The 144,179-nt window shown below is 38.3% G+C and overlaps 3 protein-coding genes and 1 pseudogene across 9 annotated transcripts; 2 read left to right on the forward strand and 2 right to left on the reverse strand.

Moving 5' to 3' along the window:
• Positions 1–1,818: 1,818 nt before the first annotated feature.
• Positions 1,819–51,382, reverse strand: Nup37 (nucleoporin 37). 7 transcript variants are annotated; one of them, XM_040755128.1, is made up of 10 exons: positions 51,343–51,382; positions 30,495–30,712; positions 25,562–25,686; positions 23,553–23,625; positions 22,003–22,097; positions 10,568–10,658; positions 5,345–5,526; positions 4,948–4,998; positions 2,852–2,945; positions 1,819–2,075 (listed from the first exon to the last, which is right to left on the reverse strand). In XM_040755128.1, the coding sequence occupies exons 2-10, from the start codon at positions 30,648–30,650 to the stop codon at positions 1,962–1,964; spliced, it is 981 nt and encodes a 326-aa protein (XP_040611062.1). In that variant the 5' UTR covers positions 30,651–30,712; positions 51,343–51,382; the 3' UTR covers positions 1,819–1,961. The 7 variants fall into 7 exon arrangements, with proteins under 7 accessions (XP_040611062.1, XP_040611064.1, XP_040611060.1 ...); XM_040755130.1 differs by lacking the exon at positions 51,343–51,382 and adding an exon at positions 36,191–36,264 and having other exon boundaries at positions 30,608–30,712; XM_040755126.1 differs by lacking the exon at positions 51,343–51,382 and adding an exon at positions 36,191–36,264.
• LOC121143390 lies at positions 18,976–19,080 on the forward strand (annotated as a pseudogene).
• LOC101830314 (PARP1 binding protein) lies at positions 31,791–84,942 on the forward strand. Its single transcript, XM_040754316.1, has 11 exons — positions 31,791–32,296; positions 34,998–35,154; positions 49,475–49,705; positions 53,528–53,632; positions 57,960–58,130; positions 59,438–59,592; positions 70,274–70,454; positions 73,388–73,566; positions 74,878–74,959; positions 82,943–83,075; positions 83,447–84,942. The coding sequence occupies exons 1-11, from the start codon at positions 31,791–31,793 to the stop codon at positions 83,776–83,778; spliced, it is 2,232 nt and encodes a 743-aa protein (XP_040610250.1). The 3' UTR covers positions 83,779–84,942.
• Pmch (pro-melanin concentrating hormone) lies at positions 83,934–85,248 on the reverse strand. The gene is made up of 3 exons (XM_021225951.2): positions 84,948–85,248; positions 84,428–84,626; positions 83,934–84,166 (listed from the first exon to the last, which is right to left on the reverse strand). Exons 1-3 carry the CDS (start codon positions 85,194–85,196, stop codon positions 84,117–84,119), a joined length of 498 nt encoding a protein of 165 aa, XP_021081610.1. The 5' UTR covers positions 85,197–85,248; the 3' UTR covers positions 83,934–84,116.
• Between the last annotated feature and the right edge of the window lie 58,931 nt (positions 85,249–144,179).

A 144,179-nucleotide genomic window follows, 5' to 3' on the forward strand; every position in this document is an offset into this window, starting at 1 on the left:
AACCTAGCAACAGATGGAATAATTCTAGAAAACCAAACCAATCAGAGTGCTTAGGTGTGGAGACTAGTTCCAACGGATACATTTATAATACAACTCCCATACCTAAGGTTCAGGTGAATCAGCATAGTGAATGAGTAAAGAAACTGCTTGCTCCTGTCCTGTTGCCCAGCACACAGGCAGTGTTGAAGACACACTAGAGCAAATACTGCTTCTAAGGACTGAGCTCCTATAAGGATTGTGAGGATGCAGCAATCAAAAGAGCCATTCACACTTTGCAAACACACTTCTGCTTACAACAAAGGTACCAGTGGTTGGATCAAATTGACTTAATTTTTTAACTATAGAAAATTATGGAAATATCTGGGAATAGCTATTTCTTAGAACCATGAGAAGTAGCTTGGGATATAATGCTGTCTTATAACTCCTTCACCATTTCTGAGATAATGTCTGATTTTGGACAAATTAGAAGCACAGAAGCAACAACAACGAACAAATCCCCTATATGCAAAAAAAAAAAAAAGATTTCAAATTTTTTCTTTACTGACATGAGATTTAAAGCAGCTATGGGAGCATATCTAGGTCAGTGACAATGTGTGGTCACAAATTATCAAAGTAAACAAAAGAGTGTATGAGTCTCTGTCTTGGCATGAGACGCTACAATTTCCTAACAGCCTGATCATCAAAAGGAGAATGTGACTGCATCATCCTGAAGGAATAGGATTATCTCTGACATCCTGTAGGCTTGGGAGATCCTGACTGCTCAATAGTGCTGAACAGCACAAGTTTTAACATATAAGCACAGCTTTTTATCTTTCCACGCTTTTGAGTGAAGTTGCCGTGAGGGAAACTGAACTTCAAAAGAAGGAAAACCTTCTCAGACATATTTATAAACAAACACAGGAAAACTAAATACGGGAAACACACAGTATCAGAACTCAAGTTATTCATCAAGAGTCAGAGTGATGACTTACAACTCTGCATGGACATTTCCTCCCATTTTAGTCTGTTTCTCTTTCCTATTTATTTACTGACAAGGTCTAACTCTGCAGCACAGGCTGGCCTGGAGCTAATGGAACCCTCTTGGATTACGGCTTCTGTGTTAGTCTAATGGAGACACATGTCATAGAACAGGCTAATTAAGGAAAGAGTGCCATGATACCAATGCAAAGATTATAATACTGTTTAAGAGGCGAGCAGCTGGGAAGCATCTTGTATCTGTGTATAACTAAGGGCAACAGTGAACTTCTTCCAACTGAGAGATCAAGAAATTCCTCTTATTTCTAGAAAATGTCTTATTGTACAGTAATACATAATTCACAACTAAAAATAGCATTTTTCCATTTTAGGTTAATACCTCCTATTCTTGCCAAACTATATTTAAACATCTATAAGTTATCTTTTCCCAATATAGTTACTTTAAAAACAGTTGGCAGTTATATTGGATAATTTCATTAGATGAGTTTTATATTCTGGACTAATTTACTCTTGGCAACCTATCCTAGATCCCAACTTCAGCATACTCATATTCCTAAAGTGGATCCCTAAATACAACTAACTTTGTTTTTACATCACTTCCTTAAGTTTAAGATAACAATTTTCAAATAACCTAGATGATTAACTTCTGGGTTCCCAACGTTTTTAGGACAATTAGGAAGAGTATATATACTCTCAAAGTGTAGAGGCTAGGATGTACAAAATTTGTCAAGTTTTTCCTAGTCTTCTTTTCTTTCGAGCTAAGCTAGAAACACCTGGGCACATGTACAAACACTTTGGCATGTGTACACACACATTTGGTATGCAACAAAGAACAAGGAAATATTTTTCAAGTTTTCATCATTTTATTTATCAGAAAAGACAACTGAGACATTTCTAGATTTACAGTATATTTGATACAAAAATAAGGATTTCTCCAAAATATATATTAAAAATACAAAGTGTAGGACCAAAAATACAGAGGAAAATCATATTTCTGTCACCCAAAACAAGAGCTTGTGGTCTCCTCCAACTGCACACAGTGGGAGTGTTCTATGCCAGGAAAGACCAGATCCGACAGCTACAGAACCAGTGAGGATGGGCTGAAAATATATGAAGAATTGAAGAAGCACAGTGAATTCTCAACTCAAGAAAAGGAAAGTTACTGTCAGGAATTCAAACAGACAATAGAGGGGGTCCTCTGTAAGATATATGAGCAAAAAAAATAACTACAAAGCAGTGGACTCTTTACCAGCCCCTAAACTTTTATAAGCATGAATTGGGACTAGAGAGATAGCTCAGTGACTAAGGGCACATTTGGGGGGATCCAGGGTTCAATACCTAGCCCCTACATGGCTGTTCACAACCATTCCCTAACTCCAGTTCTAGGGGATCCAATCCTCTTTTCTGACCTCCACAGGCACCAGGCATGCATGAGGTGCACATATATACATGCATGCAAAACCCTCATACACATAAAATAAGAAACGTATTGAAAAACTATGTTTTTAGTAGAAGCATAATAACAATAAAACCTGACTTGAATAAAAGCCTAAGCCATCTATGAATAATGGGTACAGTGCAGAATCAAATATTTTTGCAATCTACACAAACCAAGCAAGCAAACAAAATGTACTTAAATAAAAGATGAAATGCAGAACAGATGAAATATGGTTTTTATATTAATTTTGAGGAAAAATAATCTGTTGCTACTGGTGATCAAAATATGAAAAAAAAACCTCTCAGTTTTTTTTAAGATAGCAGACACAAGCATCTTCAGTTAATAATTGCAAATTTGGGAGTTATAGATAGAAAAGCCAAAAATCCAGTGTAACAAAAAACAACTACCCATACATGCCATGAAACATTTTCATATTACCTGAGAGTGTCCTAAATGATGAATTTGAAACTGACTTGCCATTTTTCCAGGATATCCAGTGGTTGCGAATAAGTTTTCACTAATTGCAGACCACCTAAGAAATAAGAAAGCATAACAATAAGCACTGTCCTGCAGGCAATTGTAAGCTTTTCTAAAACAGGCTACATCTGTCAGTGTAAAAGCAGTAATTTCATAATTTGAAATTGGTTAATATAGTTTTCCATGTAGACTTCCAGCTTACTTAGCTACGAATACTTTCCTGTTCTGTATGTTTGTTGAGTGCTCCTCCTGAGCCACCGGACTGCATTCTGAAATTATGCAAGGCTAATACTGTCTCTAAAGATGAAGGGAGACGGAGACACAAGGCACCAGCCATGTATGGAGATTGTGTCATGTGGGTGTTGTGATCAAACCTGGACCCTCTGGAAGAACAGCCAGTGTCCTCAACTGCTGAGCCATCTCTCCAGGCCCATTTATTGACATTTCTTTTAAATTCATGTCATACACTTGTGTTTGGGTCACTTGGGATGGCATAACCACTTAGACTATTCAAGCCTTCAAAGTATCTCAAGGGAAATCTCTATTTCCCTAAACAATCGAGCCTACATGACAGATGACTAGTACAGTCAGTGTGGTAAAGAAGGCATAAAGAGAATTCTTCAACAGTAAGTATCTGGTCTCAGATTATCAACTCTTCAACGGTTCCTCTGTCCTGTTTCTATACCAACAAATTGAATTTCAGCTCTGTTCTGTCATTGTCCTACTCTAGGGGATAAGATATAATTGGCCTAAGGGCCATAGTAACCCCTGACAAATGTGGGGGTGCTCCATTTTATCCTTTGACCTTAGACAATGGGCACCAGACTAAGATATCTACTTAGAGAAATACATCAAATATCTCCCATTAGTCTCCTTCCTACTGTTTGAAGACAGGGTCTCTCACTGAACAAGAAGCTCACCATTCCTTACAGGTTGGCAGGCCAGTGAGCTAGGCTCCACCTGCTTCCACGCCCCAGTGCTGGGGGAGGTGCTGGAGACTGGAACTCAGGTCTCAATGCTCACATAGTGAGTGTTCTTATCCATTGTGTGGTCCTCCTAGCACTAAGTCTAGGTTTTTAATGATACTGAAGAGATGATAAATTATGCTGAGAAGGTAATTCTAACTTTCCTGAGAAGGAGAACTCTAACTTCTTTAGAGTTCTCACAAACCATACATACTCACTGATTTAAAAACATACATTTGCTCGTATCTTTGATATCTGGATTATCTTTTAACCTATGGAATTTAGAAAAATATATAATTTATTGTTACGCTCACTGGTGTTTTGCCTGCATGTATGTCTGTGTGAGGGTGTCAGAAGTCCAGGAACTGGAGTTACAGGCAGGGGTGAACTGCCATGAAGGTGTTTAGAACTAACTTGGGTCCTCTGGAAGTGCTCTTAACTGCTGAGCCATCTCTCCAGCTCCTAACCTATGGAATTCTAAGCAAATTTCAAATGTCTCACTGTTTTCACCTGGTTATTTGCTTTTTCTATTATTTAAGGCTGCTTAATGACTAATGGAATAAAAGGACAAAAAAAATCAAGAAATATTAATTTAAGTAAAAAACAAAACAAAACTAAGCATTAGTATGCTAAAGATCATACTAGCTGGCATGGCCTTGTTTAAAATACAGTGCTATTAGTATGTAAACATGAGCCTATGTATATTTGTATTTATCAGCACAGAACAAGGAGGAAGTATAATCCACCCCAACGCTGAGGTAGTACTGGTAGAATGGTTGCATGGTGTCTGTGAATGATAACCATTTTCTTTGTAGCTTTGGAGGCTATCCTGGAACTTGCTCAGTAGACCAGGCTGGCCACAGAGATCCGCCTGTGTCTGCCTCCCCAGTGCTTGTATTAAAGGCATGTGTGAAGAGTAGATTTCCAGCTTGCCTAAAGCAAAAGAGTAAACAACTATGCAGTAGGGAAAGCAAGACAACCCTTATGAAGCAACCAGAAAAACTCCAAGGTAGAGGGGAAGGCTGGGGAATTCTGCTAGTGGCATACCATCAAACCAAGGATTCACACAGCTCCAGCAAACCAGTACGTTACCTAAATAAGTGTGCTCGATCCATGTGAACAGGTCTTGTCTCTTGAGGATAACTATAAAACAAGAGTTTGCATTTTGCAAATTAAGTGTTAGATTCAAGTAGGCGAACTCAAATAAAAGTTTTAAAGATGTTTTCTCTTTGAAGTCCAATAAATTTAATTGCAACAAAATTCCAATAAGCACTCAACTGAAAATAGAAAACAACCAACATGACCCAGAACCACTCTAGGGCACCACAGGGTCAGCATTTTTCTTTTTTTCTAACATTCCCAGAGCTACTGCCCTTCTACAGGAGAGACTTGTTTTCATTTGCACATGGAGGCCTAGTACAAGAATGGCCCAATGGGTCATATAACAAAGGATTTATGTAATATAACAAACAGATATCTAAATAACTACCTGGACCGAGTGATATCCCAAATTATCCAATCATTTCCAGCCACAGCACCAACTTTGAAGGTGTTTTTCAAGCACCAGTGTGCTGACATTAACGGTGTCTGTTCTGATTGAAGAGACAAAATTGCCTGTTGGGCCATTAGATCATAAAACCGGATCATTCCATTCTTCTCTGCAACCATCAGCTGTAACACAGGGAGGAAGAAGGCAACTGCATGTCATCTCATTAGCTAAGTTTGAGGAAGAAGCAGAGGTTCAATGTCATAAATACACACACACACACACACACACACACACACACACACACACACACACACACACACCCCTACACAGAGGTCTGGATAGAAAGGTGGCTGCTTCTTCCACTTAAAACCGAGTAACTGCTATGTGACTGGTAGCTCTCTTATTTCTGAAATGGAGATGTGAGGATAGCCACTATAAGATGGACCAATGCTGGGTACCACTGTGTCCTGAAGTTTACCACCTATGTCCTACCTCTATAATGTCTTAAAAGAAAAGCCGACACAGACACAAAAGGAAATAAGGCCAAGCAACAGAGAAGAATCACATGGTCATCCTCTAAGCTTGTTCCTGAAAGGGCAGGTCCCAAGCTTACAAAGGCCTGTACAAAGTATCCAAAGGAAAAAGCTAATCCTGCCAAGGATGGGAACAACCTTCTAGAGCTTGCAGATGCTGAAACAAAAGGCTGATGGTGCTGGAGATGCAAATGAAGCATGTGTATTATTGATAATTCGACTTCTGTTGGCTATAAAATTTGAAAAATATGTTAAAATCAAGTTATACAAAAATGCAATCTTCTCTCTTTAAAGCTATATTGCTAGCACACAGTTGTGGGAAAGAAAGCATGGTTGCAGGAAAGAAAGCATGTTACTAGCAGAATGTTTCCAAAGCTAGACTGAGGTAGAGGAGAGCACCTGTTCCTACTAATTGTGAGACTTTCTCTTGAATCATAGGATGAGGGATTCCCGGATATGAATACATACACTAGTGAGAATGCTTTGTGATGATGTGGGAAAACTCAAATTTACTTGTATGTCGTCTTCCTCCCCATCATCAATGTAGATTCAGTTGTCTAAGGCAGAGTCCTGTTGGGATCTGACCTCTTACAATTGGCTTAGTCGGTCCAGGAGATCTGGGCTTTGCTGTGACTCACTGACACGCTGTTACTGAAGAACACTGGGTTCCTCTGTAGCATATGCACTGCTCTAAATCTACTCGTGGCCATACAATCTGAAAAGGACTCAGGTGGATCTTTAGATTGATTATTTCTGCATTTTCAACTCCTGAATGTCAGGGGTGGCTTATAAAATTTTGTCACACATGATTTGATAGTTAATATCAATTATCAACTTGACAGAGCATAGAACTGCCTGGGAGACACACCTCAGAGTGACCACCCACCCAGAATAGGCCAGTTGAAATGGGAGGATCCACTTAGACCCTGGGTGACATCATTTCATGGGCTGGGGTCCTGGACTACAGTAAAAGAAAGTGAGTTAAGCATCGGCATTTATCATACTGAATAAAGATGCAATGTGACCAGTAGCCTCCTGCTGTCATGACCTCCCTAAATGATGAAATGATGAACTTCCCTTAGCCACCAGGGAAATGCAAATCAAAACAAGTCTGAGATACCATCTTACACCAGCCAGAATGGCTAAAATAAAAAACACCAATGACAGTTTATGCTGGAGAGGATGTGGAGAAAGGGGAACACTCCTCCATTGCCAATGGGAGTGCAACTTGTGCAGCCACTTTGGAAATCAATATGGAGATTCCTCAGGAAAATGGGAATCAGTCTACCTCAAGATCCACCAATTCCACTCTTGGTCACATACCTAAAGGATGCACATTCATACAACAAGGATATATGTTCAACTATGTTCATAGCAGTGTTGTTTGTAATAGTCAGAACCTGGAAGCAACTTAGATGCCCCTCAACTGAAGAATGGATGGAGAAAATGTGGTACATTTACATAATGGAGTATTAATCAGTGGAAAAAAACAATGAAATCTTGAAATTCGCAGGCAAATGGATGGAACTGGAAGAAACCATCTTGAGTGAGGTAACTCAGTCACAGAAAGACAAGCATGGTATATATGGACTCATATATGGACATTATACATAGAGCAAAGGATTACCAGCCTACAATCCACACCACCAGAGAAACTAGGAAACAAGGCAGACCCTAAGAGAGAAATACATGGTCCCCTGAAGAAGAGGAATGGGACAAGAACTCCTGAGCAAACTGGGAGCATAGTGGGAGAGGGGGAAGAAAGTAGGAAAAAGAGGAGAGAAGATGAGGGGGAAGGAAGAGAGGAGAGCAAGAAAAGAGATACCTTAATAGAGGGAGCCAATATAGGTGTAAAGAGAAATCTAGCACTAGGGAAATGTTCAGAGATCCACAAAGATGACCCCAACTAAGAATCTAGGCAGTAGTGGAGAAGCCGCCTTTGAAGCCCTTCCCCTATAATGAGATTGGTGACTACCTTAATTGCCATTCTAGAGCCTTCATCCAGTAGCTGACGGAAGCAGAAGCAGGCACCCATAGCTAAGCACTGAGCCATACTCCTGGAATCCACTTGTAGAGAGGAAGGAGGGATGAGCAAAGGAGTCAAGACAATGCTACAGAAACCTACAGAAACAGCTGACCTGAACTAGTGAGAGCACATGGACCCCAGTTGTAAAACTGGGGAACCAGCAATGTACCGAACCAAGTCCTATGAATGTGGGTGCCAGTTAGGAGGCCTGGGCAGTCTATGGGACCTCTGACAGTGGAACCAGTATTTATCCCTAGCATACAAATGGGCTTTGGGAGCCCATTCCCTATGGAGGGATACTATTTCATCCCAGATACAGGGAGGAGGGCCTAGGCCCTCTCCCAAATGATGTTACAGACTTTGATGATCCCCCATGAAGGGCCTCATTAGCCTTGGGGAGTGGGTGGGTGGGTTGGAGGGGTTGGCAGGGGACATGGGAGGATGGGAGGGAGAGGGAACGGGGGATTGATATGTAACATGATTGTTTCTAAATAAAAAAACAAAACAAAAAAACCCAAAACCAAAAACCCTCTCTTTCTAATATACAACCTTAATGTGAAATGTCAATCCTCACTTTAACCTACCGTATTCAGCACCTTAAGTACAGACTTTGTTCAGTTTTATTGCATGCTTCTAATTCTGATAGTTCATATTTGAAGGGAGTTGTATACTGCTACTGACTGCCGGTGCCTTGCTTGAAATATTGTGATGGCTCATGAAATGTGTCTTTAGCAAGCTAAATACAAGTTGGCATGGAAAACAGTCATAGGCTTGTTGTACAAAGTATCTAGTAAATAACGCGCTATTCTTAAATCAAGAAAGAATGGCTGCTACTACCTAAATACTTCCTTGTTCTACAATTCCAATAATTTTAGATGTTTAATAAACTAATTTTATCAACATATGAAATATGTAATAAAATGCATATTTAAACAATAAATCCCAATTTTATAAAGATTACAATATGAAAGTTGCTTCTTAGACCATGAAAGCATGTCATTAGGATATCATCTATAGTAGAAAAGATTGCTACAACTGTGTTAGATATTGATTAATAGCTAGTGTCCAAAGACATGTTTTACCTCCTTTGTAAAGTTCTTTCTGAGAATGTTCTTTTAATTTTGACTAGAAAGGTGACAGATGGAAAGAGGAGGACCTGGCATCAGAAACCCTGAGCTCTAATATTTAGTGTGTTGAATGGCTTGGAATTTGCTTTTTAGTTATTTACAAATAACTAAACAATTCGCAATCAGAATGTAAGAAAAGTTGGCAGAGTACAAAGGAAAAGTATATATGGAGAGAGAGAGAGAGAGAGTCAACAGGACTAGTTTCAAGAAATATGTAACCAATGAAATGATCAACAATGTGAAAATTATCTACATTTAAGAATGAAAGAAAAAAATTTCACTAATGCGTTGGAAATAACCATTGGTAGTTTGAGAGACAACTGGTAACTACATGAAATTACACATTTAAATGAAGGGATGAAATATACCTTGATGACCTAAACCTCCCGCACATATAACCTATATCTGCACCTGAGAGAAAACACGAGCCTCAGTCTGACTCATTTACTCAGCATAAGTTTCGTCTTCCATCTACTGCATTGCAAATGGTGGGACTTCATTTCTCTCCATGGCCAAATACTAAAGTACAACTGTATACTATACCATATTTCTTGTATCCATCTGATGATGGGCATCTAGGTTACTCCATTTGTTAGCTATTCTGAATAGTGTAGCAGTAACCAATAGACATATTTGTGAATGCACATGTATATAGGCTGTAAGACTAAAAAGGGGTCCATGAGAAGTGAAGGAGAGAAGAGATTAAGGGGATGGTAATAGAATACATGTGACATGAAGGAACAATGGAGTATCGGAGGACAGGAAGGAGACCCGCAAGAAGGTGGGAGAATGGGATACAATGACCAACAAGAACAAAATAGATTTGCCAAAATGAAATCCATTAATTTGTATTCTACTTTTAAGATAGCTAAAAAAAAAGTTATACCCAAACATTTAGAAATAAAATGTATAAAAGAGATAACTTAAAATTTAAAAAGTTGGCATAATATTGTTAAGAGAAAAAGCTTTACCACAGAAATATTAGCTAGATTTAATCAGCTATTTTTTTGTGTGTGCAAAACTGAGGACACATCAGAGAACAGAAAAAAGCATGAAGATATTAGAGACCTATGAAAATCAGGTGCCAAAAGAATGAGCGTGACTGGAGGGTTAATTTGGAAAACATATATGTATGAATGAGGGGTGCAAAAAGTCTAACTATTTTTTTTAATAAGCATCTATTATTATTTTTTAAGATTTATTTATTTATTACATACATAGTGTTCTGCATACATGCCGGAAGAGGGCACCAGATTGAATTATAGATGGCTGTGAGCCACCATGTGGTTGCTGGGAATTGAACTCAGGACCTCTGGAAGAGCAGTCAGTGCTCTTAACCTCTGAGCCATCTCTCCAGCCCCAAGTCTAACTATTTTAAAGAAACTATTAAAGTGCTGACTTCTGTATTAACCGAAAAGTTTTTGTGCTAACTTGTGTCTGAGTGGAAAGTCATTGGGTCTTTTCCTTTATGGGTATAGGTATTATACTTGCAGATCCTTTAGGCTTGGCAGGGGAAAGCTAAGTTATAGAAAATAACCTTAAAAGTTTCCTCAGGGTGCCAGCACACACTCATTCCAGGAGAATGAAGAAGAAAATGAGCCGTCTGCTTTCCTTCCAAGTTCCAAATCCTAATAAAAAAGAGTTTGATGTTAAATAGTCTTGATACATCACTATCAAAAAAATAAATGAAACTTCGATAAATGTATTCAAAGCCATTAACTACAGGTTATTACATACATTTGTATTTGATAAACATCTTTGAGAAAATTAAAATACTGCTGTTGGAAAATGTCAAAGTAACATAAAGAATTTAAATTTCACCATGTTCAGTTATGGAAGCAAAGTACTACATTTTCTAATTAATCTAACACAGTAACATTAATTAATTATTTATGTATTCACTGAAAGAAAAATCAATGTTTCTAGGTCATTAATCAGGTTACATGACTACTTATTTCAATGAATAATTATTCCTATGAAGGGTGCCTAAACACACACACACACACACACACTCTCTCTCTCTCTCTCTCTCTCTCTCTCTCTCTCTCTCTCTCTCTCTCTCTCTCTCTCTCTCTCTTTCTCACGAATGCACGAGTACACATACCTGCACAGACATGCATACACGTGCAATCTCTACACACTAGCCTTTCCATTTTCAAAATAACATACAAGAAGCAAGTATGAAGTGACAGGAATTTAGTTCAGAGCCATTTTCCTCAATGCTTATTCCTTCTACCTTTGGGCATGCCTCACTCATCTCAGATAATTCCTGATCTGGCTGACTTCGCTAGTGTTCTCTCTGGCCATGCTTACCAGTTACCAGATGCTTGGTTCTTTCTACCATCTGTCCATAAGTATTAGCTTACTTACAAATAGGGGTCTTTATCTCGGTGGCTTTTGAATCTCAGAAATCTTAGGCATGGCACTGTCCCCAGGAACTATTTTTTGACTAGCTCATGATTCTCACTCAGCCACTGTTACACTGTGCTGAGTAGAGTCAGCATGGCAGGAAACAGAAGTCTGATGATGGGGTGGCAAAGTGCCTCCAGCCTCCTGATCCTAAAGTGAGCACACTCAAAGCTAAGGTGTACAACCCAGTGGAGGGGTGCTGAGCACACACAAGGTTCTGGATCCCATCCTCAGCACCACCTAACAATAATCAATAATCAATAATCAAAAGCATTCATTAGGAGTTCCCCCCTCCCCAGTTTTTGTAGGTTTTATAGTTCCTACTTTCTTTAGGACTCTAAAGGAGTTTTTAAAACTTAGGAATGTAAAGTAGGCAAAGTTTATTTGTAAAACATATAGGATGTCAAATTTGAAATATCATAGTAACATATAAACTAGCACACATATGTTTCAGGATCACCTACTTGCTTAAATATTAGAAGGATATCTTTTCTGTTATCAAAAGATAGTTTTCATTTATTTTAACTATATGAAGGAGACAGTTCTGGTCTAACTAAAGAAGCAAATCACTAAGAATTTAAGCTCTTGTCCTTTAATACCTAGAACGAGATTAGACATTAAGGCAACTAAATCTTTCTTCTTTATTGCCATTTCCATAATGAAGTATTGAGCTAGCATACATTTTTATCACTACTGGAAGAGTAGAAATTTATCTTCTCAATTCAGTGAGTCTCACTAGAGGGTAGACTAAAACATCAATGCTTTTGATTTTATTTTAAAATGAATTTGATTTTTGTTGGCTATTATATAAATTGAGCCAAACAATACTCATGGTGTTTTTCCCCCTTCAAATAAAGAAGACAAAAGAGGTGAAAAACAGAGATAGTTATGAAAATAAACCAATTAACTAAGTATACTGTGGTCCAGTGAACCAAATTTTAGTCTAATTCCAGCAGTACTTTATCCCCTTCAGAACCTGATGATACTTTAAAACCAAACAAAACAAGACAAAACCCCAGCTAGCTCAAACATGAGGAGGGTCACATGGATTATATTTCAGAGGACTAGGACGCAATGGTTTATGGTTTGTAATTATACACTGATTCAATAATTACCAAATGTTGCATAATCTCAGTACTAAGTATGCAAAATACAACAAATTGGACTAAAATAAGTTATCCTAACCAAATTAGCTGCAGATGGTACAATTTAAGTTGTTATGTCTTATTTCCCTTTTTGATAGATTCCATAATTAAGTCTCTGAAATCCTTTGTGGAGCTCAACTCATTTTTATCTTTACCAAATGGTTCATCTAGCAAATACTTTAAGTCCATCGGATAATGTCACATTGCCTTTTCCCTTTTTTGAAGTATATCCCATACACAAATGGTACATGAATCTTAAGCACACAAAACAGAATCCCCTCACAGTGAATAGCTGTTAAATCCAGAGCAATCCCACAGCACCACACATCACTTGAGCTCTTTTCTAGTTGTGTTTCCTCCCTCTCTGACAAAGGTAAAAAAGTCACTATTATGATTTCCAAAGGGGTAGCTTATTTTTTATAGCATAAAAATAAGGGCATATACTATATACTTCTTTTGTTAGGCTTCTTTTACTGACCTTCATGTTCTATGAAAATGTCTAACACAAGTGCATGCTGCTATAATCTCTTCACTCATTTCAGATCTCTCAGTTCAGTACACAATGGATACTCAGATTGCTTATAAGTTTTACTCAAAATGTCACTGTAGCATTCTTGTACATGTCTAACCTTATTGAGTACAGACCTCCATATAACACACCCCTAGCCCCTCTGTAGTACACAACTATTCCTCAATCCCTACTGTTTGCTCAGTACACACCTAGACATGGGACTGGCGGATCAAGTTTACAAGACAGACATTTGTCAAACAGTTTCCAAGTTAGCTATATTATATTTTGTATAGTTTAGTTACTACTGTAAAAAGGTAAAATGTTCATCTTATGCTCTAATAAAAAAGCATCACTTGTCTGAATGTCAAAAGATGATCTTACTTTGTAAGACTGACTTCATTTCTAAGAGTATTATTATAATTTTTTTTATTTTAAATTGTGTGTGTGGTACCTGCAGAAGCTAGAAACATCAGATTTCTGTAAAGCTAGAGTTATAGGTAGTTTTAAGTGCCCTGAAGTGGGTGCCAAGAACCAAACCATTCTCTACAAGAACTGTCGTCTACAAGGGCAGAATGTACTCTTAACACAATTAGTCATCTTTCCAGGCCCTAAGACTGAGTTCTTAGATCATTGTTCTTTCCCTTGCATTTGATGTTATTTCTCTGATCTATGTATGAATGGATACATTTAGACAATTTTTAAAACATCTCTATCCTGTTTTTTGTTTTGTTTGTCAGTTTGACACAAGCTAGTGTTATCTGGGAAGAGAAACCTCAATTGGGGAAATGCCTCCATCCAGATTGACTATAGGCAAGTCCATGTGCTGTTTTCTTGATGAATGACCTATTCTGAATTGTATAAGAAAGCAGACTGAGCAATCCATGGAGAGTAAGGCAGTAAACACTGGCTTTTGCTTTTGTTCTCACATCTGGGTTTCCTGCCTTGAGTTCCTACTGTGACTTTCTCAATGATGAAGTATGACTGAGAGTTTAAGCTTTTCTTTCCTAGTTGCTGTTGGCTATGCTGTTGTATCACCGGACAGAAACCCTGACTATGATAATAGAGGCACAGTACGCAGCAGATTCCTTATGAGGGTTCTTCCTGTCTCCCTCTGTGAAATCATAAGAGAAAGCTGTTTCCTATTGTCTTCTCCTGTGCAATTTTTGTATGCTCATGTATCCAAGATGGATTATGACTGTTCTGTCTAGCAAAGCACTGTATGACTTAAAATTTTGCTCATTAGTTTAACTACTTAGTTACGTAAACTGACAAAATAGGAAAATGAAGGAGCTATTTCAATGAAATGAAGTTGATGACAATTAATATAAAAAATCTAAATTAGGATTGAGACAAGCAGGCGTAAAAAATATCATCAAATATGACACATTCTGAACTGACTTTTTAAACTATGCTGTTTCCACTGCAGATATTTTCTTACAGTAGTTGTTTATAAAACAAGAGAGAGACAGGCATTCTAGAGAGAGAGGTGGGGGAGAGAGAGGAAGAACATGAGGAAGTACACATGAGAGCCAGAATGCTACAGTGGCACTCAATGGATTAATAACCTAAGAAAAAGGGCTTTGCCCTTTTTATACATGTGTTGGGTATTAAAACGAGTGGCAGGCATGGTTTTAAGATGGTTTTCCAGATTTCTGCTTTTCTAATAGTCCACACTAGGTAAGAGAGCTTCCTATAAGAAGACACTGAAGTCTGGAAATCCAGGTTTTAATAGTTCCAAATTGATTTGTCAACAATGTGTTCATAATAGTTTTCCAAACAAACAAAACACACACACACACTTGGTGGTACACTAGAGGACAAGAGAAGCTTTAGTTAGGGAGTAGGGTCTCCCTTCCCTGTGGGAGAGCACTTGTCTACCAGGTCTTGGGTCAGATCCCTAGCACCTCAATAAGAAAACAGACAAACAGCATTCTCAGTACACGTAACCAAACTCATGGAAAGAAACAGGCAGTTTATAAAAGTATGATGTAAATGTTGTCAGGTTAAATTACTAGGGCCAAAAAGCCAACAGCTATATGAAATGGACAAGTGCATATATGTAAATGCTTGCAATTACATTTCAGAGGTAAAGTTTTAAGGTCCTTATCAAGAAGCCAATCTCCAATTAATCAAAAGGCACTAGAGAACTGGTTGATACAGCACCATCTTCAAAGTGAAAGACAACAGCAGTTTTCACCCAACTTGAACTGTAACAAAGGACTTCCCATTCAAACTCTATCCTGTAAACAGAAGTTACATGGAGGAATCAAAAGTCAACTGGGTCTAAGTTTATGAATTATACTTTAGTTTTTCTATTGTCTTGCTAAACTCATTGCCTCATTTTAGGCTGAGTGCTTTTCAACATAATGTTAAATTTCCTACCATATGGTATTAAAATGTAATTGTCATATAATTAATTAATTAAAAGATCCCACATATTGTGTGTTGGCATATGAAATATAGATATTTTCAAGGATCTTTTCAATTGACAATTGGTGGTAGATATTGCTTGAGCACTCTAGAAGAAATTTCTGCATAACACATTGTTCTTTTTACTTGTTTACTCTCTGTTTCACTTGGCAGCTCATTGTCTGCTACAAAGTGTGTCACAGAAGGACATTTCTGTTTGCAAATGTTTCTAAACAACAGACAAAAGAAGGATGGATGGCATTAAGTGATGCATCTGTATCCATTAAAGCCTAAATACAAACCACAGCATTTCTAAAAGAAAGGACTACATCACATGAATCGGTGTGCTGATAATTAAATAGAAAAGAACAAAAGTAACAGGGCAGAGATGCATTTGCAAGGCTGAGAAGGCATTTTTATAATATTCTTGTGTACAAGAATAGGACCTCCTATGTTGACAAGAAATACATTTTTCATTGAATTTGTTGTGATAACAAAATGAAGATTTCCCTTCTTACTTATCAATCACCTCATGTTAGATGATTAGAGGAAATAATGATATATTTCTTTACTGAAGACACAATGAGAAAGGAGAGCGAGACAAAAGGACTTAGTGTTAACATATCTGGTTTTAGGGCAAAGATCATAGGTGGGACTCTTAGACTAGAAAGCCAAATCTAGGAATTAAATTATCAAATCTTAAAAACAGGTATTGTCAGTTACAGTGGTGTACAACTTTTGTTAGTTAATAGTTTGGACTATAGGAAGATGACAGCTATGTAAAACCTTAAAAGCAGTGACAACTAAGTGGTATGATAATTTGAAGCAAGAATTTTTCAAACGGCATGTCAATGTCAGATTTTCAAACATACTCGGAAGTTAACATTAGAACTGAGTCTTTTTTTCTATTTTCTACTTTTTATTTCATCTTACATTCCAACTCACAGTTCTCCCCTACACTCCTGGTTTTATATTTTGTAAATACTGAAGTTTACTAAGCAAGTAGTATCAAAAACTTCAGTATACTTCCAATATTAATGATGAAAGAAATGGATTGCTAGCCACAGGATAAGAATTAAAAGATTAAAAATGACAACTGCTTGTGGTTCTATTTTATCTTTAACTAGCATGAATTTACTCACTGAATTAATAAAGGTATGCAAATCTGATCCAGTTTGCAGTACATTTATTTCCTGAATTATTTAACCATAATAGAATAATGAATACATTATTCTGATTTCTATGCTGGGAATTATTTAGGCATTGTTTATGTGGTCTTCAATATTGATTATTCTTTTTGGGGAGGGGGTTGAGACGGTTTCTCTGTGTAGCTTTGTAGACCAGCTACAAAGGCTAAGATGTAAGGAGGAGAAAAAGGTTCCTTTTGAATCTTTTGTAATTACAGTGAGCACTGAGTCTATTCCTTTTGTATCCCCCAAAGTACTGAATGTTGTTTATATTAATGTGTTTAGTAAATACTTGTTTATCTGATTTGTTCTTACAGAATGACACTGTTTCTAATATTCAAGAACATCTGTGATCTGGCACCGACTAGGAATGGGATGTTCTGCATTAATGAATTTTTCAAATAATAAGCTTACCCTATTAATCACTTCAACATAGGCTAGACAGAGAGTTCTCCAGTAAAGAGCACTTGCTGTTCATGCATAGGACCAGAGTTTTATTCCCAGCTCTCAGACTGGGCTGGTCACAATCAGTTGTAACTTGAGTCCCAGAGGATTCGACACCTGTGTCAGCCCTCCAGTGATATCCACTCAGATGTGGAAATACACTTACCCATAAGCAGAAAACTTAAAAAAAAAATCTTAAAAATACAACCATGAAGAACATGTGGCTGGAGAGATGGTTTGGTGCTAAGAGCACTCACTACAGAGGTCTAGCACAGTCCAGCAACACGAGGCACTCAGGTACAGTGAGGTCTTTTGTTTTCTTTGTTGAAAAGGGTCTTGGTATGTAGTCTCAGCTGTCCTGTTATTCAACTAGCCCTTGATGTTTTCAAACTAAATCTCCCAAGTGCAATAGAGGTGTGGGCCATCATATCTGGATTTTACATTTTTTGGCATAGTTCTGCAAAGTTCAGTTTATTTAAAGGACTTACTCTGATTGCACGGTGGTGGCACTTGCCTTTAATCCCAGCACTCGGGAGGCAGATCTCTCTGTGAGTTTGAGGCCAGCCTGGTCTGCAGAGTGAGTTCCAGGACAGGCTCCAAAACTACAGAGAAACCCTGTCTCAATAAATGAATAGATAAATAAATATAAAAAATAAAAAAAGAGGACTTACTCTGAACTCAAATTTGTTTTATCTTTTTAAAATGTCTTTTTCCATAGGATAGTAGTAATAGAGTGTGGAGAGATCTTTCAATTTTTTTATACTTGATGAAAGCGTATCAATTCTTATCATACTGGAAGAATTTAACTAGTTTACAAACCCAACCAACCAACCAACCAACCAAACAAACAAACAAAAACAAAACAAACAAAAAAATCCTACCCTCTGATAAGATGCAGGGGGTTTTCTGAGAAACAGGAAAGAACCTAAAAGATATGCATATATGCATAGTACCCAAGAGAAGAGGATGGAGACAAGATCCTCTGAATGGATGGGGAACACGGCGAGGGGTGGGGGGGAATGGGACCTGGGAAGAATAGAGGGGGTAAAGAGGAAGGGAGTTGGTCATGGGGGAACAGGAAGTTGAGGGGTGGGGGTAGAATAGGGGGAAGAGGGAATCATAGGATCGAAGACAGATCAGGCACCAGAGTGACCTTGAGTGATCTAAAGGTACAACATCAATTGGCAAGCTAAGCAATAGTGGAGAGACCACCTCGAATGCCCATTCCTGATAATGAACTTGATGTCTATAACCATCCGGGAGCCTTCATCCTGTGACTGATGGAAGCAGAGGCAAACACACAACTAATCACTGAACTGAACCCAAAGAACCCAGTGACAGAGAAAGAGGAGTGATGAGCAAATTGGCAAAGAATGGGCTGGCAAAACCAGCAGAGACAGCTGATCTGAACAGGGGAGTGCTCTTGGACCCCAGACCGACAGTGGGGAGGCCAGCATGGGACTGATCTGGACCCCCCCAAATGTGAGTGTCAGTGAGAAGGCCTGGGCAACCTATGGGGCCCTGAGCTGTGGATCAGTGTCTATCCCTGGTATACAAACTGTCTTCATGTGCCTATAGCACAAAGAGAGATGCTCTCTCAGCCTGGACTCTTAGGGGAGTGCCTTGACCCTACCAAGAGTAAAATGGCAGACTCTAGATATCCCCTATGTGGAAGGATTTGGCAATAGGGTGGGAGGGAGGGGGGAAGGGGAGTGCGGGAAGAGGGGAGGGAGAGGGAACTGGGATTGACATGTAAAACAAGCTATTTAAAATTAAAATAAAAAATGATAAAAAAAAATCCTACCCTCTAAATCTAAGAAAAACCAAACCAAACAAAACAGTGTTCTACAAAAGAGGTTGGCATACCCTGACAAGGATGGAGGCCACTGGGAAGGCCGTGGGTAAGGCGCTGCACCTACTTTATGGCATCTAACCACTGTTTTAGAATCACTCAGCAACAGATGAAACAAAGGCCAGCTAGACATCTCTTACTACCAAATGACACCTCCAGTGCCAGGAATGGGTCACATTTAACTGAGTTGTGGGCCAAACAGGCCCATAGAACCCACCAAACAATTCAGAAAATTGCCAAGGTTATTGGTTGCTCTCCCAAAACTGATAGTAAGGCCCTATTCCTGAATACAGCACTATACAGCTCATCATGTAGGAGTTGACATGGAGAAGCTAAGCTGGTGCCAGCAGAGAGCCATCACTGGTACAGACTAAAAATCATAGTGGTGTAAGGAACTGTGCATGCTATCAGAGAAAGGCAAACACTAACCAGCTACAAACCTTTCAATCTGCAGTGGTGGTGCAGGAGTGGAACAAAAGTTGTGTGAACAGCCAACCACTATCTAATTGGACTTAAGGACCACTCCGTGAGACGGAACCCATGCCTATACTGCTCAGGTGGCCTAGAACCCGAGACTAGATAGTACATGGATGCAGGGAAAAACAACTACTAGTGTTCTTCCAAAGGCACCTAGCAATAAAAGGACTCCTAATGACATTCTGCTGTACTCATAGATCAGTGTTTAGTTCAGCCATCATCAGAAACGCTTTCTCCTGCAGCAGATGGGAAAGAATAGAGTCCCCCAGCCAGACACTATGCAGAGAGTGAGAGACCTTCAACACACAGTCCTAAATGGGATGTTTCCATAGGAATCTCTCTTCTCAGGCCTCAGGGAAGTCTGTGGAATAAGAGGTGGAAAGACTGTATAGGGAGGGAAGACAGCAAGGAAATACAGCCTTCTAGACACAACAGGACCGAGACACATGAACAGAAACTGTGGGAGCACGCACAGTGCCAATATGGGTCTAGGCCAGATGGGGTCCCAGAACTGAGAGAGGAGTGAACACCTTCCAACCCTGCTCCTAAGCCAAAAAGTTTTTCCAGCCGCTAACTACTCACACAGGAATAATTTTCTCCAAAGTTCAAAGGAGTCTCAATAAGCATACAAACCACACTTGAGGGCAGGTTCCAGGCACAAAAGGAGATGCCAGCACAAAACCAACTCAATGCTGTTTTTGGAGGGTTTTTCTGTCTCATCATGTTTTATTTTGACACTCTCTCTCTTTCTTTATATATTTTAATGTTTCATTTTAAATATACATAAAATATTATCTATATATCATATATAACACATATAACAACATTGAATTGTATATATTAATATATTAAATATAATTTAAAATATAATTAATATATTTTACTATACATTTTGGTTTACCTTACAGGTCTTTTGTTTATATATTAAGCTATCCAGTTTTGTTTTCATGGTATTATTCCTTTGTGCACCAATGTATATATCTCTGTGTCTATGTGCTTCTGTGTTTATCTTTGGCTCTTTATTTTCTTTTCCTGTTTCTTTTTTAACCCTATTTGCTTGTTTTTATCATTTTATTAATATTGTTATTTAGATGCCTGCTTGTTTATAGTGAGAGAGAGCAAGAAAAGGTATGAATTTGGGTGAGAGGGGAGGATCTGGGAGGAGTTGGGGAGGCGGAAAGCCTAATCAGAATATATTGTGTGCACATATGCATGTATATAAATATATTTTTTCCAATAAAAAGGAAAAACAAACAAATGAATAACACCAAACCAAATGAAACCCCAAGGGAAACAATCAGACACTGAGTACGCCTCGCTGCAGCCTGCCTCTCACAGGCTTCTTCTCAGCCGGCAAAGACACTAATTTCTTCTCCTTTCAGCTTTCACTACTCTAAATGCTTTTGATAGGAAGATCATGTCTTATAGAACTTAATTACCAACCTTAATTTCAACTTTCCTATTATTCTAAATGATCTGTTTATTAGTTAGGCCTCTAAATATTTGGGACCCTAGGTTTTATGCCTACCAACCTTTCATGTCCCTGACAAGGAAATTATGCAGGTAGTACATAGACACAATAGCCTATAACTGTAGCTATACCTTTGCAAATGTAAGTTATATACAGACAACATTATTTAAGAAGTACCTAGTAGCTGGGCGTTGGTGGTGCACGCCTTTAATCCCAGCACTCGGGAGGCAGAGGCAGGCGGATCTCTGTGAGTTCGAGGCCAGGCTGGACCGACCGCCTCCAAAACAGAGAAACCCTGTCTCATAAAACCAAAAAAAAAAAAAGAAAAAAAAAAAAAAAAAGAAGTACCTAGTGGATTTACTTTCAATGTGAAGTACTACGTATTTAGTAGCTATATAGATCTATGTGCATTAATAATTGTGAATGGTTTTGAAAGCGCATTACCAAACACTGAAACTGCAAAGCGCATTCAGTGAACTGTTAAAGCAAACCAAGCAAATGGCACTTCCCCCGACTCCCTCATTTCACCCTGTACTCCTCCGCTCATTCCTACCTACACCATTGTTCTCTATGTCAATGATTTTCGATACTCTACAGCTTTGAGCATTAGAATGCTATACTTACCTATCCACTCTAGACTGGGGAAGGAGGCCATGGGGGACACACATCATACTGAAGTGTATCCACTGAGAACTTTATATATAGACTTTAGGATTGGTCAAAACACTAAAGTTTCCCTCCTAGGCAGCCCATGAGAGATTCACAGCTCATTAATAAACACTAACTTAATTATCCTACTTTGATCCAGTGGTAAATACAGGCTTATAAATATGCAGATCCAAAAGAAGAGGGCAAGAGGTACTCAGGAAGCAGCAAGTGCCTGTTAATTGCATGAAAATTTAATTTATTGGTTTTGGAATGTTTGTGCCATGTCTACAATTTAAATGAAAGAGATTTCATTTTTGGTATTTCATGTGGCCTATACAGATTACAATTTCCTAATTTTTAAAATGTTTATTAGAATTAAATGACAATTCACAAATGTGGCTATAACACAAACAACGTACCTGCAGGTGTGGTCATCACTTACACTTGCAATTTCATGGCCTTCCTTGGGATGGAACACCAAGTCATTAATGAAATCTGAATGACCCTCCAAAACCTGGAGGAGAAAGAGACCAGTAAGGAAGCATGGCCACAATCTATAGTATCTCTATCTAATATTTCACTTCATAATTTTTTCTTCCTTCTCTTCTTTTTTAAAAAAGGTTTTGCAAGAAAGGGTTTCTCTGTAGCTTTGGAGGATGTTCTGGAACTAGCTCTATAGACCAGGCTAGTCTCAAATTTACAGAGATTCACCTGCTTCTGCCTCCCAAGTGCTAGGACTTAAGGCGTGATCCACTGCCCAGAGTATTTTTTTTTCTATAAATATATTTTAAAATTATGATTTATATAGCCACTTTCCTAGAAGGTTATCTTAGAAAGAAGTCAACCATCTAATAGTCTTCCTTTTCTAGTATGTATTTCTTAGGGAAACACACGATTTTTTTAAACTAATAGAGTCTTCCTTTTCTAGTATGTATTTCTTAGGGAAACACACCATTTTTTTTTTAACTGCACCTGTCCTCATAGCACCTCCACACTGTTATTACATAAAGTTCAAATCAAAGTTGAAGTTGTGAAAACATCTACTTAAAACTTTTCCACCTTTACTGAGTTCTCATCAAATTAATTATATACTTAAGGATGTACACACTGTACAATGACTATAGCAACAAAGTTAATCAAGCCATCATACATTTTTGGGTTCACTTACTTCACTTATGTGCATTGTGAGAGCATCTAGGACCTAATCCCTCAGCAAACTTTAAGAACAGTATATCATCTTTAGCTTTTGTAATTATCAATGCATATATCATGCTCATACTCCCTTCACCATCACTCTGTAATCCTGCCTAGTCTATTTTGTACGCAATATTCGTCCCTTGAAGTTATATTTCACTTCATCCTTACTACATCCATCTGTAAACTCCCCTCTTACTTGCTGTTCCTAGCATCTCTAAGTGTTATATTTACTAACTAGCTTCTTCTAACAACCAGTTACTAGGGTGTATAATAGAGTAAATGAACCCTAAACTTTTGACTTTAAAGAGATGGTAAATCATAATCGCCAGCTTTCCTGGATCTTGAGTTAACTAAGACACACGCCTTTGGACTGAAGGAAGACGACCTTCCCTCAGAGTAGCTGGCAATGGATATAACAGAGTCCCAGGAAGAACCAGCGTTGCCTGTCAACGCTGTTCTTTGTTGACAGAAGAGTGTCCAGGTGATCTCACTGAGAATCTTCCAGGCCTTCAAGACCACTGGGACACCTGACTGAGCAAGAGGGTTCCCAGCCTCTTTGTGGCTGCTGGATGACCCAGCTCCTACTAATAATGCCAGTCATTCTACTAAATCCACTTTTATAAAATATATTCATTCTACTGCTTTTGTTCCTCTAGAGAATTTCTTACTAATCCAACAGTCATTAAAAAGTCATTTAATCATAAGTTTAATTCAAAAAGCAAAGAAAATGAACAGACTTTAACATTTCTACTAATTGTACTTGTCAATATACCTTATATTCATTTTTATCTTGGAGATCTGAAGTAAATAGTCTAATCTTCATATCAGCAGCTGAGGTACAAAATCTGAAGAAAAAAAGCAAACAAACCCATTTTTAGTCTTTGTAAATTGAAGTCCTCCCTCTATGCCACCTTTGCTCTATGACATCAAACCTTATCAAAACTCATGATGCTCTTTGGGATTAGTGGTGGTAGGGGCAGGGGTTATTGTAGTATGCACTAAAAATGTTACAACCATTAAAGAAAGGAGGAGCAAATCCAATGTTTTATTCTGGAACATGCTAAGTGTTAGCACGTTCTAGATTTGTGTCTTTATAAATACAGAATTTGTATTAAGCTGGCATGAAATACCTTGCATTCCCTGCCTTTCTCTGAGTTTCTGCTACTTTAGGGGTCTACAAGTCACCCTGTAAGAAGAGCAGAGAACCATGGAGGACTGACAGATGATGAGCGATCTGCTCTCTGCTGCTATGAAAGAAAAACAAGCAGGGAGCAAAAGTGAAGCAGGTCAGGACGAGGGCAACCAAGCAAACAGCATATGCATTACCAACCAGGCCTTTTTAAGTCTAAATAAAACTTGACAACGAGATTCTAACTCACACCTCAGCAATTTACAGATCCCACTATGCAGTCAAAAAGAAAATTCTATTTCAGAGACTATAAGTAAAGCAAAAAAATAAGCATATGACTATACTCATACACAATTATATGTCAGTCTGGGGTATCCAACTTCTTGGCTTCTTTCTGCCTTGAGGAAGATATTAAATATATAAATACTAGCAAAAGCTAGTGAGTGACCAAGTCTGTGTATAACCTTTATGGTGTCTGCTGCCACAGACAAGCAAGAAGTCTTCACACAGTAATCCTACTTATGAAGCACCTGCTTGATGGCCATCAAGCAGGTCCAAGTTTGTCACCACTCATAAAGAACATGGGCACATCTAGGTAACACAACATAATTTTTTATTTTTTTATTATGAAAGTCAAAGGGCAACAGTAAACAAACAGGACAACTGACACTGTATTTGAGAAACCATCGTGTCAGTATTTGGTTTGATGGAAGGAGCTACAATTCTCAGTGCATTATCAAGATGCTTGCCAGATAACCTGTTTTGAACTTTACTACTGGTGATCTGTCATTTTAAAAATAGTTTCCCACAAACATAGGTGTTGCCAAAAAGTGATGACATGAATGGGTGTGAAGAAAGGGATATTTGTCTCGGGAAAGATGTTCCCTAATTAAAAATTAAGTTAGTTCAACAGTAGCTAACTTAAATTTAGTAAGTACTGTTTTCCAAAAGACAAATCTTTTAGCTTTGACATTTGCAGGAAGGAAACAAGATCAGGGATTTGTGACACACTGTAAATAGCCTAGTAAGGTGTTAGAAGGCATCAGTACTTGATTTTTCTCAAAAGCAACTATTATTTTTTAAAAATGTTTTCATCAGAACTGAAGTTCATTGCCTAAACTAGTGATGTATGTTAGGCTAAACATGAATCTATGACCTAGGTTCACATACAGGATCAGAAAGGCTACGTAATACTCTTTCAAAAGCATGTTATTTTACCTGAGAAGCACTTTATTGGTTTTGCATTTACTTTGTATGTGCTTGTATGTACACACAATGGTGGATATGTGGAGGTCAGAGGGCAACTTGCTGGAGTTAGTTAGCTTTCCTTCCATCAAATAGCTTCTGGAAATTGAACCCAGGTAGTTGGGTTTGGTGGCAAGTACGCTTACCCACTGTGCAAGCTTGCTGGCTCTCAGACAGTACTTTAATTCAAAAGTACAGAATGTGTGAAGACTTAAAATGATTCTGATGAAACTCCGGTAAAGAGATTTGCAGTTTGGATCTAACACACGGTCAAGGCTTCAGCCACAAATCTAAATTGCAAAGATGATAATCCAATCACCTAAGGTCATGTAAAATAGTTATGGAGCACTTGGGATCACTTAGCACAAAGGACATTAGTAATACTACATTGACATGTTTAAACTTACTTGATTACTGGAGGCAGTGAATCCAGTTTGGTCTCTGGGCTCCAGGCTATGCCATCAACTCGGACTCCATGGTGAAATGTCCGTAGTGTTTTGTACTGAATTCCTTCAATGTCTGATTCTTCCTCCTAAATGTAAACAGTAAATGTTTTAACGTTATGAAGACAAACAATAAAATACTCTGAATTTCATCTTAACCAATAATTTATCATGAGGCATGCATATGCTTTTGAAGAGTATAAAAGAAAACGAGATATCGAGATCATACTAGTTTATGAAATTAAAAAGAATATTGGAGGGTTTGAGATGTGGCTTTAGTATTTGTCTAACATGTACAAGGTGCTAGGTTTGATCCCCAGTACCCTAGGGGAAGGGCCAAAGAAATGTAAATGAACCAAACGTTGTCAAGCCTCAGTTATTAAGAAAGACAAAATATCCCTTAGGTAAAACAAAACAATAAACATGTTATACTTCACCTAGGAGACTTTATTTTATTTATTTAGAGACATTTTATTTTTAACAGTATACATTGCATAACAACTTTTTAAAAACTGAGATGGTTTTAGGTAAACAATTTGTTATACATAGATTATGTACTGACAGAAAGATAACTGAACATATACTGGAGTTTTAAGTATGTGGGAGATCCTTTGGATGACAAGTCATGCTTCCAAATCAGTGTCATTTTCAGAGTATTATATATGCAGAGATGTTGTAATTCACCTGTCCCATTAGAGGCCCAGAAGAGTGAAGATAAAGCTATACTGATTAAGGATACTGGCGCATGATAATACTACATAGGAGAATAGGGAATTAGTCACAAAAATTCCGAGGAAAAAAAAGGTAGTGAGGGAAGACATTTAGCCATCTTCCAAAATAACTGCTAATCTCCTAATTCTTAGGCTTGCAAAAATCTATTTTATGTATTTCTTTACATGTTTCACAGTATACTCTCATATATACTTGTGCTGAATCCCAGTAGATGTACTAATTTCTCCACGGCAGCTTTTGAGGTCCTAGCAAAGTAATTTCACAGGCATCCTGCCTGTCTTTACAAATTCAAACACTACGTGAACATAACTTTAAGTTTCAAGTAGACTTAAATTAACAAAAATTTGTTCCATTAATCAAAGAAGCAAATGGAAATACACTTAGTGAGGAAAAAAAAATTGACAAACTTTATTACTTCATCATTTGTGTACATTACAGCTGTTCAGCTAATAGGTATGCCAAGGCAGCCACCACTGAGCAGTTTAAAATCTAAGCCTAATCACAGCTGGCTTCACAGTCTGACTCAGCTCTATTTTTTTCTACACTTTATAAATCTAAAAATGAATTTTTATATAAAGCACATTATTTTGCTACTGTAGCAAGAGTGATGAAAAGCAGGTCCTGTATTTGTTACTCAAATTAGATATGGAATTATTGAGCGGTCAGAGGGATAATGAAATCACAGGGACTGCATAGACCAAGCTCTATGTGTTAACAGGAAGCCTTGCCCTGCCCCTGGCATTACTGTCTGTTATTGAGCCAGTCGATGAAAAGAGCAGTGTGTGTGTGTGTGGTATAGACAGAAATGAATGCTATTTTTGGTTCAGTTCGGGGTGTAGGCAGTATTGTATAGGCAGGAAATTAAGAGAGTTTGGAAACCTTGCTGGAATAGAAATGATTATACAAGGCTCCAGCAATTTGAGGTTGAGGAACAGCCTAGTTGGTAGAAGGGCTATTAAAGGATTTGAAAGTGGTAGGCTTTTCTACCACACCCATTAAGAGCCACATACAGAATTTCAGTAAATTAAGGCTGGTTTATCTAATGCAACTCTTATTTAGTGGTTTCATTTTTACTCAAACATCTGAAAAAATATTAAAAAAAGAAGGATAGCTATCTGAACACTCCCAATGAAAAAGAAGTAGCTGCTTTTGGGAGAAGTAGATTAAGTAGTAGATAGGACTACTAGTGTTCTTAACATTAAGCCAAAATGTCTCCATGTAAATTCTACTTAATGCCCTAGCTCTGTCTCTGGAAGTGTACAGAATAAATTTAATTTAGTGATGGCAAGCATTGCTATAGCAATCTCTACTAGGTAAACACATTCAGAGCATTTCTAGCACCAGTTTTAAAGCAACAACTGCAAACAAATGGAGGTGATAAGCCAAACTTCGCCAGTCTAATACCTCTTCTGTATGAGTTTTAAACAATTTTAATAAGGCCCTGAAATTTGTTGTCAAATATACCATCTCCTTTTAGTCAGAGTTCAATGCTGAGAAATACATTTTAAAATTAATCCTTCCTTTTGTTTTTATTGTATGTGAATGAATGTGTATGTGCATGGACTATAGTACACATGCTGAAGGCAGAGGACAACTTTTAGGAGTTGGTTCTTTTTTTCCTACCATGTGGATTTCAGGGATTGAATTTAGGTCATAAGACTTGCCTTTACCCACTGAACTATCTCATGGTCCTACTTTTATTTTATTACCATAACACTTAAACTTGTATTTGTGGCTCATATTATATTCTAACTGGTTAGTATTTAATTAGCTCTGTTTGGCTCCCCATTTTGTTGACTCAGGTTAATATTCAGGTAGTACATTTCTCAGTCATAATATGCCCTTCCCAGTTCTAAGTCTATTGTCTTAAGACTTATAGTCACCTTTTATTAAATTTTTGCTTGTTTGACTTGGTCCAATGCATTAAACAATGTTTGGATCTGAACATAGAGTTTGGCATACAAATGGAACTCAATAAATATTTGCTAAATGATGTTGGTTATTCAAAGGATTAAGGTATCTTTTTTGCTTTATTTTTTTCCATAAAAATAATGTACTTGCCTAACCAACATACTCATTCAAAGTCCAACTGGAGACTTCTTTGTTTCTTAAGATTGGACAAGCTGTGAAACTTCATCCTCATTGATCATTTATAAAGAGGCTTTAAGGATCTCTTTGGGGGAAAGGGTCTTTATCAATTTTGTATTTTCAAATTTCCTGGCCCTTAGTATACTCATGACTTTTGGATAAATGTTTAATAGTCAACAAGCCTACCACTGTCTACTATTTCTACTCATATTTCTGGATACTTAAAAGGATAGCACAAAATTCGGAAAATTGTTCTGCTGAAACTCAAAATTTTCTGTACTTAGTGTTTCCTGATAATCTTACAAGACTGTTCCTTTCTGATAAGCATGGGAAAATCAGTTCGATTTATACAAATTGTTTCTTACAAGGTATGAATTTGGGGGATATGAAGCTTGAAGGTTTTAGGATGAAAGAATGGGAACATCCAACAGCATTTAAGTAGATAATCTAGAAAAGTAATTTGTTTTGGGTCTCCAAGGGCAAATTAATGAAAATAAATTCTTCGGAATATCTGAATTATTGACTTAATTTGAACAGAAACAGAATGGGTTTGATACAAGAAAAGAACTGTGTTTAGAATGAGGCCTAATTCTTGTTCTCATTTCTTAGTCATCCAATTCCTTAAACATGTTTGAAGTAGAATGGAAACTCTATGAGGGAAGGGGCAGTCATATTTAGCTCTACCTCTAATGTGAAGAATAGAATATGATTCGTGTTCTTACGAGCTAATAAAAGACAGCCCTCATTGTTTCCCCTTCATTTGGAAGTAAGACCTACTTTGGTACTCTCACAGATCTGAGTCTTCTGAATGATACAAATATTTTATGCATCTCCCTTCTCATTTTGTCATTTTCCTTTCTCTCCTCATTACTTACTTTCTCTAGTTTTCCTTCCCCTAATTTTCCTCCCTTTTTCCTCCACTATTTCGCAACTGAACTTAAACTAGCTGTATTTATCAGTATTTGGAAACACAATTCTATGTCTACATCTATCAATTTAGAAAGCAATGACAGTAATTATGGAAAACTCAATTCAACCATGTGGTTTGCCTAACTTTTCTCCAAATTAGTGGCCCGAGTTAGAGAAACAGTTTTTAATAAGCCTTTCTTAAGACAATGCTACATTATTTGGCTGAATCACACGACTTGTGATTCTGACAACCCAGCTGAACTTAGGTCAAGGATCACAGAATACAGTTCTTAAATATTATTTTGGTAAACAAAGAATTGCAGAAACTCCAGAGGGCTGAATCTTCCCTGCTAAGCATCTCCTACACAAGACCTAGGTTTCCTGTGAGAAAACATGGTATGGGGTCTCTTGGGAGCAATTTTTCTTTGATGATTAAATATGAGGGTGTGACTGTCATTATTGCCCATATCAACCACAACTAAAATACTCATATGGGTTACTATGTCAAATGTCTTCTGGGAACTTTATACTCACTAACTCACTACACCTCACAAACCATACAGAACATCATATTCCTCACATTTAGAGAAGAGAGGTTAATTATCTAATGAAGGTTTAATGCTAATTAAGCACAGGCATTCAAAGGTAAATGTCTAGGCAGTGTGGCTCCAGAATTCACAGAGGGCTATAAACTGCCTGCTGTAAATGTAATCCTATACTTTGCTATTCTTATACATGTTGTAGATACAGAAAGTGTGAACGTTAATAGGAAAGCTGAATATTATTATGAAAGGTAAAATTCTTTGGAAGAATTTTTTTTAAAGAATTTCAACATCACCTTGTTTTACATAACAGGGAAATTCGAACAGGATTGCATTTAATTGGGCTTTCTAATACATGTAAATACAAATGTGTATGTTCAGCCTTTATATGAATATTCCAATACTAATCATTAGGTGAAAGAAGACCTTCATATTTTTCATTTACATCACCTATTTAATGTTTACCCAATCATTACTTCTGGGAAAGTTTTTCTCTACGGATTATCAAGTCATTTGTTTTCTTGTATTTAAGTGCAACATAGTTTTAAAAGTTTAGCTCTGGTTTGTTTAAATGTTGTTACTGATGAAACATTGTTACCACCATTCTGCGCAGTTTGTGGACTAACCTGAAATGTACACATGCCAACAACCACATAATTACTGCCACCATAGGCAATTAGATTTCCCGAATCCCCACTCTCAAAGGGATTGAATTCCACCACATGTACATAATCCTCACAGTCCACAGTGTAGGCAGCACCCCTTGTAGCATCCTGCTTCATCGTGTATCTCAAAACTTGAGCAGTGGTGAGAACCAAATAGCCTTCTACTGGATGTCACGAAACTGTGGATCACAAAGGTGAAAACAGTGTTAGCCATCAATAGAAGAATCAAAACAAGGCCAGGTAATGCACTATCTGAGGCAGCTCAAAAGAGAATTCTGCTTATATTAACTGACACACACGTGCATTTATATATTTAGCACTTGGAGACTGAATAATTTTAACAGACTCATAAAATTATCAAGTGACAGAGATATAGCACTATTTGTAATTGGCATGTTTTGCATTTTACTGGCACTATCATACCTACAAGTTTCACAATAGTACCAATAGTCCCCATTTTGCCTAAGAAATTTGCCAAGTGAATAAAAGGGGAAAGAATTTAAACGACTTAGTATGTATTGGGCGCAAATACTAGAGAAAGCATAGATACATACATTTGCCTTTCTCAAGACTATGCTATATTGTGTTAGCTATATAACTTTTAATGTTCTAATAGCTGACATCAAGTGTGAGATGAGCTGTAAACTCCTATCCTAGTCTAAAGAGGCAAGGAGTCCAAGATCTTTGAGGGATATTATGGTCAAGGGCTCATTACCAATCAACCTTAATCCATGCAATAAAAGGAGCAGATACGCCGGGCGTTGGTGGCGCACGCCTTTAATCCCCGCACTCGGGAGGCAGAGGCAGGCGGATCTCTGTGAGTTCGAGACAAGCCTGGACTACCAAGCGAGTTCCAGGACAGGCTCCAAAGCTACAGAGAAACCCTGTCTCGAAAAACCAAAAAAAAAAAAAAAAAAAAAAAAAGGAGCAGATACAAAACACAGGAACTGGAGAAATGTGTGATATCAATGCTATAATGTCAGTCACAAGCCTCGATTTATATGTAGCGGGACAGGTAGTGTGCACTGTAGGAACAGCATCCCCACCGGAGAGTAATTTCAAATTGTTAATTAAAGCGAGGAGTCAACTTGCGCGCAAAACGAACACATTAAATATTTTTTGGGTATCACATCAATAACCTTAATAAATGAGCATTTCAGACCGGACACGTGTTACGCGTGACCAGCCGGCGAGAAGTGCACAGAGTCTGCAGAGAGGTCTAGGACGTGCCCGGGATGCCAGGGCCGGCTGTACTGGATGGCCACCGCATCTCCTCCAGGTCACCGGAGCCCGGCGTCAACCTCCTCAGGGCCCCACGCCTCTCCGGAGCCACCCCACTCCCACCCCGCGAGGTCACAGGGAAGAGGCCCGGGGGAGCGGCACGAGAGGGCGGCCGCAGCCCCCCGCGCTCCATACGCACCGAAGCCAGGGAGGCGACCTGAGCACCGCTCTCCCGGTTGTGGGCGGCCGCGGCTCTCGCCGGCTCTGCTTCCGGGTCGAAGGGCGCGCGCGGCGATTGGTTCCTGGGTCCTGCCGCGAGATTTGAAATGGACGCTGAGGCCATTCAAACATCCGCCATCCGGCGTCCCGGCCGAGCCGCTCCTTCCTGTGCTCGCACCCGCGCGCGGCTCGCCGTCCTGCGTGAATCTCGCCTTTCCCCTGCCCTTCCGTCCCACCGCGAGTGCAATTCGGGCTGCGGCTTCGGGAAGGCGTTTCGGTGACAGCGAAGGGACTTGGGCCAGTCAGCGGCGGCGTCCTGACTTGTGGGTTCTTTGAGGCGGGCTTTGCACTGTGTCCGGTGCAGCAGGAGGACCTGGGAGGTCGCTAGGGCTCCCTGCAGGTGGGGAGAGGAGTGAACCCCATCAAAATCTCCTTTTAGTCCCCTAGCCTGGCGACAGACCAGGGATCTGTCTAGGTGCACCACATGTGCAGACTCCCGTTTCCAGGATTTCTGTCAGCTGTTGCATCCTTCCAAGGGACATTCAGGGCCAGACTAGGAGAGTGACAGTGCCAGCTATCAAATCTTTATGGAGTATTTTCTAAGGACGAGCAATAAGAAAGTTGTACATTCACTTGCTTTCCTGGTGCCTCCCGTCTCACGGACGGACTTGAAGAAATTTATGCTCATCACGATGTACACCTAATGTACGGGTGTGACAGCAGGGGTGCTGAGCAGGGTCGTGCTCTCTCACTTCCAGGGACGATTTCCTGTCTCAGAGCTTCTGCCACTGGCTGCCTTTGTTCCCCTTCCCTCTTCTTTCCTCTCTCCTCTCCATAGTGCGCATTCATTGTGTTTCCTTTTTCATTGTCTCGTTAATTCTTCACCACAGGTTGGGAGACAAGCGCGGAGCCTGAGGCGTAGTCCTGATTTCTGTGTGATAATACTTTACCTGGGCAGCCCTGGGTAACTTGAGGCTACAGTAGAGGTTGATAAGCCAGCTGCAATGCCTATTTGTGAATAGCAAGTTCTAGAGCTAAACATTCTTTTCCATGTTTTGATGGTTGGTGAAAAAGTGAAAAGAGAAAATTTTGGACTGCTGAAAATTATATAAAACAGGCTTCGGTGTCCAAAACTAAAATGAAATTTAGCGGGGTCTAGCCATGTTTACTTGTTTGTGCCTTGTTCCTGGCTGCCTTTATATGACAAGGTCAAGGTAAGTGGATATGACCCCGAACCCCGAATGCCTCAAATATTTAGTATTTGCCTCCTTCCAAAAAGTTGTAGACGCTTGGATGTGACTTGGCTTTCTGACACTGCACTGGTAGTAATGATCTTTCAGGTTTTTTTTTTTTTTTTTTTTGGTTTTTCGAGACAGGGTTTCTCTGTATTGTTTTGGAGGCGGTCCGGGAACTCGATCTGTAGACCAGGCTGGCCTCGAACTCACAGAGACCCGCCTGTCTCTGCCTCCCGAGTGCTGGGATTAAAGGCGTGCACCACCAATGCCTGGCTGCTCTTTCAGCTTTAACTCAAAACAGTGTATAAATTCATGATGCATGATCATAACTAATATGCTTTGGCATTGCTGTAAAACTACATATGTAGTAATGTCTTTTACTTCCCCAAAACTATATGAGATACAAACGTTTTTTCATTTTCACTACAAGGAGGTTGAGGCAGGGAGCAGTGTTATAACTTGGCTAAGATCTCATAGCCAAGTGTGTGATGGAGCCAGGGATTCAGGGCCATCTAGTTCTAAGTGAACTTTGTTTCTAGAAATCTAAACGTATACTACCTTAAATAATAGCAATAGGTAGTTTTTTACCAAAAATTTATTTCAGGCAAATTAATCATGTCATTGATATACCTCTTCATTTTAAGAGATAAATGTGTGTTTTTTTGTTTTTTGTTTTTCGAGACAGGGTTTCTCTGTGGCTTTGGAGGCTGTCCTGGAACTCACTCTGTAGACCAGGCTGGTCTCAAACTCACAGAGATCCGCCTGCCTCTGCGTCCTGAGTGCGGGGATTAAAGGTGTGCGCCACCAATGCCCTGCAAATGTGTTATTTTTAAGAGAAAGAAAACTCAACAATGAAGATTACTGATTATGGCCTTCTACTTCCTGTTTAAATTGTATCTCAGGTTATAATTTATTATTTCACAAGTGACATGTGCCTCTTTTAAATTGGACAGATCTGAGATACCTACATCTGTGTTGCTGTAGTATTCACAGCCTAGTTTATGTGATAATGTAGATACCCATCAAGGAATGAATAAGGACTGGGGAGGGGCCTCAGTGGGGGAAGCACCTGCTGGACAGTTATAAGGACAGGGACTCATAGGCCTGCCCTGTTCAACAACGTGCACCGAATCTCTAGACTCAGAAGGAAATTAGGTATCCATGAAACATACATAGTTTATAAAAACACTTCAGCCCAGTCGAATGCTCTTAATGGGAACTACTGAAAGTCTGAATCTAGAGCCTTGCTTATTAACTATTGCACAAACCTCTTAAGGCTTAGACTCAGATTTCTCAACACTTCGTAGTCTTCTAGTCAAATCAAGTCATAAGGCTGTTTCAGACTCAAATGGGTAGAAAAGTAAACCACTTTTGGGACAATACAAGAATGAGAGACACCCTCCGCCCTGCTGCCACTGTCCACTTATAGTACTACTTTTCTTAAAACAAAAAACTATCTTAAACTACAGATTTAATTAGTGATGTCTGTGTCTATAATTATAAATTTGCAAAATTTGCCTTTCTGTTTTATGTGAATTCAAAATTGAAGGTTGGATTTTTGTTATTTCAAAAGATTTGGCTTAAGAAAACTAAAGTAGAAGAAAATATGATTGGGTAGGAATTGTATTATTCTGTTTTCCTAAGTTTAACTAAAAGGCATCTTGGTAAATATGAAATGACCAATTGTTCACTACTTATTTTTCTTTGTAGCAATGTTTGCTTACACATGTTAAATATTAATTTCCAATTAAAACAAGTCACTTTAACATTGTATTCTGTTCTACTGCAGGAGAGTAGCTGTGCTCAATCAGATGTCTGTCTTGGGCATGATTAAAGTGTTTAGGAGGAATTGGCGTGCCCTCTGTAACTCTGAAAGAACGACTTTATGTGGTCCAGACTCTATGCTCTTGGCACTGCAGCTTTCCATGGCTGAAAACAACAAGCAGGTTAGTAAACTATATTTAGTTTAACTTTTTTAAAACTCAGTGTTACTTGCTACCTTTCGTAACAAACTTGAGCCTTAAGTACATCATCTTCTTTGCAATATTTGCCCTTTTGTAATAGGCTGTTTCAGAAATGCTTCTACTTATCTGTGTCAAATGTTGCTTCTGGAACTTTGTGGGAAAAATAGCGTGTGTATTTGAAATGATTTATTAAATTATTTCATGTGTATAATTTGAACATGGAATGTGTACATTTGGTATTTAATGAAAAAATTGTAAAGATTAAATCTGCAACTCTTATGGTTATATATACATATATATCTATATATATGTAAAATTTCTATTTAATAATTCTTCCTTTGTCCCCTAAAAGAAGCTCTAGAGGAGCACATAAACTTTTTATTCAGTATAATATATTTTTATGTCTAGTTTCAGCACCGTTGTATAGGCTATGTATTCTTAATCAGTTTATGACTGGGCAGTGGTGGTGTACACCTTTAGTTCCAGCACTCAGAGGCAGGCAGACCTCAGTTCAAGACCAGCCTGGTTTATAGAGTGAGTTCTAGGACTGCCAGGGCTACACAGAGAAACCCTTTCTTGAAAAAACAAACAAAAACATCTGTTTATGCATCAAAAACCATTTGGAAAGTCTTAAAAAAAATACTAGCCCTTTGGAGCTTGGTGGCACAGGCCTGAAAACCCAGCTACTCTGAAGACAGACAGGATGATCAGCAAGTTCAAGGCCTATCTGTACTAAATAGTGAGTTCAAGGCTAGTCCATGACTTGGACCTTTGAGACTCTGTCTCAAAATAAAATGTAAAAAAGAGCTGGAGAAAACTCAGTGATAGAATTCTTCCCTTGCACATGGGAGCTGCTGGTTTCATTCTCTAATAATACCAACCCACCAAACAAAAAATAAAATAAAACCCAAAATTGTTGCCTTGTTGTCCCAATCCAATCTTCATTGGCTTGCTAGAAAATACCTTTTAGAAAATCTTTACAAAATGATTCTTTTGGAGGTAGCTTGAATCTACTGACCTTGCATTAGAGATGGTTGTGGAGTAAATGCTGGCTAGGGTGGTAAAGAAAGGCTTCTTATGTTTAGATAGACCCTAGACAGAAAGAGAGGAAGATTTACTGAAGGGGTAGAAGAAGGGGAGGGGGATTATTAGTTCTGAAGTAGACTCAGGGAGATCAAGATACTGGATTGGCTGTGGATGAGTAGATTGGCTTCAGTACCTTGGGATGGATAGTGAACCGATATTCTTAGGAATTATTTTAATCTTACATATCAGTAGTTTCCAGACTTCTAGATCTCACAGACCAATACATTTTCAAAAAGTATTAGACATTAACAGAAAATAAAAACCATTTAGGAAAAAGGAGAAAAAAAGCAGTTGATATATAATATGACCTTTTTTTTTGGTTTTTCGAGACACGGTTTCTCTGTATTGTTTTGGAGGCTATCGGTCCAGCCCAGCCTCGAACTCACAGAGATCCGCCTGCCTCTGCCTCCCGAGTGCTGGGATTAAAGGCGTGCGCCACCACCGCCCGGCTAATATGACCATTTTGAAAAAGGAAAATTATGTTCTCATCCTCCCTCTTCTTCCCCTTACTACACCCCCCCAGGGTGATCCATGTGTTCCTCTTAGGGTCCTCCTTGCTAACTAGCTTCTCTGAAGTTGTGGATTATGGTTTGAATATCCTTTGCTTTACATCTAATATATACTTATGAGTGAATACATACTGTGTTTGTCTTTCTGAGTCTGGGTTATGAGAAAGGGAGATTAAGATCATGATGGAGAATCTACAGAGACAGCTGAACCAAGCTCGTGGGAACTCATAAACTCTAGACTGGCATCTGTGGAGACTCCAGGGGACCGAACTAAGCTCTCTGTATATGGGAGACAGTTGTGAAGCTTGAACTATCTGAGGGGCCCCTGGAAGTAGGACCATGATCCCTGTGGTGGGATGCCATGCTCAGTGGCAGTAGGGCTGCAATACAAACCTGGTACATGAGCTAGCTTATTGGAGCCCATTCCCTATGGTGGGATGCCATGCCCAGTCTTAATGCATGGGTGAGGGGCTTGGCCCTGCTCCATCCTATTGTGTCAGACTTGGTTGACTCCTCATACAAGCCCTTACCTGTGAGGAAGAGTTGCCTAAGGGTGGGCTTCGGGGGAGGTAGACAAAGAGGGGTGGGAATATAAAATGAAATTTAAAAGAATAAATTATAAAAAAAAAAAGGAAAATTATTCTAACGCTTACAAATTAGGATGCCTATAGTCTTGCATCAAAGGATAGTGTGTTAGTTACCTTATTTTTCCTATCACTGTGACATATACCCCAGGACAAATAAAGAGAGACATGAACTTACTTTGACTCGTGGTTTTTGGGTCTTATTTCAGTCATTTGTTCTTGCTCCATTACTTCAGGGTACATGGTGAGGGATAGACAGCATCCTGACAGTGAGATTGTGTGGCAGCTACTGCTCAACTCATGATAGGCCAGAGGCAGAGAGAAAGGGACCTTCAAATCATGCCTCCAATGACTTATTTCCTCCACGGTGGCCCTATCTCCTAAAGTTTCCAAAGTAGTGTCACATATTGGAGGCATAAAAACATGGGAAGCATTTCATATTCAAATTCTAACAGTATAACCTTTGCATGGAGAGTTGGAGTTTTGCATATTTAAACTAGTATATAGATAATTTTGAATGGAGAAGAATTTTGGCAACTTACATCTTATGTATTTTTATGCTTATTATTATAAACATTGGAAACAACAATTTAGGAATTCCCTTATTGTGTTTGAATTGTTATGGTGCCCATCGACTCCTGTTTGAATGCTTGGCCCATAGGGAATAGGACTATTAGGAGGTATGACCTTATTGGAGGAAATGTGTTATTGTGTTATGGGCTTTGAGGCCCAATGTGGCTTCGTCTCTTTTCTGCTGCCTGTGGATCAAGATGTAGAACTCTTAGCTCCTTCTACAGGACTATGTCTGCCTGCATGCCATGACAATAATGGACTAAACCTCTGAAACTGTAAGCCACCCCAATTAAATGTTTTTGTTTATAAGAGTTGCTGTGGTCATGTGTCTCTTCACAACACTAATATCCTAAGACACTAATGTTACAAAGTTAATATTGTGGAAAAAAGTAGCTCCTACTCAAGACAAGTATTTTAGGTTAATAAATGCTATGGGGATATAAAGATGCAAACTAAGGAGTAATAGGGGTTGAGGTGGAGAGGTTGTGGCAGTTTTAAGAGCAGGAAAAGCTTTGTCTGGAAAGTATCACTAAGGCAAAGATGGGAAAATTTTACACGAGTTGCTGTAATTAGCCCCTTCAGTTTCTCAAACATGCCAGGAAATTCCCACCTTGAGGGTCCTTGCATGTGCTTTTCCTGTTAGTCTTGCTTCAGCCTGGCAGGTTGCAGGCCTGCATTTGCAGACACAGCTCTTTATTTTCAGCATTGAGTTTGCTTTAGGCATTGTGCTAAGTGTTGGAGTTAGAACAGTGAGCTGGGGTATTGAATTCTGCTTTATAATTCAAAGGTGAAGAAGACATTAAGCAGATGATTATGCAAACAAATACAAGTACTAGCTATGGGAAGCTCTGAAGCCAAGTACTTGATTTGGTACGAGAGAGAAAGATGACGATGAGAGAAGATAAAGATTAAAGATAGAGGAAGGAGTAGGATTGACTACATAAAGGAAGGAGTAAGGGGTAAGACAAGGATGGGGCACCAGCATATGAAGTGCTGTCTGTGCAAGCTTCAGAGATCCTTAAGGGACAGGGTAGCTGAAGACACAGGTGGCGGTGTTTACATGCCCAGTTTGTCTATTCTTTATTTTTAGCCAAATCAGTTGCACATAGGTGTGTTGAGTAAACTGAAGTAGTAATTATTTTACTTAGTTTTGGAAATAAAAGCTAAATTGATGGGAAAGTTGAAGGAATAATACATCGATTCCTATGTGCCTTCTACTTCTGTTCAGAAATTGCTAACATTTACCGCATTTACACATTATTATTCTTTTGTTTTTTTTTATTATTACTCTTTTAAATGTTATGACATTTGGCACTTAATCTTAGTGTTAGTTGTTTTTGCTTGTGTACATTTTAATTATTATGCGTCCACTTAGTGAAGTGAAACCATTGTTTTGGTTTCTTTTTGTTGCTGTGATAAAATGCTATTACCAGAAGCAACTTATGAGGGCAAGTTCGTGCTGGCAGCAGGTGGCCTGAGCAGGAATTGTATCTTGCCACCTCCTACATGCAGGAAGGGAGGGTAAAATGTAAGGAAATGGGGTGAGGCCATTATAACTCTCAAAGGTTACCCAATGACACATTTCCTCCAGCAGTCCTGTCCTCTTAAAAGGTCCATAATCCCAAGCAGTGCTACCAACCGGGGACAAAGTATTCACATGCGTGACCCTATGAAGGACATTTCTTATAGACTATCATGACATAAGAAACTGTCCCTAATCTAAGATCATGGCATTGTGTTAGTATCTCTATTTCCTTTAGTGTGAGTCAGCCTTTCTGTCCTTTAGGACTGACACTTCTGACAGTTGTAGGACTAGTAGTCATTTATTTGTAAAGTGTCCCTCAATACTGGATTTTTTATTGTTAGCTTGTATATAGTAAACATTTTTGATTGGAACAACTGACAAATGATGGCTGTGTTCCTCAGATGATTGCATGATGTCATGTTTTCCCCATGAGGTGATGCTCATCTCTTACCTGAAGGCTGGCTGGTTTAAGTCTGGTCATCTTTTCCATTATCAGTTCTGAAATCACCATCTTTTTATTGTCCATCTTTTCATGTTTTATTTTACTGTTTATTTATTTTGGTTTTTCGAGACATGGTTTCTCTGTATAGCTCTGGCCATCCTGAAACGTGCTCTGTAGACCAGGCTGGCTTCGAACTCAGAGATTTGCCTGTCTGTGTCTTGTTAGTGCTGGGAATAAAGGTATGAGCCAGCACTACTGAGTTCCTTTTCATTTTTTAATATTTATGTGCCCATATACATACACATACAGGTAAAAATACTTACATGTATATATATATATACAGGTACTTATGCTTCTTTATGATCATTTGACAGGAAGTAGCAGACAGCTTGAGCTTTTATTTCTAAGAACTTCAGCCTCTATCTTTTAATTCTAATGTTATTCTCTTCTATGATCACAGTGTAGTTGATTTCAGGAAATTTTATTTTGCTGATATTCTACATTTAATTTAGATCTCTCTCTAGCAGAAAAATAATCACTGGGAAAACTCTGAGTAAAGAGTACACAAGAAAAAGACAGTACTGGGGCTACTTCCAGATCACTTCAGGGGAATCTTCCCATCACATTCTTATGGGAAGATTCTTTTTCCTAGTGGTCATAAAAAGAGTGCTGATTTTTAAGAGGTTTTGACTTTGTGTGATAGAGTGAATGGAATGGGTCTCTCACCCAGCTGCCCACCATCTTGGGAGGTATTTCCATCATCTACTGTCTTAATTTCTTTCTCCAGTGTTAGAAAATTGTCATCATAGAAGTCTTTTGCTTCCATGTTAGGTTTATTCTAAGTTACATCTGTATGTTTTGAGGCAGTTGTGAGTGGGATTGTTTCTATGGTTTCTTTCTCAGCAGGTTTGCCATTAGTAAAAAGGAAGGCTACTGATTGTTTTGTGTTAAGTTTGAAACAATCCTGCCACTTTGCTGCAAGCGAAAGAGCTTTCTGATGGAATTTTTAGGATCTTTAAAATGTGTTTTGTTTTTATTACTATTATTTGTGTGCATGTGTGTGTATGCACTTGTATATATGTATGTGTGTGTAAGTGCACTTGTGTCAGGCTTTGAATGTGGAAGTCCATCTGTTCACTCCTAAATTGTGAGTTTTGGGGATTGAAGTCAAATCATCAGGCTTGTGTGGCAAGTTTCTTTATTCACCAACATACTGGCTCTAGGGCTTTTTTTTGTATAAAATCATATCATTGGAAAATAAGAATACTTTGACTTATCCCTTCCTAGATGTATCCTGTTTATTCCCTCCTCTTACTGCTCTAGCAGAGACTTCAAACACAGTATTAAGTGTAGAGAAAATAGACACGCTTGTTTGCAGTGAAATTGAATTTTCTCTCAGCTACTATGGTATTGCCAATTATTTCTCTGTATACTTTATCATAATGCCATGTTCCTCATGTCTCTGTAGTGCTTTTATCATAAAGGGATTTTGGATTTTCTCAAATGCCTTTTCTGCACCTGATGAAATGGTCATGTGCTGTTGTTCACTTACTGACTTGAAATTCTGTTGAACTATTTCTGCATCTCTGGAATGAATCCAACTTGACTATTGTGAAAAATCTTTAATGTGTTGTTTAATTATATTTGCAAATATTTTATTGAGAAGTTTTGAGTGTGTACTGTGTTCATTATGGAAGTTGGTCTGTAATTTTTGTTGTTGTTGTTTAGTCTTTTTCTATTTTGGTATCAAGATAACATTGGCTTCATAAAAAGTTCCATAGACTTCCTTTCCTTTCAGTTTTATGGACTACTTTGAGAAGCATTCATGTCAGTTCATTAAGTTCCAACTGGGATTTTGCAGTGATTTTTGTTGTTGGGAAATCTTTTTTTTTCTTCCTTTTTTTTAAAAATTTAAGTTAGAAACAAGCTTGCTTCACATGTCAATCCCAGCTCCCCCCACTCAACCAGTCCCCCACCCAATCTCTACACCGATCCCCAGGGAGGGTGAGGCCCTCCATGGAGGATCTCCAGAGTCTGTTATTTCATCCAGGATAGAGCCTAGGTCTTCCCCTAAGAGTCTAGGCTCAGAGAGTATCCCTCATTGTGGGATGGGCAGCCACAGTCCGTTTGTACGCCGGGGATAAATACTACCCAAGGCCCCATAGATTACCAGGCCTCCTCATGACACCCACATTCAGGGGGTCTGGATCAGTCCCATGTTTTCCACACAGCCATAAATCTGGGGTCCAAGAGATTCCCCCTTGTTCAGATCAAGTGTTTCTGTGGGTTAAACCAGCCCAGTCTTAACTCCTTTGCCCATCAGTTCTCCCTTTCTGTCACTGGATTCCAGGAGTTCAGTTCAGTGTTTAGCTGTGGGTGTCTGCCTCTGCTTCCATCAGTCGCTGGATGAAGGTTCTGTTTCCCAGACTCTCTGGCAGTGGGATTGTATGCTGGCACTCTCCTGATTCATGTCTAAAATTCATATATGAGTTAGTACATGTTTCTCTTTTTGTGACTGTGTTACCTCACTCAGGATGGTTTCTTCTAGTACCGTCCATTTGCCTGCAAATTTCAAGATTCCATTGATTTTTTTCCGCTGAATAGTACTCCATTTTGTAAATATACCACATTTTCTCTATCCACTCTTCATTTGAGGGGCATCTAGGTTGCTTCCAGGGTTCCGGCTATTACAAATAATGCTGATATGAACTTAGTGGAACAGACATCCTTGTATGAATGTGCATCTTTGGGGTATATGCCTAAGAGTGGAATTGCTGGGTCTTATGGTAGACTGATTCCTATTTTCCTGAGGAATCTCCATACTGATTTCCAAAGTGGTTTATGAGTTGGCCCTTTCTCCACATCCTCTCCAGTATAAACTGTCATTGGAGTTTTTGATTTTAGCCATTTTGATAAGAGTAAGATGGTATCTTAGAGTTGTTCTGATTTACATTTCCAGGATGTCTAGGGATGTTGAACACTTTCTTAAGTGTCTTTCAGCCATTTTAGCCTCCTCTGTTGAGAATTCTCCATTTAGTTCTGTACCCCACTTTTTGATTGGATCCTTTGGTGTTTTGGAGACTTGCTTCTTGAGTTCTTTGTAAATTTTGGAGATCAGCCCTCTGTCAGATGTGGGGTTAGTGAATATCTTTTCCCATTCTGTAGGTTCCTTTTTGTCTTATTGACTGTGTCCTTTGCCTTACAGAAGCTTCTCAGTTTCAGGAGGTTCCATTTATTAATTGTCAATCTTAGTGTCTGTGCTCCTGGAGTTATGCTCAGGAAGCTGTCTCCTGTACCAATTTGTTCAAGGGTACCACACACTTTCTCTTCTAACAGGTTGAGTGTGGCTGGATTTATGTTGAGGTCTTTGATCTATTTGGATTTAAGTTTTGTGCATGGTGATAGACATGGATCTATCTGCAGTCTTCTGCATGCCAGTCTCCAGTTATGCCAGCACCATTTGTTGAAGATGCTTTCTTTTTTCCATTGTATAATTTTAGCTTCTTTGTCAAAGATGAGGTATTCATACATGTATAGATTAATGTAGGGGTGTTCAATTTGATTTCATTGGTCTATCTGTCTATTTTTGTGCCAATACCAAGCTGTTTTCAGGACTATAGCTCTGTAATAGAGCTTGAAGTCAGGGATGGTGATGCCTCCAGACGTTGCCTTGTTGAACAGGGTTGTTTTGGCTATCCTGGGTCTTTTGTTTTTCCATATAAAGTTGAGAATTGTTCTTTCAAGGTCTGTGAAGAATTGTGCTGGGATTTTGATAGGGATTGTATTAAGTCTGTATATTGCTTTCGGTAAGATTGCCATTTTTACTATGTTTATCCTACCTATCCAAGCACATGGGAGATCTTTCCACTTTCTGGTATCTTCTTTAATTTCTTTCTTTAAAGACTCAAAGTTCTTGCTATACAGGTCTTTCACCTGTTTGGTTAGCGTCACCCCAAGGTATTTTTTGTTGTTTGTGGTTATTGTAAAGGGCGATGTTTCTCTGATGGCAAATCTTTTTATTGCTGCTTTAATCTTCTTGTTTGCTATAGGTCTATTTAAATTTGCTTATCTGAAAAAAATTTTGCTTATCTCATCTTTGCTTAATTTGATGGGTAATCAGTTTTTTTTAAAGATTTTCTAGACTGCATAATATAAATCTTTAAGGTATGTTCAATGACCCATTGGTATCTGTTGTAACATTTCCTTTTTTATCTCTAAATTTATCAATATGGTTCTTCTCTTTTTGTTAGTTTGGCTAAGAGTTTGTAAATATTGTTTCTCTTTAAAAAGAACCAGAACTTTGTTTCATTGATTCTATCTATGCTTTTAAAAAGTTTTCTTTTCATTAGTTTCTGCTCTGCTTGTAGTCATTCCTATTTATTGATTTTGGGTTTGGACTGTTCCTATTTTCTCAAGTTCCTCACATGCACTTTCACTTATTTTGGTATTTTAGTATAGGTAGCTATAGCTATATAGTTCCCTCTTAGGATTGACTTCATTGTATCCCATGGTTTTTGGTACGCTCTGTTTTCTTTTTCTTTCTTTCTTTCTTTTTTCTGAGACAGGGTTTCTCTGTATTGTTTTGGAGTCTGCCCTGGAACTTGCTCAGTAGACCAGGCTTGGTCTCGAACTCACAGAGATCCACCTGCCTCTGCCTCCTGAGTGCTGGGATTAAAGGTGTGCGCCACCACCGCCCGGCGGTACGCTCTATGCTGTATTTTCATTCACATTCATTTTTAGGATCTGCAGTAACCTATTCATCATCTAATTGTGTTCACTACTTCTGAGATTTGTATTATCTGTAGTTTTTTTTTTTTGATGTAGATTTCCTCTTTTATTTCTCTGTGGTCAGATAGAATACAAAAGTTATTTCAGTGTTCCTATATTTGCTGAAATTTGCTTTGTGTCCCATTATATGACTGAGTTTAGAAAAAGTTTTGTGTGCTGCTGGGAGGAATGTATATTCTGCAGTATTTGGATGGAATATTCTATACTCAGATGTTTACTTTGGTCAGGTAACTTGTCTATTGAGGAGCATAGGGCATTGGAGTATTCCACTATTATTTGGGGGGTTAAGCTCTGTCTTTATATACAGTAGTACTTGTTTTATGAAATTGAATGTATATATGTTTGGTGCTTATAATTCAAAATATTTAAGGAACATTCACATTGCTTTCCTATAATGGGTATACTAATTTACATACTCATTTAAAATATAGCTGGGCATTGGTGGCGCATGCCTTTAGTCCCAGCACTCGGGAGGCAGAGCCAGGCGGGTCTCTGTGAGTTCCAGGACAGCCTCCAAAACAATACAGAGAAACCCTTTCTCGAAAAACAAAACAAACAACAAACAAAAAAATGTAGCCGTTCTTCTTTCTCCACATATTCAATATTTCTCACCTTTCCTGTCTTTAAATGAGTAAAGAAATATTTAAAAACTATGTAAAATACCTTGCAGATAATATGCAAACAATAAACATACAAAAAAGATGTTGAACATTGTATGACTTTAGAGAATTAAAGATTATCAGAATGACCAAAATATAAAAGACTGACATCAAATGCTGGAGTGGATGTCTGTCTAAGGCTCAGGAAGCGTAGCAGCGGAAAAGGAGGAGAGACTGTAAGAGGCAAAGGCACAGATTTTCCTGGGAAATTGTCTGCTAGAAATGTCAGAAGTTATATCTCTGAAATCTTACCACCATGACTGTGTAAACATGGCCCTAACAAGGACAATACCAATAGCTATGTTAATGTGGAATGGACAGAGGTCACTAGGGCCTTCACAAAATGGTCAATCCTGAAAAGACATAGTTATTCAGACTGAATAGGTTGTATAGGAACATACACACACACCGCTCTTAAGAACATTTACAAAGACCATCATTTTGAAAGAAATTGACGGGAGGATTACATTTGGAGGGGGCAAAGGAAGGGGGAAATGAACACATTTCATGTTTTTTTTTTTACAGCATTTCTAAAAGATGTGAGATGAAATCTCATTGTTTTAACTGGCAATTCATTGATTAGTTATTCAGGGCAGTTTTTCATTTTCAATTCCCAATGTGGGATGATAGGCAGAGCTAATTGCCCAGCTTTACCTGGTACCTTTATTCCAATTCGGGTCCTTTTGCATAGCAAAAGCTTCAAACACTGCCCCATCTCTGCGTTGAGGACCTTTGATTTCATGCTATGGCATTTTGACTTCATTGGGGAGCAGTTACTGTTTGGCCTTCTCTTTAGAAATGGTTTCACAGTTCGAATCTGTCTGGCAATTATTCTATAATAGGATGTTTGTCACTTTATAAAAGGTGAAAGCATGTTACTTATGTTTCATTGCATGAAACAAAGATTTAATAACTTCATACGAAGCAATTATTAGAGTATTTATGGTAAACAGTTAGATTTGAAGATCACCTAACAAATAAGAATCAACATGTTTAACCGTTATACATTTATCTATAACCACGTCAAGAATTATTTTACCTTGAAAGGGGAAAGAGACAAAAATAGATGTACAATCTTATTTTGTAATCAGAGAAACAGAGTTGGGGGTATCTTACATAACCAAGTTTACAGAATTAATTAACCAATGCTCTTTTTTTCTAATAGTTCCAATTGAAGTTAAATTAATTAAATTTTTAAATTTTATTTAAAAGTAGAGCCATCATAAATTAATTTTGATATATAACCAGAGTGCAACTGCCTTAAAATATGTAATTTCACTAGATAGTGTCCTCTAGGTATGACAGGGAAACTGTACCCAGAAGTCTCAACATTATGGTTGCTTGAATGTGACTTGCATAATTACAACACGGACATGCCAAAGTGGGTGAGGGGAAATACAAAAGTCTCTTCCCTAGATGAAGAGCTTCAGGCAGTCAATGGCATTTAAGAGAGGGATAATTAATTTTCTTCAGGAGTGAGTTTCTGCATAGCTTGTCCTATACCAAGTGGTTATCCCTGAATACATTTACATTCAAACAATGCTAAATGGACTTATTGGGTTGTGTATACATATGTATGCTATCTTAGGCCTTCTGTTGCTTCGATGAAAACACCATGATCAAAAAGCAAGTTGGGGAGGAAAGAGTTTACTTGGCTTACACTTCCATATTGCTGTTTCTTACTGAAGGGAGTCAGGACAGGAACTTACACAGGGTGGGAACCTGGAAGCAGGAGTTGATGCAGACGCCATGGAGGAATGCTGTTTACTGGCTTGATTCCTATGGCTTACTCAGCCTGCTTTCTTATAGAATCCAGGACCAGCAACCCAGGTAAAGAACCATCCACAACTGGGTAGACCCTCCCCCACCAATCACTAATTAAGGAAATGCCCCTCAGCTGGATTTTATAGAGGCATTTTCTCAAGTGAGGCTCCTTCAGATAACTGCAGTTTGCATGTCAAGCTGACATAAGACTAACCAGCATGTATGTATATGTAAAAATAATAAAGATGAGATCATGAATTTGGGGATGCACAGGAGGAATTGGGGCAGGGAAAGGGGCAGGAATAATGTATATGTAGTATTTTTATATGAAATTCTGAAAAAGAAGTGTAATTCTTACACTTCTCACTTTGCTCTTATAAAATATAACTCATGTCCATAAGAGAATTAAAGAACTGATCATTTTGAACTTGCATCTTACATTGGTCAGCTGGCATGTGTTTCCATAACAAGCAAACATTTTCTGATTTGATCATAGAATATTCTGCCATGATAGGCACCTAATGAAAACTGATATCTGGAATGCCTTTTTATTTGGCTTTAAACCATGTTTTTACAATCCCAGTATGAACACTTTTAATCTAATATTGTATAAAGTCATGAGCTTACATAATTTTTCTTTAACTATCTCTAGTCAACAGAATGAAAATAAGTTGTATGTTTACTTTAGGGAAGAAATATTAATTTTTTTCTAAGTATAAAGGATTGTCATATTAAAACAATTCTAGAAAATTTTGAGAAAAATGAATTTAGTGTTGAAACTCATTAAATTTGTTTTTTTATCATTTAACCTTCAAGGAATTAGGAAGTATTAAAATACCTAATATTTGATATGGTGCTGGGAAATTATCTGGTTTATAAAGTTTGAGAGCTAATGGTAGCGATCATTGAGCTAGCTTCCTATATTACAGTTGACTTAAATATTCATGACATAACAGGTCTCTATCCTAAGACAATAGGGATGAATAACTTATTGTCTCAGTATTGGTAAGTAAAGACACTTTAAACATGTTCTAAATCTGGATCTCAAATAACATATATGACTGCTATCATAAAAAATACAAAGATGCAGATTTTTAATAATTCAAAAATATATAAAATGTATGTTTTATATATATTGATTTCTTTGTTTTATTCTTGATTAAATAAGATTCAGTTCCAGAGAATAACAGTTGCTATTTAATTACCTATCCATCTTTAAAAGCAACTATGATAAAAGTTTTAGTGTTAGCAGAAACTGGAAGAAACTTAACCATGGAAGGCAGCACATATTACATTTCACAGACCCACATATGGATACTCAAATATATTCGCTATTCATGCTGAATTGAAAATGAGAAGTTAGGGTTTTTTAATGAGTTAAGGCTGGTGTTTTTTGGAAGTCGCCATTATTAATATCTTACATGTTATGTGGGAGAAAATGCATTGAATAATAAGCAAACCTTTAACATGTCCACTGAAAATTTATCATGTGACTACCCAGGGAGATACTTTAAGGACAGCTTTTATTCTTAGATAAATATTGACCTGCAACCTGTTGATGATGGTATTGGGTCTCTTATCAATTACATGCTCATGTAGTTTGATTACAGTCTTTTGGTTTCTTTCAGAAAAAAGCAGAATCCAAAAAGTAAAAGAATAAATTTGGCTGTTTATGGCATCTGAGTACTCATAGAAAGAATCATAACTAGGTTTTTAGCCTATTTTATTGTCTTTAGGACCAGGAAAGAAACAAAAATCTTTGCAGGCCCTGAGTTTTGCACTGATACTTTTCTTCCTTTCTAATAACAAAATAGAAGTCATAAGAACACTATGACTGAATTTTAAAGCCAGTACATAGAGTATATTTTGTTATGTGGGAATTCATCATGGCATTGGGAATATAAAGTAAAAAATTAAAAAGACTTTAGACAAGTACAGTTTATCGTGCACTCATCTTTTTCCTTTGAGTAAAAGATACAGTGGAATTGAGAGATCAAACACTGATTATACATTTATGAAATTTTTATTTTATTTTTGTTTTGTTTTGTCTTTCAAGACAGGATTTCTCTGTTCTGTCCTGCAGCTTGCTCTGTACACTAAGCTAGTTTTGAAGCCAGAGATTCTCTTGCCTCTGCCTCCCAAGTGTTGGGAATAAAGGTGTGCCTCACCATGCCCAACCCTATTTACCAATTTTCTTTTATATGCAAACTTGCATACTTGTCTATATTTTATTAAATTATTATAAATTTTATGTTTACTATAAAACATGCTATTTTTATTTCTCATATCAATTACAAGCTACTAAAAATGGACATCCAAATATATTAAGCACTGAAATTTGTCATCCCCCCTTTTTTTTGCATCTCTTTCAGCACAATGGAGAATTTACAGTCTCTCTCAGTGATGTCTTACTGACATGGAAATACTTCTTACATGAAAAACTGAACTTGCCCACTGAAAGTGTGAAAGTGGTTGACCACTATGAAGACATTAGGAAAACATATGATGATTTCTTGAAGAATAGTAATATGCTAGATCTGATTGATGTTTATGAGAAATGTAGCAACTTGACATCTGATTGTGAGAATAACATAATATCGCCTGTAAGTATTTTAAAAATAATTTTACTTTAATCAAATTAAAGTTCAGCTTAATTTTATTTTAAACTATACATAGAGTTACTAGTCTTAAAAATATAGTGGAGGGTAGACACTATAGTCTTTGTTTTAGTAATATGTACTAGGTAGAAGTAAAAGATATAATAAGTTGATTCTTTTCTTTTTAAATCATGTTAAAATGTAAAGGCTAGTTTTTACTTGGAAGAAATGTTTTTGATGAGTTTTTTTGGGCTTGTGATATTGCTACATTTTCCTTAATAGATAAAAATTTGGCAAAGAAAAAAGTTCTAAATGCCAGGTTTATTTTGAGTTAGATTAAAATTTGATTGTCTACAACTTTTTCCTTCTTTGTTTATTTGGTGTGTATTGTATAAAATGATTGTTATAGTTCTTTTACGTGATTTAATGGGTTCTTAGATAGACATGCCATATATTAATATCTATGAGATAATAGACTTCATTGTATGTGTATTTATTTTTAATAGAGTATAAGTTTAAAAGCTAGTGTCCTTTAGTTTTGTTTGTATTAGAATTGACAAACTATTTTTGAATCTGTTTGTATATGTGCATGTTTTACTTTTGAGTGTTGAAAATATTTTAATATTTTCTGTGTGCCAATAAAGTAATAAGTAAATGTTGATAATGACTGAATAACTACAGCTGCGCATAGAAGGAATTATTTACTATAGTTTGTGAGATACTAAGCTCTTTTCATATGGTGGTTGGGAATAGTATTTAAGTTCATTATAATGGAAATCTCTACTATAACAATGTATGTAGAGATTCATATGGTGGTTGGGAATAGTATTTAAGTTCATTATAATGGAAATCTCTACTATAACAATGTATGTAGAGAAAGCAAAATTTCATTCACTCCCGTACAAAGTGGCCAGCTGTTTAAGTTTCGTGTTATGGCAGTGCCCATTGCAGGAGGCAGTAGGGCTGGAGAATGTCACTCTTCTTTTAGGGGAGAACAGCTCCTTTGCTTCAGTCCAACTGCTTAAAGCTTAGTTGAGGGAGTGAGAGCATGGTCTTTTTCAGAGTAGTAACATGCCAGGGCGACAGCAAACATGCTGTCGGGAAGCAGAACAGCTGCGGACACACATCCACATGTGTTCTTTTGTGTCCATGTGCAACGCCTTTGGATTCTAACTGGAGTATCCAGGGTTTGGGACAGATTTGTTGTCATGAACTTAGAGTATGTGGACCACAGTGTCAGAGAGCTGTGGCCAGCAGAAGTGTAGGCACAGAGATCCGTGGACCCTCTGGGCAAGATCAAAGTGATTTCTGTGGGCAGGCAGGGTTCTCTGTCTCTAGCAGTAGTTCTAGTCAATCCCTGTTGGTAAGGCTTGAGGGTACTTTCTCCTACGGGTGTGAGAGGAGCACAGAGACCTACATTACTTGTGGAAATGCCATGTTGGAGAGAGTCCTAAAGAGCCAACCAAAAGAATCAACAATCCGGTCGAGGATTACCATCTACCAGAGAAGGATGAGTCCACTGGCAGCACATTCACAGCTAAAGAGAGCTGCTGTAGGGAATAACACCACCTTGAAAACAGAAACATCAAGTGCTCAAAGAAATTCAAGGATAACATGTAAACGCAAGACTTGCTAGATCTTACCTAACAAAGAAAACACACTTGCTGGGGGCACCATGTGAGTGACGTGGGCATGATAGGACGTTAGCAGGTACCAGCGCAAGCACGAGCACCAACTGCCCAGGCTACACGGAGGGTACGTACCCTCGGTGCGGCTTCCTACCTTCAACTCCGGGTGGAAGGGCTTGATTTTTCCTGATGAAGCCACGCTTAAAAAGACAACGCAGGAGTCCCGAGGAAGCTATGCTTAGCTGTAGCCAGAGACCTGCAAGAGATGCACGGAATCTTTCTGAAAAGTGTGTGGAAGGTGGACTCCTGATGTCTCCATGCCTTTCCCAGGACATCCCCATCCACACGACAGAGGCCAACGCCACAGCTGCCTCTAAGGAAAGAAAGCCGATTTCCAGGGCTTCCAAGCGGTTAAGGCCCTACCAGCATCTCTCTCTTGCTGCCGATGAACCCTCTGTGTTAGCCCCATTGACCCAACATCCTCGGCAGAAGCGACAGTTCCTTGCAGCCGTGTTTGGAAACTCAGCATTGCTCAAAACCCGCAGCCAGAGGCGAGACGCTACGAAGCTGGCAGCTACCATGGAGCGGGTGAGGCAGTGGGAAAGTCGCCTGCTTCAGAACCTCGAGGAAGCCACGCAGCACCACCTAACTGTTGAAACTGAGACTAAGAAACCAGTGAGCCAGGAGCTTCAGTTTAATATAGAAGAGCAGCCAGAGGCCCCCTCCGAGGTCCCCACGGGGCACAGACATTTGTTGTTTTAGACACACGGCCACTAAATATAAAGCTGGCATTATTATAAAAGTTTATACCACTCACTTTATCCAAAAACGCTTGTTCTTTTCTTATAAAACTGCTAAGTACCCTAACCTGGCAGCCTATCCTTTCTCTGATGCGTTACTCCACCCCTTCTTCAGGTGTAGGGGCAGGAGTGCTGGTTCTTCTCCAAGATGCAGGGGAAAGCTTGTTGCTAGAGGACCCTCAGAAAGCATCCCAGTTACTCAGAGAAACTGAAAGCTGAGTTGGAAGAACAGCACCCCCTGGATGCCAAGGGCATACGGAGTGAGGGCTTTCTAAGGGGCAGGTGAAGGTTATTTTTAAGCTTCAGGTTGGGCAGAAAGTATTTCCTCCGGTTTGTATCAGAATTAGAGGTATTTTTTGAAGGGTTACCAACCTTCAGAAAACAGAAAATCTACCATAAATGGAATAGATGCAGGCTGACAACTGCAGTTATTGGGGGTAGTTCAACGTTTCGTCGACTCTTGTTCTGTGTGTGGTAGGAATTTACTGTGTAAGATGTTTCTGCGTTTCCTCCTGCTGGCTCATTTTTTCCTTATATTATTAAGAGGTTATAAAATTACGAGTTATAAAAATGGCAGAAGTAAAAAAATTAAATAAATGAATAAAGAGAAAAATGATAGAAATCTGTTAACTTTTCAAATAAAATGTGAAAATATAAACACAAAAACTTGTATAAGGCAAATACTTCCAAGTAATTCCTTCTAATTTTTATGAAAAATGAGCTGTTTTCATGACAACGCAGAGAAAAATATGAGGAAAGATTTCACAATACAGAAGGCATATTGACACAAAATTTAGTATCCTAACACACAGTAAATTTGAAGAACTTAATAGAACTATAGGTCTTGACATGAAGATGCTAGTAGTCCCAGAAGGGGACCTGAGTGTATAACTAAATAATAATGTATATGTCATAATAAATAATACTGTTAGCCCAAGAGAAGTCAAAGAGTAGTGATAGAAGTTCCAGGGTATATTGATGAGAAAAGATACATACATAGATATAAGCTGTTAAAATTCCTGGACTCTTAAATACTACACAATTCCTTAGTGATAACTTATTATTGAATTGTAATTTAGGTATGCTTGTTATTTAGTAAAAGATTAAATAGAATGTCTCTTCCCAGCCATTGTAACTGTTTATCATTCAATTTAAAAGGATTTGTGAGAATGTGTAAAAGCATGTAGAAGAAAATACTATGCTTATTTATAATTGTCCACAAATGTCAAGCAATGCTTTTACTGGAGCATCTGTGACACTTAATGTGCAGAATTTCACATAACATAATATTCTGTTTCCTATACCTTTTTTTCTTTTTTAAAGTCTCTCTGTGTATCTCCCATCATTTATTTATTTATTTTGGTTTCCTACACCTTTATTATACCATGTATTGTTTACAGAGCCAACTACGGGACTTTCTGTCTGGCACACAGTGTGCGGTAAATGATGACACTAACCCTCACATGCCAGTGTCCCCAGTGAAATGCATCCGGGAAGATGAACAGGTACTGATAGAGTTGTCAGTCAATGGAAGTAGGAGGTCACCCCATCAGATCATGGATCTGTTGGTTCCCTGGGGTTATCATGGTTTTTTTCTTTCTTTCTTCCAAACTTTAAAGTAGTTTAAATAAAGATGAATTTGCAAAGGTTAATACATTGGGACTGGAGAAAGTGCCATTTTAATATGAACCTTTATGGTTTGTGCCAAAATAACCAACTGGTACTGAGCAAACATAGGCAGCATCCAAAGTGCCAGAGATATGGTCGGACTGTTTTCTCTTTGAAACTTTCTATCAAGTAAAATTCACATCTGCTGTTACAGATGATTGGTTCTTGAGAGGATATGTTCCATAACTGATAATGTTCTTATGGCTGTGTGTATTATACATACTACTCAAAATTAGTACCATGTGCTGGTTTGTCCTAATGATGTTTACCTTTAGGTGAATATTATGATAGGTACCTATTGCCTCAAACCATGTGCTGTGTTTATAAATGCTCCTATGTTTAATAGAATCACCATTGATCCGAGGAGGTTTAAGGATGTTGGCAAAATTAGTTCAGTTTTGTTGAATGTGTTTTTTAAATCCTACTTTCATGGCCAGCTACTCCACTAAAGTTAGAACATTTGGCCAATTCCCCTCTGAAGTTGTCAGGAAAGGTTGCTGAGAGAGGCTCTTGTGAAGTCTGTAGTTAAGCAGCTTGCACCTTAAAGAACATAGTCCTTTGCTGTTCCCTGCTAAACGCTCATTCACTTCCTGTTTTCTTCCTTCTGTGTTTTCCTTTTTCTGTCTTATTTAAGGTTTACCCAAGTCCTGTGCCATATGTATGCCTCAAATTCTTGTGGGTGCACTTCCTGTAAATGAAGGAATACAGGTCTAATTTCTCCATGTGTTCCTAGAATAGTTACGTGTCTCTGTTGATTATGTTAGTCTTTGAGGATTCCCTAATTTTCTTTTCCCTTTGTCTACTTAGTATTCTGTTGTTCTTTAACTTCACCCTATGTTTGTTGTTTCTCTAATAAAAAGTTGTAAGTTAAGATTTAGGGTTAAAATCTAATAAGGAATACTTTGTGACTGATATGAAATATTTCATTTTGTGTCACATTAGGAAACAGAAGTTAATGCTGTCCTGAACTGGCAGATTTCTCCAGCCTAAAAATTAGTTTCCACTTTGCAATCATCACCAAAGACCCATGAGAAGGTCCTTTGGCTTTACAGTAGCCATCTTGTCTCCCAGCAACCTTTTACCCAGTGGAGTTCTTAATGCATACAGCGATGATCCTTGCTTGAATCAACTGGTTTCTTGTCAGCCGAGTTTTTGATTTGTGATGTCTTCATTAATCATCTTTAGTCATCCAAAGCTTATCTTGTCTATAGGATAAATACAGTTCTCTAAAATTGTGACGGTCATTGCTCTTGCTTAAATTTCTCTACCAGTTTAAGAGTTGGTGCGATAGAGTTATATTAGAGGTAAACTAGATATATACTTTTTCTCTTTGTCTTTGTTTATTCAGTGCTTTAAAATTTCCTATACTTTAATACTAAAATTAAGGAAGCCCCATTAAGGTAGCTCCAGTATCTTTTTTCCATATGCCCTATAAGACTTTTTGAGTGTTTTCTCATTTCTGCTATAAGAAAATCCCAGACCTACCATCAATGTTCCTGTCCAGAATACCAGGTTCTTTTTAGTGATTTTATTACTGTTCTCTCTTGCTTAATATGAATTTTTTGTATACATTTTTCCCTTTGCTATTTGTTCTTGTCCTAAATTTTTACAAAATGCTAATTAAAATTTTCTTAATGAGTATATTCCTGTATATCAAATGGAAACAGAGTGTTCTCTTACAGGTCTTATCTTTGATATTTCTCTTAAGAACTATGTGTGTATGTATGTGTCTGTGTGTGTCTGCCCATGCATGTTATGTGTCACACATGCCTGTGGATATCAGAGAAGAGCTTCTAGGAGTTGGCTCTCTTCTACCAGTATGAGTGACCTGAGGATCAAATTCAGGCTTGATGGTAAGAAGTATACCTACCTCAATAGCCCAGTGTCTCTCTTCTCTTTTAAGTCCTCTGTAACAAGGGCACAGTAATTGTTGTCATGCTCTTTCAAAAAAGAGGAATGTCTTGTATGTGAAGATGTAAGCTCTTATCATTTTTACTTAAAGATATAAACCAGTATCCAAAAAGAATAGCTGTAACAAAGGATTATAATATTCAGAAAGTTATGGGATTTCACTGTATCCATATGGTTTCTTTATTTAGAAAACACTTGAGAGTGACTTGAGGTGTAGCTAAATGCTTAACCTATACCTGGCCCTACTTTGAGATCCTGGACTGGATCCCAAGCGCATGTGCGTGCACACACACACACACACACACACACACACACACACACACACACACACACTAAAGGCAGTTTCTTTCTTGAGTTTTATTTTCTTTTTCTATGTTGTTCCAAGCTGAGCTATATTTCACTTACTCTATTTTCTTTAATCATGATATTTCAGGCAAAACATAGGCAGTCATTAACAGCATGCAGCTTTCAACCTTTTCGTGTGAAAAAGATAGTTTGCATAAAGTCCTGTGAAGGCTTTAACAGGCAGCTGAGCGAGGGCCAGGTGTTAAACTTACTGGTTCTCAGACTGACCCTGACTTTCAGGTGAATGAAAACGACAGAACAACTGTTTTGAAGATGTCAGAATGGAGGAAGACCTGCTGTCCTGAGTAGGAACACCAGGTTTAGGGAACCAGGCCCTAATGGATCTCTGCTTTTAAGGATGTCTTGTTGATAGGGAAGGGAGAAGAAGACATAAGAATGAACATGCTCACATCATAAGGATCCTGTGACAAGTGAGAGTCAAGAGGAAGTCTCAGCTCTAGCAGGAAGGGGATGCCGTTCTGCATATCAATCAGCTTTGGCAACATTCTGTTAGGAACACATGCTCCCTCTGCCACACAGTGAAGTGTACTCGTGCATAGCATAAAACAAAATGTGACAAAACAGTAGAACAGATGTAAAAAGTACCTTTTCATACTGTTCAGCCACCAAAATAGAGTTATCAGAAGTGAACACACTTGACTTGGCATCTCCAGAACCCTCAGCGGACCATGCCTTCTCTGTTTCGCCTGTCCATGTTCTGTTCCCAACCTTGTTGACATCTTCTTCCCTCTCTTTGGGGTTCTTTGTCTCCTTTCTAGGGACCTTTTTAGGCTTGTGCCTGACTTACCAGGTGTTTTTAGAAATCAGCAAATGTAAAATTCTAAAGTGGAGATGCAGTCTTGCAGAGGCATAGTCTGATTATCAGATACTAATGGAGCATCAAAATCTTCTCATGGAACTGTAAGATTAAGAAATACTTTTTATTTTCTTATTTTACCCTATTCCTCCCTTCCCCCCTTTAAGAATTCTGAGGTAACAAAGTGGAATATACGATATTCCCTTGCCAGGCCATTAAGGAACTAAAAAAACTATCAGTATATTAGTCATTAGTCATTATACACAAGCATTTATGTGTTAGCAAGGAAATCAAGTCAGTTTATTTTTCATTTAAAAACCAAATTTCAAATTAAGTTTGGATATTTGCATCTCAGAATTAAAGGAGGGTAAAATGGCGTGAAGTGGTCAAGAAGTTAAAATTGTTCTGCTCCCAGCAACAGCCAGTACTTTGTGATATGGATAGAATTGGTGTATTAAGCAGACAGAATAGTACTCTCATTTTTGGTGCATTTTTAAAGCTTTAGTCTTATAGATTTTTTTTTCAATTTACATTCTTGCTTCTGGATGTCACAACTGTATTTATGGACTGCATTTCCAAGGAGCCTTCTAGAAACTAACTTGCACATACAAGAGCATAGAAACCATAACTGCTATGTTATTTGACCATAATGAGAGGGATACAGGTCCAGCTGCAGGCAGAGTTTACAGAAGCCCTCCATCTGTGAGGGCTTCAAGATACTTTCCCCAGTGTTTGCTCAGCAGCATGGATCGGAGAAATGGGAACGTGTGTGTGTGTATGTGTGTATATATGCTTTGATCAAATCTACTATCCCTTCTCATCAAATTCCTTCCCTATCCCCATCCCTACTTTTCCTTTCCAACTTTATATGTTTTATACAATCACCATGCTTAGCATATTACTGTTTTTAAGTTCATTTCTGTAAGACAGAATATGTTGGTGATCCAACTTGTTTCCAATTAAATTGGCTGTTCTTTTTTCCTAAAGAATGGGTTGCAGTATTGTGCTTACATGATTCTATGTATTTTTCATGCATATAGAAAAGAGGTTGAGAACAACTGAAGTAAAGAAAACAATATTTTATTGTACAGATGCGGCTATTGGCAAAGAAAATTTTCATTTCATATTTGGGTCTGCTAGTGAATTCCAAGAATGACCTGGCTCTGGCTCATGTTCTCAACATCCCTGATCGAGGACTGGGGAGAGAGGCCTTCACCGACTTGAAGCACGCTGCTCGAGAGAAGCAACTGTCAATGCTTTTGGTATGGATGCTTACATTTTCAGGGTTGTTTATTACTCCCTGAGCAGTGCACTTTAGTGTAGATTTCTTATAATTATCATGAAACAATTTTTAAGTCGTTAATCTGTGTTTTAGCTCTGTGTTTGAAAAACCATTGCTTTTTATTTTTTCCTGTCTTCCAAGTTTAGGAAGGGAGAATTTCTCTTAAGCAGTATTTTCTACATAAATATATTCTATAGACTCTTAACCCAATAAATAAATGTACAATTTTCCTCTTCTTTCCTCCTTCCTCCTTTCTTTTTGTTTCTTTGCTATGTGGCCTAAGTTGTCCATCGATTCTTAATCTTCTGGCCTCAGATTCACAAGTGCTGAGGGTTATAAACATGTATCACTGTACCTCTTCTTGAATAAGTGTTTCCCAGGGCAAAATCTTCAGACTTGGTATATATGCTGCTTGTTTACACAATGTTTATCTGCATATCAAGAGCTGTGAGTCCTTCAATAAAGTATCGTTCTTTTTTTTTTTTGTTTGTTTGTTTTTTGTTTTTTGTTTTTTGTTTTACGAGACAGGGTTTCTCTGTATTGTTTTGGAGGTTGTCGGTCCAGCCCGGCCTCGAACTCACAGAGATCTGCCTGCCTCTGCCTCCTGAATGCTGGGATTAAAGGCGTGCACCACCACCGCCCGGCTGGCAAAGTATCATTCTTATGTCTTATAAACAGTAAGCCTTGTTACTTCTGTTGTTCCTCAAACTATTACCATGGAACTTTCCTACAAAGTATTGATATTCCATATGTGCCTGCCTTGAGATAGTTTCGGAGATATTGCTTTTAGAACCTGTTATCTTTTTGATAAGATGTTCTTGAGTACAGATGTCAAACATGTATCTTTATCAGTGTAAAGACATGCCTTTAATTGCTTATCCTGGAATGTGAAAGCTTGTTGGAATTTAGTGATTATCTAGTACAAACCTTATTGGTAGCAAAATTAAAGGAAAGGTTTGGACCCATTTATTATAGAGCAGTAGCCAATTATCCACATATATGAAACTATATTCATAAACAGATGTGTGTGGTCAGTGGTCTGCTCCTAAGACTGCAACTGTACTTTTTCATCCTTGCTCTTCACCTGTAGCTAGTTGCCGTTGGTTTCACCCTGTCTGTCTAGCACGACATCCACATGGCACTTAATACTGTGACATGATCCATAAAATGTGCTTCAATGTGCCTGTATACCTAGGATTATGTAAATGTACCCAGGTTCATTAACTGTATTGTAGTTTAACCTTCAAAACCATTGAAAGTTACTAAGTCATTCATTTTCCTTCACAGATGGCCACATCATTTATTAGGACGTTAGAGCTTGGAGGGAAAGGATATGCACCATCACCATCAGATCCCTTAAGGGCACATACAAAAGGACTGTCTGATTTCATCAATTTCATTGACAAGTTAGATGAAATTCTTGGAGAGATACCAAATCCAAGGTAATAATTTATAAATTATAAATATTTATGTTAATCTATCTTTAAAAGTTTACAGAATTAGAGGTAGGAATGAAGATGATATTGAAATCACCAAGTAACCAAGCAAAACATAGGTAAATAAATAAAATATCAAAATGAATAAATCATAACTATATACCCTTCCTCTCTAAATTTCTGCCTTTCTACTTTTTAATTTTTTTTGTGTGTGTGTGTGGAAACCAAAAGTTGTGTTCAAACTAAGTTTGTTTAGTGAAGATGGTTATTATTTTCTATATGAAAGAGGCAGAGTTTTCAGAACTGGAATTTACCAAGTAATTTTTAAAAGTATTTTACTTAGCAATAAAGGAAACCAATACGTAGAATGAGGAGGAAAATTGAAAAGATACTAAATTTCATATTATGGTTTTACTATTTTTTATTTTCTTATATCTACAAATCTTTGGTTTATCTAGGATTTGTTTTATGTAATATTAGAGACAAACATTCTTTTTAAATCTGACAGACATCCATTACTAGTACAGCTATGTTAGATGTTTGGTTTACAGTAGGGGACTGGGCTAGACTATACCTATTAGCAATTGTGGAGTGCTATCATTTTGATTGGTGAGTCATAATATTGTTCAAACATAAAGTAGCTGAACATTTGTTTTTTGCATTGAACATTGTACTAAACTCTTTTGTGTAGATTATCACTTGATCAGTCTAAAGCCTCATATGGTAGATAACATTACTATCCTCAGTTTAGAGATGAAGAGATTGAAGCTTGGGGATCAAGTGATTTACCCCGGATTACATTGTCATGAAGTAGTATAGCTTGTACTTGAATTATTTCAGTCCCTGATAGACATTTGTAGCAGGCTTTCTCCAACTGGCAGCAAGCTCCCAAATCAAGACATGGAGACTTATTGTCAGTTATGAATGCTCGGCTTTATCTTATGCTTGTTGTACTAGCTGTCACAATTTAGATTAACCTGTTTCTCTTGATTTACATTTTGTCTTATCAATTTTTACCTTTCTTCTTTATGTCCTACTTCTTGTCTATCTGGTGGCAGCTGCTTGGCTGGCCATCCCTGGGCATCTCCCTCTCTTTCTCTGTCATTCTCTCCTCTCTTTCTCTTCTTTCTCGAGCCAAGATTCCTCCTCCTACTAATGCTCTCTTCCTGCCAGCCCGCCTGTCCCTCTACTGCTGTTGGCCATTCAGCTTTTTATTAGACCAATCAGGTGCCTTAAGCAGGCAAGGTGAAACAACAACACATCTTTACATAGTTAAACAAATGCAGAAAAAACAAATGTAACACACCTTTACATAGTTAAGTAATATTCCACAGCAGACATTCTTTTACTCATTCTGAGGAACTTTTTTCCAATATTCAAATTCCATATTTATTTGTTTATTTACTAAATGAATATGGATGGGGTGGGGCACATGTGTGTCATGACATGGGTACAGATGTTTAGAGGACACTCTGCAAGAGTTGGCTCTATACTATGTGTTTTCCAGAGATTGAACTCAGGTTGCCAGCTTTGACAGCAAGCACCTTTACTCATTGAGCCATCTTGCCAGCCCCAAATTCCATATTTTTTAGGGATTTTGTTCTGACTTGTATTGTGTCTTAAATGGATATCTGTTACATAAGAGCAGGAAGGTGGATGATTGCATCTGCACTCATGAAGCAGAATGTAAAAAGAAAGTAAGGCCATAGTATAAAGCTTAAGACCCGCCACAGCGAACCATGTCCCCAGAACGGTTTCGCAGCCTTTCCAATTAGCTCTACCAGGTGGGAATCAAATGTTTAAATGTGAGCCTAAGAGAGATATTTCCTATTTAAAACTCCTACTTTTTTCTTTATTTTGCTTCCTATTTATTATTCATCAATTAGTTATCAAGCTTGGCAAGTTCTGTGTTAATATTGATCCACCTACCAAGTCACCCTTTGCCCATGGAGATATTCCTTCTGCAGAGTCTGCGTCATCATTTACCCCATGACTTTGCTTGCTAGCCTGCTTCAGAGTGGTGACTAGCATCTTCATTAGCACATTGTGAATTTTCTTTCCTTCACCTTGTTCCCTGGACCTCGTGACTTTACTTTTTATTGGTAAGCTCTTCTTCACTCAGATAGTTTTCTTCTTGAAAGCAAACACATGGACAAGGGAAATGGCTCATCAGGTAAGGGCACTTGCTGTGAAAACCTAATGACTAAGTTCAGTTCCTGCAACTTAAGAGTAGAAGGGGAGAATCAACTCCTGAGAGCTATCCTCTGTCTGCCTCATGAGTGACATGCATGCTATGCCCCCCCCATAAGAATAAAAGACTAAGTAAAAGCAAACAGGTAACACTATATTCTCACTTTTGACTTTATATGGTCTTACCATATTTTATCTTTCTAAGGTTATTAGTCATATTTAACTTCAGTTGGGTGTGATGGCTCACACCTGTTTCAAGCACTTGGGACGTTGAGACAAGAAACTTGCCTTGAGTTCAAGGCAATCCAGGACTCCAATGTGAGACCTTCCCTCAAGTAGGAAAAAATGCAAGAAGAAAAGAATTTAACATTTTTATCTGCTTTCTAGGAGTTTTTGGTTAGTTTTGTTTTAGCCTGTATTCTTAGAAGGTTTGGTGATTCCAACCCATTTTTCCTTGTTTAAAAGTGAGGTCCTGTAAAACCAATGAGCAGGTTTGTGTAGTCGGCTTAGTTATAGCATGGTGATCAGTTGGCCCTTTTGTTAGAGACTTAACTGCAGATGTCAGATAACTGTACATCATTTTTTTGTGCTTTCTAAAATTACCCACAGACCCATACTTTAGTCTTTGAAAGCCAAAGCCCAATCTGTGATGGGCATGTTGACATTGAGCTCACAGTTGATTGTGTACAATTTTATTCCCTTTCTTTTTAGTCCTTGCTGCCCCTGGGTCTGGGTCCTCCCTGGTTTATTCTTCTGAGTGATCCTGCTTTCCATGCTCTGGTGGAAGAGGCACACTAGTTTAACCGCTGAGAACGAGACAGGGAAACTAGTGGTGGAAGTCTTCCGTGTACACATGTCAAGTTTTCAACATCCTTGGTTGAAAACAGCCCCTCCTACAGGGTCTGCAGTTTCTGAGGGTGTTACCAGTGCTCCTTTATTCTCTCCTAAGAGTGACTTTCATTTGTCTTTCTTTTGTTCTGGGTAGTGAGTGCTCGTCTATCTGCTCTCTGTCTTTCCATATTTTGTTGGAATGTCTATATTACCTGTATTGTCTTTTAGTTTCTTTTCCTGCATGGATTAAAAAAAATCTGGTTTGCTCTTTTTTGACTTCAGTAAGGTTTGGGGTGAAAGCTAAGATAAATGTATACATCCAGACCAATGAATGAATCTGTTAAAATTTTGGTGGACTAGATAGTTGGGAAAATTGACTAAATGGTTAGAAATACAATTATTTTATAGGCACCCAGGATAAGAGAATACAATTCTTAAAGAATATATTTTTTCAACTTTGCAGACATTTATTTGAAGTATTCAGTTTGGTCATAATGAATACTTATCTATCTTATGGGAAATAATAAGGAAGCCAATATCTAAATAGTATCTTCAAGTGGGAGTCTAACTAGTTCACTTAAACAATTTTTTCTTTTTGTTTTTAAACAGTCAGTATATTTTTATTTTGTAATTCAAAGCAGTAAAAACTATTAAAAGCTAAAAACATACCTTATTTTTACAGTATTAGATGGAAGAGATACCGTGGGTTGACCTGGTTTGTGGGAGCTTGTGTCAGGAAAATGTTAATCAAAAGGTTAAGCTTGCTGAGAGCCAGATGTGAGATATGGATAACCTATCTATGCCTTTTGTCTTTAATTTTATACTTTTCCTTGACTTGGACTTTAGCCATAGTCTATAAAGACAGTAAGAAAAAACCAACAAACTATGTTTTCTGTTCAGTTCTTCATCCTTTTGCACAGATTCATGAGAAATTAGTATTCTTTTTTTTCTCCTTCTGTCTTTGCAGTCTTGATGTACATTTCTTCATAGGGAGTAAATATTATTAATATTCTTCATGAATGTGCTAGCCAGAGCAGTCTCCAGCACAGAGTCGTGTATAATTTGCTTGTTTTCTCTTGAGCGGTTCACACTATTCTTTTTCCCTATTCTTCTGTCAATGGTCCTCTGTGACCCTGCATTTATTACCATCTGGAATGTTTTGACTCCTTATATTTGAATACTTATTAGAACTTCTTGTAACTTCTGTGATGTCAATCTCTCATTTTCTACCTCTTGAACTTTATATGTGTAAATTCTTACAAATCTGTTACACGGTTAAACCCAACTTACGTGCCAAATGAATTTCCAAGACACATGTTCAGGCATCTCTAAGATGGTGCCTCAAAGTAGTTCAAATTTAACATACACCAAAAATTAATTTCATCTTCCTCTGAAAAACTTGCCACCTGCATGCCACCTGAGTGGATTCACCCTTCTCCCTCCAGTTATCCAAGTCTTAAGTGTCTGTAAGTCCTTTTTCCTCTGTCGCTGCCTTAGCTTACTTAAAAATGTTTTCCTGTTTTCTCTTGTCTCTATTCTTGTAACTGCGACCTTCTTTCTGGTTTTTGCTGTCCTTGTGAGTTGTTCATTCTGTTCTAATCCTGAGTTCTCTGTTTACTTACTGATGCCGCTTGATCTTCCTGCAGTGGCTTTGGATAGTACCATAATTAAAAACCTTCAGTGAGCCCATACTGGGCATAGGATACAGTCTCAGGATTCTTGGCTGATGTGCACAATTGGATATAATCTAACTCCTACCTTTCACTTGTGTTTCTTTATCTTGTTTCTCTACCTTACAACTTAAGAAATAAAGACAAGCCAGGTGTTGGTGGTGCACACCTTTAATCCCAGCACTCGGGAGGCAGAGGCAGGCAGATCTCTGTGAGTTCAAGGCCAGCCTGGTCTACAGAGCTACAGAGTGAGTTCTAGGACAGCCTCCAAAACAATACAGAGAAACCCTGTCTTGAAAAACCAAAAAAAAAAAAAGGGGGGGGGGTGGGAGAAAAAGAAATAAACACATATATCTTCTTGCACAAGCTTATCCTATAAAGGATGAATTATAATAACTTTTGGGTCTAAGGAATAATGAAACTAGGTAGATAGGAAAGAAGGGGGAAAAATGAGGACATCCTGACACTCAGTATACTCTGCCAGCTTTTCATGAGGCCATCTTAGTGAAGCTGGCTGCACTTCTGCACTTAGCCAGTAGGTGCCACCATAAAATGCATGCTATACTTTTACCTGGAAAATATCTTGGAAGCTTCAGCTTATATAAATTAGTTAGGTTCTATTGTTGAGAATTTCAAAATGCTTTTTAGTATATACCTATGTTATATATTGGACTAAGTATATGGCTACAACATATTAATTTGGCTAGAAATTATCTGTCCAGTGTATTGTTAATTTTCTTTGTTTGAAAATACCTCAGAAGTGTTATGTACTTTTACTCAGATTTAATTTTTAAATATATTAAAGCAAATAGTTATTAAATTCTTGAATATATAATGGAAAAGCTGTATACATTAGTAAAATGAAGAGTAATCAATTACATGAAAATAGTTGCATATTATTGCTTAGTAGTCTCTTCCAATCATTTAATTTTTAATTGTGCTTTTCATTACTGGTCCCATTGTAGTTTCTGCCCAGGGACTTGAATACGTTGAAGTTAGAAGCAACAGTTTAGTTCTCTTATCCAAATAAATTCTCCTTTAATGTTTATCTAAGTTAACAGAAAATGCATCCTTTGGGAATAACTCACTCGTCCTTCCACTTTTCTATTCAATCTCTCTGTATGCTTTAGTATCTTTCTGCTTCCCCAAAGCTGTTATTTGCCTTTAAAAAAAAACATTGCATAGCACGGGTGGCCTGGAGCTTCTAAGAGTAACAGCTTGAATTAAGCTACAGTATTGCCCACTAGATGGAAGTGTAATGGTTGGCTTTAGTAGGAAATATATAAATTAATCATAGTGGCAGTGTTTAGAATGTTTGCTGTTGCCCAGTGTTAACCTTGGCGAGTAGTTGAAGCATAAGTCTTATAAACCTTTTCCTAGTACAGTTCTGGCAATGAATTATACCATCTTGAGAATTCAGTAAATGATAATCTTTTCCTAATATTATTCGAAATTTTTTCTTTTTATAATTTGCAATGAAAAAATTCTTCAAATTTTATTATCCTTTGAATGTCTACCAAAAATGTTTTTGATAGTTTATTTGTAGCTTTAATAAATTTATGTAACTGACCTATCTACTTCAGTAAAAGGATACATTTAAAAGCCACTTGAAAGATCATTTTTAGTAAAAAAGGATTTTTATCAGGCTGGTAACCTAACCCAATATTACCTTCATTGGCAGAGCTCCTATGAACTGTAGCTACTATGCTAAAATTCCCCTATTAGTATGTACACTATCAGTTAGAGGGCTACTTAACATGGGGTAGAATGAGGGCTCATGTAGGCATAACATGCATAGCATTTCACAAGTGTGAGAACAAGTATAGTCTGTTAGGAGAAAACCAACCAGAATTGGAATTACATGAACATTATTGACAGAACTCCAGCACTTGTTACTATAAGACATTTAGTTTAAAATGTTGGTACAATGTATAAAATAGCGATATTGGTATACATAGCGTATTCTATAGCTGTCAGTGTTTTTGATACTTCTTCTTAATAGCCCTTAATCAAACACTATGATCAACCCATACTAGTTTCATTCCAAAAAGATCAATATACAATTGTCAGTTCTATTACTTTAATAGCTAACCACCAAGCCATTAACATATATAAGCGTGCATCATCAAAAGACAAATAAATTGCTGTTCCTTTATGCATAGTAGTAGCAGGTTGTCACTACCAGAAGTGTTACTCACATCACTGAAAGTCAGCCATGACTTTCATATTCATTCTGAGTGAAAGATGGAATGACTTAAGAACATAGATAATGTATTGTAAACAATCTTTTACAAACTAATGAAACTTTATAGAATTTATTACCAGAGGAATTCCTAGAAAAAGAAGAAAGTGCCACATGCTAATTATGGATTTATTTGGGCTACATTTCATCCAATGTGTCTGTTCTTTTAGTAGAAGTATACGTTTCAAGTAAAAGCTGAAAAGAAGATTCTTATATAAAAGGTATTCCTAGAATCAACCTAGATTCTGGTCATGGAAGCAGAACAGACAGATTTCCTGGAATGACCTTTTCATTGACAAAATTAATAATGCTGGATAACATTTTAAGTGCATTTTAATGCTTTGACTAGGTAGGCAAATGTAATGAAAATACAGGGGAAGAAGAAGCTGGAGAGACAAGTCCAAATGGAGCAAGCCCAGTAGAGGTCTTAGTGAACACGATTCTGTCCTCTCTTTGTGTAGATTCTAGTCTGTGGGAGGGAAGGGTGAGTATATGTGTGGTTGGCTTATGGACACGTGTGTAGAAACCAGACATCAACCCCCTTGGGCACTGTCCACACTGTATTTTGAGACCAGGTTTGCTGGCATCTGTCTGTGGTTATGTGCCCCAGGGCTCTGCCTGTCTCTCCTTCCCAGGTCTGTGATCACTGGTTCATGACATTGCATCCATCTTTTTCTGTGTACACTGGGGATCATATTCAGGTGTTCATGTTTGTGTGGTATTTTACCCATGAACAATCTCTCCAACCCACAAATTCTCTTTGTATCGCCACTAACGTCTATGGGATAGCTCAAACTGCAGGTCTCATTTGAAAACATAATCACCCTGTAGGGATGATCCTTTAGCATAAAGCTGAACTAAGACCAAGGACTGTAAGCTTAGAAAAGGGTTCTTATGAAAACCTAGCCAACTTGCAGGGCAGAGGCAGGCAGATTTCTGTGAGTTCAAGGCTAGCCTGCTCTACAAAGTTCCAGTACACTTAGGGCTGTCACACAGAGAAACCCTGTCTCAAAAAACAAACAAAAAACCCCTAAAACATAGTTAACTGTAAAATGTATTAGCATTCAATTTCAGGTTCAGATGAGAGTTCTTGCTATCATCATTTCTTTTCAGCACAGAATTTGATGGCCAATTGCAATCAGTAAGGCAAGAAAAGTAAATGGTAGATAAGATAATTAAAAGAAGTAAAACCATTTGGTTGTGATATTATTAATTAGTATAAAATTCAAATATTCCAGAAGCAGTAGAGTTTAAATATTAAATATTAAAATAAGCAGTAATTGATGGGAGATGTCATTCTGCAAATCTATCTCTCTTATTGGTTGTTGAGTAAAGCACTTTTGGCTAATAGGGAAGCAAGATAGGTGGGACTAGGAGTCAAGGAGGATTCCTGGAAAGAGAGTTAGAGACAGACACCATGTTAGACCACCAGAGTAAGAGGTCCAGACCCTTTTCTCAGGTAAGAGAAATACTTAGATTAACAATTATGGGTTAAATACTTAAGTCAGAGATAGCCAGTAAGAAACCAAGCAAATGGCCAATAGTTTTATAGTTAATATAGTGTCCTGTGTGTTATTTGGGGGTTCAGACAGTGCAGCAGGGCCCAGGCGACTGGCAAGGAAGATTACACTCTACAAGTAATGTTTGAGTTCTGTATATCATGAATCAATTCAAAACAATTTTATGTCTATAGTACCACTCTATAGGAAAAATTTTAGAAAAAAATTCCCAAATTAAAAAGTCAAAAGACTAAATCTACTAAAAGTCATAACAACTCCCTCCCTCCTGAGATTTGTATGAAGTGTGGAACTCTGTCTGCTCTCTGTCACGTTTCTGCTAGCTCAGTACTTGACCCCCAGAGGCAGCACTACAGAAGCAGTTGCCTTCAGGGAAAGGGCACCTGTCCTGCTCACTTGCCACTCAGCTTTCCACACCAACTCCTGTTAGCTCTCTTCAGAGGGAAAGATTGGGGATAGTTTGCCAAGCTCAGTGAGACATTTACTTAAAGTATAGACCATGATAATGCAAATGCAATCCCCTAAGTACTATTATATTGCAAATAGTGCTATGAATAGCAACTGTGAATTGCATTTTCTACTATTAAACTTTGGAGTACCTACTTTTAGGACTGTGATTAGAGGCACTCACAATGTACAACATTTAGCATACCATCACAGACTTTCTTACAAATCCAGGATGTGTTCCAAAGTCTTGGTAATATTTATCTTTATATTATGCAGGCTTCAAGGGGTTACTCCTGTGAGACCTAAAGTCCTTAAGAGATTGTCAGAACCAAAAACCAAAGCCAACCAAACAAAAGCCCACAGCATAGGGCCTATAGTTCCATGTGTGTAGCATGCTTCCTTAGTAAGGAACAGACAACCATTGTGAAAATGTTGAAGGCACAAGCACAGTTAGAAAACTAAATAAATATGAAGCTTTTATTAAGTAATAAAAATAAAGGCTCATTCTGTGGGGGTGGGGAGCGTAATACCCAGAGTGTTTTATTATTAAAGTCTTCAGATAGAACAGGATTCATTTGTTCATCAACATCAGACCTCTCCTCTGTGTCAATTGGAAACTGATATTGAAGAATGTTAAACGTAATTCTCTTCTCAGAGCTGAGTTTTGTACGAAATGCTTCCCACCTTACTTTAGTATAAAAGTCACCTCTGGTACAAATACAGCTATATTGCACCCTTCTTAGAGAAAGTGATTCAGTTAGCTAGGATCAGGAGCTAGGCACAGAAATGAATGTGATTCTTACAATAGGAGATGTGGGGGAGACTGAGCTAATGAGTCACCACCAGACTTTCAGTTCTCTCCGATTGCTCATAAATATTTGCCCGGTCAACCATATTTTCACATATCTGTTAGACTACCTGACTAAGATGTATAACCTGGTGATAAGATATTGAGAATGAAAACTTCAGTTCATAGTTTTTCCTATATGTTACTACAGAAGAGAAGAGTAGTAGTATTCCCAAGGTAGAGAAAGGCAGAGTTGCCATGACTCCAGTCAAACCAGACATGTCTTACTGGGCACAGCATTTCCAGGGATACCCCATGACTTCAACAGAGCCCTATTGTATTGCTGGACACTTCTGATTTCTTCATTAGAATAGACCATCCTTCGGTATGTTTCTCACATTGAACCTATGCCAGAACTGTAGAACAGGAGCTACAACCCAAATTCAGGCTTATAAGGAAACATTGGCTTCAGGATTTGAAAAACATTTATCTATTGGCCATAGGTTTAGTTTTTGGTTGGCTTGGATCACTGCCTACTGGCTTAATTTTCTGTGTATAATAATGCTTCATGCATTATACTACTATACACCACTATACACAGTATAGTATTTACTTCAGGTCAGACTTCTTTCCTCCTCCCTTTCTAGAACACCATGTAATCTAGGACAAAACTGAGAGGTGACTCTTTTTGTTGTCTTTGTAGTACATCCTTTACATATATCAGATATATAGAAATTCATCTGATCTGTCATCATATTTCATACATAATGAAAATATTTTTTCTCAGCTTTCAAATCAAGGAAGATGTAACTTGTGACATGCTGGGTTTTAGAAAAACTTTGTTTCTCATGGTTTTTTTTCTTTTTCTTAAATGCTTTGCTATTTGATCTATAAGGTCAGAGTTATGTTCTTTGAGAGGTATTAGCACTGAGAAATCAGTTTTCAAGCTTGTAAGCTTACTGTCATTTGCAGAACTATCACAAGCACACTCTTCTATTTTCAGCCTGGCAGGGTGCCGGATATTGTCGATGATAAAGACGCGGCTGATCAAAGGCCACAGCAGTGGAGATCCTTTTTATAAGGCAGTAGAGGAAGTTGTTCAGGATTTGGATTTGAGGATTAAAAATATTATCAGTTCTCAAGAAGGTGTAGCTGTCAGCACCTCCAGCATCAGTCCTGTGCCGGTAATGGATTTATTCTTCATTGTCCTCCGTATAAAGCATAATCTCTTCTATTCATTGCAGAAATTGTTTGTTGTTGCTACTTAAATCAGAAGAATGTATTATCTCTGTTTCAAGATGATGCTTTCAAATTTAATTTTTTCAATAGGATTATGTTCAACTTAGGTAAATCATAACATCTTTGGGGAAATGTATTTGTTAAAATAAGGCATTGGATAATCTCTAGTATATCTTTCAGCACTGAATACTTAAGGTGCTTAAGGCTACTTTTTATAATTAGTCTTATAATACCATTTTTCTATTTACCTAGATATAAAGTAATAGTCTGGCTTTTGACTTCAATACTCACTTCTCTGCAGGACAGCAGCAGTCCTATTAGAACAGGTTTTGCCATCAGAAGTTTAGTTTTCATTTATAGAGCTACATAATTTTTATTAGTAACTATATTTCCAGTTGATTACAATTCAATGTTCCTTATATTTGAGAATCTTTTAGTTATACAACATCTACTTCTTCTTTGGCTTTCTTGCATAGATAGTCAATTTTAATAGATCATTGCTACAGAAGTGAACTAAAATGATTTTAAATACAGAACAAAATTTTAGACTGTGTATTATAGTGGGTCTACCTTTTTCTTTTTTCTGTCTTTGTTTTTATTTGAGACAAAAATCTTTCTGTGTAATCCTGGTTGGTTCTCAAACTCCTATGCATGGCCTTTTGGATGCTGGAATTACATTGTAAACCACTGTGCCTGTGTACATTGTGGTGCTTGTTTGGTTAACAAAAGGTCCTTTTCGTTAGGTGTCACCATGGCAGGCAGTGCATGAAGAAATTATTTTGCTTTTGCTATTTATTTATTCTTTCATCCGCAGGTCTTGTGATGATTTTATCTATTTTCCTACAGAAATACACATCCTTAGATTTACTTCAAAGGCATCATGGGGAAGATTCTGGGATGCTACCCCATTTATTTCATGTACATGCCAGCATTCTGAGTGACTAACTTGGCAGAAAACACAAGGGACCTATCACTGCAAGTGTAAGCCAGGAACCCTGCCATCTCAGATCTCTCAGAGTGCCAGCTTCCTATTTGTAGGCAGACAAAATCCTGACACAAACCACCTGTTCTTAGTTTCATGTTTTCACTAAATCACGAATCTTGAAAACATCATCAAATAACACTCAGGAAGGTACTGTTAGCAATGTGCACTCTCTGAAACTGATGTAAACCATGTGGTAAGTACTAGATCACCGTAGGCTCTTGTCTTTACTTTGAGGGCAGCTGTGTATTACAGTTCATTTGGTAGCCTGAGCTCTGTGTGTGTGCACACGCTTGTGTGTGTGTGTGTGTGTGTGTGTGTGAGAGAGAGAGAGAGAGAGAGAGAGAGAGAGAGAGAGAGAGAGAGAGAGAGAGAGAGAGAGAGAGAGAGAGAGAGAGAGAGAGAGAGGATAAATGCTGTGGGGCTGGTACAAGTGCCATGGCGGGCCCTGAAACAGTAGCTCTGATGTTTAAGCAGAGTGTCCCTCACCCCAGTGTCACTGCTGGTTTTCAAGTGAGTACATCTTGGATATAGGGAAGTTAAGTATTTCTCAGAGTCCTGTAGTATGTAATTAGTAGGGCATTTCAAACTTAATGAAAATTCCCAAGAGTTTATGTTCATGTGTACCTATATATGACATTGCATTGTCATGCATAACCTACCACATTCTTTTATTCTTTGTCTGATTACTACATTTTCTCAGCTCTCCCTGTTTAATCTGTTTTCTTTATCTCTAGCACTATTTTTCAGAGTATTTCATTTCAAAACTAATTTATTGTAATCTTTTAGTTTGCTGTTGCCATGTCCACATTTGACAATTTTTACCCTAAAATATATTTTCCACATTGCTATAGTTGATTTTTCTGAAGTCTAAATAAGATTATTTTACTTACTTGCCTAATAAAGCAGATTGACTATGACTTTGTGCATGGGATGCATAGTTTCTTCGGGCTCCTCTAGTGGACTCTTCCTTCTTACCTAGGTGCCTAGACCTGTCCTGCCTGGCCTCTGCAGCTCTGTCCTCTCTCTTTGTGACTCCTTTCTGAAGCTCTCCTCTCCATAGTATTCTCACCATTATCTTTTGGGTGCTTCTATCACGCTGTGCCCGCGCGCATGTGTGTGTGTGTGTGTGTGTGTGTGTGTGTGTGTGTGTGTGTGTGTGTGTGTGTGTGTGTCTGTCTGTCTGTCTGTCTGTGTGGGGGGGTGTGTATTATCAATGTCACTGCACTCTGTAATGTAGTTTTTTGCTGACTTATTTGTCCTATCAAGGGAACTGTGATTTATTTGAAGGTAGTGAGTGTTCTTCGCCTTTGAAGCTTTAGTTTCTTCAAATAATGCTTAGAACATATAGTAATTGTGAATTTTCATTTGATTGAGTCTTTCATTTTTGCTTTTCTGAGACAGGGTCTCATAACCCAGGCTGATCTTCAACTTATGAAACTGAAAATAGTATTGAACGTATGCACCTACCCCCACCTCTCCAGTGCTGGGATTATAGGTGTGCACCACACATCTGGCTCTTGATTAAATCTTAAACACATGTGTTTGTTTTGGTGCCAGACTCTCATCCCCTTTTTGTAAGAGAAAAAGCACTCAGAGATTAATAGTAAAGGGGTTGAGGCTACACTGTAGCCTAACTAGATAGTGATGAGATTTTTCTCTTACAAGCCTAATGTTTTTCACATTGATGATATTCTTGTAAGTCTGAAAATTGGTAAGACTGACTATAGTGTGATTTAAAGGAATAATGTCTACATATCTTTTATCCACTTTTTATAGCTGATTTCCTGTGATTTCCTCAATAAAGAAAGAAGAGTGACGTTTGACATTGAAATTCCTGTCTGACTCACCTGAATGGGTGATTACTCTGTATAATTTGAAATTAATTTGTTTTAGCCAAAATCTTTTGCCATAAACCATGACACCGCATACTGTGGCAGAGATGCCGTGAAAATTTTACTGGTTCTTTTGGATGAAGATGCAGCCAGTGTTCCCACCAGAAACAGAGCAGAACTTTTATATAATGATGGGAGTACAGTTCCACACAATGGAACTTCTATTCTTACGCTCTTTAGGTATGTGATATAGAAGCTGTATGGTTTAAGTTCTAACTTGAGGTATGTGTGTTGTGTGTTGTGTATGTGTGTGTGTGTGTGTATATAATATATATTATGTTATATTATTCATAATACCTTGTTGATTATCAGCGGAATTTATACTTATGGTGGGAAACTTGGAAGCCGCTGGATAATATGGAAAAAGCAAACAAAAGCTAGTAGAAGCTTTGACATTTCACTGTAGCAGTTATATTTATAATGTAACATTTAAGAGTGTGATTTGGGTTTTAATGTTTTCATTTAAGTGTTTTGCTGTGAAAAATATTTATTTGTTTTGATATGTGTGAAGAATCTTGTTAAATCACCGCCCTTAAAGCGATTTCTTTTAGTAGGGTCCCCACAGTCTAAGTGAAGAATCAAGACTTGAGTGACTGCATAAATTCCTAGTAGAGCTCAGTTCAAGTAGCAAAGGTTTCTTCTCCCAAATTTGAAGTTGTTCTTTATGGATCACCATGCTTCATAAGACTAGAATGCACATACATACCATAAAAGCAGAATCAACATTTGTTGTCTTTCTTGTATGTTATGAAGAAAAAGATTTGCTAAGTGAATGTTGGTGTTATATAAAAACCTTGATACTGTCTTGGTATTGCTCCGACAGCTATAATAAATACCACAGTCGGATGCGGACTGCTGTTAACGACAGCACCCTGGTATGAGGTGAGAAACAGTATAGGTGGCATAGGTGGTAGAGGTGTGTTCTGTTAAGAACTTTGCCGCATTACAAGATGACAATTTTGTTTTCCTTACATGACATTTTTCAGTGTGTGCACATAATGTTCTCTCTCTTGTCCCTTTCTTACTAGGCATTTATCCATTTATCCTATGTATTTGAGAATTTACCCTTATCAGCACATTTAACTGCAATTGTTTCTTTGAATTTTTGTCACATGATTGCAGGTTTCTTTTTTCCTTGTTGCTACAAAAAGGCATCTTAGACTGGGTAATTTATAAATAAATTCATTTCTTATAGTTCTGGAGGCTAAAACTCCAGCATCATGGTGTCAGCAGATTGGTTGCCACTTATATAGGTAGAGGCCTGTTACTCATGAATTGCACCTGCCCATGAATCTTCATATGGTAGAAAATGTGGCCAAACAGTGTCTCAATCTCTTTTATAAGGATACTAATGCAAATCACTAACTGGACTACCTACTAAAGCCTGCCTTCTTAATATTGTTTTGTTGGCAATTAAATGTCAATGTAAATCTTGAAAGGGCAGAAACATTCAAGTTCTATTAATGTGTGTGTGTCTTTTTTTTAATGTAGGTCTCCCACACAAGTGAATAATACATCAATTAAACCTCTCAGAGAGCGAATCTGTAAGTCAGTGCAAGCAGAAAAAATTAAGGTAAAATAAAGTTTAATCATAAATGACAAATATTGTTTTATTTTGGAAGAAATAAATATATAAAACTCGGCTGGATATTGTAAATATACAATTCACATAACACAATAAGAAGGAAATAAAAAAAATAAGCAATGATAATGACTATTGCTGTAGAAAAACACTGCTTTTGCATAATCTTTACCTATCTGTAGTTTTTTAATTTCCTGGAGCTAAATGAAAGAAAGAAATAGGCAGTTGCTGTTGTAAATGTTACATCAATGTCTATTGAATGAATGAAAGGAAAAATAAAGAAGCTGTGGCCTTATTTGTGCTATGTCTTCAATGGAATGAAGAATCAGTGTGTTGCCATCACTGTAACAAGTACTGAGATAATCAATATAAGGGATAAGACCTTTGGATGACATTCTAAATTATATAATATATTTATGTGTGTGTATACACACTATATAACTGAATAACAAGAAATATTGCCAATATTTATTCCTAGGGTGATAATGAAGTAGTAGTTCAACCATTTATTACTATATCCTTCTGCAACTTTTGCTCTTTTGGCATAAAGTTGTGGTGATGTTTATGTTCTGTTTAGTTTTCTTTGTTATGGAAGTTACATATGGTTTGCACTTGAAATACTTAGAGCATTCTAAAAGAAGAAAATATTAGAGGATATAACTTTTTTGTTTTGGTATCATATATCCAAATCAATATTAGATGGAATTAATTCTTAGATTTGAGTCTCCTTATTCATTAATATAAATGAATAGTTTTCAGGTCACAAAGTTAGGTCTTTAACTTTCATTGCACACTGTTGTCTATTAGGAAATGACTCTGATAATATGATAAATTCATCCCTATGAAGGAGATTGTAAGGTTCTTGCTAAACATGCTTGGTTTTGATACAGACAGATCTTTAGAGAATATTTCTCCCATTTCTTTATTATTGCTTTCAAGCTAGTTTAAATCTTATTAAGTTGCCTTTTTTTAAATTAGAAGATTTAAAGGGCATTTAGCCTCCTTAAACTCTGTGTATTGTATGTTTTATTCCTTCCATCATGATTTACCAGCCCTTGCATATCTGTCTCAAATGAAAGGACATATGTATGTCTTTCCCTTACTGTGTCTTTAATGCTTTTTACCATCGCAATGGATCTGTGTTATATATGTATTTATCTCCTTAATACTGTAAACTACTCGATTCAGCAAGTATGAGATCCTTAAAACAAAGAACAGGAGGCAGAGTGGAATTTAGATATTAGTAGTGTAAGAAAGTTAGCCTCTCTGTAACTCTGTTGCCTCCATAAATGGTTCTTTTCCTGTGGTGTTGGAAAATTCTTTGATAACCAAGTTTGGCCTGGGAATTTGAAAACTCAGAAGCATATCCAAATTAAAAGTTGCATTGAGGTTGATTCTCAGAATCTCCTCTCCCTTGTGTCCTAAAATGAATGGGAAAGTAATTAAAACTAACAAAAATAGGTCTGAGAAGATGATGGCTTAGTGACTAGAGCATATGCTGCGACTTGAGTTCAGATTCCTAGTATGGCTTGCTCCCATGACCTAAGCTCTGGGAGAGAGAGTTAGGCAGTTGTGGGCTAGACAGGTGAATCCTGGTGCTCCCTGACTAGCAAGTCTACTCAAGATGGCGATATGTTGCTCCAGTGAAAGACCCTGTCTCAAAAATTTAGGTGATGAAATGTTTGAGGACAACATCTGACTTCTCAGGTGGCAGACTGGATGAGGGGAGCATTGTGTGGGCACGCACATTCATGTGTACATTACCCCCCACCCAAAATGTAATCACTGAGAACAAACAACAACGAATATTGTAATAATTTGCAGTAAAATGTCCCACAACAGAAGCTGAAGGTCTCAAAGGGAAGAAGCTTAGTATGACTTAGCAACTTAATTTAGATCCAGTTATCAGAGACAGAAATACAGTACTAATCTAGTCCTAGTTACCAGATGCAGAGATACAGTACTAATCTAGTCCTAGTTACCAGATACAGAAATGCAGTACTAGTCCTAGTTACCAGATACAGAGATATAGTACTAATCTAGTCCTCTTACAGATACAGAGATACAGTACTAATCTAGTTCTAGTTACAGATACAGAGATGCAGTACTAATCTAGTCCTAATTACCAGATACAGAGATGCAGTACTAATCTAGTCCTAATTACAGATGTTGAGATACAGTACTAATCTAGTCCTAGTACAGAGATGCAGTACTAATGAGTATATAGAATTATGAGGATTATCTTTAGGGTCTCCCAAACTGAGAAGCCAAATAAATGTGTGTTTCTCTTTTTGTTTGTTCATTTCAGAGAAATGGTAGGCAGAGCAACTGGATAGTGGTGTGAGAATGAACTCTGAGATGTATGTATTGAGAGAAGTGGGAGCTCTTAGGCTCCATACTACATCTTATCCAAACAGTCCTCTACTCAGAATGAAGCAGAGTCCCTAACTAGATAAAGTAGACCTTCTGATAATATGTAATATATAGTATAGTAAACTCAAAGAGACCCAGAAACCAGAAACTTCTTTAGACTTTTGCCTCAGATGACTTCAACATCTTCCCCAACCATTCCTGTGGGGGAACAGAAAAACGAGGGCCAGAAAATACGTAACTCTGGGAGAAGTATGATGTTTTCAAATAAGAACCAAGGAATAGAGTCGAGTGATCAGTCACGGACTGGAGACTTCTCTTCCTAGCTAGGGTGTAGTAGGTTGTGGCTGAATAGCACTTCTCTTGTAGTACCATGATTATCAAAGACTGATAAGCTTGGGAGACACATTTTCAAGGCATGGTAGAGCTCTGAAGCAGAAGTGTTAAAAGAAAGTAAGACCAGAGAGAATGAATCACTCTCAGAGTCTGCTGTTGATTGCTTTCCTTCTGGTATTACTGGCCAGGTAGGAATTTGTGCCAGGCTTGCTATTGACCACCTAAAGGGTCCCCATGGAAGGAGCCTTGGTGTTTTGAGAGGCTTATCACCATTTGAAAACTCAAGACCACCTAAATATGCAGCAGTATTTTTGTCTACCAAGGACACTTAAGAATTTTGTCATAATTAACCCTTGTTAACTCTAGAAGCTATTTTACAGATGACACAGCATGCAAGTAGCAGAGAAAGGTTTTATATTTAGGTTCTAGAATTCAAAGTTTGAGCTGGGCGGTGGTGGTGCACGCCTTTAATCCCAACACTCAGGAGGCAGAGGCAAGCGGATCTCTGTGAGTTCCAGGCTGGGCTGGACCGACATCCTCGAAAACAATACAGAGAAACCCTGTCTCATAAAAACCAAAAAAAAAAAAAAAATATTCAAAGTTTGAACTATCACCAGAAGCTGAATAAAAGGCTCATAAGAATATATAAAATTATAATGTATTGCTTCGGTGAATTTTTTCTGTTTAATATACAATTGAATTTGCTCGGATAGAAAAAATATTTTATACATGTATGAATTCTTCACTATCAAATAAAAGATAATAAAATCTATTCTTTTGAAAATGTGGTAATATGAGAATAAAAGATAAATTTAGAATAATTTTCATTAGATACATAGTTAACAGATATTTTGAAGGTAGTTTCCCTTTTCAAGCTTGTCAATAGTATAGTGGCAGCTTAAGACTGTTGTTTTCTAGCTAACTCAGTGTCTATTCCTGTTCATTACTTTGACTCATTCATCTTCATTTAACTAGACTCAGGCTTTCCTATGTGAAGTACTTTTTCCTCAAACTGGGATCCTCCTAATAATTTAAAAAGAGCTGTGGCAAAGGACTTTTCCAATGCTTGGCAAATCTGAATTTTGTTGCAATTTCACTGTGGATAGAAATCTCAATGAAGGGAAATCACTCCCCAAAAGAAAACTTTCAATGCATTTCTGTCATGTGACTTGAACATAACATGATTGTAACAGCCATGTATGAACCTGGGCAGTATTCTGAGTTGTTTAGTACTTCAAAACCACTTTCAAGAGGGAATTGTTTTTGCTTATTTGTGATTCCAAATCAAATACATAGAGAGCTTTGGAAGATTTACAACAGGAAGTAATCTCAATTCTATGTGACCACTAATCTTGTGCAGAAAAATTCAACTTTTATGAACAAAGGAAAACCATTCTCTTTCAAGTTACAAATACAAGGCAATGAGCTTGCACTGTTTTAATAATTAAATGAAGATGCTGAGCTACATTCTAGAATCACTTTAGAATTGGTCTAGACCTGAGAAATCTGATCCAGCAGAATTTACTTTATAGGTATACCCCACTTCATTTGTGTTATAGTAGCTATCCAGCATCTATATTAGATCTCCAGAATGTACATATATATATATATCATATATATGTCTCCATGTATACACATATGGGGTATATTCATAATCTGTACCACACACACACACACACACACACACACACACACACACACACGGTATTCTTTTTATTTATTTATTTATTTATTTATTTATTTATTTATTTATTTATTTTTGAGACAGTGCCACTATCTGGCCCTGGTTGGTCTAGAACTTGCTATGTAGACTAGGCTGGCCTTGAACTCACAAGATCTACCTGCTTTTTGCCTTCTGAGTACTGGGATTAAAGGTGTACACCATGCCCAAAAATGTCTATATTTTTCTACTTCTAATAAGTCTGTGAGGTGAATATTACACCTAGGTGTGGATATGTTAGAAGCTGATAATTTTTTTAAATTATCTAGTTGATAAGGGTCTGGCAGGATAGCTCAGTGGATAAAGGTACTTGTCACTGAACCTAACAACCTGAGTTTCATCCTTGGGACCCACATGGTAGAAGGAGAAAACAGACTGCCTCAAGTTGCCCTCTGACCTCCACAAGTACCGTGCACACCTGTACACACACACACACACACTCTCTCTCTCTCTCTCTCTCTCTCTCTCTCTCTCTCTCTCTCTCTCTCTCTCTCTCTCTCTCTCTCTCACTAAATATAAAAGTAATTTAAAATATTATCTAATTAAAAGGAAGCGGAGCTAATGTGAGGAGTCAGGTCTTTCCCCATTATGTTATCTTGTCTTTCTTTGCATGTTTTGTTAGACATCATCCTGTTGACTTCAGTCAGATTCATGATTAATTAAAACCCAAAGGCCTGTGATTTCCTATGTTGCCCTATAGCTCACTTATCTTCATCTTGTGCATGTATACCTTAATCTAAATGTAGGACTTTATTTTTCTGCATCCATTTTTTCCTTTTTTTAAAAATATGGTTAGAGTCTGGAAGTTTTCAGTTTTTGTAATTTCTTCCAACTTGTGTCAACAAAAGATTTCATAAGTAAAATCACTTTGTGATTGTAGAAGCCTTTCTGGTTATCTATTGATTCCTCTCTTCCTATCATGTAGTATAAGAACTCAATAAGTGGCACTTCATTTTAAAATATTTTTGCATAGAAAGAGAGTAAAGAAAATTCATATATAAGACTTCACAAACAGAAAAAAATATCTGAGTTGGGTACCCTGGGGCATATCCAGAGGCAGCCCTATACTCTAGTGTCTAGACAAGGAGGACCTCAAGTTTGAGGCTAGTCTGGGCTGTATGGTAAGATTGTGTCTTAAACAAGGATACAGGTAGAAAACCCCTCAATGTAACTACTCTTTGCTATTTTAGACACAACCATTCCAAGATCACATAGAACATGTTTTTTTGTATTTTGATGTGTGTTTCATGGTTAATCATTTTTTTCACCTATATCTGACCTTCTTGATATAAGAACATGCTGTCTTATAACTGTAGTTTTCTGAATTTGACTTACCACTGAGGACTTTGGAATTCCTCTGTGCATGTGCCTGAATAGGAACTCTAGCAGGAGAAATGGTTATACTAGTTCTTGACTGCATGTAATGGGAAACAGGTTTTTCTTAGATTGTATATTAAAAGTAAATAAAATAATAATTGTATAAGAAAATTTATGTTTTGGCTAAACATGAAATTGAGGAAAACATACTATCCTAGACAACATAATTATTGCCTTTTTATTGGAGTATCCTATAGATTGTGCAGAAGGTTTTCTTTTCTTCCGTTTTTCTTTTTTTCTTTCCTTCTTCTTTTTTATTTTTTTTGGAGACAGGGTTTCTCTGTGTAATAGGTGGTCCTGGTACTCACTCTGTAGACCATGCTGGCCTCAAACTCACAGAGTTCCGCCTACCTCTGCCTCCCCAGTGCTGGGATTAAAGGCGTGTGCCACCACCACTCTGCACTGAAGGTTTTGTAATGGACAGAAGTGACTTGTAGGGGCCACTACTTTCTGGTTGTTAAGAGAATGACCTATACCAATCTTGGCCTAGATGGTCTTCAGACTTTTTATAACTCATTTGTCTGAGGAAGGGAATGAGATGGTATCACTGTGTAGCCCAGGCTGTACTAGAACTTTATACTGCCTCAGTCTCCTACAGCATCACATTTGGCTCTCTTCATACCTTCATAAACAAGTTTATAATTTTGAGTTTTGGGAAGGCTTGTGGGAAATGATACAATAAAGTTGTATTTTTGGGAACTCACAGAACCTAGTGAATGGCGGTGCTTGTCGAGGTCAGCTGCCTACTCTTCTCCACTTTTTGTAAACTACAACTTTCCAGTCTTGTACAATTTTACACTTTTGCTATTGAAAAGCTCCAAATGTCTAGTTCTTCACTGAGAAATATGGAACACGATTTTTACTAAAATGGGAATGGTTTTCATTAGTTTTAAAGCTAAGTTATCATTCTAAATGAAATAGGTTTTTATGAAGCAGCAGTAAAGGAGGCCATTCTCATGTCTTTTAAACTATGGCCAGTGGATTTATTGCTATCATCTTTGCAGACATCTGAGTGAATTAGAACACTGGCCCATGATTATATAACAAAATGTAATTATTGAGTATAATATATAATTATTTTAATCAATAAACACTCTTACTAATATCCAACATATTAGCATAATTTTGAAGTATTAAAAGAATATGAGCTAGCTTCTAATGATTTGGAGAAATCCCCCCATAATACTTAATGGTTATGGGCCAAGTATAATTGATAATATATTCACATTATATGTGTAGATTAAATGTTCTGAAATGTATTCCTACTCCTATAATAGCTCAGCAGTTTCATATTTGCAGGATGCATTTCCAAACTGTTTGTTTTTCTGTCCTATTTCATAGATTAACTTTCCATCTTTCCTTCTTGCCTCCCCCTTGCCCTCTAGTGTCTTAGTATGTAATCCAGGCCGACCTTCAACTTTGGATCCTTCTCCTGTAGCCTCGAGTGTTAGGACGACAGTTGTATGTCACCATACCGGCTTAGAATTAACTTTATCTGTCTGAGTTTCTTCTGTTTATGAGAAAGTTGGGCTTTCAGTTTTTATCTCAGAGGTTAAATGCAAATATATGTTTTGAAATTTTGACCATTAAAAAGCTTCATTGAGTCTTTCCATTGAATGATATAGTTAAAAACTCTAGTTTTCCCAAATATTTGTTTTAACCAAGAAATAATGTCTTCCCATGTTGTTTGTGCTCCTTTTGCTAAAAATTAGCTATTTCTGTTTCTTTTAACTTCTCAATTCCCATTTTTGCCTTAGTATTTCTCCTTCCATCAATTTCATTAATCACACACACTACTTTTTCTTTCAGAATGTTGTGCTCCTTTTTCTTTTGTATGATATAGAACTCCCATTTTTATGATTGTATGTATATATTCAGTTATCATAACACTCGAGCACAGCCCAAAGGAATGTGTTGCAAAAACTCTAAAGAGTTTAAAATTGAATTTTAGAATTGTTATAAAAATATATAGATTAAGATAGATGTTGCTAAAAAGAACTAAGAGGCTAGCCATAGTAATAAGTGAGTTTGAAACTGGAACTAAATATAGATAAAAGTTTCCAGTGAGTGATGGGATTCGTAAGAACAGTCTTTATATTTATATTACTTGTCAATTACTAGGGAGTGTGTATATAACAAAATATAATTGCATGTTTTCTTTGTGTTATCAGATGAGGCAGACCTTAATTAGGTCACAGTTTGCTTGTACTTATAAAGATGACTACATGATGAGCAAGAATAAATGGAATGTTAAATTATCATCAAAGCCATTGCATGCTCTTCACTTGGAAAATGATGTTTCTGGTAATTATCCTTGTTTGAATAATTAGTCAACCAATTATTTTTGCAAAGTACTAAGAAATGTAAAGACTTGTTGTTTAAGCCCTGGATTTGTTTAAGAAATTGAATCTAACTCTATATTTATGAATAGGGTATTATTTAATCTAAATAACTAAATAGGTTTAAAAAATAATTCTTAGTATTTACCTGTTGTATTTTTCCATAGATATTTGTTGCTTGGGATAAAAGATGGAATAGTAAAAAGAAATTGGGTGGGATTATTATATTATAAATAATGTCTTTAATATTTTAGCCATTTTAATGATTATTTTATGTCTCATGATTTATAATACTAAATTATATGGTTCCTTTCCCCTTGTCATTCTTGATAACAGAAGGTGCATGTTCCTCTGTTAGAAGAGCAAGAATTGAAGCAAATTCTGAAAATGTGCATCTGGATAGAAGTAAAGATGACAAAATACCAAGAAAATCTACAGAAAATAAAATATCCAAAAGGAAACAGGTGGATTTGGACAGTGACAATATTCACTGTGAGAATGGAAATGAACTATACCAACACAAAAATGTTAAGTTCCCTAAAGTATCCAATGACTCAGACAGTAGAGCTGGCGGCAAACTGGCACGAGGAGCAAAAGGCAGTAGGTGTACTGCCAAGGACAAATTGATTCCTGGCCAGACCAAATTAACTCAGTTTTTTAGGCTGTGATTTTGTCATCTGTATGCGTTAGATTTAGGTATATAAGACCATACACCAAATCCATGAGCTAACTTTTAAATATCAAGATGTAAACTCTGATGCTTTATTATTTTGATGTGAGGCGCACATGTTAACCACTGTTCAAAAACACCAGCAAGTCAGAATTATGCAGAATCTTTATGAAGTTTAATGCACAAGCCAAAGCATATCATTTAGATTATTATGTATCTTAGCCATTTTAAAGCAGACATTTAGGACAATACACAAGTCATGTCAACAGTAAGGGCTTTTCTCTCCATTTGCAATGAATTGTTTTCTTCTGAAAGGATGGTGTGGACCAGCAGGTATCAGACTTGCCAGCAGGGTCGGTAGACTCTTCCCAGCATGCACCTGAGCACTGAAAGATAACAACAACTACAATTACGACACACGATTAAGAAAAATTGTGGACCCATTATTCATAATGACTTCTGAATAAATCAGACAATTACTGACTTTTAAAAATTCCCCATTTTGACAGGGTCACCTGCTGTCTGGTAGATGTGAACTATGGTCTTACTCAATTTTGTTATGGTCAGATCCAAATCAGTTAAGCTCAGAGCTTTTTTTTTTTTTATAGAATTAAAATGTAGGAATTGAATTTGTAAAAGCTACTCACTGTCAAAATCTCTCCTTCCTATAGGAAACTTAGCTGAGTTTTCTTCATCCCCAATTTCTCTCTTTTCTTGTGTTGACTCAGTATTCTGAGCTCCATTCTCAGCTGGAAAAGCTACTGATCCTTTCAGAGCGAGGTAAGGCTTTAGAGCCAGATTCAGTGGCAGACCATGATTTATGAGATTCTGTTTGGAGCCTGTGTTCTGTGAAGAGAAGGTTGGTTTGTATTCCAGCTGTCTTCTTCAGGACAGAGCTAAAATACATTGGCACAACATTCTTGCTGATAAAGTCTAAGATGCTCTACACTGCTTTTCACTTCTAAAATATCTTAGATACAAGAAACAAAGGTTTTTGATAGGATGGACCAGTACCTGGCATTTATGAAATTATACTAGTTACCTTAATGTACACTGTGACTCTGTATTTATTCCCATTTATAAAAACCAAGTTTACTTTTATAATTTTATAATTATAAAAGTCATTTCCATTACTATTGTAATAAAAGCCAGACTACATGTACTTACCTTTGAATTTTTGTTTTCGTCGTCATTCATGAAACCACTGTCATCATTTTTATATTGTTCCAGAGAAGGAGCAGCAACTGATCTTTCTGCAGTATCTTCCTTCTGAAAGGCTTTTCCCATCCTAAAAGTATTAAATACCATGTCGTCTTCTAAGTTTCTTATGGACTTGGAAGCTGAAAGTAAAATACCTTGAGAAAACAAAGAAAAAGTCAGCATTAATATGTAGGAAGAGAGACTCATTTTTGCCATCCTTAGTTTGATGCTTGCATAAAGTCAAACAAGAATGTGTAAAATGAAAGATTTCGCACTCTGCCAGTGGCTAAATGGTTCCCTACCTTTATATGTTTTCTGTTTGAATAGAAAACACTTGAAGGACTTATCTTTTCATCATTTTAGAAATGACTCATCGCATAGGTCCTAGCCTTTTGTAAAGCTGCTAATGCCTGATTGTTTGGGTTTTAGTGACCTGTTGTTTATTTTGTGTGGAGTTTTCTCAGAATCTGATTAAGGTCTTTGATAGAAGGCTTTCTGTTGAGTAGATTATAGGCTCTTAAAAGTGGGTTGTTATTAAGGAAGACCACAGGACACCAGACTCTTTTCATATTACTGTTTTCTTCTTTGTGTTTTCCGATTAAGCTATTAAAACACAATTTATTTCATTCACGGATGATAAGGATAAAGTTTTATGCTCTTTTGATCCTTATTAAATAGAAGCTATCTCCAGAAAAGATTTTTATAAATACTTGATACGATCTTTTGTGATTAAAGTACATATGCTTGTCAGTATTACAAACAAAATAAACCCCAAACTGTTCATTCTTCATCTAAAACTGATCTGTCTGGTGTGTTTTATCCCAATTCCAAGAGGACAATAAATATTTATTAGTAAATTTAGTAACTAAATGATAATGTCTGTGAAAAATGTATTGTTTCTATGAAGATTAATTTTAGCAGTTTTGCGCTTTTGCTTTGTCTCTTATTTATTGAGACAGGGTCTTGCCTTGTAGCTCTGGCTGGCCTTAAATCTATGGCAATCCTCCTGCCTCACCTACCAAAGTCTGGGATTACAGCTATGTGCTGTGCCATCACAGCCAATTTAGAAGTTGTGTCTTTTAATCACACATTTCAGTCTTAATTTTGAAGATTTTAGTAATTCTTATGCATATCTTTGTATGTATGTGTTTATAAAGCTCTGTTTCTAGGTGTGGAATTTCTAGGCCATAGAATATGTATATGTTTGGCTTTAGAAATGCTAAATGTTTCCCAAAATACTTGTAGACAATCTAGGATTTTGTTTAACAGGGCACAAGAATCCCTGTTGCCACATGTTTGCCCTGACAGTGCTTGAGTATCTCGTTATATTTTGAGTTTCCAATTCCCTATTTAGCAAAGATGTTAGGCTTTTCTTTTAGTTGTTTTATATGCTCTTTTCCCTTGTCCTGAGATTTGAAGCTAGGGCTGCACATGCTAGCCATATGCTCTACCGTTGAACTGCGTCTCTTACCATGTTTGTTCTTCTGGTTTCATTCTTTAGATGGTGTAGCACTTTTTTCCAATGTGGCCTTGAACTCACCCTGTAGCTAAGGCAGGCCTAAAGTTTCCAGTCCTCCTTAAATGCAGAGTAGCCAGAAGAGCAGTCCTAACTTGTGGTTGTCTTTTGATAATTGGTTATGAGCACTCTTTATACACTATTCTGAACATTATTTGTTAGATATGCATGTTGGAGATAGTTTTCTTGATTTAGGGTGTTTTATTTTAGTTATTTGTGGTATGTTTTGGTGTCCAGGCTGCTTAATATTAATATGTAAATATTTTCTTCATGTTTAATTATTCATAATATGTGCTTTCTTAAGAAATTTTTCCTAACCCTGAGATTATTAACACATTTCCTTATATTTTATTTTTAAAACTTAGATATATTCATTTTTATATTTATTATTAATGAAATCTAAGTTATTTAGAATGTTGCAGATGGTAGTATGTTTAAGTTTTTAAGTTTCTGGTGTCTTCCTGCTGAAGATCTGTGGTGTATCTGTACAGTATGCCAGGCTTCGGTTGGTGTGTGGGTCCTTTTCCAAATTTTTCACGCTGCTGTCACATAGACAGTCTTCTCACTTTGTATTATGATGTCTAGTAAATGAAGCCCACCAGCCCTCTCATCCGCTGCTGCTTTTTGTTAAGCAGTTCCTTGGCTATTCTTGGACAGTTCTTTGTTGAAAAGCATATGGATTCCTCCAGCAAATATTGAAATGGAGGAAGCAGACATCTCTGCAGTACTAATGGTTTTACGGAGAATGGTAACGCTTTACCCTTGAGCACGACCATAGGTTTCTAGTAGACCGTGTAAAGGGTAGGAGACTTCACCTCCATTTCTGCCTTACTGACAATTTTTAGCACAAATTGTAGGATTTTATTGAGCACTTAATACTCTGTGTATTTTGGAAATGATCATATAATTTCCTTCTTTCAATCTTTAGTAAGCTATTAGACTTTTTCTAGTATTAAAATTTTCACGTGCTTGTAAAACATACTTTTATTTATGTTCAACCTAGAAATATTTCATTCAGTTATTTTAGATTTATTATTATGAATGAGATATATATGTTCTCTTTTAATATTGAATTTTTCTGAGTTTGACATTAGATTGTAATAATTTCATATAATGTAATAAGGGAGAGTCTATTCTTTTCCTTTACTACTATTTGGATGTGGTATTGTTAGTGTGATTTAAATTTTTTCTTGTTCTTTTCAGCTATAGAGAGGTATTCAACCTCTCTGTTTTGTTTTAAGAATTTACATTCTGTGATGTGTGCAAAGCATATTTTATCAGATAGACACAGTTAATGTTTAGTCACTCGGGGCTATTAAAATCATAATAGGCAAGTGTTTTCTGGGTGTTATTTTAAGAAAAATCCCTGCTCTTTTTGCTTTTGCAGAGTGCTTATCTGTTCTTTGTTGCTGTTTGTCTGTACAATTTTAATCTCCTTAAATGCTGTTACTTGTGGCCTGCTTTGGAGCTATGTGCTTGAGCTATAGAAGTACTTATTAATACTAACATTTTATTTTCTTCTGTCTTGATAAGTATTAATACTTATGTATTTTGCTTTGAGTTTCCACTGGGTTAATTGTTTTGGCTAGGTGTCCTCTAAGGTTGGGGCCAAATCTAAACCATTCTGACAGTTTAAAAACTTAGTGTTTTTCTTTATTTTTCTTAAACTGTTCTAGCTCTGAGCAATATGAGGTTTCTCATAACCATTTTATTATGGAGATAGTCTCCAATTTTATTATTTGTTTATTTTAATTTCATTTTACATTTCAATCACAGTTCTCCTTCCCATCCCTCCTACCACTTGCTTCCCCTTAGTCCACCTCCCATCTACTCCTCCCAAAGGGTAAGGTCTTCCATGGGGAGACAGCAAAACCTGACTCATTAAATTGAGGCAGGACCAAGCTCCCTCTACCCCACCCCCATTAAGGCTGAGCAAGGCATCCCCTCAAAGGGATTGGGCTCCTTCATCCAATAATTGACAGAACCAGATGCAGGGATCCATAGCCACGCACCAGGCCGAGCTATGGGAATCCAGATGAAGAGAGGGAGGAGGAGATAAATGAGCAAGGGAGGTCAAGATCATGAAGGTGAAATCTACAGAGACAACTGAACCAAGCTCTTGAGAACTCATGAACTCCAGATCAACAGCTGTGACCAAGCTAGGCCCTCTGCATATGGGAGACGGTTGTGTAGCTTGGTCTGTTTGTGGGGTCCCTGGCAGTAGGACCAGAATCTTTTTCTTTTTACATCTGTTACTCTAGTGTGCAGTAGAGCATGGCAGATTTCTTTTTCATTGATGCTGAAAATGTAAGTTCCCCAAGCAGTAGAAAGCCACTTTGAAGATGGACTGTGTAAGGACTAGGTTTATACCTAATGCAGCTTCATTTTCTGAAGAACTACTATGAATACTGTCTTTGCTTAAATCATTTCATTATTAAACTTCTCTTTCAGTTAGCATTCTGTTGCTATGTGAGGAAAGTAAATTTGCTGAGAATCATGCCACTTGGTCACTGGTTTACTAAGAACGAAGAATTTCTTACAGAATCAATTTATCAGTAGAAGCCCCAAGGTTGTTTCAGAACTTTTATGTGTAGGAAAACAATGTTTTAGGGAAGTTCCTTCTTGCTGAACTTGAAAGATACTGTTTTTTTTAAAAAAAAATACTGTGGATCTTCAGATACACAGAGAAACATTAATCACCTAAAAGTTATTCATCACAGAAGAAATCCATATACAGGTATACTGCTAAAGGAGTCTTCAAATTTAACACGTCTGATTGTCTGACCCAGGATGTTTTAGACTCATGGAGGCTTTTCTTAGAAGTCCTCTATGGGAGTACTGAGAATATGGGCCATAGCCAAGTCAGCCTTATGAGCAGGTTTAGTTTGAAAAACAGCGAATAACCTGGATACATCTACCTAGATTCTATCACTGATATTTAGATGTATCGATTTAGTTTCTTTACCATTTTTATGGGATGATTCCTTTTGTTAATTGAGTTGTAAGAGTCAATTATTACAAATGTATTGCTCTGTGTGTCTGTGTGTGCTCTTTCTCAGTCTGTCCTGAACTTAGTCGAATTTTTGGTAGCCATGAAATTTTCCTTTTGATTAGACACAATTTATCAAATTGAGAATTGTTCTTTGCTTTCATCTTCTAAGAAATATTTGCTTATTTCTAACACATGATGTTTTCTTACATGTTCAAAAGCTTATTTTAATCTTGCATTTAACTCTATCATCTTTATATTAATACTTTCATTTTTAAAATGGTAAGACGACCTAGTTCTCTGTTTTTATCTTTCCACACAGAGATCCAACCGTGTCAGCACATTAACTGAAAAGTTTTCCTTTTTATTGCTTTGCTTTGATGTACATGTCAAAAATTCAGTCCCTAACAGTAGAGAGTTGTTTGTGACTTCCTATCTTAATTGTTTATGGGCTGATATATTTGCTAAGATTTTATTGCTGTATTGTCTTAATGGGTACTTAACATTTGCTGAGAGATCAGCTTTTGAAGGTTCTGGAATAGCTTTGCCACATATCAGCTTGTCTTTATAATAATACAAAGAAGTCTATTGGACAATTTGTTTCATTTTCATGCTTGCTAGATATATTAAGCTTTGTTTTGTAAATCATAGATTATACTTTAGAATCACACTGGAATTAAATTAGAAATCAATAACACTAAAACCATGTGGTTTAGGGAAGTAACCATATTAAAAATTAGAGAATTTTTTGGATTGAAGATAAATATGACATAATTTGTGGAGCCAGCTAATGTGCTTAAAAAGAAACATATGCTTTCAAATGTGCATTTTGTAAAATGAAAAAATCAGTTTATACCTTAAGCTTTCATATTTATGAATACAAAAAAGAATCAGCAAATAAATTCAGAAAATGAAGTAAATGAAAGGCAAGAAATAAGAGCACTTGCTGATCTTGCAGAAGATCTCCACTTGGTTCTCAGCACCCAGTATGCAGGACACTTACCTGCATGCAGGCATATATATATATTTATATATATATATATATATATATATATATATATATATATAATTTTTCCTTCCTCTTTCTCCTTCCCTCCTCCCTCCTTCCCCATGCTCCCAATTTGTTCAGGAGCTCTTGTCCCTTTCCCCTTTACCATGGGGCCATGTATGTCTTTCTTATAGTCCTCCTTGTGGAGTAGAACATGAAGGATCTGGAAGATCGAGTCCGGAGATGAATGGAGGAGAGCAAGAAAAGAGACATGTCAATAGTGGAACCATTATAGGTTTAAAGAAAAATCTGGCACTAGGGAATTGTACAGAGATTCACAAGGATGACTCCAACTAGGATTCTAAACAATAGTGGAGAGGGTACCTTAAATGCCCTTCCCTTGTAATGAGAATGATGACTACCTTACATCCAATCCTAGAGCCTTCATCCAGTAGCTGATGGAAGCAGAGGTAGACACCCACAGCTAAGCACTGAGCCAAACTCCTGGAATCCAATTGTAGAGAGCTAGGAGTGATAAACAAAGGGGTCAAGTGGGAAAACCCACAGAAACAGCTGACCTGAGCAAGTGGGAAGTCATGGACCTCAGCCTGACAGCTGGGAAACCAGCATAGGACTCATCCAGACCCCCCTGAGCCTGAGTGTCAGCTAGGAGGACTGGACAGTTTATGGGGCCTCTGGCAGTGGAACTAGGATGTATCGCTAGTGCACGAACACACTTCTTAGCCTAGATACATTGGGAAGGACCTAGGTCCTACTCCAAATGACTTGACGGATTTTGATGATTCCTCATGGAAAACCTCACCCTCCCTGGGGAGTGGCTGGGGGATGGGATGAGGGCATAGGTGGGGGACATGGGAGGATGTGAGGGAAAGGGAACTGGGAATGATATGTAAAATAAGATTGTTTCTAATTTAACTAAAATTTGTAAAAAAAAAAACTTTTAATAAAGGAGCAGGGAGCCTTGTCTTGGGAATAAAAATAGGTAGATGGTGTTTGAGGAACACCATCACCTGGGATTGTCCTGGCTTCCATATGTCCCTATACACACACACACACACACACACACACACACACACACACACACACACACAGTCATACAGAAACCTTTAGAAAAGGTCTGAGTCTCACCCACAACTCTACAATAGAACACACTTGGCAGCCTTTCCTGCCCCCTGCTCCTATCCCTTCTGAATTCCATATATTTTCCCCTTCTAACCTCCCTCCCTCTACTTCTTGCTTTTTACCAACCCCCGACTCCAGCAGGTACCCTCTGCTAACCCAAACTCTGTTCCTCCTAGGGCAACAAGTAGGCTGAAGGTAGACCCACATCTCTTTACTATTGAGACCCAATTACCCCAACTCATCTCTTTACAACAGGAAACCTGCTGTAGTCTCCCTTTCCTATCTGAACCCATCCCAAGGAGAGCACAAGGCCCTAGTCCACCTTTCTGTCTCTCACCTCATCACAATACTACAGCCTCCAGCATCAGCAGGGATTCTCTATGAATACACCATCTAAGCAGGCCAGAGAAAAAGGCAACACAGAACCATCACACTCTGAAAATCCAGAGAGAAACCAAGGAACAAAAGCCACCCGATATAGACAAACCCAGAAGTCAGCACCTAGAACTATAGTCAAAGATAGACATTACCTGATAGTGAAGAGTTGGAGAAAGATTCTCCAAGCACATGGACCTCAGTGTAACTAATACCTAACAAAACAGACTTCAAAACTAATCAAAAGAGTTAGGTAAGGATACTACATATTCATCAAATGAAAAATCCAAGATGCCATTTCAATTCTTAACATCTATGCCCCGAACATAAAGTCAACTAAGTTTGTTAAAAAAAAAAAACAACAGTACAACAGATTAAATCACATATTGACCCAACCACATCCATGGTGGGACACTTCTATAACTTAATTTCATCAATGTGTGGGCAGAACTTTCTGTTCCACTCAATCCTGTAGCCATTTAGTCCCAAATAAACACACAGAGGCTAATAATTACGAACTGTTTGACTGATGGCTCAGGCTTCTTATTAGCTAGATCTCTCTTAAATTATTAATCCATTTCTATTAATCTCCACATGGTCTTGGCTTACCTGTGATACCTGGGCCTCTTGCTTTTTCAGCAGCTACATGGTGTCTCTGACTCCACCTACTGCCTTTCTCTGTCTCTGGATTTCCCACCTGACTAAATACTACCTGTCCATTGGCTGAAACAGCTTTACTCATCAACCAATAAGAGAAATATATATTCAAAGCATAAGAAGGACATCCCCCATCACCAATGGACAGTTCGTCCAGTCAAAAACTAAACGGAAATATTGGAACTAACGAATGTTGTAATTCAGATGGACCTAACAGATATTTATATAATATTTCACCCAAACAGAAAACAATATAACTTCACCTTATGGAACTTTCTTCAAAATTAATCACATACTCAGATACAGTCTCAAAGGAAATAAGAAAATGGAAATAACTACTTGCACCCTGTGAAACCACCAAGGTTTAAAGCTAGATACTAGAAACAGAAAGCTTGTAAACTTCATGGACACTGAACAACTTTCTACTGAATGAAAATTTGTTAAAATAAATATTTTCCAGAATTAAATGAAAATGAATACACACGCAGCCTACACAAACTTATAGGACACACTGAAAGTGGTGCTAAGAGGAAAGTCCATACCACTAGTTGTTAGTGTTCAGGCATCTGCACTGGCCTGCCCTTGGAGTTCTGATAGGATACACCCTCAGCTGCAGCCACTAAGAGCACCACCTGTGCACACTCACTATGTTCCCTTTTAAAAGGGCCCTGCCCACCTTCCATCCTTCCCTCTCTTCTTTCTCATCCTCTCCCTCTTCATCTTTCCCACCTTTCTTCTCTGCTCTCTCTTGCTGCCCCTGTCTCTGGAGGCCAGTCTCCCCCCTCCCCTTTCCCCTTTTTATGATCCCTCCTCCCCACACACAAAAAACAAAAAACCCTCTCCTTGAGCCCGGTCTCATGGCATCTTTCTCTCAAGAGCTGCTTTTCTTAAATTACGGCACTAGTGCCTATGTAGGAAATTAGAGAGATCTCATACCAGCAACTTAATAACAGACCTGAAAGCTCTAGAATAAAAAGCAAACACACCCAAGAAGAGTAGACACCAGGAGACAAACTTAGGGCTGGAAATAAAGTAGAAACAATACAAATAAAATAGAGAACAATACAAATAAATAATGAAACAAAGTTTTTTTCTTAGAATGCAATATAGATAAATCCTTATCCAAACTTAAAGATGCAGAGACAATATCCAAATTACAAAATCAGAAACAAATGGGAAGTAACAACAATGAGGAAATCCAGAGAATCATAAGGACATACTTTAAAAACCTGTACTCCACCAAAAGGTAAATCTATAAGAAATGGATAATTTTCACAATATATACAACTTACCAAATTTAAGTAATGATCAGATAAACAACTTATATAGACCTACAACCGTAGTAGAATACAAGCAGTCATTAAAAACTCTCCCAGGGCCAGATGGTTTTAGGGCAGAATTCTATCATTGTAAAATGAATTAGGAACATTGCCTAATTCATTTTACAAGATCACAGGTACCCTGACCCAAACCATATAGGCCTAACAAAGAAAGAGAATTACAAACCAATTTTCCTTAAGATCATAGATGCAAAAATACTCAATAAAATATTTTCAAACTGAATCCAAGAACACATCAAAAAGATCATCCACCATGATCAAGTAGACTTCATCCCAAAGATGCAAACATGGTTCAACATATGAAAATCAGTAAATGTAACCCACTATATAAACAAATAGAATAAAACAGGCAATTATCTCATTTGATGCAGAAGAGGCCTTTGACAAATTCCTACATGACTTCATGATAATAATCCTGGAGAGATCAGGGATACAAGGAACATACTTCAACACAATAAAGGGAGTTTACAACAATTCCATAGCAAACATCAAATTAAATGGAGAGAAATTCAAAGCCATTCCAGTAAAATCAGGGACAAAGTTGCCCACTTCATATCTATTCAATATAGTACTTGAAGTTTTAGCTAAAGCAATTAAACAACAGAAGGAGGTCAAAGGAATACAGATTGGAAAGGAAGAAATCAAAGTATCATTGTTGCAAATGATATGATAGTATATATAAGTCACCCCAAAAATTCCAGTAGGGAAATTATATACCTGGAAAATACTGCCAACATAGTACTGGATACAAAATTGATACCCTCAAATCAGTAACCTTCCTATTTTCAAATGATAAATGAACTTAGCCTTTCACAATAGCTACAAATAATATGAAATATCTTGGGATAATTCTAACCAAGAAAGTGTAAGACTTGTAATATAAAAACTTCAAGTCACTGAAGAAAGAAGTTGAAGAAGATATCAGACGATGGAAGATCCCTCATGCTCATGGATAGGTAGAATTAGCCTAGTAACATGGCCACCCTACCAAAAGCAACCTACAGATTCAATGCAGCCCCACCCAAATTCCAAAACAATTCTTCATAAATCTTGAAAGGACAATTCTCAATTTCATTTGGAAAAACAAAAACTCCAGGACAGCTAAGACAATCATTAACAATAAAAGAACTGTTGGAGGTCTCACCATTCTGGATTTCAAGTTGTACTACAGAACTATAGTAATAAAAACCCTATGGTATTGCTCTTAAAACAGACATAATAGCACAGACATAAATAAATAAATCCACACACCTACAGATATCTCAGGTTTGATAAAGAAGCCAGAAATATACAATGGGGGAAAAAAGCATCTTCAACAAATCATTCTGGTAAAACTGGAAATCCACATGTAGGAAAATACAGATTCATACTTATCACCCTGCACAAAAACTCAAGTCCACAAGGATCAAAGATGTTAACATAAAACCAGATAAACTGAACCTGAAAGAAGGGAGACTGGGGAATAGCCTTGAATGCGTTGGCACAATAGATGACTTTCTGAATAAAACAATCATAGTGCAAGCACTAAACCAATAATAAATGGGACTTCATGAAACTGAAAAGCTGTGAGGCAAAGGACACTGTCAATAGGACACAGCAGCAGTCTACAGAAAGGGAACAGATTTTTAGTAACTCCATATCCAATAGAAGACTAATATGCAAATTATGTAAAGAAGTAACAAAAACCTAGACATCAAAAGAACAAATAACTCAATTTACAAAATGTGATACAGCTCTAAATAGAGAATTCTCAATAGAGGATACTCAAATGCCTTGTGGACTGAGTTTCTACCAGTTTTCAGGCTCTCTAGCCTGCAGTCAGCCTCTGTTGGACCACCCAGTCCACATCCTGTACAGCAATCTAATTAATCTTCTTTCAACATATGTTCAGTGTGGTGTTATATTATTTATGATATATTAAAGCTTGCCTGTGGATTCAGAAAGCAAAGTCAGCCATAAGCCATAGAAGCCAGGTACACACCTTTCTTCCCAGCAGCCAGAAGCCAGGAGGTGGTAGTACACACCTTTAATCTTAGGAGTCAGGATTAAGAGGTAGACGGATTTACACAAGATTGATTCAGTCCTAAAGAGAAACAGCTCACACAAAGATGATCTCAGCACCTGGAATCACATGCCGTTAATCCCAGCATTAGGGAGGTATATAAGACAGGAGCAAGGTCTCAGTATCAGGCATTCATTCTCCAGCCACACCAAGGATAGGAGGCAGACACAGAAGTCTCAGGGTTCTTCAGCTACACTGAGAGGCAGCAGGATCAGTCCATACAGCTGAGGTAGTGGTGTGAGCTAGTGACCTGCTGCTTTGTTTTTCTGACCTTCAGTTTGAGTCTTGAACCCCAATATTAGTCTCTGGATCTTTTAGTTTTAGTGCTACAAGTTCTGATTCCATGAATTCCAAGTCATGCTGGTTGATTCTAGTTTTTCTATACTGCTTTGCTCCTTGGTTTTTTAATGTGTGTCCAGTTATTCTCAGCTTTCCTAGTCTGTGGATGTCAGCATGAGATGGAGTGATCTTTTTGGGGGGAGGCAGTTAATTTTTATTTTATTTATTTTAAATTTTATTGTATTATTTTTTTTGTTTATTTTAATACCCCCTACTCCCATCGACCAGCCTCCTCAAACACTCAAACACTTCTCCATTCAGAAAGGGACAGACCACCCATGGGCTTGAACAAAGCCTGGCACATCAAGTTGAGGTAGGACCGAGCCCCTTTGCTTGTCTTAAGGCTGGGTGAGGTAATCCAGCATAGTAAACAGGTTCCTGAAAGTGTTGGGCACAGGTCCTAATCTCATTGCTAGGAGTTTTACAAACAAACCAAGCTACACAATTGTCACACATATGCAGAGGTTCTAGGTCAGTCCCATGAAGGTGAAATAATTGGTGGTCCAGAGTCCATGTGCTTCCACAAGCTCAGGTCAGTTATCTCTATGGGTTGCCCTGTTATGGAGATGGAGTAATCTTAGTAGGGATGTGAGGTTAGCTACCATATTTGCATCAGATCAGATCCATATTGCAAATCATGCATATGTTTCTGTATGTGATTCTATCTATGTGTATGGTTACTTTTTCTGCTGGATCCTGATTGATATTTATCTCACTTCTTAAAAATAAGTATGGCATAACCTTGGTTGCCAGAACCTGTAAAGATTATTGCCAGGAAAGTACAGGCCAGCCAGTCTTTCTCACAAATAGGTTTAAGTCCTCAACAACACATTCCCTTATAGAATTCAGTTATATGGGTGTCATATGTCATGGCCAGATGGTATTTATTTTAGGTATGTAATTTTTAATTTTCAAGAAATTCAAATAAAATCACTTTAAATAAATAAATGTAGTATAATATGGGGAATAAATATCTGTACCAAAGCTACTGTTTTTATGAGAGCTATGATTGCTGAATTCATTATCTGGTGGTAATTAATGACCTTTACCAAACATTTTCAATGACACTAGTAGTACCATTTCCTGATGGGAAGAGTTTTAAGGAAGAATGAGAGGAAATCAGTGGAGACATTGAATAGAGACACTATGCTAATGATTTATACTGAGAAATGCAGAAAAGTTGAATTGTAGATAACAGGGGTGTGATACTAAGGAAAGATTTCTGAGTAAAAAATGGAAGGTATAGCATGGTAATAACGGTGACAGGACAAGTGAATTTGTGAGTCAAATAAATGATTTTGTATTCCTCTAAGAGTGTAGAATGAAAAGGACATTCATCTTGCTTCCCAATCTTAAACATGTGTGGTAAAGACCAGTGAAGCGGAATAAGTTCTAAATGCACTTGATATTCAGATAGAATAGTTTAAAGATCAGAGGAGGGAAAACAGAAAACAGTTTTTTAAGGTAAATGAAGGTGTGGGAAAACAAGTAACAAAAATGATGTCTGTATGTCGAGAAGGGGCAATAGAAAACATGGTGTGGTTAAGTTTGGCTTCCAGGAGAGTTAATCTTGCCACTGCCTTCACTGGGGTCCTCTGGGTTGTGTTATATAGCTAACAGGACAACGTGGTCATTTAGTCACTCAATAATAGTCATGGGCATGTTGGTTCTCATCTGCTATTCTAGAACTCTGGAAGAGCACTATCCTGAATTCAGTCAGTCTATCCTAGAACTCATGAGAACCATGATGAGCTCAAGGTCAGTCTCAGCTCTACATAGTCAGGTCAACCTGATCTTGGGTCTCATTACCAGATTGTATGCTGTGTTTAGTGTCATGTAAAAAGAATTAAGCCAATCAAACAGCCAGTTGTAACGAATGTAACCTATTCAAATATTAGAATTTTAATCTGCTAATTTTGAGAATTCCTTTCATGTTCTTGTCATAAACCAAGATTTAAGTAACATTAAAGATTGATGAACATGCTTGAAATTATATTCATGACTGTTTTTTCTAGTTCTTTGGAAAGATGATTCTTGAATTTTGTTTTAATTCCTAGCAATTTTGGAGTCATCTGATACCTCTCTTCCCAAAAAGCAATCTGATGATAGCTTTCAACATTGGGTTACCAGCAAGGATTGTTATATGTATACATTGATTCATAATTCCAGGTTTCTTCACGTTATTTACTGTAAAGCTACATTGAGTCTTCATTGTTATGCATGTTAGGAATCTTAGGTTTGTACTCTCGTGGATGTCTTCAGCCCTCAGACATTCCTGCTTATTATATTTTGAACTCTAGTTTCCTAAGATATTTTAAAATGTAGTGGTTTCTTCTATATAGGTTAAATGTGTATTTCACTTGCAAGGCTGCATTTTTCCATGTGTGATAGAATGGATAGTGAAAGCATCTAGATAACTGGTATACCTGCTAATCTTTTCTTCATTTCCATGTTAAGTATTCTTTACTACTGTCATTTGTAGATGGAATTTCTTTTCCGTCTGGTCCCACAGCCATCTAGCCCCAAATAAACACACAGAGACTTATATTAATTGCAAACTGTTTGGCGGATGGCTCAGGCTTCTTATTGGTTGCTCTCTCTTAGTTATTAACCCATTACTATTAATCTATGTATTTCTACATGGTCTTACCTTACTGGAGAAGGCTTCAGCATGTTACTGTTTCAACAGCTACATGGTGTCTCTCTTGCAACCTCTCTCTGCCTCTTCTCCCCAGAAGTCTCCTAGTCCCATATATTCTCCCTGCCTGGCTACTGCCTAATCAGTGTTCTATTCATCAACCAATAAGAGAAACATATATGCAGAAGGACATTCCCCCATCAATCATTGCTTTACTCACAATAATTCTTGGTCTTAAAATACCCTCATTTTGTTTAGTCATCCATTCATCCAAATCTAAAACATTTTTTGAGATCCTTTTTGTAATGGGATGGCCGTTCATTCCATAATTTGTTTCATGCACGTTTAAGGACTTGAGTTTGTTCTCCAGAATTCAGAGAAAGAGCCGTGAATAGTGGCATAGACCTACAATTCTAGTAGTGGGATATGAATATAGGCAGACACTTGGAGCTTATAGGTCACCCAACCTTGCTAATTGCTGAACTCCAGGTTCAGCAAGAGAGCCTTGTACCAGCCAGGCGTTGGTGGTGCATGTCTTTAATCCCAGCACTCGGGAGGTAGAGGCAGGCAGATCTCTGTGAGTTCGAGGACGGCCTGGTCTACAGAGCGAGTTCCAGGACAGCCTCCAAAACAATACAGAGAAACCCTGTCTCGAAAATCCAAAAAAAAAAAAAAAAAAAAGAGCCTTGTATCCCAAAATAAGGTGGAGAACAATTTAAGAAGATATCCTGTGTTAGCCTCTGGAGTCTACCTATGTGCACAAATATGTGCACCCACATACATGCACATACCACCACACAAATACATGCACACATACCTCATAAATATATCATGCACGTAAATGTATGCATACATACAAAGACCCTTCTCCTTGCACCTTTGTCTGGGTACTACAGCCAGTCTCTAGTCTTGTAACATATTATTATAATTAAAATTAATTATGTATTTATTACTTTATAAAAGCTATACTTGTCTGCAGAATCTTGCCATCATGACTTCATTCTTTGCTAGAGCCATGCAGTGTAGCTTTGTAGCTCACTCTTTGACTCTGGTCCCTGTTTTATTGATTAGTCTTTTCTAACTGCAGACTTATGAAATACTACCCAAGGAGGTACGAGGAATAGAGTTCTCATTTCAACTTTTGCCATCATCATAAGATCATTCACCAGCTACAAGGGCCATGTCCCTCCAGGCCTTCCTCTATCAGCAACATCTATTTATTCATAAGATATTAGAGTAAGATAAGTTGAAATCAGCCCCTGTGCCTAGTTTGTTCCTAGTTGACTACAAAAGCATAAGCAATAAACATGTATTGTTGAGTGCCTTCTGAGGCCTTGTATGCTTTTGTTACATGAAGGGGAAATTAGTCCTTTGTTACTCTCCTTTCCTCTGAAGAACAGATACTGACATGTAATAAAGTTTCAATGCAAACATGATTAAAATATGGACACTTTTTCTTGTTAAGAGAATAGGTGGTACAAGACATGATAGCTATTTATTAATTATGTTGTAATAAAAGACTATAGGCTTTGTGGCTTAAACAGATGTTTATTTTTTTACAGTTCCAGAAGCTACAAGTCTGAAATTAGTGTATGGACAAGATTGTTCTTCCTCCAGAGGCTTTGAGGGGATGGTCCTTCCTTGCCTCTTCCAATTTCTGGAGACTGTTAGCCTTCATCAGTTTGTGGCTGCATTTTTTCCTGCTCTGTCTTTAATGATGTTTTCTTAGTGTCTGAAATACTCCCATGCCTTTCACTTGTAAGTATTCATATGATGATGTTTAGTGCCCAATGATGACCCAGAATTATCTCATCTCAAAATCTTTAACTTAGTTTTATTGTCAAAGACACTCCATTGATGTAACCTTTACAGGTTTAGGGAATCTGGTAATGAATCAGTGTGTGGGATACAACTTAGCATGTGAGAATGTGTGTGAGAAGCAGCAGCATCATTTAAGAGCACATGCTAAGGGGGCTAGCATCCCTGGGTTTGACCTCTCAGAGTTGCTGCTTAGATAGATATAACCATGTTACCTAACTGTTCTGTGCTTTTTTCCTCTGTGGAAAAACACAAATAAGAATACCTATTTTAGAACATTCTTGAGAATGGTGTAAGCATTTAGAGCAGTTCCTGTGATAGGGTAAACTGTCAATCAGTCACTGTACTTGTAAAGTCATACCCTGTATTAACTATGTGCCGAGTTCCTAAATGCATTTCATGCTTTAGCTCACCAAACTATTGAGGCAGAGACTAAGCCTTCTCTCTCGAGATTGTACATCTGGTTTGTGGTACAGAGGAAGCTCAGGCAGACACTGCTTCAGGAGCCTGGCTCATGCTGTTGTTTTAAAATTATTACTAGGAGAACAGATTTGGCTCTTAGCATTTCCAGGAAAACCAGAAGTTTCTGGGAGATGTGGGATCATAGAGTAGAAATTATGGGTCTTTGTATTCTTGTGTTAAGCTGACCTCCTTTGAGCAATGCAGTTGCTTATTAATCTCCCTACAGTTCCATGAAACTCAGATCTCTGGTACAGCTTCTAGAGACATCACCCCTTTGGAGGTTTAGGCAAGTAGAATCAGTTAGCACATCTTTCCATTGCTCATTTTTCTCAATACTTGTTTCTTTTAGTTTCTCTCCTGTTGTTCTGATAAAGCACTTTAAAAGACAACATAAGGGTTTATTCTGGCTGCCAGTTAAAGGATATGGTTCATTGTGGTGGGGGAAACCAAGGTGGCAAGAGTGTAAAGTAACGGGTCATTTAAGACTCACAGTTGGAAAGTGGTGATGTTCGACTCTCCTTCTCTGCTTTGTTCAGGCTCCCATGCATAAAATGGCACCTCCTACTTTGGGAACTTCTTCTACCTTAGTCAATACAGTCAAGATAAGTCACTATGGACATTCTCAAGAGGCTCAAACCCCAGGTGGTTCTATATTCTGTCAGCTTGACTAGTGACAGCTCAAAACATCACAGTGTCCATCAGAAGTACCTTTTTATTCTGTGGAATGTTGCTGCAAATATTTACAAGATCATCTCTTAATAGGTCATACATGTTAGTGTAAATAGTATCTGAATTAGGAAAAAGCCCTCTGTTAAACTGAACAGAATTTGTTCCGGATTATTCCACTATGATGTAGCATCAGAATGTAACATAACAGAAGGTGCAGGAGTAGTTCCTGCTTTGTTTCAGTTCTTTGACCTGATCTCTGTGCTACTACCTACCCTCAACATCCTCTTTATAAATTTAACACACAGAGCAGACCTTTTTTAAATAATTTATTTTTTAATTTAATTTAAACTAGAAACAAGTTTGCTTTACTTGTCAATCCTAGGTCCCTCTCCTCTCCTCTTCTCCCACCCCCTTCAACCTTCCCCTCCCCCAACCCCTCCCCATATCCCCACTCCACTCTCCAAGGAGGGTGAGGCCCTTGTTGGGGGAATCTCTAAAGTCTGCCATATGATCTGGGGCAGGGCCTAGGCCCTCCCCCATGTGTCCAGGCGGTGACAGCATCCCTCCATGTGGAATGGGCTCCCAAAGTCCATCTGGATGACAGGGCTAAATGCTGATTTATTGCCTGAGGCCCCAAAGGATGTTGAGGCCTCCTCACTGACGCCCATGTTCAGGGGGTCTGGATCAGTCCTATTCTGACCTCTCAGCTATCAGTCTGGGGTCTATGAGCTCCCCCTTGTTCAGGCCAGCTGATTCTGTGGGTTTCACCCGCCAAGTCATAACCCCTTTGCTCATCACTCCTCCCTGTCTGCAGAGCAGACCTTTGAGAATGCAAATGTTGTCATTTCATGTGTCCATTAGAAACCTTACCAGGAATGCTGGTACACACTATGCTCCTACTATTTGGGATGTGGAGTCAGGAGGATCAGGCCTGCCTCAGCTATAAGTAAGTGAAGAAATAAATAAGGGATAAAATCCTCTGAACTGTAATCTAAGGGTTACATTTAAAGTCCTTGTTGTCCCCAGCTTCTCTTTGATCCTGTACCATTTCTATCTCTTCTGGTGTTTGTCTTCACCTTGATTGTATTTGTGCTTCAGATGTTTGTAATTCTCAGTGTGAGTGCTTCAAACGCTGTTTGTTCTCAGTATAGCTCAGGGTGACAGAACTCTTTCCTACCCTTTCTTTAAATACAACTTAGAGAATAGCTCTCATGTAAACAATGTACTGATCAGCATTCTTGTTTTTTTTTTCTTGACTGTGTATATATTGGGTGTAGTGACAATGGGGGAAAGAGATACTTTTATCCCCACACATAACTTAAGATCCTTCATCTAACCCAAACCAAGAAATGCTTCAGTGAATGTTTAAGAAACACTAATGGTGCTGCATAGAGCAAGACGGCAGCGAGGCATTGCGGTGGATGCTGCAGTAGCCACAATTCAAGAGTCACTGGCCACGTGCGAGTGGTGACTATCACGCTGGAGAATGCGAAGCAGAGCATTCCCTCCCTGGAGGGTGCTCTTCTGAAGAGCATGGCCCAACATCAGAACACTGAGATTCTCCCTTCCAACCCTACTAACCTGCCTCCTCCCTTACCAGTCTGCTCCCCAGATTTATGACTTTTGCTCTTGTTTTATGACCCACTTGCCTTAGCTAGGCCATCTATGTTACAGGTAGTATGGGACTATCCCCGAGAGCCCGGTGGGATCACAAGCGAAGGCAGCGACTCTCCTCCCTGAATCCATCAGCAGTGCAAAATCCAGCAGGAGAGGCGGGGCTCCCCAGGCCCACCTCCATACTTGACTGTTGATAGGTTCATTTTTGTGCAGAGCCGTAGCTCCTGGGAGTTCCTGATTGCAATGGCTGTCTTGCCCAGAAGAGGGTAGTTTGCAGCCCTCCCCCTTATCTTTTGTGGTGTACTTTCTTTCCATATCCTCCTAAGAAGTGTTTCCTTAGCCCTGGCAGACATGGGGTAAATGTCTTGTTCCCTCCACCCCATGTGTGCAATCATGTGCACACTTGTACAAACAAGAGCAGAGGCTGGAGAAGGCCAGACTTCACATTAGTCGCTTTTCTCTCCCTCTACCTTACTCTTCCAGGCAGGTTCTCTCAGTGAACCACAAGCTTACCAGTTTGGCTAGAACACTTGACTGGGATGTTGTCTGTGCCTGCTCCAAGCACATGCTGCTGTAGCTGGATTTTACTGGGATTCTGGGGGATCTGAAATCCAGTCCTCTGTCACTTCCCCCACAGAGACCTCTGCCCAGCCCTGTTTTATATTTTTGTCACCCCAGCGAGAAATGAAAAGAAATTTGTGTCTTATAATTCTCTTACACCTGTATTCACCCAACAAATGTTTTTGATCTTACGGAATATGTAAGACACTAAATTAAGCACTGGGAATTCAGTCGTGGAAAAATTAGTTTCAAACTTTTTTTTGCATGGAGTATGTATTCTAATGGGAAAGGCAGACATTAAGTAGTCAGATACACAACTAGAATCATACTGTGAGGTGTTTAGTATGCATAGTATGTGTAGATATAGAAGCTGTGTAAGTGACTCTTGAGGAATTGACTTACGCAGACTGTTCCAGCAACTTCTTATATACTGACAAGTTATAGGCACAAGAGCTTGATAGTGATTTTTGCTGAGGCATACAGATACCATCAGCATTTTAGTGCAGTCAATAAATTAAGCAATGTTCAGGCTGTTTTCTATGTTTTTCTTGTTTCTGACATAAAGCAATGGTTGTGTCAGTTGCCCTGTGGTTTAAAGCCACAGTTATTCTGGGAGGACACAGTTGCCATCAGTGAGCAATAACTGATCCAAAAGAATTCTGGCCAAGGTCTTGCCAATGATGGAAAGAAATGATACATTCTAGCGGCTGCCAAAAGTTATGTTTTTCTGGTTGATGACAATCTCTTTGCCTTGAAACTCTTTGTATGTTGTGACTTGTGCACACCAGTGATTGCTGAGAGGCAGAGGTCATGCTAATTCATTAAAGCAGCTCTCACCTGAGTATAACTTGATGTTATCTGGATACCTAATGAACGTTTTTGATGCTGCTGCTGATACGGTAAATGACATTCCACAGAAGGTCATAGAAGATAAACCGGTAACACTGGAACTTTATTGTTGTTCATTATGCTAGTTTTCTTCCTCTCTTTACATCCTCAATACTTGTTCTTCTGTAAGTCCTTACAGCCTTCTTCAATATAAAGGAGGCTATGAAATGTAATTCCTTTTTCAAGTAATTGGTTTTTTGTTATCATGCTTATCATCTTTCATAACATAATTCTTTATTGATTCTTTGGGAGTTTCACATCATACATCCCAATCCCACTCACCTCCCAGTCCCTCCATATCTTCACCTCACTCTTGCAGCCTCTCCCCCAAAAGAACACCTCTCAAAAATCAATTAAAAACAAACAAACATCATCTTGCTCCTCTGTCTTCCCAACATCTCTTCATTCATTCTAGTGGCATTGTGTGCTGCAGTGTGTCACAAAGTAGATCCTTTTGTCCTATCAGCCCCACCTACAAAATGTTCATTGCAATGAGTCATTGGTCTGCTTCAAGGCCTCTGGCCTACCATCATCACTGGACCTTCACTGAAACTCATCTAGGATATCTGCTGTTGCCCTGAGTCATGGGGATTCCAAGGTTATCATTGGGCAGGACCAGTCCCAGCAGGCCATAGATGGGGAGGTATTAAGGTCGTCCAACCCAAGGCTCAGGATGTGGGTCTGGGTGGTAGCTGGGCCATTGGGACTGCCTGCCTCAAGTGAGGGGCAGAGCCAGCAACCATGGTGAAGGTTGGGGCCATCTTTTCTGAGTGGTGGGGTGGGGGTGAGTGGGCATGGAGGGGTGGGGCAGCTCTCTCATGGGGGTGGGGCCAGCTCTCCTGCTAACTATCCCGGGGCCAGTGAGGGGCAGGCTGGCTCCACAAGGTCCTAGGATTTCCAAAGGCATTGCTCTTAGGACCCCCTGTGGCAGCAGGGGCCATGGACATCATCACAGACCTCAGTTGCAGCAGGTAATGCGTGTATCTTAATCCACACTTCTATTAAATGATGTGTCAGTGGATGCTGACACTGTTGATATAAAAAACAATCGATGACTATTGTATCAGAAACCCATAGAATTAAATAATTGGACTGATGGGATGGCTTTGAATCTTCCTGAGTTCCAGACACCTTTCTTTCTTGTTGAGTGAGTGCAGTGACTGAATTCTTTTCCTTAACATCATGTGGTAGTTGCTGCAGTTCCAGGCACTCCAGATTCCTGCCTGGAAGGTGCTGGAAAGCAGGGAAACAAAACAAAAACGAATGTTGTTGACTCAGCTATTCCCTGTAAAGCCCTTTCCTTGAAGCCCCACAAGGTCGATCCTGCCGACCTCTCATACAATTGCCCATTATTGCAAGGAGTGCCAGAAAAGAAATCCTAGATATCTTCAGCTGTCATTCTGAATTATGTAGTTTCATTAATAAGGGTCTTTGTAGCATAAAAATTCTGTTGTAGCCAGGTAGGTTGGTGAATGCCTGTAGCCCAGTGTTAGACAAACAGAGAGAGAGACTGGAGAATTCCAGGCTGGCCTAGGATACATTGCAAGATCCTGTCCCAAATCTCTTCTTCTTTTTCTTTTTTCTTTTGCATTTTTTCATTTTGCATTCTAACCATAGTTCTCCCTCCAACCCCTCCTCCTGTCCCCTTCCATTCCTCCCTCACTTCCCCCCAGCCCACTCCCAGCCCGCTCCTCCCCATGGGTAAGGGCTCCCAAGAGGAGTCAACACAGTCTGGCACAACAGGTTGGGACAGGGTCAGGCTCCTCTCCCATGCATTAGAACTGAGCATGGCATCCTACCATGGGGAGTGGGCTCCAACAAGCTAGCTCCTGTACCAGACACTGAAAACAACAATCAGTAAATGGGACCTCCAGAAACTGAAAAGCTTAGATAAGGCAAAAACAGTACCAATAAGACAAAATGATAGCCTACAGAATGGGAAAAGACCTTCACCAACCCCACATCTGACTGAGGGCTGATCTCCAAAATTTATAAAGAACTCAAACTAGACATCAAAATACAAAATAACCCAACTGAAGAATGGAGTGCAGAGCTAAACAGAGAATTCTCACCAGAAGAATCTCAAATGGCCAAGAGACATTGAAGGAAGTGCATAACATCCTTAATCACCAGGGAACTGCAAACCAAAATAACTCTGAGATACCATCTAACACCTGTCAGAATGGCTAAGATAAAAAATACTGAGGATCGAGAGGATGTGGAGAAAGGGGAACACTCCCCCACTGCTGATGGGAGTATAGTTGAAGTTCTAGCTAGAGCAATAAGACAACAAAAGGAGATCAAGGGGATATAAATAGGAAAAGAAGAAGTCAAGCTTTCACTATTTGCAGATGATATGATAGTTTACATAAGTGACCTGAAAAACTCCACAAGGGAACTCCTAGAGCTGATAAACACCTTCAGCAAAGTGGCAGGATACAAGGTTAACTCAAAAAATCAGTGGCCCTATTATATACAGATGATGAAGTGGCTGAGAAAGAAATCAGAGAAACATCACCCTTTACAATAGCCATAAACAGCATCAAATATCTGGGGATAATGTTAACCAAGGAAGTGAAAGACCTGTATATCAAGAACTTTGAGTCTTTAAAGAAAGAAATCAAAGAGTATACCAGAAAATGGAAAGATCTCCCATGCTCTTCGATTGGCAGGATCAACTTAATAAAAATGGAAATCTTGCCAAAAGCAGTCTACAGATTCAATGCAATCCCTATCAAAATTTCTGCACAATTCTTCACGGACCTTGACAGGAGAGTAATCAACTTTATATGGAAAAACAAAAGGCTCAGGATAGCCTAAACCACCCATATAATAAAGGACTTCAGGAGGCATCACCATACCTGACTTCAAGCTCTATTATAGAGCTATAGTCCTGAAAACAGCTTGGTATTGGCACAAAAATAGACAGGTAGACCAATGGAACCAAATTGAAAACCCTGATTTTAACCCACACACCTATGAACACTTGATTTTTGACAAAGAAGCTAAAAGTATACAATGGAAAAAAGAAAGCATCTTCAACAAATGGTGCTGGCATAACTGGGTATTGGCATGCAGAAAACTGCAGATAGATCCATGTCTATTGCCTTGTACAAAACTTAAGTCCAAATGGATCAAAGATCTCAACATAAATCCAACCACACTGAAATTCAAAGAAGAGAAAGTGGGAGATACTCTTCAATGAGTTGATACAGGAGACCACTTCCTAAACATAACACCAGTGGCACAGACACTGAGATCGACAATTAACAAATGGAACCTCATGAAACTAAAAAGCTTCTGTAAGGCAAAGGACATAGTCAACAAGACAAAAAGGCAGTCCACAGAATGGGAAAAGATATTCACTAACCCCACATCTGACAGAGGGCTAATCTCCAAAAATTTACAAAGAACTCAAGAAGCAAGTCTCCAAAACACCAAAGGATCCAATTAAAAGGTTGGGTACAGAAGTTAATAGAGAATTCTCAATAGAGGAGGCTAAAATGGCCAAGAGACACTTAAGAAAGTGCTCAACATCCTTAGCCATCAGGGAAATGCAAATCAAAACAACTTTGAGATGCCATCTTACTCTTGTCAGAATGGCTAAAATAAAAAATACCGAAGACAATTTATGCTGGAGAGGATGTGGAGAGAGGGGAACACTCCTCCACTGCTGGTGGGAGTGCCAACTCGTACAGCCACTTTGGAAATCAGTATGGAGATTCTTCAGGAAAATGGGAATCAATCTACCACAAGACCCAGCAATTCTACTCTTAGGCATATATCCAAAAGATGCCCATTCATACAACAAGGATGTCTGTTCCACTATGTTCATAGCAGCATTATTTGTAATAGCCAGAACCCGGAAGCAACCTAGATGCCCCTCAACTGAAGAGTGGATAGAGAAAATGTGGTACATTTACACAATGGAGTATTACTCAGCAGAAAAAAAAACAATGGAATCTTGAAATTCGCAGGTAAATGGATGGCACTAGAAGAAACCATCCTGAGTGAGGTAACCCAGTCACAAAAAGACAAACATGGTATGTACTCACTCATATATGGATTTTAGACATGGATCAGGATAGTGCCAGTCTGTACTTCCACTGACAGAGAGTCTGGGAAACAGGAAAGAACCTAAGAGAGATTTGTATGGTACCCCAGATAAGAGGAATGAGGCAAGATGTTTTGAACAAATTGGGAACACGGTGAGGGGTGGTGGGGGGGAGTGGGAGCTGGGAAGAAGAGAGGGGGGAGAAGAGTAAGAGAGAGTAGGTCATGGGGGGACAGGAAGGTTGAGTGGGGGAGTAGAATAGGGGAAAGAGGGACTCATAGGTTAGAAGACAGATCTGGTACCAGTGAGACCTCTAGTGATCTAAAGGGATGACACCAATTGGCAAGCTAAGCAATAGTGGAAAGTCCACCTTGAATGCCCATTCCTGATAATGAACTTGATATTTATAACCATCCTGGAGCCTTCATCCAGTGACTGATGGAAGCAGAGGCAAACACTCACAATTAAACACTAAACGGAACCCATGGAACCCGGTGATAGAGAGAGAGAGGAGTGATGAGCAAATTGGCAAAGAATGGGCTGGCAAAACCAGCAGAGACAGCTGATCTGAACAGGGGAGAGCTCTTGGACCCCAGACCGACAGCTGGGAGGCCAACATGGGATTGATCCAGACCCCCTGAGTGTGAGAGTCAGTGAGGAGGCCTGGGCAACCTATGGGGCCCTGGGCAGTGGATCAGTGTTCATCCCTGGCATACAAACGGACTTCGTGTGTCCATAACACAAAGAGGGAGGTTCTCTCTGCCTGGACTCTCAGGGGAGTGCCTGTACCCTACCCTGAGTGAAATGACAGACTCTAGATATCCCCTATGTGGAAGGAAGTGGGGATAGGGTGGGGGGCTGGGGGATGGTGGGGGGGTGTGCGGGAGGAGGGGAGGGAGAGGGAATTGGGATTGACATGTGAAGCAAGCTATTTAAAATTAAAATAATAATAATAATAATAATAATAATAATAATAATAATAATAAAACCTGTATAGCCATTTTGGAAATCAGTATGGTGGTTTTTCAGAAAATTGGGAATCAATCTACCTCAAGATCCTGGTTATGTGTCTATTCTCCTGGTTATGTAAGTTAAATGCAGCTCTACAGAAAGCTAGAGAAATGTCCATTCTCCCAGTTATGTTACCAAAGTGCTTCCAGGAAGCTTTGTGTAATCATTGCTACTTAATCCCATGACCTTCAGTAGTAATCTGTCAGGAGAGAAAACTATCTATCAAATTAATTCTTATTGCGATTAATTGTATTGACCTGTCATTCTTTAACCATCCTTCCTTGTTAATTTAAATACCATTCCACCAACTGTGGATTATTAATGGTACTTGGTAAAGGAAGTCATCATAAACTAAAATCAATTCCTTAATTTTTGAGGGAGGAAAAGTGTTTTGCTTTTCATTATTTTATTTTTAGTTTATGTACATAAACTACTACTGAAGGTCATAGACACATAACCAGGAGAATAGATTTTCTCTAGCTTTCTGTAGAACTACATTTAATAGTCAATTATTTCACAACAGAACACCTCTTAACAACTGGGATTTTTTAGTAATTAAAACTTTATTATAAATAACTTGCAAATAAGAAACATTAGGGGATGAGATTAAAACTGTCTTTTCCTCTTGCCAGCTGTTCGACAAACTAGCTATCCAGTAGTAAGTGTGTGAGCTACCAACATCATTTCTCTACTTTGCTGTTGAAATTTGGGCCCAGGGATATAGTAAAGAGGGATGGGAAGAATGTACCAGCTGGAGGATGGGATCAGTGCTGTAAGATGCTGCCTTCTGAATATGACTGGACCACTGGGCTCATGAGCAGTTGTGACTACCTGCAAGGGGTCATACCAGGCTGGACCCAGCTACATTCCACCACGGATGAGAGGAGGGGATGATGAGCTGCACCTCTCCCTGAGGAGCTACTTGCAGTTAGTGATGCTAATGGGGATCATGTCTTTGGTGGTGTAGACACTGGTAAGTTACCCGTGCTCCATTAAATAATCCACTACTCATGCTCATGTAAGCAACCCCAGTTCAACTCAGTAAGTCATGTATCACACACACACACACACACACACACACACACACACACACACACACACACGAGACATGAAAGTTCCCCTTGTTGCAGGGAAGAATAGAGCCATCAGGAGTGGGGAAGGGAAAAGAAAGGTGACTCAGGTGTGAATATGATCAAAATATCTTTATATATGTCCAAAATTGTGAAAAAATGACAGACAAAATATGACACTTTTAGGAAGGAGCAAAGTTGCCATTATTCATTGATATTACTGCTAGAACTCTGCATGTTTCATGCTTAAAGTGAAGAAACTGAACTATAAAGAAATGTGACAGGTGCAATTGGGCATACCTGCAATCCCAGAACAAGGGAGGTGGTGTCAAGAGGATTAGGTCATTGGTAGAGAGTTTGAGGCAACCCTGAGCTATAAATGAGAGCCTGTCTTAAATATAAACAAAGCAAGGTTAGAAGAGATGTCTTAGCAGATAAGAGCACTGGATGCTATTGCAGAAAACCTGGATTTGGTTTACAACACCCACATGGCAGCTCACAGTGACAGGGGTTCTGACCACTCTTCTAGCTTCCATGAGAATTGTACACACACAGGACACATACATATATACAGAGAAAACACATGGAAGGGAAAAGAAAGGTGACTCAGGGGTGAATATGATCAAAATATCTTTATATATGTACAAAATTGTGAAATAATGACAGACAAAATGTGACACTTTTAGGAAGGAGCAAAGTTGCCATTATTTATTGATATTACTGCTAGAACTCTGCTTGTTTATATTTATCTTGGGGAAAAGAATTCTGAGGGGGGTTAATACTTAGCAAACCTTACTTGTTTTTGCTGCTGTCTGTGGTATGCATTCATGTGTGTATGTTTCCAGGTAAGTGCACATATGTGTACACATAAATGTGTGTGGTCAATAAGAGTAATACATCTGGTCCTGGTGACACATGCCTTTAAGTCCAACACCTGGGAGTTAGAGGCAGGCAGATATATTTGAGTTCAAGGCCAGATTGATCTACTCAGTGAATTCCAGAACAGACAGGGCTATATAGATCCTGTCTCAGAAAAACAAAACAAAAATGACAATAAGTATATGTAGTATATATATAAAGCAATAAAACTCTTTGAATATATTAAAGTAAGCACATATTTAATTTGTATATATGTGTTTCTCTAAAGTTGTATAGGATCGAAGACAGATCAGGCACCAGAGTGACCTCGAGTGATCTAAAGGTATAACATCAATTGGCAAGCTAAGCAATAGTGGAAGGACCACCTCGAATGCCCATTCCTGATAATGAACTTGATGTCTATAACTATCCGGGAGCCTTCATCCTGGGACTGATGGAAGCAGAGGCAAACACACAACTAAGCACTGAACTGAACCCAAGGAACCCAGTGACAGAGAGAGAGGAGTGATGAGCAAATTGGCAAGGAATGGGCTGGCAAAACCAGCAGAGACAGCTGATCTGAACAGGGGAGTGCTCTTGGACCCCAGACCGACAGTGGGGAGGCCAGAATGGGACTGATCTGGACCCCCCAAATGTGAGTGTCAGTGAGAAGGCCTGGGCAACCTATGGGGCTCTGAGCTGTGGATCAGTGTCTATCCCTGGTATACAATCTGTCTTCATGTGCCTATGGCACAAAGAGAGATGCTCTCTCAGCCTGGACTCTTAGGGGAGTGCCTTGACCCTACCAAGAGTGAAATGATAGACTTTAGACATCCCCTATGTGGAGGGATTTGGCAATAGGGTGGGAGGGAGGGTGGAAGGGGATGGAGGGAGGAGGGGAGGGAGAGGGAACTGGGATTGACATGTGAAACAAGCTATTTAAAATTAAAATAAAAAATGATTAAAAAAAAAACAGTGTCATTTCTCAAAATAGGATTTGGAGTACATGTATTCTCTTTGTGATTATCTGCATTCTGAATTTTCTAAATTAAGTTCCATTGTAGAACAATGTAAACTAAGAATTACTTACCTTTACTATTTTAATTTTATCACCACCTTATGAGAAATATGTTTTGTTGTAGAAATAGCTGTTTTAAGTGATTTACAGCTCACACAGTTTATTCTCATCACTGGCAACCTGAACTGATTACTGATGATTGCGACTTCCTTCCTCTTGAACCAAGGTATAATTTGAACTGTTTCCTTGATTTTCAATCTTCCTGTTTTGTCTATGACTAACAGTTTCCCTTTTGTCATGATCCTAGGACTCCTTCCCACACCTGGGTGATTGACCTGTGGTCAGTTTTGTTATAACATGCTGCCATGTACGGATAGTTTGAGCTACTCAAGATAATATTCACAAGACTCAAAAAACAGCGTATCTCATCTCCAAATATTGTTGCAGGTAGTGATTAAGAATCCGAATAGGATACTCCAGTTTTGTTTTTGTTATGTCCTTTGGAAGAATACCATGTTACGTTTAATTATGTTTCTATTTGAGAGAAATGAGATCTGCATTCCAATATTTTTTAAAGATTTATTTTAAATACGTATAGGTGTGTCTCTGTATGGATACGTCTGTGAGTACAATTGCCTGCTGAATTTAGAAGATCTCCCTGAAGTGGGAGGTATAGTTGGTTGTGAGCCATCTGGCATGGGTGCTGGGAATTGAATGCAGGTCCTCTGCTCTAATAGCTAAGACATCTTTCCAGCCCCTGCTCCAGCATTTTCAAGATAGAAGAACATAATTTCGAATACGACTTGCTCTTAAACGATCCTTTGCATTTCCTATGAGATTCTGACTCATCAATAGAGTGTTTCTTTGTCAAATGAAATTTCATGCCAAGCAACTCATCAGCAGCTTATTCCATATCTTGTCACCCTGTGAACTTCTGTATGGTGAACTTTTCCATAAGAATGGTAAAGAATGCAGTATCACTGCCTTTTTCATCATTGTTTGCAGTGACTCCATGGTGACGGGGGCTTCTTAACAAGAACCATCATTATGGAACTTTGAATTTATTATTCACGGTGTTGGTATCTGAGCTGGTATCCACCCAAGCTAGGAATTGCTCGAAATGTATTTTTTGAGGATAGTACAGTCCTTAACTATCTTCAACATTCCACGTGGCCCTTCGTGAAGTTTTCATGTCTCTTAGCCCCTGTGTTTCCAGCATGACCTCTTTTCCTTATGCAAGTCCACATTCTGTTGAAGTACCTGTAGAATTCAACCAATCTCAAGTCAAAAGGCTTAAATCTGGTCATCCATCTACCTTCCACTCAATTCTTACCAAACAGCATTTAGTACGTGTCTACATTTACTTAATGTTTAATTGTCATTATAATGATAGCTAGTAGCTATTCTGTTCTGAACAAAAGTTACCGATTTTTACGTATGATTCTGATGTTATGAATGCAGCATTCTAGGAGGAACTAGGAGAGTATATTACAAGAGAAAATGGTAGAATTTTAAACATATATATATATATATATATATATATATAGAGAGAGAGAGAGAGAGAGAGTTCCAGAGTAGATAATCCACTTCATGCCTATCTAGGCCTGTCCTTTCTCTACGCTCTTAATGGAAATACTTCTAACACTGGCACCAAAGTGGTCAAATTTTCCACTCTTTCTACCAGAAAAGACCAGGAAGTGCAATAAGGTTCATGAAAATTTAAGCTTGAAGTTTAGAAAACTCAAAACAACCCAAACCCTCAAGCATTGAGTTTGGTTTGAATCTTGGACAAAAGTTTGCTATGCAACGAGTGGGGTCAATGCAGTTTAAGGGCTCTAGTAACTTCATTTCAGGGCCAGAGATAGGGAAATTATGAAACCATAACTTGGATCTCATTTTAACAAAACCAAGAAACGAAAACACTTACTGGGGAATCTGCTCAGGGAAGGGGGCCTGCCTAACCCTAGTTGCTGCTAGTTTACTGTGGCAGCTCCTCTGACTATAGGAATTATAAAACCATTCTTTGAAACCCCCCAGAGAAGGCTGACTTTTGAAAGTGATGGAGTAGTCTGCATCCAATTTATAAGCCTCCTGATGTGCACAACAGGGGAAGATCTTTCATAGGTGGTTAAATCCAACAGAACTAAGGCCTGTCACAGTGATTTCTCTTGTGGTCAGATTTCATTTCAAAAGTCATCCCAGGAGACCAACTGTAGCTTTCTTCCTAGTTAACTCCTGCAACAAATTTTCTGCTTCAGACAGCCCAATAATTTAGACACTATCTACCTTGTCTACAATTTATTTGTCCCAGGAATAAAAATTCAGTTTAATGACTATCAAGAGGCTTCATTATATCTAGCATGGCAGAATTATTTCAAATATAGATATGTAACATAGGAAAAACACCATGAAAGCTTTTATATATAAATTTCATTACTCAACAATGAAAACAAATACAGGGAGAAATTCATTCCGAAAACTTGGGTTGATTAGAAAAGCTAAGCATACACAACAGAATCTTGTCAATCTTAATCTCTTTAGAATTGATCATCTATGAAATACTATAGAGCAGCATGAAGTCAAGCTCAGCCTCTGCAGATGTGGAAGACTGACAGCCCAAAAACAGTTAGTTCTGCTGAACTGTGAAGCATGCAGTTGCAAAGGAGTGTAGAATTTGCCTTATAACAAAGTGACTAAATTGACAAAGCTCCAGTTAGTATTAAACTATTTATTCACGATATCTGCATTATTAGAATATATTTTTAAGTTGTGAGTATATTTAGTTAGTGATTTAGTTGGGTTACATCAAACATTAACTATTCTTTTAAGTGATCATTTCTGCTATTACATGGAATCATGTTACCATGAAATTTGAACTAATTCACATGAAATTTGTGAGTCACAAGCCAGGGAAATGTGGTTAATGATATTTGGTGTAACTTGAAAGTTTTCCTTTCTGCATTTCTTTTAAAATGAAATGTTTGAAATATTACACTCTGATGACATCAATATGTAATTAATTTCCTTCTTTCTATTTGTCTTTCAGGACTACAGGAAGAACGTCTGCTTCTTAGAATATAAATGTATCTAGCTAACTTTCAACATTTGGGTTGTTCTTAGAATTATTTTCTGATTGAAAAAGATTTCAGTTGACAGTGGAATTGTAGGAGTCTAATTATACATCTTGATTCTGGATATTTACCTGAGTTCTTTTTAGTCAATCAATAAGTGTTGTCTAGAGTACTATACTTAGGAATAGACTAATGGTTAAAGAAATAAAATAATTAAAGGTCTGTTAAGTGGCAAAGGGCATGAGTTCCAATCACAGAAATTATTATTTCCAGACAGAAACGGGCCAAGTGTTCATGGAAGATATGATGTTGGTATTGACAAGTGTATCAATTTTGAGAAAGCTAAACAGGATAGTTCAAATAATTGAAGGCATTGGTGTATCAGGAGCTGGGGAATGCATTCTATGTACTGGGGGTAATGAGAAAACCACAGGCTTCTACACAGCTAAAATGAGAGAGTAGTAAGAGTCATGGTTTGAATTGTGACACGAAACCAGATTTTGGAAGCCTGAGCCAAGGTATGTGGATGCAAAGACCAGCTCTAATTTTGTACTACATTAGTTTATAACAAAAATTTGGTCTGCTTTGTTTGTAAATAGCTGTTGAGGTTTAGATAGATGGAGATCACCAAAGAAAGGTCTTAGAAGTGTTAAGAGTAGAAGAGCAGATGTCTGAGATATGAGCTGAGCATGATAGAAAGTTTGTACAGAAAAGAAGGCAGAGGAAGAGTAAGGATAGAACCAGAACGTGAGAGAGCGTTCCAGCTAAGGAGTCAAGCAGGTTTTTGTAGTCATAAGCAGTTCTCATGCTCTACAGAATGGGACATAGGAGGGGCCATTGACTTCAAAAGAAAGAGCTTTTGGACCCAATTCAGGGTAGTTTTCATAAAGGAGACTTAGCAGTATGAAAAAAGGAGTGGTGGCAGTAAGAGGGAGGAGGCAGAAGTTAATGTACCCTTTGGCTGGAAAGGACAGAACAGTAGCAGGATGCTCTCTCATCTCCCTGTCTAAGTCCATACATGCTTCCTCTTCCTCTGTATAGTTGCCATTTATATGCCAGTGACCTCCAAAGTTATGCCTCTGACTTCAGCCTTATTCAAATATTTCATGATGCCTAGGCATTAATAACTGCTGGAATGTTGTGTCCATTTCTGAAACTAAATTCATATTATGGACACACATTAGTAGGCTGTGACAACTAACTCCATATGGAGGAATTAGTGAAGGACTCAGTTCGACATATGGATTACCCTTAATAACTTTTCAGAAGAATCACGTAAAAACAGACAGAAGGATCTGGTCAGCAAACCATTTCACTTGGTGAGTATTGCATGCCAAGATAGCAAGTGAGTATTTAGAAGAGTGACAACTCAGAGTGGCTGACTGGAAGTGTTAGTGGTTGAGAGGTTGTTGTTGTTGTTTAATGTTTTGCTCCTTTTTTTGTTTTTTTTTGAGACAGTATTCCTGTATAGCCTTGGCTAGTTTGAACTCACAATGTAGACCAGGCTGGCCTTGAACTCAGAGATCTGCCTGCTTCTGATTCTAACTCCTGAATGCTATGATTAAAGGCATCTACTTTGCTTCATTTTTTTTTACTAGATATGATTGTTTAAATTAACTCTGTGATTTCATACATTAATTTGTGATCTCATCATACATACATACATACATTAATCACATTCATTCCCTATTCTTTCCCCATAACTTCTCTCCTCTTTGCATCCTGACCATGAAGTGAGAGTATTTTCTCTGCCATGTAGCATTTCCCATGCTGCTTGCTACATGTCCCCAAATAATGGAGCCAAGCAATCATGGAATGAACACTACAAAACTGAGCCAAACTAACCCTTTTCTTTTTATAGTTATGTTGCTTCGTTACAGTAGCAGAAGGCTAGCTAACACTGAAAACTGGTAATGAGAAGTGGGGTGTCATGAAAATGTCCATGATGATGTGGAAGTCTCTGGAGTTGGTTTGAAGGAGGACTTCGGAAAAGCTTGCAGCATGGGATAGGAAAAGCCTAGAATGCTGATGAAATGTGGACATTAGCTACGGGGCTGTTGAGGTTTCTGATGAAAATTGGATCCAGTTCATGTTGCACCGTGGCAAAGAATTCAGTTACATTTTCCTATTATCTGAGTCTGTGGGAGGATAAGCTAAAAAAAAAAGATAAACTAGTTTATTTGGCAAAGGATTGTTCAAGGCAGTCAAGCACTCAGACAGTAACATGGGTACTACCAACTTCATTTAATCAAATTTATTGTGAGAATCAGGAGCAAAGAGGGACAGACAGGAAGATTTGAAAAATTTTGAACTTGGCAATAAAAGCAATATACATACATACATACATACATACATACGGTTAGAGAAGAGAAAAATGCAACAAGGGAATAGAAGACATGTCTTGAGTGCAGCTAAGCAGTCTGAAGGTTGTTCTACCCATCACAGGCTCAAACATGTAAAACTCAATTTTTTTCAAAGACTTTGATTTAAAGGTGGCTACTTCCTCAGGCACACTCAGAAGCACCCTTGATTCATTTCAGTTTTTATCTAGCAAAGTTTACTCCAAAGACCGTGCAACCATGACTCAGGTATGGCTCACATTTGCCTGGGAGCCAGGCAGTATTGTATGATCAGTGTCCTGAAGGTGGCCCCTGATAGGACTCTGCTGTATAGTGGATTACACATGAAACTGGCACTCCAGTGGAGAACCCAGGAAGATACAGGTGCCAGAGACACAGAATGCCTACCGTGGTGTACAGAGCTAGCTAGCTAGAGTAGCCAAGTGGGCTGAATCAACAAAGTTAGAGGGGAGGAGCTGTACAACCCTCCTGTCACATTGTGTCCTAGATAAAGACACAGACCTGTAGAGATTAGTTTGCTTTTCTGTATTTCAGGCTCTCTTTGTTTCAATCCCTTATTATTTTAGGGTCCTCTTCTTTATAATGGGATCTAATTTTCAGCCTGTGCCTATTCTATCATTGTGCTTTGGAAGTTAGTAGCTTTCTATTTTGATTTCAGCAAGAACTTGTATATATTTGTCTTACAGCTCAGAGAACTTTGTATTTGAGCAATACTGAAACAGTTAAAGTTTGGGGCTTTGGGACATAGAGTGATTGCATTTTTGCATTGTAAGGTGGACCTAAACCCTTGGGATCCAGAGACATATTCTTCAGTATGGATAAATATCACCCAAAGGTACCCGAATTAAAGGTTTGGTGACCATTCCATGTCACTATGGGATCCTCTAGTGGTAAAACCCTGTTGGAGGCTTTCAGGTCACTGGGAATGTGCTTTCTAAGAGGATGTTGAAACTTTCTTCTTCTGTTGTATCCTGGCCATAGGACAATGAGATTTTGCTATGGCACATCTTTCTACCATTACATGTCCTACCACAAGTACCAAAGAACAAGGCTAGCAAACCAACGAAACTCAGTACTCAAATAAGCCTTTTCTCTTTACAAATTGATGAACTCAGGTATTTGTTAGTAATAGAGTTGGCCAATGTCACTGGAAATATACACAATTTTACAAAATTTTAGTTCCTTTGATCTATTAAGCATTGTGGAGAAAGAGAACAATAGGTAATAAAGCAGATTATTTGATGATGAAACTTAAAGCTAGCAAATACTTCAGGTGAGTATTTGGATTGAGTGACATGGCCATGCTCAGCTTGGTTATTCTAGCCTCAGGCTTACAAATGAAGCCTCTGGTTTCTGTTGAATGCCATTCCTACATTGTTACTAGGCAGGTGGATGGTTGGGAGTAGAATCCAGGCCACGGGTCTCAGATAGTCAATCACTTGTTTCCGGCAAGTGTATATAAAGGGTTTTGCTCAAGACTATTAACAAACTAAGACCACAGCTCATTGCTCATACAAAAAGTACAACGCGTGGGCTCCCTGAAAATGGCTCCTTTGGTTGTAAATACATGTAGTCTACATTTTTGGCAAGACTTTGATGGAGTTATACAACTGTGGCAGCATATTTTCACCTGTGGCACCGGTTGCCAAGTCCTGGGTAAAGTTAGCATGTTACTTAGCAGGCAGACAGGCATGCTGGGATAAACAGCCCATGAGGCTGCAGACTAAACTGAGCGATGATAAAGGATGGCACTTCACAAGCATACTTGTGTGAGTTATACTTGATGTGTATCAGGTCCAGCTCTTGGACGAGCGTCATTACATTTTCTGGGTTGCATTTAATGTGAAGGTAACAGAATTGGGTTTCTAAAGACAGGGTATTTATGGCATTCAAAATCTTGCTAAAATATTCTCTATAATCACTCTTCTAGATGATAACTGTTTTCTGGTAGTAAAGTAATATTCTATATTGTTTGTCTTTTTGAGGATCCTAGATAAAACGAAGCAGGAATAACCATAAAAATCACTTTGCAATTTTTAAGTACATAAGATAGTCAATTGTGTGTACACTTGTATAAATTTGGTAATATATTTTGTATCTTAATCAAATTATAAGTGTATAAAGGAAAGTTGTGAAAATAGTGAGAAAGTAGCTAATATATAAATTTTATTACTATTGTTCTGTGTATGAGAGAAAGTGGGTAGAGGGGGACAGGGAGAGAGAGAAAGCTGTGGTGTACCATAGCATCTGGGAAGGTGGAGGCCAGAGATAGCTTTGTGTAGTCAGTTTCTCATTCCAACTGTAGGCAAGTTCCAGAGATTGGGCTCAGGTTGCCAGGCCTCCCTTCAAGCACTTTAATCCACTAAACTAGCAATTTTAACTTGTGTGTCAGGGTTCATATATCAGATATCCTGCATAGCAGATATTTAAATTATGATTCATAACAGTAGCAAACTACAGTTATGAAGTAGCAGCGAAAATAGTTTCATGTTTGGGGGTCTGTACCTGGGTTTTTCTTTTGGGTGACCAACCAGCTCCCAAATCGTGGCATGGAGACTTACTAGTTTTGAATTCTCAGCCTTAGCTTAGGCTCGTTTCTAGCTAGCTCTTTTAACTTAAATGAGTCTGTTTCTTGGTATCTATCTTTTGCCTCGGGGCTTATTACCTTTCTAACTTCTGTATATCTCACTTCCACTGCTTCTCAGTGTCTGTCTGACTCGCATCTGCCTGACTTCTTGGCTCAGGCACGCCCCTCGTTATCTCCTTGTTCTCTTGTTCTTCCTTTCTTCTCTTGGAGCCTAGTTTTCTCCTCCTGTTTACTCTCTCTGCCTGCTAGCCCCACCTATCCTTTGTCTGCCTACATATTGGCCATTTGGCTTTTTTTTAGATCATTCAGGTATCTTAGGCAGGCAAGGTGAAGGAAATGCAGCACATCCTTACATAATTAAACATCCTTACACCGTTAAAGGAATGTGGCATAAACAAAAGCAACATACTTCTATACAGTTAAAGTAACATTCTGCAGCATAAACAGAAGTAACACACCTTTGCCCAGTTAAAATAATACTCCACAACAGGAGAAACTGTATTAAAGGATCACCCCAGCACTAGGAAGATTGAGAACCCTGGCACCAAGCCATCTCGCCAGTCCCCTGTGACTGTGCTACCTTAGCAACTTTCAAAATGTGTAACTTGAGTGTGACAAGAAGCCCAGGCCCCCCTCAGGTGTGCCTGCATTGCCTTGAATCCTCCACTCCCATCCTCATGCTTACACAAGCACTTTGCCCGCTGGGCTGCATCCTGAGCCCCACTTTCCCTTTCTGTGCCATGTAAAGTCATGTCGAGGCTGATGACATTAAGGCATTGTCGGTTAGATGAAGTATGGCTCGAGCCGCTACACTTTTCTATCTAATCTGACATAAAAGAAACTGAGACATGTAGACGTTATGTTAAGCTGCTTAAGACCAAGGTGACAGAACCAGGATTCCATACAACTGTCAAACTCAGTCAAGTCTAGTCCATGGAGCCAGCTCGCCACGCTGCCTGCTGGTGACCCACCGGCACTCATGTCTTTAGCAAAAGTGAGTGTCTGTGTATTTAGGACAGTGAAGTGGGGAGGAGAGGAGTTTGCAAAGCCCACCATGGACAGCTGGGTGAAGGGGCACCGAGCCAAGGTGTTCAGAAACAAAATGAACCTTAAGCAAATGAAAGCTGCAAGGATGCAAAGATGCTGGAAGGGGGAGGCCACCCACTTTACTATTCTGTCCAGATACAAATTCACTGCATAATCCTTTTGTGTAGTATGTAGAAAGAAAATCCCTATGTGTAAGGTTTCTAGGTTTGTATTTATGTATCTGCTATATCTATTCACCTATACATACACTTGTATTGTACTTTTTGAAAAGAATGTTCTCCTACTAACAAACTGTTTTCTGCTAGCCTTAGAACTTAAACATTTACACTTTATATTTTGTTTGTTTACTTACTGCCTGTGTGCCACATGGCCTAGAGAAGTTCAGTGTAAATATTTGGAAGGCCGATGACTTACTGAATAAATGAACAATAACTTTCTCCCTTTATGTTCCATACCACACAGAATCTTGGACCTTATTTGAGTGTCAAAAGGGATGCTCTGAGGGGAGAGGCAGAGAACCTCTGAAAGGCAGTGGAAATAGCAAAGTGTCCTATCATTTCCATTCCTGCTTGTCATGAAATGAGGTAGGCAAAGTCCGTTAGGGTCTAGTACTGCTGCCATCTCCAACAGTAAAGAAGAGCCAAGTGAAAGAGAACCAGGGAAAACACTCTCATTCTTTCTGTCAGCCCCAGCATCCACATGCACATGTGGCCCAATACATACACACATACATAAACTTACTATTTCTTTTGTCTATTATTTGTCTAGTTAGCTCAAATAGTAGACTCATGTTTTGGCTCCTAGAACCAAACCAGACTCTGGCTCACTCTACCTGTGAACTTTTTGGCCTGCTCAGGCAGAGTGAAGTGGTTTAAATTTCTGAGAACAAATAATTCAGCTCTAGGAAAAGGCCGTGGTTATACAAAACCCGTTCATTTCTGCTTCTGTGGGTTTGGTGTCTCTGTGAAAAGGAACAGCAAGTCAGAGAAGGACAATGTTCAGCCACGTGTGCTTCATGGCATTTTCCCTTTAGCGTCATCAGAACGCTAATTTAATTCATGGATCCTGAGTGGGCTAAACTTTGGAGTCATTGCCTCTAAATCGCATTGCCCTTTGTCCAACATGTATCTGGAAGCAGTTGATATGGATGTGGACCAGAAAGCTGACCTTGACTATGTTACGAAAGGGCAATAATCAGCTCAAATAGGTTGTGGGCATGCTACGCTCATGGACATTTTATCCCATGGATTCTGCCATCCTTCCCCATGCTTCTTAGGTTTTTTCCAAACAGTAGGACCTTGGGAAGCTGTGTTGTTGGTGTCACACCCACTTACAGTAGAGATGCACTGGAGCCGATGAGTTGATTTTCAGTGTCTGGAGACAGTATTTGCACCAGATACATTTATGTATAGAGCTGTATAACCTCTCCCTTATACTCGTTTCCTCTCACAACACTTTGTGCATGGTAGACAAGTCTTCTAGCACCAAGTTTCATCTCCAGACTAAACCAATTTTCAATTGGTTTAAAAGTATACACAAGCTGGTGGCAATGGTATATCCCTTTAATCCCAGCACTCAGGAGACAGAAGTAGGAAGTCTCCGAGTTCAAGTCCAGTCAGGTCTATAGACCATGTTCTAGGACAGCCAGGGCTATGCAGAGAAAACCTGTCTTGAAAAACCAGGGAAAAACAGTGTACCCAAGCAGAAATCTCACTATTTTAACCTTTTATTTTTCCTTTATCAAGAAGAAAACATTCAGAAAGTCTTCTCTATTTAGGTCTTTTATTTTTGTTAAGATTTCTTGTGTGTGTGTGTGTGTGTGTGTGTGTGTGTGTGTGTGTGTGCGCGCGCTGGCAGAGGCCAGAAGAGGGTGCCAAATTCCCTGGATCTGGAGTTATAGGCAGTTGCAAGCAGTCTGACTTGGGTTCTGGGAATGTCCTCTTCCAAGAACAGCAAACCTCCGAGCCATGTCTCTGGCTCTGATCCTTACCCTGCCAAATTTAGTTTTTTTCCTAAGTAATGAATTGTCTTCTAGAATTATTTATTGATAGATATTCATTCAAACAACTTCCTGTGTTCTGCTTCCATTTGCCTTAGTTTCCACTGGCTACCACTATGATTATTGCTTTTGCAGTGCCTGGTATGAAACCAAGGGCCTCATGCATGCTACATAAATGCTCTACCAATAGCAGTAATATTGTTCTTCTAGAAGCTATACACATCTAATTTCATGCACACAGCCTTGTCTATTAAGCTTTCAGTGAAGTCAATAGGGAGGAGGTTATGGTATGAAACACCTTTCTTATGTTGTAGCTTAGAACTGTGTCCAGAGGGAACACAGTGGTGGGTCTCTTACTTACTGGAGTATCAGGGAAGTGAGGGATGACTCTTTCAACAGTCCTATTTTCTCTTTCTAATCTTATATAGCATATGGCATTTTGGTGTTCATCAATGCCACTTGTAAGTTAACACAATAAAACGTTATTTTGACCTGTCAGGTGGAAGTAGGGGAGACTATATATGAAGTAACAGCTTGCACATTGGATGGACAGAATGAAAATTATCTATGGAAGACGCCTTGGAAGTTTACTAGGTTGTCATTACCCTGCTCCTTCTCCCAAATAATTTTTGGTAGGGTAGTCATAATTCCTTAGCCAAAAAATAAGGACTAAACTATGGCAGGAAATTGGTGTGAAACCAATACTCATGTACCAGGGGAGCAAGAGGATTTTTCAGTGCTTACTGTTAGCCTTTGCCCTTCCAGCCGAGCAAAACTGCTCTCCGGGGAGCCGGCTGACCTTGCTCACTCACTTCAGTATTTCCTCGTTTGTTTAGTTTGTCCATTTCTTTTATTTATTTATTATTTATTTTTAATGCAAGGTCTTGCTTTGTAGCCCAGGGTGGCCTCAAAAATCCTCATTTTCCTATCTCCCCATTCTGAATGCTGGAATTAGACTTGTGTGTGACTATTCTTGACTCTTTAATGGTTCCTGAGACATTAATTTCTTTCCAGTCTCTTTGTCTTAGAAAGCGGCAGTGAGAGTTTGGAGAAGGAAGGTGAGAATCACATTTTGAGTCAGGAAGCAGACACTGGACATGTTACTTTATGTTGCAAATACAGCATTGTAGCTTCAGCAGGGCTCTGTAATGTTGGATTTCCAGTGTTTGTTCTGCTTTTTTCTTTAAAATGCCAGAATTTTCCTTGGGCCCTCCAATAGCGAACCAGTGGTCAATGATCAACCTAGGCCCTGGTCCTCACACTTGCAGAGCAGGTACTTTACCAACTGAGCAGTCTCCCCGCCCTTGGATTTTACAACAGCTTGGATGACGAATCTGCAGTCCCAGAAGCTGGCAATGAAAGAGGAGGGCTGGGTGAAGCACAAGGCACCATCGATGATGCCGAAATCTCCAGGGGAAACAGCAGAGTAAGCGCAGGGTAGGATGAGTTCTGCCTTCTCTACATAGGACCGGAACACCAGACTGTGGGTCACACAGGGGGCTACAGGGTGGGTCTGTGAGCAGCCACCCTTCCACTTCGTTGTCACTGGGCAGGGAGGGCTGCTCCCTGAAAGCTAAGGACTTAGATGGAATCGAATGCCTTCTCAGGACTCTGTCCTGGGCTTCCCAACGGGGCAAGGAGGTAAAATCTGTTGCTGATTCTCCCAAGACCCTTCGTTCCTTTTGCTACATGCTTAGGCTCCAACTGCAAGCCGTCTTTTGATATCTGAACTTCTATACTTTATTATTTTGTATCTTACTGGAACTTTTCCTGCTTTAATGGTTCATTTAAAAAATCCCTATTCCCTCTGTATTTTTCCTCACTGAAAATGTTCTCTGATTGTTTTCTTTCCAATTTTTCCTGCCCCAGCCCAAATCCTACTCCCTAGAGGTATCCTCTGGTAATATTTTGATGTATAGCCTTACAAACTTCTTCAATTATTTTACTGTGCTAACTGGAATACTAGACTGTTATAACTGGAAGAGACCCTAGAGATCATCTTCCCTTCTCCCTATTTATACCTCACAGGCTTCCATAAGATAAATGTCCCATCTAAAATCCCACCACAGCATGGAGCTGGCAGACTTGGGACTAGAACTTAGGTCTTTTCTAAGTTCTTCTCACAGCTTTATATTCTTAGTCTTTTGGATGCCCCAAAGAGTTAGTTTCTGTAAGCTAAATGGAATGGATTGTGGTAATTCATTTTACAAGGTGATCATCATTTTCTAACGGAAAGCAATAGCTCACCTAACCAAATAGAAATGCCTGTAGCTTTTCCTTTGGCTGGAGGCTGATTCCTCAGGCCTGGTGATAAGTCCCTTGGAGAAGAACTCTTGTACCAGACTGTCCTTAAATCTCTCTGTAATACAGAAAGTTTTGCCTCTATTATTGCTGTTTACTTCATTGCTTTGGACACAGTCACAAGTCTCCCTAGTTTGCTACAAGGGCTTCTAGAAGGATGGAACTTAACCCAGCCAGCCTGTTCACATAGCTGATCCTTTGGATATTCTCTGAATGTTCCCCATAAAACCCAGGATTTTCTCCTGATGCAGAACATCATGTTTTTCACTCATGTACCTTCAGATGAAATTTATAGCTTGCTTAGTAAAGTCTGACATACCTTAGATGTCTAGTCTGGTCCTCTTTTATATTTTTTTAAGCAGATGCTCCCTAAGGCTTTTCCTCTAAGTACAAGTTGAGTTTCTCCTGTACAATGGATATTGCATATTCTCATGAAATAGCCCTACGGAGAGATTCCCACTCTCATCCCTACGTCTCTTCCCAGCCTTGCTCAGAACTCCTTGCTCATCTGACCCACTTGGACATCTTAAGGTTGTCATTCTTCCTCCTGGCACAGATATGTAGTCTTAGTTAGAGGTCTAACATGTCTTCTGAGTTATAATAAACACATTTACTTTGCCTATGGTCAGACCTTTGACACAGATCAAACTAATAGTGAATTTCGGGTAAAGTTTTTTTTTTGTTCTCATTTATTTATTTTTTTTGGTCAGGGATCTAAGTTGACCAAACTTGAACTTTAAAGGAGGAACATCTTAAGTAAGAGTGGCCATGGAGGCCCACTCTGTAGATTATATTTTGTAATTAATGTAGTATAGGGAAGCTCTTCTGAGACTTATGTGGTGGTTACAATGTAAGGACTTTCCCTTCATAATTGTCTCTGCTTGCTGGTCGTGTGTGTGTGTGTGTGTGTGTGTGTGTGTGTGTGTGTACACTCTTGGGTTATGTTAAACAGCATTATTTTGTTCCTTGAAACTACAGAATAATACTTTCATGTTTATCTTTCATATCCACTTTAGAAGGATGGGATATGTTTTAGAACTGGTACTGTTGCTATGAAGAATTCTGCAGCACTGCCTTCATGAAGTTCAGGCTCATGTCTCAGCCTTAATCACAAGCAGATGCTGCTCTGAATCAAGAATTCCCCTTTCTGGCTATTCAGCCTGAGCAATGAGCTGCCTAACTTGGATCGTACAGGCTTCTTGAAAAACTCCACAGGCTGCCTCACTAGCATGCTGGTAACATGCAGAAGACTGATATTTCCCAGACCCAAGCAGGACTTTGAAATAATACCTATCCCTCTCAGAGAGTTATTTACCTTTCCCTCCTCCCAGAAGTGTTTTCTCGTACATGATCTCATTTTATCCTTCAAGTAGTCCTTGAAGTTAATCAGGGAAAGTAGAATTTTCCCCTAGGAACCTGAGGCCCTGATGTTAAGTAGGTTGCTCAAGGTCACCCAATTAACTTGGATCTGGTGTTCTTTCTACCAAAATGACATACCAGTACTTACTTTGTCCTGTGTCAAAGTTGTCCAAGCTGTTTTCAAGACCTGGAATAATCCAGGCTGCCTGTCATTTTACAGAACTTAGATTTAAGTTACATTTGTAACATCATTTAGTGTTTTGTATTTTTCTTCTAAGTCTCAAGCTAAGTATCCAATGCAGTGAATCATTGAACCTAAAATTATTTGGGGTAGCTTGTTTAGCAGATGCTGTTCAGAAGATGAATGATGTAGTCCCAATTTCAGCATTAAAGAAGGAGAGGAAAAAGAATAAAACTTGTAATTTCAAAACAACAGGTCATGCATCATTCTAAGAGCCAAAGTCTCATCCTCAGCCTCCCATTCAAGAAGGCAAAGTAGGGTTGGGTGTGATGGTGCATATCTTAAATCCCTGCTCTTCAGAGACAGGCAGATCTCTATGAGTTTGAGGCCAGCCTGGTCTACATAGTGATTCCAGTACAAGCAAAAACTACAAATTGAGACCTTGCCTCAAAAATAACCAACCAACCAACCTAAAAACAAATGAAAGATCAGTTGTGATCTTATTACTAGGAAAGTTGAGGCAAGGATATTGTAAGTTTGAGAACAACTAAGTTCAAGACCAGCCTGGACTATAGAATAAAGTCTGTCATTTCCTAAATTATATTCAGATATTAACATGGATCCAAATTCTTGTTATAGAAGAAATCATAGTTTTCTGGAAAAATACCTTGCAGGTAGAAAGTGAGACCTAAGGGATCTGAGTTTCCTAATGAGGGCAGAAGTAAGAATAGTAGAAGTTTATAGAAAGATGGGAAGTTGTGGTTGTGTAGATTAGGAGCCAATAGAGGCCTCCTACATGGTGGGTGGCCAGAAGAGACTCTGAAGAAAGTAAGGTAAATACAGAGCTTAAAGTTCTTTTTTCTTTTTCCGTGTGTGTGTGTTTGCATGAATGCATGTCCTGTGTATGCACATGCCTGCAGAAGACAAAAGAGCACATCAAATCCCCTGGGTCTGAAGTTACAGGTGGTCTTGAGTTGCCCAACATGATACTAGGAAATGAATTCAAATCCTCTGGAAGAGCAGGAAGTGCTTTAACCAATGATCCAGCTTTGTAGGCCCCAGACACAGTGTTTTAAGAAGCTTTATGACACTCATCTATCCAGCACAGTCTATACTCGGTGATGAACTGTTCTGTAGGAGTTAAAGAAGCTGAGCGTTATTCAGGATTAAGATGTATAATGAGCTGAGGTTAACACAAGAGCTTGTCTTATGAACTTATAGAGTCTTGGATGTATCTTTTCCTTCTCTGGGTATTGTAAAGAGTTTTGCCAGTTTTTGGCAAGTTGTTTATAATATTTTCAGATTGTTCTTATATTAGAAGTTACCTCTAGATTTCTCTAATGTGTTTTCTCACCACATGTTTGAAAATAGTTACAATAGCTGTTTTTAAAACTCTCCATTTGCTGACTCTATGATCTCTGTCATTCTGGAATCTTTGCTTTCATTGGTGGGTCACCGTTTCCCTCTCCTTGGCATGTTCAGTAATTTTGTATAAGGCCAAAAACACTGGTCACTAAGTGTTTTTCTATCTATAGTGCATCTATCATCTTAATGAATTTGTTTCATTATGTAGCTAATTTATTTATATATTCATTTACTATTTTCAGTGCCCTTTAAATGTATTTGTCATTTAACAGCTTTTTATCGCATTTGTTTATATATGTGCATATGCATATATGACACAGTGGACACAGGGAGGTTCCAGGGTGATTTGGATGATGGGTCTCTCCTTCCACCTTGTGGGTCTTGAGACATGAACTCAGGTCATTAGGCTTGAAGGCAGGTATCATGATAACTTTTTAAACAAACATCATGCAACTAGATTAGTAAATCCAGGTCACTAGTATTTCTATTGTTATTTTCCTGTGGGTTTTAGCTGTTTCCACATGTACTGTCATTTGTAACTGAATAATCAACATTGCATAGTAGAAAATTATGAATATCATTTGAAGATATAGATGCTGTCCCTTCATTTAGAGTTCATTTTTATTTGCTTTTGGCAGGTAGTTCACTTAAATCTAGTCTGGCACTGATCTGGTTCAAGAATGAATTTCAGTGTATAATGAAAGCTCACCTCCTAGTGTAGGTTATCTCTCTTTTTAAATTTTTTATTTTTATTTTATGTGCATTGGTGTTTTAACAAGGGTGTTGTGCTCCCTGGAGCTGAAATTACAGACAGTTGTGAGCTTCGATGTGGGTACTGGGAATTGAACCCGGGTCCTCTGGAAGAGCAGTCAGTGCTCTTAACCACTGAGCCATCTCCAGCTCCTGTAGGCTATCTCTTTAAGGCATAAGTGTCCAGGGAGCCTAACTAAATACCTGGCATGTTTGTCACAGTTCCTTCTTCTCGATGACTTTTGAGCTCTAACTTAGGTCTCTCCAGTTATCAGTAAATTATTTTAGTTTTCTGTGTCATAATTATTTTAATTTGCTCAAGGCTGAGCAAACTGTGAACAATTTAAGCTTCATTCAATTTAAAATATTGGAGCCTGAAAGTCTGAAACGCACAGCGCCAGCTCTGAGGAGGGCCTCCCTTGCTGCATACCGTCAAAGCAGATGGCATCATGGTGGGGGTTATAAGAAAGGGAGAGAGTACAAGTCAAGACAGAGAATGGGAAAGGCCCAGGTTTAACTCTAACAATTTGTCATTGGAACTAGCACAGGGTTCCACCCTTAGTTCCATGTGATTTCCAAGTGTAGCACAAAATAATTTCCAGTAGGATACACTTTTGATTTTACCATGTTTACGTTTCTTATTTTGTGTGGCCTACATGCACAGACTAGTATCTTCAAAAAAAGTTTGAGAGGATCAAGCTGGGTTACAATGTATAAAGTTATGGTGATGGTGGTGACAATCATGGCCATCTTTGTCTCACTTCTGACTGTGATGGAAGATGTTCCTAAGACTCTCCACTAAACATCATACTGCCATTGGTCATGTTAAAGGTGTGTATTTTCTCTTCTCATTAAAAGATTTATTTTACAAAATGTATTTCTTTATTTATGAGAAAGCCATACATTTTCAATTTAACAGGAATGTGTGTTTATGTTTTCTTTTTTCCCTACTTTCTTGGTCTACATTATGCCCTGTGGGGTGCTGAGCACAAACAAATGTGTACATGTGTACATATCTCAAGAAACACTTTTTTTTGATACAGAATCTCCCACTGGCCTGGAACTCACCAAGTAGGTGAGGTTAGCTGGCCAGTGACCCTCCCCACTCCCCAAGGGGTCCACCTGTCTCCATCTCCTGTTCTGGGATTAAGATCACCTTGCCTTGTTTTTTTATTGTTTTGGTTTTAATGTGGGAATAGGTTCTGGGGATTCAGTGAGGGTTCTCATGCTTGCATGGTAAGGACTTTAACAACTGCGTCATCTTTCAACCTCTTTTATACTACTTTTGATTATCAATTTCTACTTGCTATACATTAAACCCAAAGACTTCTCTTTACACTATGCTCTTGGAATCTATTAAATTTTGGGGTGCAGTTGATTTAATGAATTATACCTTTCTATGAACTTTAAAAATTTAGTACTTTCCTTTTTGGGGGGTTATAAAATTCAAAATATGTTAACTGAATCTTCTTTATGAGGTCGTTTCTATTCTTTCTGATTTTTTTGCATTGAAAGACCCTATATCAGAAAATAAATAAACAAACAACAATTCGAAAAGGACGAGAAGAAAGATATGAATGGAGGAAGGGAGGAGTAGGAAGAGAAAAAATTATGGAGGAAAAAATATGTATCAATTTCTTCTATTGTTTTTAGTTTTATGTACTATTGTTATTACTTGTATGTGAGTTTGTGTATGATATGTGGGCAAGCATGTCATAGAACAGGTATGGGGATTAGAGGACAACTTTGTAGAGTTGGTTTTTCCATTATGCTGGATGTGGTTCAGGGAACTGAGCTGAGACCCAGGCTTGCTTGTCAAGCTGTCACCAGCTGAACCATCTCACTGTACACTTTACAGAAATTGAGAGTGACATATTGTTTGTAAATATTATAACTCTATCTTTCAGCACCAAACTTGCTTGGCTATCAGAATCAAGTGAAAACATCAACAAAAAAACAGGTAGGAAAAAATGAATTGGGTGACTGGGATACTTATTTATTTGTCAGTGTGACAAAATCTAGAGTCATCTGGGAAGAGGGAAGTCAACTGAGGAATTGTCTAGATCAGATTGACTCATAGGCAAGTCTGTGCGGGCATTTTCTTCATTAATGATAGATGTGGCAGGGCCCCGCTCACCGTGGGTCATGCCATCCCTGGGCGGTTGGGTAGTAAAGCCCGTAAGCTGCTTTCCTCCCTGACAACTGTTTCATTCAGGTTCCTGGTGAGCTTCTGTCATGGCTGTCCTCAATGACAGACCCTAGCATTACTTTATTACATTTCCCAAGGTTCCCAGTTGTTTTCAGATTGTTACTTTGAGTTTTATGTACCATTATGAATACTATTTCTATATGTCTGTTTTCCTCTCCTTTTTCAATATTTATTAATTTTCTTTCTCAAATGATTTCCATTGGCTAACTTCCTCAAGGAATGCAGCAGGCACTTTTTTAAAAATTAATTTTTATTTAAATTAAAAACAATCTTATTTTACATACCAATCCCAATTCCCTATCCCTCCTGTCCTCCCATTATCCCCCACCATGTCCCCATTCCATCCCCCATCTGCTCCTCAGGGAGGGTGAGGCCTCCCATGGGGGATCATCACTTTTTGACCACAGTAGGAATGCTTCTTTTATTTAATTGTTATTGTATTTATGTAGATCATAAAAATGTTTTTACTGGGTCTAGAGAGTATGATGACTTAGAACTAAGTGAAAAAAAACATTTGATAGATGAAGCAATGGTTGCCTGTGTCAAATACTAATTATTAGTCAAGGGAGATACGAATGTGGTCAACTATGACATATACCAAGCATTGGGGCCACAATGGCCCTGACATAGGTTGTTTCAGTAGAGTGGTGATGCTCCATACATACAACATTTTGGTAATTATGTGAAATAATAACATATAGATAAAAATATTGCAAATTGAAAATAAAAGTGAGGCCAGAAATTTTAACTGAACTTTGAAAATGTTTGGTAAGCACCTTGAAGTGCTACTCTTGACTTAAACCTGAGAAGGCACTTCAGTGAAATTGTATGTTCACCACTGATGGAATCTTTAGGTTCAAGACCTAAGGCCAGATTCACATTTTTCTTAAAAAGGACAAAGTCTAGCACTGTGGTGGCTGTATTGGCCGTGGAGTGCTTTTACCATCAGAATAGCTGAACTGAATCTTGTTTTCCCATTGATTTCTGCTACAAATTAATATGATCGTTCATCTTGTCAACCTGGTAGGATGGAGAAGCATTAATGAGATAAGATTCTGGGTATGCTCTAGAGGCCTTTATATGTAGTATTCACAAATGTGTGGGCGCTATCCCTAAATGTGGGTGACACAAATGGAAGAAAGCCCACGGGCACAGACACTCTTCCTCTGCTTCCTGGATGCTATAATGTAAGGAACCTGCCACAAAGGGCTGAGACCTCTGACACCATAAGCTAAAACAACCAGTTGAGTTATTTATGTCAGATATTATATCACAGTTATGAAAACTGACTATGAGCCATTGGCAATTTTGTGGTAATTGTAGTTGCTAGAAGAGTAATTTAGTAGCTAATTGAGGATCACCTTTAGAAACTGTCCATGTGCTATAGCATCAGAATCTGAAACAGGAAGTGCTGAAAATGGTAAGATTATAATAGCCACATTGGAAGAATAATGTTTTATTTTGTATTTCAGATTTTTTTCAGTGATGATGATGTTTGGTTTTGGCCAAATATTGATTCTACCCATTCCTTCAAACACTATTCACCCTTGTCCATCTCCACCTACCCAGTTTCTCTCTGATGCATAGGTTTTCTGATTTCTGACACTTGGAGTTTTACACACCCAACTGGCTTAGCAAAAGACTTCTTTCATGATCAGTTTGGTGTTAGCGTTTTCTTGTCTGTTATGGAATTCTACTTGTTTGTGTGCTTTCTTGTTTCTCAATTTGAGATTATTTTGTCTCATTTGTTGTTTTCTTTAAACTCTAGCTCTGGGATTACCTTTGCTAGGAACCAGGTCCACCTTCCTGCAACAGAGTCTACTGCTACATCTTTCTCTCCATAGCTCTTTGAGTAATTCCCTTATCTTGTCTTTATCACAGTGCTTTTTCCTGTAAAACTGGCCTCCACCTTACTGTTTATACAGTGTTTTTTGAGGACCTGCACACTCATGCAGTCAATTTGTCCGTGAAAGGCACAAGTGAAGCAGAATGAGTGACATCCACAGGTCAGGTTTTGAACTGGATAACAGAGCAAGGGAAAAAATTAGGACAAAACCCTAAATGTGGGTTGTTCTGTCATAGTACATCAAGGACTGTAAAGTCTTAATCAAATGAGAGAAAAGACAGCAAGAAACATTTAAAAATAAGACTATTCATTCAGAAGCATTTGTCAGAGGTCAATGAAAAAATATGTTTACTAATTAAAGAACTTGTGGACTGGATTGTGAGGAAAACCTAAAGAATTGCATTAGGTAAATTATAGTTTTATAGACAGGATGCCAACAGTCAGAAGATATTGGCTTTTTAAAAAATAATAATCCTCTTTGACCATCTGGCAAAGACTGTGGAACTTTTCTTAGAATATGTAATTGAATAAAATAAAACATATTGTAATTACAAAAGAAAACTGGTTATACTTATAATGTGGCCTAGTCATATATGTATCTTTTTAATTAACATTGTACATTAAAATATGATTTATTTAAAATATAGCCAAATTAAACTTTAATTCTATTAACTAAATATAGTATTAGTGTGAAGGCTGTGTCTTAACTTAAATGAAAACATTGAATTTCTGTTATTTTGATTAACTAGTAATGATAGACAAGTAATACTAGAAAGCCCCTCCTTTCTACTTAAGTTAAAAACAAGCTTCTTTTACATGTCAATCCCAGTTCCCTTTTCCTTCCTTCTCCCTTTGACCCCCACTGACCTCCTATCTCATCACTTTTCTGTTCGCCCCAGGGAGGGTGAGGCCTTCAATGGGAGATCTTCAAAGTCTGTCATATCATTTGGAGCAGTGCCTAGACAATCTATTTGTGACTTTTTATATGAAAACATGTGAGAATGTAGTATCTGAATGATTTATGAAGTTTGGAGTTTTTAATAGTTCATTATATGTGGTGTATGTCTAGTACTGGCAGGAAAGAACTCAGTAGATGTGTGTAGTTTTAGCAACAGGTTAGCTATCACCGTGAGTTTGAAGTAAAGTCTATTAAACTTTTCATCATGGTGACAAAATACCCAGCACAAACAACTTAGAGGAGAAGGAGTTTATTTTGGCCTATAATTTCAGGAGTCACAAGTCCATTGTCTTTGTCTACTTTGCTGCTCCACAACATATCATTGCAGTAGGAACAGTGACATGGGCTATTCACCTCATATTGTACAGGAAGTAGAGAGAGAAAAGATGCCTACACTACAACCATCTTCCTTTTTCTCTTTCTCTTTAGCCTAGTGATTCTCAACCTTCCTTACATTTGACTCCTTAATATTGACTCATGTTTGGTGATCCCAACCATAAAGTTATTTCATTGCTACTTCCTAATTGCAATTTTGCTACTGCTATGAATCATAATGCAAATATCCGATATGTGACACCTAAAGGGTTAATGACCCATGGATTGAGAAACAATGCTCTAGCCTATGGTATGATGCTACCCATGGTGCAGGGAAATCTTCTAATTAATGGATTATTGCTGGAAATGCCCTCACAGACATTGCCAGAGGTATACTTTACTAATGTGGCTAATTCCTAACCCAATCAAATTGGTGGTCAAAATTAAGCATCAATAGATGATACTATGAGAACTGTAGCAGCTATACCATGATATAAAAATATCCATTATTTCTCTTGGTAATAGTTTATGGTAGTTTGAATAAGAATGATCCCATAGGCTCATATATTTGAATGCTTAGACACCAGGGATTGCCGTTGTTTGGAAGGATTAGGAGGATTAGGAGGTATGGTCTTATTAGGAGTAGGTGTGGCCTTTTTGGAGGAAACATTATTAGGGAGTGGGCTTTGAGGTTTCAAAAGCCCAAAACAGGGCCAGTGTCACTCTCTCTTGACATGTGGACCCAGATGTAGTTCTCAACTACTGCTCCAATGCCAAGCATGTGGGCATGCTCCCCGCCATGATGAAATGTACTAACCTCTGAAGCTGTAAACAAGCCCCAGTTAAATGCTTTCTTTCATAAGGGTTGCCTTGGTCTTGGTGTCTCTTTACAGCAACAGCACAGTGACTAAGACACAGTAATAGGTGCTAACTTTACTGTGGCTTGCTGTCTACATTTATACTCAAAGAAAATGTTAGAGTTTTGTGAAAAAGAGGTTGTTTTCCCTGCTCATGGTCATGCACATCTAATGTCTACCCAGGATCGAAGGTTACACTCATTTGCGCTCAAGTCTTTATTCTCATCTCACTCATGACCTCCACCACGTTAGTCATGGAGTGTTAGACAATAACACTGGAGCCAGTCTCAATTCCTTTACTGACATAGTGCTGTAGTTTAATTGGTTCTAAACCTCAAGGAAGGTGTTTTGGCAGAGATGTTACATTCTAAAGGGTGAAATCCAAGAAGAGTGGACTAGGCCAGAAGCCATGAAGTCTGGTTGTTTTCAGATCAGAAAAATGACTTGCTGTTATAACAAACTTGCCCTGCTTTTTCTCAGGACTTGAGAAAAGTTAGAGTCACTTTTTATTTCTGTGATGAACCTTACACTGTGTTACCCATTTGATTTAGAGGTCAAAGGTATGGTGGTAAACTCATATGTTAAGTCCATCAGAGTTATCCTTCAAGGCATATTCTGAATTTATGAATGTAATCAAAGAAATTAGCTTGACTTTGTTTAGTTACTTTTTTGTGTATTCATGAGGATAGTGTGTGGAGAAAACAACCCATTTTTATTGCAAGCTTAGATCCAATCAGATCTTGTAATCTGATGTAATCTGTGTTTAGTTTTCTAAAATTCTACATTTAAAATGTGTACGTTTGAGCTACATAGAGTACCAAACACCTTCATGGAAAGTGGATTTAATATGTTAAATGTTATTTGAAGATTATAAAGTGGAACACAATGTTCGAAAGTTGAATACACAGTGCCTCATTCTCCTTTGTGTAGTGTTTTGTGAGGTTTTGAAGATTGATGGACATTTTCATGTGGGATTCTCAACTCAGAAGACGAAAATAGAGACTTAAGGTTTGAGTTTGAAGTCCCGAGGTTCTGCTTATTTGGTTTGTAATCATGATCAGTATAAAGTGCATGTAGGAAAAGTCAATTTAAAATGGCCACAGAAAATTTAAGATACTGAGTTTAAATCTAGACTTATTAAAACAAGTTTGGTGTATTTCACGTAAGAGGTAGCTTGTCCCAACAGGTGCGGCAGGAACATTTGAGAGCTCACATCTTGATCTATAAGTAGGTGGCAGAGAAGTCACATGTTGACTTATAAAAAGATTTATCTTTGGCCGGGCATTGGTGTTGCACGCCTTTAATCCCAGCACTCAGTAGGCAGAGGCAGGTGGATCTCTGTGAGTTTGAGGCCAGTTTGGTCTACAGAGCGAGCGCCAGGATAGGCTCCAAAGGTACACAGAGAAACCCTGTCTCGAAAAACTAAAAAAAAAATTAAAAAGATTTATTTTTATTTTATGTGTATGACTGTTTTTGTCTGCATATATGTATGGGTACCATATGCATGCCTAGTACCTGTGGAGGCCAGAGTAAGGTGATAGGTTCCCTGTGAGTAGAGTTACAGATGGGTGTGGACTGCTATGTGGGTATTGGGTGCTGGGACTTGAACCCTGGTACTCTGGAAGAAGAGCAAACACTCTTAACTGCAGAGTAATCTCCCTAGCTCCTAGATATTCCTAGATATTGATGTTTTGGATACACATTTTTGATAAGTGATCTGGATATATTCTAATGTTGATTTTGATCTTAATTGTCAGCATGATTGGATTATAGAATGCCTTAGGATATGCACCTCTGGTTCTGTAATAGTGTTTCCAAAAATGGTAACTGAGAAGAAAAGGCCCACATTGGCAGCACATTAGCAGTCATCTCTCTCTGACGTCTGTCTGTAGACTGCATGTAGTCAGCTGCTTCCTGTCCCTGCTGAGCCACTGCTACCTTCCTGGCCATGGTAGAATCTTTCTTCCCTTCAGTTGCTTCAGACATTTGGTCAGAGCAACAAAAAAGGCAAGTAACTGAGAGATTATGTCAGTCTCTTTATGCTTTTGACTTTTCTTAGTGAGATCATGTAGAATTATTTTTTGCAAACTCTTTCAGGGGCTTCAATTAATTTTCCTTATATCCTCTTCCTACTTTTGTATTCAAGTTATCTACTTTGAGGTACCTTTAAAAGTTTTTGCAAGGCTTACCATTTATAATTCGTTTGGCTTATATAGTTAAATATTATCAAGAGTTGTGAAGATTGTCTTCTCATGAAGGTGGATGTCAGAGTATTTTATGAGTGGAGAATGCCAAGTTTTAGCTAGTTTTGTAAGTATATATTTATCAGCAACTGTTTTTACTCCATAACTCCCCTCTCCTATTCTTTTGTCTTTCTGGGAATAGTGGGGCCACTCACTTCAAAGCTACTATTCATGAAATTATTGCACCCTTTTATTCACGAAAGCACTAGAGGAAATTGAAATTATAATCACACATAAATACGAGGTATTAGTGAAAGGTCTGTCCTATACAGGAGGAATTTCCAGGTTCTGAGTTGTAGAAAGTGCCTTGTGGAGTAGGATTGAGATTTTAAATAGTAGAAAGTCTCTAACCATTTTGATGTCATGGAGAAAGGAAGCATTCGATGACTTGGGGCCAGGGGGTAAGAAAGATTGCCTTCTGTGACCCTAGTCTTTATTCCCAACTTACTCTCACTGTTCTCATTCAAGCAGTTTTTTGCTTTTTCTGAGGTCCTAAGAAAAAATCAATTAGCATTATGTTTACTATGATACACTACAGCATGGGGCAACAGGCATAGCAAGCCATAATAGTGATTATCCATAATTAAAAGGTGCTCCTTATAAGTATCAATACTACTACTTATAATTATAACATATACCATGGAGCAGGAACGCAGGTATGGGCAGAACAGGTATTTACAACAACTCTATATAGTAGGTGCTGCTGTTTTGATTTTACTAATTAGAGATCTGATCATAGGAAGGCTGAGAACTGCCAAAGGGCCACTACTTAGTTACTGGAAAGTCAGAGTTTGAACCTTAATATCTGACTCCAGGGTCCACATTTTTAGATCTTTCATTCTATTTGAGGTCTCTTAGTATGGAATATTTAGCACTCGCCCATGTCCCTTTCTGTTCCTGATTCCATTCCTGACACCATAGAAAAAAACTCCTGTTCTGAAAGTCCAAGGCTCAGGTGAAGTTAGCAGATTTGTGGTGCAGGCCAAGTGTTCTGAGAAATGTTGAGAGAGAGTGTGTTTCCTCTTGTGTTGACAGATAGGGAGATGATAGGAGAGAGGTCATATGCAGTTACATTGATGGAATCAGGTGTTGTATCATTTACTTAATGGCTAATATCCACTTATAAATGAATATATATCATATTTGTGTTTCTGGGTCTGGGTTACCTTACTCAGGATGGTTTTTTCTAGCTCCATTCATTTGCCTGACAGTTTCATGATGTCATTTTTTAAATAACTGAATAATACTCCATTGTGTAAATGTTAGACATTTTGTTTATCCATTCTTCTATTGAGGGACATCTGGGTTGTTTCCAGTTTCTGGCTAATGTGAATAGAGCCACCGTGAGCCTGGATGCGCAAGTGTCCTTGTGGTGGATGGAACACCTTTTGGGCATGTGTCCAGGAGTGACATTACTGGATTTTAATGTAGATCCATTTTAGAATCTTTACATTTGTCTCTTGTGGGCAGACTGACCGACTGGCTGGCTGGCTGGGTGACTGGCTGGCTTACTTGCTTGCTTACGTCTTTTCTTTTCTCCCATAGTATCGAGGATTGAACCCCACATGGTTCTGTGAATGCTAGTCAAGTGTTCTATCACTAATTATATACCTTCAGCTCTGGCTATTATTAATTTTATTTATTATTTTCCTAAATTATTTATAATCATTAAAATTAACATAATACATATTTAAATGAAGTCAGTGAAAAGGATTGGCAAGCAACTCAAATATAAGTGTCTACTTATTGTAATAAAAAATAAACCAGATAAACTGTGATATTAAACTGATTCCAAGCCTTCTAGTTTTATAAGGGCAGGTTGTTGAAGTTTTATCTCCTCATTTGCACACAGGCATTCCTAAGACAAACTTTATGAATGGGGATCTTAAGATGTCTCATGCTTACCAATTAATTCTTACTCGTTAAAGAATGTAAATTGGGGGAGGGCAAGAGAGAAAACTTGAGACAACATGCAGATATACTGTTGAAATCACTTTATGAAAATGAACTTGTTTAAAAATACTATGACTTTTCAGTAAATAGAAAAATGTGTTTAAAAGACATTTATTGGTATATCAGACACCATAGGAAGCTTGGAGAGTTTCTGTTTTTGAACAAGTGCATATCTATGTCCATCCTTTATTTGTATATGCCTTATACCTTAAGATATATATTGGAAAATGAGTATACATAAAGAGACTGCTACTCAAGGTAACATTTCTGGGAATAAGTTCATCATTTTAGCTTGCTTTGGAACCCAGAAACCTGAAATCTTAAACCAGAACTCAGCTCTGCCAGTAAGTACACATCGAAAGTGCCCACCAGTAGCTAGGTGCCACACTGCACAACAGCATAAAAGTTTGGAGAGTCGTAAAAATAGTGCAAATGGGTTCCCCTTTTCTTTTCCAAGAAAAACCTCCTAACGTGTTGCTGATGAGCTAGTCAGGTCACGTGTTCTCCGAGTTGCCCTCTTCGTGCAGAGCCAGCAAGCATAACATTTTGTTAACCTAGTGACACAGAGGAAATTTGTTTTCCATCTGAGCTTTTACAGTAACTACTCGAAATGACTCTCTTCAACTAACAGCACTGATGAATAATCTGTTCATTCCGGCTTAGCACCCATGGACAGCAGTGTTCTACATTTCCTCCCACTTTTTACTCTTGACCATGTTGTTTTCTTTTTCAGCAATTACATCCTTTGCTAGGAAGAATTTTCGTCTTTGTTGTAATTTTAGATGTTAGTTTGAAGATTCACCTTGAACTTCATGGAGTTAATATATTTTGAAGATATAATGTCTATAGCCACCTATGTCTATAACTTAGTGAATACATGTAAATGCTTTTATTTGAGACTTTACACCCATTTTGTAAGGTAGAGCATGACTTTAACTTTTAGCCACATATGAATAAAGGGTTGCCTGAAGAAATACATGCTAAAAATATTTGGAGCCATTTTATTTTTCTTTCTTTTTAATTTAAATTAGAAACAAGCTTCTTTTACATGTCAATCCAAGTTCCTTCTCCCTTCCCTCTTCCCCTGTCCCTCACTGGCCCCCTATCCCATCCCCTTTCTGTTCCCCAGGGATGGTGAGGCCTTCCATGGGGGAATCTTCACAGTCTGTCAATCATTTGGAGCAGGGTCTAGACTCTCCCCTGTGTGTCAAGTCTGAGAGAGTATCCCTTTATGTGAATTGGGCTCCCAAAGTCCATTTGTGTACTATGGATAAATACTGATCCACTACCAGAGGCCCCATAGATTAGCCAGACCTCCAAACCGACATCTTCATCCAGGGGGTCTGGATCATTCCTATGCTGGTTTCCTAGCTATCAGTGTGAGGTCCATGAGCAACCCCTTGTTCAGGTCAGCTGTTTCCGTGGGTTTCTCTAGCCTGGTCTTGATTCCTTTGCTCATCATTTTTCCCTCTCTGCAAATGGATTCCAGAGTTAAGCTCAGTGTTTAGCTGTGGGTGTCTCTTCTGCTTCCATCAGCTATTGCATGAAACCTCTAGGATGGCATATAAGGTAGTCATCAATCTCATTATTGGAGAAAGGCTTTTAAGGTAGCCTCTCAACTATTGCTTGCATTGTTAGTTGGGGTACCTTGTAGATCTCTGGACATTTCCCTAGTGCCAAATTTCTCTTTACACCTATAATGGTTCTCTCTATTATGGTGCCTCTTTTCTTGCTCTCCTCTATTCTTCCCTTGACACTATCTTCCTGCTCTCTCCTGTTCTCCTCTCCCTTTCTCTTTCTCCTAACTTCCTCTTTCCTTCCCCCATGCTCCCTATTAGCTCAGATCTTGTCCCTTTCTTCTTTTCTGGGGGACCATGTTTGTCTCTCTTAGGGTCCTCCTTGTTTCCTAACTTCTCTGGCGGTGTGGATTGCAGGCTATTACTCCTTTACTCTAGGTCAAAATCCATATATGAGTGAGTACATACCATGTTTGTCTTTTTGTGACTGGGTTACTTCACTCAGGATGGTTTCTTCTACTTCCACACATTCACCTGCTAATTTCAAGATTCGATTGTTTATTTTTCTGTTGAGTAGTATTTCATTGTGCAAATGTAGCAATTTTCTCAATCCATTGTATAAATGTACCATATTTTCTTCATCATTCTTCAGTTAAGGGGCATCTAGGTTGCTTCCAGGTTCTGGCTATTACAAACAATGCTGCTATGAACATAGTTGAACAGATGTCCTTGTATGAGTGTGCATCTTTTGGGTATATGCCAAAGAGTGGATCTTGCGGTAGAATGATTCCCATTTTCCTGAGCAAACACCACACTGATTTTCAAACTGGCTGTACAAGTTTGCACTCCCATCAGTGAAGAAGTGTTCCCCTTTCTCCACATCCTCTCCAGTATAAACTGTCATTGGTTTTTTTATTTTAGCCATTCTGACAGGAGTAAGATGGTATCTCAGAGTTGTTTTGATTTGCATTTCTCTGATGATCAAGGATGTTGAACACTTTCTTATGTGTCTTTCAGCTGTTTTAGATTCCTCTTTGAGAATTCTCTATTTAGTTCTGTACCCCACTTTTTAATTGGATTATTCGGTGTTTTGGTAACTAACTTCTTGAGTTCTTTCTATATTTTGGAAATCAGTCTTCTGTCAGATGTGGGGTTGGTGAATATTTTTTCCCATTCTGTGGACTGCCTTTTTGTCTTGTTGACTGTGTCCTTTGCCTTACAAAAGCTTCTCAGTTTCAGGAGGTTCCATTTATTAATTGTCGATCTCTGTGTCTGTGCTACTGGTGTTATGTTCAGAATTGAGACTTCATCATGATGGATTTCTCCTGTGATGAATGTGAAATGATCTCCTTCATTTCTTTTGATTGATTTTAGTTTAAAGTATAATTTGTTAGATATTAGGATTACTACCCCACTTGTTTCTTGGGTCCATTTGATTGGAAAAATCTTTTCCCAACCCTTAACTCTGAGGTACCTTCTGGCTTTGAAGTTGAGATGTGTTTCTTGTATGCACCAGAAGGATGGATTCTGTCTTCGTATCCATTCTGTAAGACCGTTAATATTGAGTGATAGTAATGATCATTGATTGTGTATTTTGGATTCGTTGCTGCCTTTGCTGGTGAACTGTACATGGAGCTGGAGTGAAAAAGACCTTTTCCTCCCTAGGTTGTTTTGGTTGTGGTGTTTCATCACAGCAATAGTTATCCTAACTAAGACTCACTTTTAAAGTGATTTAGTCCCCAGAATAACTTAATAGTTTTGCTTTTCATTTTTAATATAAATATCAAACCGCCACTGTATAATTGCATCACAGATATATTGAATTCAGGAAGTTTGCTCTGAATGTATCCAATCTAGATATCCTGTCCAATTTTGTTACTGTTTATGTGCCTTAAATCTAGAAAGCCTTACATATGAAATTTTCCATTGGTCTTTTATATATACTGTGTACATTCTTATTCCTCTCTCTTTCATTTTTGTGTCTCCAATACCTAAAATAGCATTTTTTGGATTCTTGTGTACATTTAAGAATGTAGCATAGTGGTTAAGAAATTGCACTCTGCAACTACATTGCTGTTCAAATCTGGTTCTTGAACCTTTGACTCTGATCTGTGTTGATTGTGCAAAATACCTTGCATCTTGGTTTTCTTCTCTGTAAAATAGGAACTGAATTAATTCTTGGCATATATGGTTAGCTAACATATGTAA

Source organism: Mesocricetus auratus, unplaced genomic scaffold (assembly GCF_017639785.1).
Source record: "Mesocricetus auratus isolate SY011 unplaced genomic scaffold, BCM_Maur_2.0 Super-Scaffold_100011, whole genome shotgun sequence".
Taxonomy (NCBI): domain Eukaryota; kingdom Metazoa; phylum Chordata; class Mammalia; order Rodentia; family Cricetidae; genus Mesocricetus; species Mesocricetus auratus.

Bases quoted from the DNA above. Each gene is read 5' to 3' on its own strand.
- Nup37 (XM_040755128.1), bottom strand. From the start codon at position 30,650: ATGAAGCAGGATGCTACAAGGGGTGCTGCCTACACTGTGGACTGTGAG. The intron at 25,687-30,494 runs GTTAGTCCACAA...GTTTACATTTAG, and splicing joins TTGGCATGTGTACATTTCAG to GAGGAAGAATCAGACATTGA. The intron at 22,098-23,552 runs GTATATTGACAA...TTTCTCCTCCAG, and splicing joins AAGATAAAAATGAATATAAG to GTTTTGGAGGGTCATTCAGA.
- LOC101830314 (XM_040754316.1), top strand. From the start codon at position 31,791: ATGGCCACCGCATCTCCTCCAGGTCACCGGAGCCCGGCGTCAACCTCC. The intron at 49,706-53,527 runs GTAAGTATTTTA...TATTGTTTACAG, and splicing joins AGAATAACATAATATCGCCT to AGCCAACTACGGGACTTTCT. The intron at 58,131-59,437 runs GTATGGATGCTT...TTTCCTTCACAG, and splicing joins AGCAACTGTCAATGCTTTTG to ATGGCCACATCATTTATTAG.
- Pmch (XM_021225951.2), bottom strand. From the start codon at position 85,196: ATGGCAAAAATGAGTCTCTCTTCCTACATATTAATGCTGACTTTTTCT. The intron at 84,627-84,947 runs GTAAGTACATGT...TTCTCTTCACAG, and splicing joins ACGAAAACAAAAATTCAAAG to AACACAGGCTCCAAACAGAA. The intron at 84,167-84,427 runs GTGAGTAGCTTT...GTTATCTTTCAG, and splicing joins AGGAAGGAGAGATTTTGACA to TGCTCAGGTGCATGCTGGGA.